Here is a 144,179-nt window from a genome sequence, read left to right on the forward strand (position 1 = left end):
TAGCTGGGCTGTATTGTGCCTGCATTTCAGGTGAGTGGCCTGCAGAGGGTGTCGTGTGCTGTTGTTTTTATTTATAGTTGATCAAAGATTTTTTTTGTAAGTGTGTCATGATTCACAACTTGGCCGTTAACATTCATGAATGATTTCTAATTGATTAGTTGAATAAAGGCAATACATGAATCATGTAGCCAGCCTGGTGAAAGGGTGGGGGGAGGTCTTTTTTCTCAAGAGGTGGAGTTATTCGCCTAATTTTCTATTTAATTATGAAATTTAAACACTGAATTTAGGTGACATTTTAAGCACTATTTTTAGCTGCATTAGCTTGTTGGATGGTCATCATAACCACACTTTTTGATGTACTAAAAATATTTCCTAATTATTTAGAATAAAGAAAAATTACATATTTTTTTTAATTTTATTTCATCATATAACATTATAAAAAAAGTTTTAAATTCAAAGTCAGAATTTGGCCATTTAAATAGTAAAAAAATCTGAAACATAAAAATAATACTTTAGATTCACGTTTTTAATAGCTTCTCTTGTAAAAGTGCTTCACATTTTTATTGGTCATGTTTTCTTTCAAGAATAAGGTCCAATATTTAGATTAAAAGATTCTTGTCAAATGTTTTCTCTTTTTTTAAAAACAATAGTAGGCCTACAGTAGTGAAAGATGACTTTGCTTATGTCAGATGTTTTCTTGCACAGCTGGATGTTGGACTCTTGAAAAATAATTGTTTGCATTGACCAAAACTGATTAACTTAAGTCACACCAGGATAACTGCTTGGTTATTTTCACTATTTATTATGGCAAAGCAGTCAAAATAGGACAAATGAGCTCATGAATGGGACAAATTCTGGACCTTTGTCAGCGAGGGGTGGGTCTTCCGAACCACTCGAAACCCCCCTGACTACAGGCCTGTAAACCATTGAAAAAATTTAGGGTGAGTAAGAATTTTGAAGAGAATTAGCAATCTACAAATATTATGCATAACCATTTAAAAAGATTTTTATTCTGCAATTTATGTTTAACTGTATTTTTATATGTTAAATATGTTTAGTTTTATATATTGCTCAAAATGAACATAAATACATTTACAGTGTTTAAAAATGCCGTTTTCATAACGTTTAATAGCTGTTGATTAAAAAAAATAAATAAAATGTATTATAGTTTATTTTTGTAAGATGCTTCATCGCTAAACTGTACTAATTGCAAAAACATGTTGGTTGGATGATTAAGCTAATATTATCATTGCTTTACAATTATCTTTCTGTCATTAATTCTTCGAGTTGTTTGTTTGCCATGACAGACGTTTCTCTAAAGTGAAGCCCTGGAAGATTGAAGATACATTTAGAGTAGCTCTGGAGATTAACTTAATGTGTATGTGTCCTCGGATACTGGTACAGGAGACATTTTCTTTTCTAGCTGCGTTTATCTCTGCTGCTATGTTTTAAACTGTTAGATTAATTTGTATTGAGAAAAGCTTATTTAGCAAATTATAATTTTGAGTCCAGGCATGATCATACGGTCTATAACAGATGTCAAATTGGATATTTTAGGTTGACACATTCATATTTATTAAATAACGAAGAATCACCTAAATGTAATAACTGCCAGACTGCTCTCACCATCAAACATATTTTGTTGGAATGTAGAAGTTTAAATTCCATTAGACAAAATTTTTATAAGGAGAGTACTTTGATGGACATTTTTAAAAACGTACCACCAGGAAGAGTTTAACATTTTTTTTAATCAAAAATAGAACCGAAAAATCATATTTAACTAAATAAATTTTTGTGGGATTTTTATCTATTTATTTTATCTATGTAAATTTTATATATTTGTCTAAGTAACGTTTTTTAGTATAATACGAATTAGTTTTTATCATGTAATATTTTAATTTATATCCATTTGGCCACGAAATAGCCATAAGTTGCTGATGTGGCAATAAATATGTAATAAATAATAATTTGTATTGAGAAAAAAAATATTTTAATGATTTTGATATGTAAATAGTTCTGGTTGAGTCCCTCACAAATGAAACTTTTTTCATCACAGAGAGAACTGCATTTTTTTACAATATACCAAAATGTAAAACATTATTTTTAATTGTATTTCACTTTTAAAAATGTGTTATACTTCTAGAAAACCTGGTTCCATGTATCTTCCTGGAGATGTTTTTCGTGCTGCAGCTCTTGACCTCTCGTGGTGTGTCTGGGTCTGAATCTGCAGAGCAAGCAATCAGTGTTGGTGAAGAAAGTGCAGGTTGGTTTGATCACAATCTACATCAATATTTTAAAACATGCTTAATTTTTGAAGAATTTTGTCTACATTTACATGTGAAATCATGCTGAAGAGATGTCAAAAAGATCAGTCGTTTCATATTCCCTCCTGTCAACACGCTAAGCTAATAGAGTAGATTTTTTAAAAATTAATTATGCGCTTGATTATGGTTTTATAACATTTCTTTCATATTGAAATTTTTATTATTCATAATAATAATAATAGGTTTGCTATTTTATAATGTACAATTTAGCAGTAATTTTGTAGAATCTTGCAGGTAAGTATTAATTTGTCAATAATTTTTAAATTTATTAATATTTTCTTGTATATCTTTTTATAATTGTATTTTTTTATTATGTGATTTGCTCATATAAAGGCAAACAGGAACTCATTCTATGAAACCAGCATTGCAGTTATTACACAAATAATAATAATAATAATAATTTGAAAAAATAGTTGACGTATGATTTTTCTTGCAGGGCGTTCTTTTTGAAAACTATTATTTTAAAAAAATGAACCGATCTCTGAATTAATGCACTTTCAATGCCATTTGGAGGTGTCCACGTTGCTGAATACTTATGCATCCGCCTTTTGCTTCTCTCCTGACCTTGAATATATAATTGGCTGAATCATAGAAAAGCTGAATTAAGATGGTGTGTAGGGTTAAATCGAGATCGCAATCTTTTTTCAATGAATTGTGCAGCCCTAATAATAATAATAATAATAATAATTATTATATTAAAAAATAGTTTAAGTATGATTTTCTTGCAGGGCGTTCATTTTGGAAATTATTATTATTTTTTTTCAATTAACCAATCTGAATTATTAATGCTGATTAATTTTTTTGTGTCTTTTTCCTTTATTGCCTTGTAGATGTTCTGGAAAAAGCTTACCTAGGAAATGTCCACAACTGTGTGTATTTTTCTGTGAGAGTGTTGGAGAAACAGTTTGAGTAAGTATGACTTTAGTGTTATTACTGTGTTATTACTGGTCATTCTCAGAGTGTCTGACCTTTTCTTTTCTATTTGTTAGGTTGGTGTCACACCTAGATAAATGCACATTACGGCTTCTGTCTGAAAATGAGAGAGTGGGGACCTTCTCCTCTTCTCTTAAAGACTGCTTGGCAGAAGCTCAAGACAACTGCGCAGCTAAAGTAAGCATTCGTTAAAAAGCTACCAGTAAGTTCTTTTTTTGAAAGCTTATGCTGAATAATGTTCTTCATTTGTTAGGTACCTCCCAGTCCACCTTTATTTGTTCATTCAGTCCCATTCCAGCCTGCTACAGATAACCGCTCTAATTTTAGCAGCGACAAGGCCTTCCACACCTTTAAAAAGCAGAGGTACGGTGAACACCACACATGTTTTATTTGGCAAATCAGTTGCTTACATGTACATGGTTCATGTTGTGTGTTTTTGTTCTTCTTCTGTTAAAGGGATGTTTTTTATGGGCTCATCAGAGAATGGGAGGACTCTCATAAGGAGCCTGGATGGGATTTTGAGGCAGCATTAGGCAACAGAGTCAGGTAAAGTCTATATATACACATAGGCACAACAGTTGTGATATTGACCACTAATATCTTATGGTAATTGTTTTGATCCTGATTTCCATATTGACCACTAAAGCTGTGGTCACACTGGACTTTGTGTGTGCAAAATTTTGTCGTACGGCGCTGCAAAAAGGGGCGGGAATAAACAAGATGATTAGGCATTAAAAAAAGCTAGCGATTGCTCCATGTTTTAAATTTCTGTCCAGAGAGATCCTGTTTTGATCCTCGATTGGACTCACACAGTCAAGTGATGGCATTTCGCAGGTCGTAGTTCACCAAGCTTGAACTTTGCACCTCAGTGACCTGCGAAACTTAACGCATGACCCTGCGTTTCCGGTCTGACGCATTCGCGTGCATATGAATGGAAGTCTATGGGAGGAAAAGCCCAGTGTGACCGCAGCTTAACATCTTATGGTAATTGTTTTAATTTTGATTCCCATCATGAATTCTTTCAATTTTCACACGCAGGATGATGGTCAGTCAGCTCACAGCAGCAGGAAGCCAGTCTCACTTTGCTAGACTCTTCCAGAAGCAGCTGATCCAGGTGGGCCACAATGACTGATTACACACCCACTTCCTTCCTTCCTGTCTTGAATTAAATGATCATAGATTCTTGTTGTTCTTTTCATCTAGATGTGCAAGGGCCCAAGTGTGCTGGGCTCCTCCAGTGATGCCCCTGACGCTGATCTGCTTGGCCTGCTGGGTGCGGACAGCCTGGGCCGTCTAAAGCGCCTACAGCAGCGTCTGGTCCAGCCTCAGAGTCTAATTGGTCCCTGTCCTCCACCTTCCTTTCCTGGACATCAGGAGTTCTTCAAGGGCTTTCTTCAGACAGCCAGCTGGTAAATGTCTTCATCGCAGGTCTCATGATGTCATCATTTAAGATGTACAAGTCCTACTTCAGCTAAGTGAATTGGTTTGAGAGCGGTTTGTGTTCCTGTATTGACATTTTCTGTACAAACAGAAAGTGTGCATGACTTGTCCATTTGTAGAAACTCTATCTGGTCTTAACCTAGTGTGCGCTATTTCCATTGGAAATTTGAGCCAGTGACATTGTTCTCTGTTCTCATACTTTCAAGCTCTATTTATCACCCTTCACTAACTAGCAGCTTTACTTTCATTTTTTTTTTCTTTTTTTAAAAAATGCAAAAAAATATTCTTGTAAAAATTCTTTACATGCAGAAGCTTTTGAACTTTTTTGTTTACCAGCTTAAAGCATATTTTGTCTGTAGTATACACTACCTGACAAAAGTCTTGTCGCCCATCCAAGTTTTAGGAACAACAAATAATAACTTGACTTCTAGTTGATCATTTGGCATCAGAAGTGGCTTATATGAAAGGAAAAGGCCTCTAGATTACGCTTATTTTATCATAATAAAATATGATCATACCTTGATTTAATTTTTTTAAATTATTATTTAATTAAGACAGTAAGGTCTGACTTTGCTTAGACAAAAGTCTTGTCACTTTTTTGTCACAGAAATAATGTACAGTATAGAATATAAAGTCATGGTGCAGTGGAAAAAGAATTAGTATTGTGTATGACTCCCATGAGCTTGGAGGACTGCATCCACACATCTCTGCAATGACTCAAATAACTTATCAATAAAGTCATCTGTAATGGCAAAGAAAACGTTCTTGCAGGACTCCCAGAGCTCATCAAGAGTCTTTGGATTCATCTTCAATGCCTCCTCCTTCATCTTACCCCAGACATGCTCAATAATGTTCATGTCTGGTGACTGGACTGGCCATTCCTGGAGCTTCTTGACCTTCTTTGCGTTCAGGAACTTTGATGTGGAGGCTGAAGTATGAGAAGGACCGCTATCCTGCTGACTTTGCCCTCTCCTGTGATTTGTAATGTAATGGGTAGCACAAATGTCTTGATACCTCAGGCTGTTGATGTTGCATTCCACTCTGCAGAGCTCTATCACACCCCCATACTGAACGTAACCTCAAACCATGATTTTTCTTTCACCAAACTTGGCGGATTGCAATAGACCTTCTGCAGTATTTGTGATGATTGGAATGCAGTTCAACAGATGATTCATCAGAAAAACTTACCTTCTGCTACTTTTCCAAACGATCAACTATGAATCAAGTTATTATTTGTTGCTTTTACAACTGGGATCAATGACAAGTCAAGACCGACAGGTAGTATGATTTTGTATGGACAGTCTGAAAAATCCAGATTAAAAGGCACGGAACTTGGATTAGAATTTTATTATCATCTTTATGATTGTTGGTTCTAATTCCCGTCTTCTTTTTACTAGTTGCCAGCTAAATCAGCACCTGAAAGATGGTTTGTGTCAGCAGCTGCTTAAGCTGGATGAGGTGTCCATCCTCGGTCCAGATGCCAGCCCTGCCCAGGGAGAGGAGACTGCTGATGGAGACATGGAGCAGCAGGTCAGAACAAAATGTAAAGTAACCCAAAATACTCAAAAGCTTTGAATGGTTCTAAAATCTATTTTTGATTCAGGATGAGAAACAACGATTCTCCTCTGTGCTGCTCACCGCTCGACTTCTGGCCAAGTTTTTGGGTTTCATCACTTTCCTGCCTTACCAGACCTCTGAGCTTCCTTCAAGAGACATACAGGATGCTGCAGTTTCTCTGCGGAGCAAGGTATGCCCTTTATAAAGGCAATATTTGTTTTAATTGACCTAAAACAGATATTTTCTTTAAGACTCAGTATGTTTCATGTGTATATCATCAGAGTTTTCCAGTTCTGGATGTGTGCACTGTGCTGAGGAATTCAGTTCATCGTAGACGCACAATTCTCACAGTACCTTGGATGGTGGAGTTCTTATCCATGCTGGATTACATTGGACCATTTCTGCCTTGTTACAGGACCGCTCTGTGCCTTCTGCTCCAGATCTACAAGCAAGTTTAACTCATACTTGGCCGAGATTATTTCTGTGTCTGAATGCACTGGTCATTGTTTATTTGGATGTTTCAGGAGGATGGTATTGGGTCGAGGAGGAGAGCTGTGCTACATGAATCAGCTGCTCATGGTTGCAGTTTTAGGCTGGCTCTTCCAGGTGAGGGGTCTCTTTCAGTAATCCTGCAAAATTAACTAAAATGAAGCTATGATATGGCCATTTGGGATTGTTAAAGGGTCATACAAAACACTGTTTCAGCTGCAGTTCTGTCTATACACAGTTTTACTGCCAGTGTATGCCTTACGGTTTGGGTGATGAATGCATCTTTCACTCTGTACAAGATCTCACAGAGATAGGTAGCTGACTACACCTGTGAAATGTGTCGGCGCCAGTGGTTTAGTGGTGAGTGCGTCGACACATGCACTTCGGTGCTCACGGCAACCCTAGTTCGATTCCCGCCTTGTGGTCCCATGCCAATCCCTCCCCTCTCTCTGCTCCCCATGCTTTCCTATCAATAATTTCTACTGTCCTATACATTAAAGGTGAAAACCCAGAAACTAATTATATATAAAAAAAAAGAAGCTGTGAAATGTGTGGTTGAGATCACCCATAAAGTAAAGGACTTGAAGGAGTGTTGAAGGGGTAGGAGAGAGACACACCAATGTTTTTCATCATCAAGCAGAAGGCTATTGCAACTCAGCAAAAGCTTCTACAAATGAGACATTTTAATATGATCAAATGTATAGACCTGTCACCTGGTGCTGTAATTTATTAGACTGCAAGCTAACGATTGGATATTTAAGATCTTTCCACTCCTGGGTTTGGTAAAGTGTGTATGAAGTTCCAAGGCATCGTTTTTTAGTATACACTATTGAAGATAAGAGCTTTCATTATAATTGTTAGGCATTATAGACCTTTTTCTTTGAACGCAAAATTACCCATTATGCTTTGCGTGTATGTTTAAGGAGAATGCTAAGAACTTTCGGCGAAGAGCTTAGAATGACCAAGAGGCGACACTCAAAAGAACGTTCCATTGCAACAGCAGTGCCCAGCAACAGCCCCGGATTTTGGAGTGAAAGCGGTCGGCTGTCCATCGGATCGTATTGCTGTCGCGATGGCAAGCAGCTACTTTTTTATTTATTTATTTAAAAAGCGCATTAAAGCTGAGATACAACCTGAAAGATGACAATACAACACTGATTATCACAATCATTAGCACTTTTAATAGTTTATTTTACAGACTTATAATACGCTGTTGCTTTATTCAAATTTTCATTCCAAAATGGCCACCACGCCATCTAGTAGCTGTTTCCCAAATCGCACTTGAGTGTCGCCTTTTGGTGATTCTATGCTCTTTGCTTCCGGTCAGCAGCTGATGAGTATAAACAGTTACATTTGGGCAGCTTTGAAAAAATAGTTTTAATCTATTTTATTTGCTTTTACTGTCTTTACGTGAATACTGCGGTCGATCAGCGCCGCCTTCTGGACTGATCGTTTTAAAAAATGTGATCTAATATGGAAAACAACTGCTGCCAGGTATTTTTTGTGAATATTTTAGTGAATATTTTCTCTTTTTTGACACTGTTGGACTTCTCCTAGTCCTCCCAGGTTAAAACATCAGTCAGAGGCTTTAAATAAGTTTAAACAATTTAATTAATTAGATGAATTAAAAGAATCAAAGAACAGCAACACAGGCAGTCTGTGTCAGCTGGGCACACACACCCTCGTCCCCCTATATTTATCGTCGTCTCTCTTCAGCCCAGCCCAGGGGCACTTCAGTAAGAAAGATCCTCCATCCAGATCAGTTCAATCATCAGTTGTTAGGGAGAACAGCAAATCTGCACAGAAAAAGTTACGCATACACATAACAGAGCCTGCAAGAGAGTGAGTCTTTGTCCCTTCTGTCCGTTATTATTCCTGTAAATGAGCACACTCTGGAAGAAAAGATGTAACATTCCGTTGATAACAAGTACCGAGGTACACGAAGACACAGCTCTTATGGAGCAAAATTATATGAGGTTAAGCACATAAGGTTATATGAGGATGAACACATCAGCATAAGTTCATGCAATAAGTTAAAAACAGAATTAAACTATTAATGCAAGGATTAGTCTATATCAGGGGTGGGCAAACTCAGTCCTGGAGGGCCGGTGTCCTGCACAGTTTAGCTCCAACACTAATCAAACACACCTGAACAAGCTAATCAGTATCTGCAAGATCACTAGAAATCTATAAACAGGTGTGTTTGATTAGAGTTAGAGCTAAACTGTGCAGGACACCGGCCCTCCAGGACCGAGTTTGCCCACCCCTGATCTATATGCATAAGATGAAATTAAAATCATCAAACATTCCTTCAACACACAGGTAGCCTGTACTGTCTCACTAACACATTGATTTAATAAATATCACAAAGTGAAAATAAAGTGCCGTTTTGCAATGTTAGAAAAACACAAACCGTGGTAAATACTACAAGACACAAACTAACTAAAAAAACATAAATGGCTCCCGATTAGAATCAACGAGCAAATTATGTTAGCCAGAATAGTAGCAATAATGGACTTTTATTGGTAGTTTTTGGAAATTGCATGGCTTAAATACCTGCTAGTTTCATGCCAGTAATATGGCTTGCTCTTTATAGTGCAGTGAGGTGTTTGTTTGTGTGTGTGTGTGTGTGTGTGTGTGTGTGTGGTGTGTGTGTGGTGTGTGTGTGTGTGTGTGTGTGTGTGCGCGCGCGCATTGAAGAGCTACGGAGTACAGTATAACAGCTGACAGGTCGGGTACACTGGCGCTGTATTTCAGCATCTGATCTGATGGCAGACACTGAATTAGGAGAACGCTTTTCTCTCGCGCTTGAACCGCATCTGACAGAAGCGTAAGGCTTTAACACACACTTTTCAAAATCAAAGTTGTGGATCACAAAAACACTCCGCAAGCCACCCAAAACGGTATTGAGAACCATTTTCGGATCAAGATTTACCAGTTGTAAACGCTGCAAACGGAAGTTCTTAGCATTCAGGCAGACGCTGGTCGCTATGGCGGCCTCCATGCAGCAACGAAGAAAAAGGTCTAGAGCAACTGGCCAAATTATGCTGCTTTAAATTAAGAGATAAGTTATAATCATGTCATATCCTTCTGTAATTTTAATCTTTTTTTTTTTTCTTTTTTTTAGATTCCAGTTTTCCCAGAAGATCTCTTCTTCAGTGCAGATCTAAAGGAAGAAATGAAAGAACTGGAGAATAAATCAAGCTCTCAGGGGCTGGTTAGTTGATCGCTGAGCTTCTGCTCTGGAGACGTGAAACAAAAGTTATGCTTTTTATTTCCATATTAACAATAATGATATTTTATATGTACTTTTCAGGACACTCTCCCATTAGTGGACCAACAGCTTCTCTACACTTGTTGTCCGTATTTGGGTAAGAGCGAGCTCTTCTGGAAAAGAAATGTGGTTCAGAATAATGTACTGCACGAAGAACTGCATTTTAATTGATAGTGATTGAGTTATCTTTACGTCATTCTCTTTGAAGGGGAGTTTCGTAAACTACTTGCTGCTTTTGTGGCTGGAAGCACATCCAAGAGTGGAGGCTTGATTCGCAAGATCACCCCCACATCTGCAGAACCGAGGGGTCCTTCGACCACACGTTCACAGCAGAAACTTCAGGTAAACTGCCAGCAAATGTCTTCCATCTATAGTATAATCGAGAGTATGTTTTTCATGAGAGTTCATTAATGATTTTGCATAATTTAACATAGGTTGACCTGGAACAGGCCTTTTTTCACAACCAACCCCCTTCTCTCAGGCGTACTGTAGAATTTGTTGCTGAGAGGGTCGGCTCCAACTGCGTCAAACACATTAAGTCAGTCTCCCAGCTTTTTGACCCTTTTTCTTTGTTGGTCCATGCAAATGACTTCATATTTGCTTTCCATCATTTCATATTTCCTAACTTTTTGTTTGGCAGGGCAACACTTGTGTTGGAGCTTGTGAGAGGTGGTGAGAAAACTCTTAAGGATAGTTTGGTTATGGAGGGCGCTCACACTGCCAAGCTAAATGATTCAATCTGTGCTCAGCTGTGTGATGCGGGCATGCAAGCTCTGGAGAGAGCAACCAGGTCAATGGCTTGCTTTTTTATTCTTTTAAGTATTTGGTAACACTTTATTTTGATGTTCCATTTGAATATTAGTTGACTATCTGCTTAATATCTGTTGATACTGCTCCTTCAACAGGCATTTAACTGACTATAAGAAACTTTGCAAGTACATGTCAACTTACACTAACCCTAACCCCAACCTAACAGTCTACTTATAATCTAATGAGAATTAGTTGGCATGTGGATGCAATGTAACTTAAATTCAACAAACAGACCCTCAAAATAAAGTGTGACCAAGTATATATTTTTTATTACAGTAAAACAAGTTTTCTGGACCTGTTTTGATCCTGATGTCTTTTGTCACATCATGTCCTGATAGGTTCTGCAGTGAGAATGCTCCAGGAGCTGTCCGTGTTCTTCTTCCTCTGGAGACCTCTCCTTCTGTGAGTAAAACAGTCAATATTCATTAGTTCAGTCCATTAATACTCACCTATTTCATGGTTAATTTTGGAAAATAGGCTACATGATGATAAATAATTTGCTTTGAGATGTGATTAACATGTTTTGTGGTTTAGGTCCTGACCACAGCTGAGAGCATCACCACTCGTTTGGCTACAGAAAAGGCTTGCAGCTGGCTGTCCTCCAACATCTCGAGTAATGAAACTAATGATGTTTGAAAATAGACTTACAGTGCTCAGCATATATACGTACCCCCCTCACAAATCAATTTTTTAAATTCATATTTTTAATAGGAAGCTATACAATATTATATTTGTGCATATACGTTAGTCAGTACTAAAGCCAAATCTGGAGCTTATCTAACAAAATAACTTACGATAACGGTCCAAAAACTAGTCCACCAAAATTAATATGTTATAGAAAAATATTAAATACGAAGTAAAAAAAAAAAGTACAAATTTAGGTGAAATTTCGTAGGTTGTAATTTTTTTTGTTATATTTTGCTTGAATTTAATTGTATTATCTTTCAATTTCTAAATATGGTTGGTGACTAAAATATTATTTTAGTAAATATATCCGTCTGATAAATCGGTTTTGTTTAAATGCACCAAAATACATTGCCTATATCCATTGAGAAATGAATAAAAATATTCAAAATGGGGTATACTATAATGCTGAGTACTGTATTATATATTTAGATATGCTACAGATGTATTACATTACATAGTATGTTGTTTTTTTTTCCACACGTTGGACAATCAAATTCGCTAAACAGTGTTTTCTTTTCTTTGACAAGGCTAGCAGAATTTGCATTGATGTTAAATAAAAGGAAATCCATTTAAATGTTTCAGCTAATTGTAAATTAGTTGAAATCTAAATGACTAATAATGAAGTTAACAACATAATAGTCATTTTAAAAAAAATCACAGGGAAACCCCGCGGCATATAAACAAACTCATGATTCAATAAATCACATGCCAATGAAAATGACATGCGCCAGTGGCACCTGTACGTCAGATGTCATGTCGTATGGATATGCTATAGGGTTTGGCCTGGGCTTTCATTTATAAACGCAATTTTACTCCTCATAATTTTTTATTTGGAATAATTAAAACATTCATTCATTCATTTTCTTTTTGGCTTAGACCCTTTATTAATCTGGGGTCACCACAGCGGAATGAACCACCAACTATCCAGCATATGTTTTACTCAGCGGATGCCCTTTCAGTTGCAACCCTGATATGCTACAGATGTATTACATTACATAATATGTTGTTTTTTTCCCACACGTTGATCTGAACTTTTTTTTTTATATGTATAACTCCTAGCACTGCTAAAGAGGGAGTGGAAGAGTGCCTTTGAGAGGGTGATGAAGAGTGTGCCCTCATCCCTCAGTTTAGATGCTGAAGAGGCTGAAGGATTAAGCAGGAGTCAGCAGGTCCAGAAGAGTGCCTCAGGGCTCAGTGCTGGGTCCACCTGTGTTCCAGGCTGTGCTCATAAAGTTCCACTTGGATCAGAAGTCATGATTGAAATTAAGGTGATAATTGGTCAAATTTGCTAAAACTGATTCATCGATAAATCTATAGTTGATATGATTTGATTGATACGAAGCACAATTTAATGGTGAGAAATACCTTCACGAATATGCTAAAAAGAAACGTACAATCAAATTCGCTAAACAGTGTTTTCTTTTCTTTGACAAGGCTAGCAGAATTTGCATTGTTGTTAAATAAAATGAAAGCCATTTCAATGTTTTTAGCTAATTGTAAATTAGTTGAAATCTAAATGACTAATAATAAAAATAAGTATCTTGTCAAATAACTGAAATAAAATGCTTGTTGAAGTACAAACATGCCTGAATTAAAAGCTAAATGGAAATATTTTAAATGATGCAATAAAAACAACATATGAATGCAGCAAAAAGGTGAATAAACTGAATTTAAATAAAGAAATATGCAAGTGAATAAATGGTTAAAAAAGAAAAAGAGCTAATTCAAAATAATTATTTATAGTTACTAATGCTAATATAGCTCTGACTATCAGTACATCTTTGAAATTAATTAGTTGGTTGATTAATTAAATTTTCTGTCTTACTATAAATAATAGAAAATTAGTAGCAAAAAGTCAGCAAGTCTAATTTAGTGTAATTTTCTCTGATGTTTCAGGATGTTTTGAGTGTTGCTGTTGGACCCAGATCTGATGCTGAGGTTTTCACTGTTCGTCAGATTGAGTCTGTATTGGACAGGGTGGGACAAACACTTGGATGCCGAAAAGTAATCAGACCCCCATACAGAACACTTGTTATCCACAAATTAGTGTTTTTTTAATAGTTTTTCTTACTTTCTCCTTTTGTCCTGGTGTATTTCTAGCGTCTCTCTCCAGTGGTCGAGCAGATGCTGTTGCGTTGTACTGTTCAGCTGGCCTGCAAACTTGGTGAGCGAAATTGAGAACAGTACATAAAGTCAAATCTGATCATGATTAATATCCTTGTGTGGATGTTTGTATCTGTTTTGCATGTGAAGTATCCGGAGAGCTGCCGCTAGTGTCCTCCGCTGAGAGTAACAAGAGACCTGATCTTCTGGAAAGGTTTCTGGTTCTGTGGTCTTGGACTCCCTCTCCACCTCTGCACCTTCTCCTCACTGAACCCACTTTGACTGCCATATTTACTGCTACCGATAGAGAGGTGAAAGCACTGTGTGTTATTGATGCAGTTTTGCTAAGCTGTTACATCCTTATTTTCTTTGCAGTTAGTCAACATATTGCTTCATTTATTTTTTTATATATTATTTTTGTAGTAACATTATTTTAGTGTTAATAGTGTTTTAATATTCATACTTTTATAAATAGTATAACTGTTTTTTAGTATTATCACCTGTTAGAGTCATTAGTTGTCTTCTATTTCTGCTGTGGTTTCTGCTTATGGTTTTTGAGTTAATATTGGTCAAATGTTGTAAAGTTTTTCCTACAGATAGCAGACAATCTAAACATCAACCACAGTAATTTGGGGTTCTCTTAACTGCCCAAATGTGCACTCAAAGGCTACACAGTTTATGAACCATTTTGAATGTTCAGAAGACAAATTACTTTTTGTGAAGATCCTAACAGATTATCTTCAATGCTTTATCAGATCTCAATGCTTTATCATATCCAAACCAAACTTGGTTTATGACAACTATGACCAGAGTTTACCAGCTAATTTGAATGGAAAGTTGGGTATTTTTGGATTTAACTTCTAGACTAAGCTATAACTTCTGTACTTGGCTTGTGTGTTTAGATTCTGAGCCACACACACTTGAGTCAAATACTTTTCCCATATTGGAGATTTTGGGCAACTGCTATTTTGAATTTTGTCATACATTGAGCTGAATTCAGTGATTTAGAAAGGGTGTCCCAAAACATTTGGTAATGTAGTATATGTTTATGGTGCCTTGAGAAAGCCAACATACTGTTATAATACATAAACTTCTTCTTCTGAGACTAATTTCTATATGCATCTACTCCTAGACCGTTCATATGACTTTTTTAGTGATGCAGTATCTATCGCCCATGCATAAAAACCAATTCTAGCAATATTTTAGCTGATTGTACAACATTTCTATCTATATTGGAGGTGTCAGTGTCAGTATGGTTAAAAAACACTATAGTATTTACTGTAGATTACTATAGTATATTTTCATGTGGGTGTCTGACGACTGAAAATAGATCTGGTAGCTGATATCGCATCCTTTGTTACTTTTTACCTTGCACTTTTTTTTTTTTAACATTTCTTATTTATTTGTTTAGGATATACATTTTCACATTCTGATTCCAATGCCTAATTAGTTAAAATGACTATGATTAAATTAAATATTCTTAAGAAAAAAATATGATGTGTTCTTCAGAAGTGTACTCTTGCACTGTGATGTTATTATATTGTCATTCTGGCATTATATAATGAGTGACATAAAATGGTCTTAAAATGACAATAATACCGTTTATCACAATATATTTTGGTACGATATATCGTACAACAAAAATAAACATTGTGACTGACCTACTCTTATTTTATTGTTTCAACCTTTATTTTAAATCATTTTAGTATGTTTACTTGCAGTAGTTGTCAGTGCATCATTTCTAGTATTTATTAAATTATTTGTTTTATACATTAAATAGTTGAGTTAAACCTGTTACTTGGTTAATGGTTGTTGTTTTATTGTAACAATATCAACGATGTTAATTAAACCGTTTGGTCCCACTTTATATTAGGTGGCCTTAAGTACTATGAACTTGCATCAAAAAAATAAATACAATGTACTTACTGGGTTCATAATGTATTGCAGAACACTTGTGATGCTCTTGAGGTGGGATACTGGTATCCAATAGGGACAGGTTTGATGGTATGCATAGGTTTAGGGTGGGTTAAGGTCCAAGGGATGGTCAAATCACAAATGTAATTACAAAAATTAGTTACAGATGTAATTACATGCAGGTATTTAATCATGTATACAACATGCATTTACACAATAGGTACATTGTAACAAGTGATTAATTTCAGTGTAAGTACATATTAAGGACTATAAAAGGGTGACCTGTTTTCTTCTGTAATACTGCAGAGGACCGACTACCTGTTCCTGATCGGACAGCTAGTAGAGAGAGGTCTATTAGGAGAGCAGGAAGTGGGTACAAACTGGACAAAGTTATCTGCGTTATCTTGGCCAGAGGTAATAATAGCTTAAGTATACCTATTAACTGTAAGAATACAATTCTGACATATCGCTGATGGTTTTTTTTTCTTTGTTTGTCTCAGGAGTCTGTAGAGAAATTTCAGCAGCTATCTTTGGCCACCCAGTGCTCATTGCCACAACTTCCCAACCACAGGGATCTGCTGCAGGTCTCTCAGTGACCACTAGGAGGACAGATGAGTCTTTACCAACTGGACACATTACACACGGAAAAACACTATTATAGTGGTCAATGAATGATTGGTATTTAAACAAGATGCCCTTTAATTCTTATATATATATATATATATATGTGTGTGTGCGTGCGTGTGTGCGTGTGTGTGTGTGTGTGTGTGTGTGTTTTTTTAAACAAAAACAAACTTATTTTAAAACAATTTTGCTGCGGGATCGACTAGTCGTTGCTATTTTGTAAATGTTTAAAACTCATTTTGAAGGTAAATTTCCGAGGGCTTTTCCAGGCTTCATTTATGCTGCTTCACAGTAGAGCGAGATAAAGACCATTCACTGTGCTTGAGTTATGTCATGAAATTCTATTTATTATTATTATTAGTGTTTGTACGTATTGTCAGTTAGTTAGTTATGCTCGTTCGTCTGTTTCTAATAGTCTATACTTGTAAAAAATTTGCACTTTGTTCATGTTGGACGATGTTATTATGTTTAATGCGAAAACTATCTCTTGTAATAAAATGTAACTTGGTGATTTATGTGAGAATTGATCCCATTATAGAAGTTATAGAACATTCCGGTTTGCAAATTAAGCTCAGTCAAAAAACTGATTAATCTGAGGAGCTATTTTCTCTTTACCTTCCTCAAGATCAAGTTTAAAGTTCATTTGATATCAAAGTTTGAGTTTAATATCAAGGAGGCAACAAGACGGTTAATAGTTAATCAAGGCTTCTTTTGAAATGAAATCCAGTATGAAACTGATAGTTTAAACAACAGTTACTAGATACGTTTAGATTTTTATCTAGAATTATGCACAATCCTTAATAATTCATCTCACCGATAACATTAAATTTTCAATCAAATGTTTTGCTAAATCTCTTACAATTCTGTCCCTTTGGTTTGGTTTTCCTCACTATCGGATCAACTTTTTTGGAGAATTTTTTTTTTTTTTAATTATCAAAATATTTCATATTGAATACAAATCTTCATACATGCCTACGCCTAAAAAACTATTGCATTGTCACTCAGAAATTTTTTCAAAAATTAAAAAATTAGAATCAATGTGCAAAGGTAAATCTTGAAAATTAGTTTTTTATTATGTACTCCAAGAATCTGTTTTATATGTTATGTTTTCTGCTGGCTTGAAATTAACATAAAGCATGTATGTCGTTTCAAACACTATAATATTATTATATACATTTATTTAAAAGCTTTTATTATTATGATTATTATTAATTAAGATCTTGTGATGTCAGTAGGTGTCAGTATAAGCACGAGTTTCCAGCCCAGGTTTCTCTTTGCCTTTAAAAGCGTAATTAGTCAAATGACACTTACTATCATGTAAGCATATTGTATTTATTAACAATATGCATATAAAGTTGATTATATAAAAGTGAATAAAATAAAATGTATAAATACAAAATCATAGAGAAGTTCACTTTGTAGCCTACAAACCAGCTGCCGCCATATAATAATCCATCTATTCAGTAATACAACTATACAATAATAAACAACGATCCTCTGACACTTATTGTACCAACAATACTGGAAGTGTCTATACGAATAGTTAACAACATAATAGTAATTTTTAGAAAAATCACAGGGAAACCCCCCGGCATATAAACAAACTCACGGTTCAATAAATCACATGCCAATGAAAGTGACATGCGCCAGTGGCACCTGTACGTCAGATGTCATGTCATATGGATATGCTATAGGGTTTGGCCTGGGCTTTAATTTATAAACGCAATTTTACTCACACATTTTTTATTTGGAATAATTAAAACATTCATTCATTCATTTTCTTTTCTGCTTAGTCTCTTAATTAATCTGGGGTCGCCACAGTGGAATGAACCACCAACTTATCCAGCATATGTTTTACTCAGCGGATGACCTTTCAGCTGCAACCCATCTCTGGGAAACATCCATACACACCCACTAAGGACAATTTAGCTTACCCAATTCACCTATACTGCATGTCTTTGGACTGTGGGGGAAACCGGAGCACCCGGAGGAAACCCATCCGAACGCAAGGAGAGCATGCAAACTCCACACAGAAACGCCAACTGACCCAGCCGAGGCTCGAACCAGCGACCTTCTTCTGTGGGGCGACAGTACTACCTACTGCGCCACTGTGTCCACCCCATAACCAAAATAGTTTATATAAAAATAAATCTTACTATTTCTGTCAGTGGTTTAATAATGGTTTGCTTTTAGTTAGTCAGGTATTTAACAACAGAGGTTTTTTAATGAATTACTGTGAATTTATTTCAGAATATAACATACAATTTTGGAAACCTATTGGATCATTTATTAATGATAATATGCATTTATTAATGATAATTTAAGATGTTTCTGTTACTTTTAAATATATTATTTTTGGTTATGACTGTCTCTACTAGAAGAATGCTTGTTTTGTTATAAAGTTTATCTATTTTCTTTGTACATTTCATATCCACAAATGCAAATTTACTAATACCAAACCTTATTTTCCAGTTTTTTTTTGTTGTTGTTGTTTTTTTGCAAAAGATTAGTCATTATTTAAACATATTTTCATTATCTGAAAATAAGATAACAAACAGAACAATTTCATTTTGTAATGACTTTGATTTATTTACTGTAATTGATTCTTAAACGTCTTACCCTCAAGTTTATATTTCTTTCTTTCACTCTCTTGTACCTTTTTTTTATTGACAATGTAATTCATATTCTTTGAATACAAGTATTGATACAAACATGTCAACTTTTCATTTTTATTTTTTGCATATGCTGAAGGGCCCTATCTCGAGGCTTCAGCGTTAGTTTTCCCTTGTTTATTTAACTGTTCGGGACTTAAATTTGATCTATCTATCGGTCTGTCTGTCTGTCTGTCTGTCAGACTAATTACAAGACACCGTCCCCCAGTATCGACAGCAATAAACATATTGCAAACGAGCTGAATAGGTTCTACTGTAGATTTGACACCTATGACCAGACACCTCACACCCGCCCGGACCATCTCCCTACACGGCCATCAATACCACATCAACACAGCCCGGACCATCTCCCTACACAGCCATCAACACCTCCGCCCCCCCCCCCCCCCCCCCCCCCCCCCCCCCCCCCCCCTCAGATCAGTGAGGATGATGTGCGTCAGATCTTCAGTAAACAGAAGAGAAGGAAAGCACCAGGCTAATCAGCTGGCTCCCATTTTCTCACATATCTTCAATAGATCACTGGAACAGCGCAAAGTTCCATCCTGCTTTAAGCGCTTCACTATCATCCCAATCCCGAAGAAGCCAAAGATCACAGGACTCAATGACTACAGACCTGTGGCCTTAACATCCGTGGCCATGAAGTCATTCGAAAGACTGGTGCTAGCATATCTGAAGGACATCACTGGACCCCTGCTGGACCTCCTGCAGTTCGCCTATAGAGCAAACCGGTCTGTGGATGATGCAGTCAACATGGGTGCCCCCCAGGGATGTGTTCTCTTCCCACTGCTCTTCTCCCTGTACACCAACGACTGCACTGCAAAAGATCCCTCCATCAAACTAATTTTGCAGACGACACTAATGTTATTGGCCTCATCCAGAATGGTGACGAGTCTGCATACAGACAGGAGGTGGAGCGGCTGGCGTTATGGTGCAGATACAACAACCTGGAGCTGAACACGCTCAAAACAGTGGAGATGATAGTGGACTTCAGGAGAAACCCCCCTGCACTCCCCCCACTCACCATCATGAACAGCACTGTGGCTGCAGTAGAGTCATTCAGGTTCCTGGGCACCACCATCTCTCAGGATCTGAAGTGGGACATTCACATAGACTCTATTGTGAAGAAAGCCCAGCAGAGACTGTACTTCCTTCGTCAGCTGAGGAAGTTCAACCTACCACAGGAGCTGCTCGTACAGTTCTACTCAGCTGTCATTCAATCCATCCTCTGCACTTCAATCTCCGTCTGGTTCGGCTCAGCTGCCAAAACCGACCTCCGTAGACTACAGCGAATAGTCCGGACTGCTGAACGAATCACTGGCACAACCCTTCCTAAACTTCAAGAACTGTACTGTTCCAGATTGAGTAAAAGGGCTCGCAAAATCACTCTGGACGCCTCACACCCAGCACACTACCTGTTCGAACTATTTCCGTCTGGTCGGGGCTTCAGAGCACCAAGCACAAAAACAGCCAGACACAGAAAGTTTCTTTCCTCAGGCTGTCTACCTTATGAACAGTTAAATATTCTAATACTGTGCAATAAATATGTACAAATGTTTTTTTCTTTTTTCATATTTATTTTGTGTTGTCACTTGTCACTTTATGTACACTGGAAGCTTCTGTAGCCAAAACAAATTCCTTGTGTGTGTGTGTGTGAAGCACACTTGGCAATAAAACTGATTCTGATTCTGTGTGTCTGTCTGCTTGCCAATAATACCTCTGATAAGATCCCTGCGCCAAAACTTACCTGTAGGTTTCAAACAAGGAACTGAGTTTGACATCACACATGAAAAAATCAGAGTAGGAGCTAAAGAAACGTCTTATTTTTATAGTTCGAAACATTAGTTGTTTAATAACTTTGGGGCAGTAATGATCAAGATTTAGAAGAGCACATATAAATCTTTTGTAACCTTTGTTGCAGTAGGCTTTAGGCACCCTTGTTGAATACAATCATTAATTAGTAATACTTTTGAACCATACATAAGGATGCAAACGGTTCTTTGTTTCTCATGCTCGGTTTCCTACTATGGCGATGACATTGCTCATGAATATTAAAAATAGAAGCTAATTTCATGCAGAGGCAGATCAGCGAAAACAACCAACCCTAATTAATATGAAAAATTCACGCTCTTATTTAAAATAGACGTAGGTGTTCTGCAAACCATTGCGGTTTAATAAACTAACGTCATGTTTTCTTCTTAAATATTCATAAGCTACGCCTTCGTCGTAGTAGGATCCGCAAGCTCTCCTCCCTTAGAGACGGCAGGAAGTTTCAGGCCAGTTCAAGCGCACTCGCGGCTCCACGATGTGCTCAGTGATTGTCTAGACGATATCAATAACATGAGCCGAAAAACTTCTCATGGCTTTCCTCACGCTGCTCGGAATTATTCGGAGTTCTGTAGGGATTTAATAAGTGGACTTTAAAGGACAGCACTACTTCAGTTTACCGTTTCTCTCCTCCCGGTGTCAAACGAATGGCCAACGTGAAAGTCGCGATTCGAGTCCGTCCACTGAACACCAGGTACAACAATCTGTTTTAAATAGCATGAATTGACTGTAAAGATGCATGATAGTGATGCGGAATGAAGCTGATAAACATCCTTGAGGTGTTGGTGCTGTTGCTATGTCTGGGAATAAACCTGCACTGACAGCCAACAGAAACTAGAACAAAAACAAACAGTTTATTAAAACTTCTCCCTTATTTTGCAAATCTATATAGTGAAATAGCTATATATTCATAGATTTAACATAACGCATCAAAGATAAATTAAGCTTAAAACCTATTCAAAACCTAATGCATAACCATGCTATAATGCATGCATAATCAGTCAATCAGAGCTGCAATGTGTGTTTGTGCATGATAAAAAATACTGTAATCTCCAAAACCTCTTTGAATCACGTTAAACCCCCAAAAGTTGGTCATACCCAATGATTTTTAATATCTTGTTGCATCATCAGTAATGTGCATGCTGTGTTACACAAAGTTAAATGTGTGTTTTGCTTTAACATTTTAAAAAGGAAACAAACAGCGATTTTGTCCTGTAGAGTTCACTACCCCACCCTCCAGCATTAGGCAAATTACTCCAGTATGTGGGTGCTGGACAGGGGGGTAAAGAAACTCCTCCCAGACTGACACACAAAGCTGTGTGCGTGTGTTTGGCCGGCGCTGCTTGCCTTGACATTTAAAGAGTCCCCTGAAGTGTGCTTGACAATGGACGACTTCATAGCTCCCCGTCACTATTGTGCAAATTAGGATGGTCTTTTAATGGGCAGACACTGGTTTTATGAGTGTGCGCACAATAAATGTGACTTTTTTTGCTTTTGTGAAATGCCAGATTTGTAAAAAATTATACCACCTTTTTTTTTAGTTCAGCTGTTGGCAGGAATTGTGTGGGAATGGCAAAGAAATTCAACTTTGCACTCCTCATAAGGAGAGTTATTTCTTCTTTCCACTGATTATGTTATAAAATGAAGCGTTTCTAGGCAGAAGTATGCACACACACACACACACACTTTCTCTCTCTCTTTCTCTCTCTCCATTTCTCTCTCATTCTGTCACACACACCGACAGAAGTAGGCTTGTGGTTGTGGGCAGGTCCTCCATTCAACAATGGCATGGTGAAACAGACCCACATGGTACTACACAACAGCTTCATAACAAGTTTGAAGGAGTCCCTTGCTTTAAGATGTATAACTTCAGTTTCAAACATCAATATTAATTAGAAATTAGTTCATTTTTGGGTGAACTGTCCCTGTAAAGATCTGATCTGAACTCAAATATTCTTTCATTCATTTTCCTTCGGCTTAGTCCCTTTATTCATCAGTGGTCGCCACAGTTGGATGAACCACTAACTTATCCAGCACATGTTGTACACAGTGGATGGCTTTCCAGCTGCAACCCAGTACTGGAAAACACCCATACACTCTTGCCTTCACACACATACCTGTTTAGTTTATTCAATTCACCTATAGCGCATGTCTTTGGACTGTGAGGGAAACCGGAGCACCCGGAGGAAACCCACACCAACACGGGGAGAAAATGCAAACCCCTTACAGAAATGCCAACTGGCCCTGCCGGGACTCGAACCAGCGACCTTCTTGCTGTGAGGCGTTAACCACTAAGCCACCGTGTCGCCCTGAACTCAAATATCTCAATTATAATTTACCATGCTAAAAAAAGTGACATAAACATCTCATTTGTAGTCTTACTCCAAATTTACAGCACTGGTTGAACCATATGTTGACATTGACAATGTTTTGACAGCGTCTCAGTATGAAAGTCCACATACAAATGGTTTACTTGTGTGCATTAAACTGGTAAAAAACAACAACAACACGTTTTGAATAGAGAACTGACACACCTCAGCTTTGAGATGCAGTTTTGTGTTTTCACACCGCCTACACTGGATTTCATTGTCTTGCATCATTTTAATCTGGAACCCGATACTTGGAGCGATTGCACAGCTGTCCTCGCTGCTCTCTCACACACTGACACACATATCCTTCTTGCTCACACACACACCTGCTTGTGCACAGCTGCGCGCCTCGTGGACGAGTGTTCAGCGATCTGTTTTGATTTGAATCTGACCTTCTCATGGAGCAGCACAGACGAATACTCCAGACCCCCGGCCTCTCACTCCACTGCCCCGTCTCAGTATGGCCCTGGATATGATCACAGCCAAATGCAGCTTTAAAGAAAAGAAAAAAACAGGCCTATGAGGAGTTTAAAAAGTCCAGGGTTAACCTGGAGTAAACCAAACCATTCAATCCACACATGAATTTAAAGCGTGAACTCTATTTTCTTAAAAGAAAGGTTAAGAGATTAAACTTGCCATATTGCTTATAATATTAGATTTACTGCATGCACGTTAATATTAACATCTGTCTGTGTTTGGAAGTGTTGGCATACTTAATACATTTTATTGTGTTTTTAAGTTAATGGAATAAGTTATTTGAAATGGTCACTATATTATCAGTAACTAGATGGGGTTTGAATGGAATAGCTAAAATGAGCTACAGTTTAGATATTTGGTGTTTGCTAAAAAGATTTTGAAATAAGTTTAGAAACATTACTGGGTGTCTGCTTGGTCTTAAAAAGTCTTAAAATGTCTTCAAAAACTACATTTTAGACCTAAAAAAGTTTTAATTTCACTAAAATATTGTGTTGTAGGCCTTAAATCATTTTAAAAAGGTCTTAATTTTCCTCTGGCCAACTAAAGCTACCCACTCGGGCCAACACGCATTCATTTATCAACAAATAATCTAAATTAAAAAAAATTTATTGCAAAGTGATGAATTCACAACAGCTGTTAGACATTTTTTTCCCTCAAAATTATCTAAATAAATTCCCTAACTAGGAAAAGAACTACATTTAGATAGATACATTTATACAGTTGAAGTCAGAATTATTAGCCCCCCTTTGAATTTTTTTTATATTTCCCAAATGATGTTTAACAGAGCAAGGAAATATTCACAGTATATCTGATAATATTTTTTCTTCTGGAGAAAGTCTTATTTGTTTTATTTCGGCTAGAATAAAAGCAGTTTTTAATATTTTAAAAACCATTTTAAGGTGAAAATTATTAGCCCCTTTAAGATATTTTTTTTGATAGTCGACAGAACAAACTATCATTATACAAAAACTTGCTTAATTACCCTAACCTGCCTAGTTAACCTAATTAACCTAGTTAAGCCTTTAAATGTCACTTTAAGCTGTATAGAAGTGTCTTGAAAAATATCTAGTCAAATATTATTTACTGTCATCATGGCAAAGATAAAATAAATCAGTTATTAGAGATGAGTTATTAAAACTATTATGTTTAGAAATGTGAGTAAAAATATTCTCTCCGTTAAACAGAAATTGGGGAAAAAATAAACAGGGGGGCTAATTTCACTCATAATGGTCTTAAAAGGGTCTTAAAAAGTCTTAAATTTGACATGATGAAACTTGCAGAAACCCTGCATTAGTAAGGGTGTAAAGGTTTTTACTGTCATGTTCAGCCAGTGGTGAATGAAGTAAACAAATCGAGCACTTGAGTGAAAGTACAGATCAAAGTACAAAGGATATGACTTTAACACACTTAAACATTAAAGGGATAGTTCATCCAAAAACAAAATGCCACTCACTCTTTACTTGTACACAGCTGTTTGGTGGTTACTGGTTTAGAACCTTCAAAATATCTACAGAAAGAATTTATAAAAGTTTGGAACCACTTGAGGGTGAGTTTTTGGGAGTAAATTTTATTTGTGGGCAAATATCCCTTGAAAAGTAAAAAGCAAATGAAATTCATTTCAACTCATCTTTATTTCTATAGCGCTTTTACAATGTAGATTGTGTCAAAGCAGCTTAACATACAAGTTCTAGTAAATTGAAATTGAATCTGTGTCAGTCCAGTTTTCAGTAGTAGTAGTTCATTTCAGTGTGGTTTAATTTTCACTGCTGTGAGTCCAAACACTGAAGAGCAAATCTATCGATGCGCAGCTCCACAAGTCCCAAACCAGGCAAGCCAGTGGCGAGACACAAAACTTCATCAATTGACAAAGTGAAGGAAAAAAAAACCAGGCTAAGTTGGGCACCAACATTTCTCCTCTGACTTCCTAAAATAAAATAAAGTGTAAAGTTACTTGCAAAAGTAATATGTAACCCACTGGGCCTACTGCACCCAACCCATTCTGAGCTGGGATCAAACCAGCAATTCTTTATATGGAAGTCGGTTGCGCTAACAAGGAGACTTAAGACCATGGCCTCTAGCGTCTGTCACTAGAGCACCTTTAAAGGTCAGAGGAGTGAGGTTTACCTGCATAGCACTTCGCTAGCTGGCCTCTGTTACATATACAATCTTAAGCCTGTTATAACACATACCTTCACATTACTTTTTAAAAAGTAACACATTTAGTTACTTTAAAAAAAAGTAATTTAAGATTTACTTTTAAAAGTAATTGACCCCTACACTGGTTGCCATGTCCACTTATTAAAAGCAGCATGTATTTATGTTTTTTTAGCTGGATAATAAAGGCTGCATTTACACTGCATGGCTCAAGTGACTCAATCCCAATTTTTTTCTCCCATGTGCCACAGATCAGATATGACCCATTTACGTGTAAGCAGGAAAAAAATCACATGGATTCCTATTTACTCAAATCAGATTCAGGCCTTGTTCATATGTGGAAATTTATCTGATATGAATCGATTATGTGCCCTCGATCGTGTCTGCAGTGTAAGCAGGTCGATCAGATTTTCAACTGAAAATGTGAGTCGCACATGAGCCATATATGTTGCCGGATTCTTTCATGGGCACGAGAGATAAAGTGCTTATGAGGTGCTTCGTCGGCCTCTGGTCGTTAATCGATGCAGAGCCGACGTTTGATGAGCTGGGACAATAGAACACACGACCCAATTATCATGCCTATGTTTGGCCGACCATATATAGATGTTAGAATTAAAGGGGCCCACGTTTTGACCTTCGGCCAAAGTCTGCCCAACGGATGTGTGCTGTCTGGGACATCATTAAAAACCGTAGCAAATGGCGTCAAGGCTGACGCTTTCATTTCAGAACAGACTTCAGCAGAGTCCAAAACCTTAAATCTCTTACACGATGACTATAAAAAGCTCTTATATTGTCATGTAGCACAAGAATTTGTGCATGTCAACAAGAGAGAGAGAGAGAGCACAACATCCGCCACTCAACCAATATAAATGTAAAGCTGTTGCATGGGCTACATCACATGCATAAATCACGCCATGGACATTACATTAAGAGAGCCACTTGGGCAGAGCTGAGCTCCAGCAAGGGGGAGCTTGAGCTCCAGCTCCTCCTTCCTTGCACTTCTTCCACGAGTGATGTCACTGGGGGTTTGGGGTTAGGGGTGTGATGGGTGTAGGCATTAAAATAGCTTACAGGAGGAGGAGCTCAAGCTCAAGCTCCCCCTCGCTGGAGCTCAAATGGCTCTGCAGCGAGCTGTGAGCACCACTTGGCATTAAGATGCCTACTGGTTTAAAAAGACCTAGATTAAAAGAAGATGGCCAAATGAGAACTTTTCTCTTATAAACTATAGCAAAACAGCTTATCAAAAAGAATTAAAAAATGAAACCCTGCGAACAGATTAAACACAGGAACGAAGAAAAGAGCTCACTTTTATTATCAGCTGTCAGTCAGCGCCCGCTCATTTTTTTTTCCTGATCAATGTACCTTTGCTGTGTGCTGTGTAAATGCAGACAATCGGATACAAGTCACTTTTAAAAGATGATGTAAGCAGGTCATCAAAAAAATCAGACACAGTTACAAAATGTAGTGTAAATGCAGCCAAAGTGATCAAGTATATGGAGTTAATAAAAAATTCACCATATTTTGGTATGTGGCTTAATTTCAAAATAAGGAGTTTACTTGCGTATTATAGTCATGTTATTATTTGCTTATCAAGATCTGGCAACACTATTGAGTCAATTAGCGTTTCTAACAGTATGCATATAAAAGCTCTATTATTTATTTAAATAATCATTCAAATCAAACTAGTTGTTCTGTTCAATTCAAGTACACACTGTAGATTTTTATTCATTTATTTTTTTTGCAAATTCACCACTTTAGGAATGATCCTTCTGTATGTTTTGACAGCTATCATCTTTTAATGGGACAATAGTTTGTATAAAAAATATACTTTTACTCTAAATGTTTACTTAGCCATGACCTGTACAGTTTCTTGAACGTGAGTCTGTTTTTGTCCTGCAGGGAGAGTCTGGATGGAGGACGGTTAGCTGTACAAGTGGAGGACAAAGTAGTGAGGGTCCGAAATGTGAAGGTTTGTTCATTTTTTTTTTATTTAGTATGAGTTTGTTACAGTTGTTAAGCCATTTTTATAATTATCCCTGAAAGAAGATTCAAATCCTTCAGTTTAAAAATACCTCATAAACACACCAGAAATACTGCAGTTGTCCAACTAGTCCAATGTTACAAGAGTTCAAAGACATGCAAGGCAGAGTTGGGGTTAGACTTGAAGTATCTCAACAACAGGAAGTTAGTTGAAAATGATTCTCTTCCTGCTGGATTACTCTGTTTATTTATGCCATATAAAGGGACCATGACATTATCACTTTACTCTTTACACAAGAAAACCCAAAATATCCGATAATCTGCACACATTCCTTACACTTTCTAAATGTCATTCCACACCTCATTCCTGACTAAACAAAGAGCTTCAAAACCTGACCGGTGAGATGAGTGTTGAGATGGGCTGCTTTTTGACCAAAATAGTCTGAAACGAATGTAACTACAAGCACTAGGATCCAAAAAGTGTGTAAAAAATATGCACTAAAAGTTTGGGATCAATAAGATGTTGTTGTTGCTGCTTTTGTTTATAATGAATTAATACTGTAAACAAGGTTTGACTCAATTTTATCCAAAAATGTAAAAACATAATTTTTTGTAACTTTTAGAAGCTGTTTGCTCTTTGCTTATCCCATCCATTCCGTGCCGATCTGGGACAGTTGAAACAGAAGCTCTTTGGAATGTTATACAAATGCGCCAGCCATTGCTTTGGTAACCAAGTGTAATGTAAACAGCTGTATGGCTAATGAGATATTTCTTTTCTATATCTGATATTTACTTCGTTATCATTACTTCGGTGTGCTTCTGCTTAGCCAGCAACAGAGAGTGGTGACATCACACACACACACACACACACACACACACACACTATACCAGCATGGCTCAGAGGGGTTGTCTACTGAGTGGTACGATACGCTTTTATGGCTGCTTCCACTGTCAAAAGGTACCAAAAAGTGAATCGTACCATACCACTTTTTGGGTACCATTTGCAAAGGGTACCTAGCATGACAAAAGGGTACTAAAAGGCTGAACTAGACGCACAGCTGAATGCTATTGGTTTACATAGAAGCATCACTAGCGCATACACAAGCAGGAGAATGTAAACAAAGGAAACGCCATTTTTAAATATATACATTACATTGTAATACTATATAGTAGAGCTGCACAATTAATCGAAAAAAGATCGCAATCTCGATTCGACCCCCTAGACGATCTTAATCCAGCATTTATACGATTCTGAAGCAAAGGCAGAGAAGCAAAGGCGGCTGCACGAGTCTTTTCATTGTTTCACATACATTCCTCAGTGACATGGACACCTCCAAATGATGTTGAACGAGTCACATACTCTATTTATAAGGTATAACTCACCTAAACATGTCATTTTTGTCTTCATATAATGTTTTCGCGGCCGGGAAATCACACGTGACGTAAGCTGCTGACCGTGAGCTGTTGTCACAGAGAGGGCGGGCGCACAACCTACTTAATGATAGACGCGCGTGCGTCTATTTTAGTGAACAGAACCTGCATAGGCTGTGAGTAACAGGAAATAAAGTTGTAAATATTAAAGTTGTGAAAATTAAAGATGCAGATTAGAGGTTTGCACTGACTGTAGGCTCTATGTTGTGTGTTGTTGAGACTGTAAGGGTCTGTATGTGTGTATACACATGAAATACAAGTGGAACTGTACTTAACTGTTCTTAGAACCATTAGGACAGAAAAAGAGGCTGTTGATAATGCTAAATGTTTTTAGAGCATTAAATTAGCATATTAGGGTGAAACCTGCAATCGTGCTTTGATCTGCACCAAAACAATCGTCTAAGACTGTCTGAAAGAGTTGGTCTCGGCTCTATTGAAACAAACTTTGCTGCTGATTGACTGTAGTGAGAAAGCAAATCAATTAAATAATTAAAACAAACTCAATAAACGTCTTATTTTATTTTAAAATTTCTTATTAAATGTTACAAAAAATAACGGGCAATAGATTTATTGGTTGAATAGATCGATTTTTTTCAACCCTTGACCACTGAAATGAGTCTATTTATGAGAAAGTCTTACCGCTGATTTATATTTGGTAACAGTGTCTGTGGGTGTCACCATTCCGAATTAAAATTCACCATTTCGCCTATAATGTCTTATTGCTCATCATCAAAAATTTAAATAACGACGTATGACAGCTTAGTGGAATCTTTGGGGCTCTGAAAAATAAACCCTGAAACTTGACAAATGTGAAGAGAGTTTACTCGCATGTGACTTGTTTGAACTATTTTGGTCCTTTTAGAAACTTTGCTGTGTGAAAGGGAACCGCACCAAGAATGAAAGCAAACTGCCCCAAGAACTAAATGCAACAATTTTAATTTCTGAACAAAACAATCGATCTACAGGTGTGAAAGCACCCTTAGAATGATTTCTAAAAGCTCTGGAGTAATGCTGCTAAAACTTCACCATCACAGGGAGTGATTACATTTTAAAATATGCTTAATATTTATATTAATAATATTTTAGAACATAATTTTTTACTGTATTTTTGTCCAAACAGTAGGGCTTTTATTTAAAAAAAAAAACTTTAAAAAAATCATTTACCAGTGCCAGACTTTTAAAGGGAAATGCAGTTATTCGCCTCATTTTTTATTTAATTATAAGATTTAAATACTGAATTTAGGTGACATTTTAAGCACTATTTTTAGCTGAGTTATCTTGTCAGATGGTCGTCATAACCAGACTTTTGATGTACAAAAAACATTTCCTAAAGATTTAGAATAAAGAAATATGACAACAAATTTATTACATCATATATCACTAGAAAAAAATAGGAATCTGTTAAAGTTTTAAATTTAAAACTGTAGCTTACTGTCATTTATTAGGCAAATAACAAACTGGCCAGCACATTTCCCTTTCCTCAGTCAGAATTTGGGATGCTGAATTTGGTATGGTGTGACTTCAGAACGGGAAGTCACGGCGTGCCAAATTCGGCGTCCTAAATTTTATACCGACAGCCAACATATTCCGCTTGGTCTTAAAGCCTTTTCTGATGGGCTATTTTCACAATTTATTATGGATTAGCAGTCAAAATAGGACAAATGAGCTCCTGTATGGGACAAATTCTGGACCCTTATCAGTGAAGGGTGGGTCTTTTGAACCACCCAAATCCCCCCTTCCGCCCCACCCCCCACCCCGCGTAATGGTAAATGGTAGCTAGAAAACGTAGTGATTATCAGTTTCGTTCTCTACTTTTAATCTTAATGCAACTGTCTAAAATATAAATCCTTCGCCTACATTCCTACTTCAAAAGCAGGAAATACTCCCTTGAAAACATCAGTTGATTAATGGATTAACGAAATGACAGAAGCCACATCTGGTCACCTGCTGTGAGCGCCAGAGCACAAATAAAGACTTACTTTCTACTAGTTATTTAAAGAAAGTAGGACAGTTTTCAAGGGAAAAGATGAGCTGATATAAACAGACAGAAGACAGGCTGACAGTAACTTCAGACTTCATATAGTAATAAAAGCAGCATAAAGCAGATACACATTTTCACACTGTATTACAAGGTCACAATGCACACAGTAGAGAAAAAGGTTTTCTATGGCCAGATGATCATTTTTGTGTTTTAATAGAGTCCCGGGGCAGAGGGCAGCAACTTTAACTTCACATTAACAGTTGTGCAAAAGGTTCAGGAAAATAACAGTATCTGGTTTTGGATCACCATCTTGAAACAATCATAAAGTTGTCAAAGCAGTGACCTAGATGTGAACACATGTGCTCTGATAAAGGGATCAGAGTAGTTTCATGCTAGATAGTATCATATTTAAGTTCCCAAATTACCAAATCCTGAATCAGCAAATAGATTTTTTCTGAAGTAAAATGTAATGGTTAAAATATATATTATATATATTATACTACAGTGTTTCTCAACTGGTGGGTCGCGAGAACATTTTCAGTGGGTCACGAAGTGTGTGGTCAAAAAAACAGCAAAAGTTTAATTTTTAACCTATTTTGCTTATACCTGACTTTTATTTTGAAATGCGCACGCAACAACCGTACCGTTTGACACGTGAAATAGCGTATATGCTGAAGAATGCTAATAGGACTTTTAATTTGCCAGTAACCTGGGTTAAGCGCTTCCGGTGAAGTGTATGCCATTGCAAAATCGGCGCGTTTAAGGTCTGTTTTCTTTAAAAATCAGCGATCTCCACTGGCTGAGTGATATCTGATATAAAATAGGTCTCAGATTGTACAAGAAGTGCTGCATTAAATTACATTTTCCCCGCCATGGCTTTATAATATGAACATTTAATTTACCACAGTATATTCAATGGAGCTTTTGCGCTAGCCTGCCGATTCTGACAGGCATGTGCGAGTAAACGACTTTTTGTCTCGTTTTACGCTTGAGCAACTAAATGAATGCCAAAGTCTATTTAAATAATTGTATTGTAATTACATTACAACATCGATGCTGTAAAAGAAACCGTATAAAAAAACTCACAATAACAGGTCACCGGAAGTTTATCAGTATGGAAACAACACTAGCTCAGCGTATACCCTATTTCATTTAATTATAGCAACAAGTATGTCGAAGCGCAAGTACGACCCCAAATATGTAAAGTACAGATTTACATATATTGATGACGAAAAGGCTTAAAACCTTAGTGTGTCATATGTAGTGAGGTGCTCTCACAAGAGAGCATGGGACCTTCTAATTTAAAACGACATTTAGAAATCAAACATCCCAGTTGCAAGGACAAACCTGTGGATTATTTTCAAAGACGACTCCAAGAGCTGAGGGCATTACAAGTGCATACATTTTATTAAATGACAGCAATAAAATGTTGTTTATTTGTAAGTCTTGGTAATTTCCTTATGATTTATCTGTCACTACTTGTGTATGTTAACAAATAAATACAAATTAATTATAGTTCTTAAAGTAATATTATAGTTCCTAAATATTTGGGTCGCGGCTAGATGACCATATAAAAATGTGGGTCCCATGGCCAAACCAGTTAAGAACCACTGTTATATACTGACAGTGGTGTTAAGTAACAAATTACAAATACTCAAATTACTGTATTGAGGAGTTTTTCTCAGGAATTGTAAGTAGTTTTAGGAAAGTGTACTTGTACTTTCACTTGAGTACATTTTTACAGCTGTATTGGAACTTTTACTCCACTATTTTCCTTCAACCTGTAAGCACTAATTTATTATTTTTCATGTCTATGGTGATTGGCTAGTAGAGAAGAAGTAGAGTACTTAAAGTAGAATAATCTGTTCTGTGATTGCCATCCAATCAAATACAGAACAACCTGCACAACATTACACGCAACGACCGAGAGACTGTTTAGACTTTGTCACTGATGAGATGGCGGATGCTTACTGTATGATGACTGAAATCACCAAATGACCTTAAACATTCACTAAATGCACTACAGAATGTTACATTTTCACACACACATGCACAAATTGACACATCAACCTTTCACAGTGTAATACTCACTACTCCCTACTCTTGAGTACTCTTAAAAGGGCTATTTTTTATTGATACTTTGACTTATATATACAACAGAAACTTTTACTCTATTTGCACTACAGTATTGTGTAAGAAATGGTACTTTTACTTGAGTACGATTTTCCAGTACTCTTTCCATCACTGGATACTCACCCCATGTGAATTCAAACCTGTGTGACTTTCTTCACAGTGCTATAAATATAGATAGATATTAAACACCTTCGCTAAGGTTTTTGTAACCACTGACTTCAATTGTATGAAAAACTATTCTCTAGGAATAGATAGGGCTTAAAGAGGTATATTTCATGACATTTCGGGGAACCTGGCCTATTGGAACATGGCCATTTTATTAAATCTTTATTAAATTTAGTGTTTTAATTGCTTTACTTTATAACTATTCTTTTGGGACAGATAGAGTTTACCTACAGGACTTGCAAAGTATATTTCATCACATTTCAGGCAACCTGGCCTATTGGAGCATGCCCATTTTATAAAATCTGATTTTGTGTATGATTATTATCAAGCCTAAATTTAACGGTGCTGAGTGCAATGCTGGGGCTCATTAGTGAAGCGGTGGGCACATTGTGAGGTCATTAAGTCAGCTGTGGGATGGCCATTGTCTGAATAATTACGCCAAATATAATGTTGTCTGGGTGACGGGCCGCCGGTGCCCGGGCATGTTTCTGCACGCTCCTCCAATTTCACACACTGTGCCGTGAAGTTCTGTTTGACCAGCCGAATAAAGAGCTGAGTTCTACATGATTTGTGTTCTGCTGGGATCTGGGTAATAACTTGATGCTGACAGTCGGGTCACGCTCGGATGCTTAAGTCATTTGTCTTCCAGCCTAACTACATCTTAATTGTTGCCTGAGCGTGCTAAAGAGTATCCCAGACGTCAGCTATACAGGCACAGAGCCTTGCTTCTTGGCGTCCATGTTCTTTAACATTATTAGTGGAAAAACTGAGCACATAAAGGGCTGGTCTCCCAGTAATTGATTATATGGATTAAGTAGATTTTCGATGTAGATCTTGGCAGCCCTTAAACAAGGAATTTTAAAGAAGTGTTATGAGTCATTACAAGTTTCATATAATATATTGGTATAATCAACAACTTGGTTTGAATATGTGAAATGTCTTTAAATGGGACCTATTATGCTCCCTTTTACAAGATGTAAAATCACTCTCTAATGTCCCTAGAGAGTGTATGTGAAGCTTCAGCTCAATATACAGCACAAATCATTTTTGAAAGTATTGCTTTTAGGCTTTGATCCAAATTGTGCCATTTTGGTCGCTTTAAAATCAAATGAGATTGTACTCCTAGCCCTCTTTTCAAAAGGGGGTGGGGCTATAAAGGTCTGTGCATCAGCATAGTGGCAGATTCAAAAGAGGACTAACAATATCTCTGTAAAAAACTGAAAATGTCAAAATAAGCAGCTCAAATCACTGCAGTCTGAGAACTACAGTGTACATTTGTGTATCATAAAGCTACACATTAGGCATGGGCCGGTATAAGATTCTGACGGTATTATAATTTTGGGTAAAAGCATCATGGTTTCACAGTATTGTGATTACTGCTCTAAAATATGTCCTTTTTAAAAGTCTGGGTAAAAAACAAAAAAATTTCCCCACAACATATTTTATTTTGAGAACCATTTAAAGTGTTTTGTTACAGTAAACATGTCAGGCTAAATAATTCAAATCAATTTTTTTTGCTGTCTTAGTTTTAAAAACATTGATTTCTTTACTATTTTAAATGGCATCTTTGGATATCTTTTCTGCTGGAGATACTGTTGTCCTAAAAAATAAATAAAAAATATATCTTACATATACCGTAGGCAGTGTTGTGCTAGTTACTGAAAAAAGTAACTAGTTACAGTTACTAGTTACTTTTTTCAAAAAGTACTGTTTTCAAAAAGTAACTCAATTTTATCGATTACCTACACCAAAAAGTAATGAATTACTGTTAAAAGTCATTTTTGAGTTTTTACATTCATTTACACATTTTTAATACTCCCATTAATGTCCTTATAATGTCGCCTCAGCGCTGCATGGAGAATACCCTGTTGATCAGCTTAACAGTTTTTTTTAATTTGCATTCTCACAGCTAAATCACAAGAAAAACTTTAACAAATGTCATTTTTAAACACTGATTTATTTTAGTCAGACCAGCAGGACAAAACAAAAAATATATATATATATATCACAAGGTGATATACCAGCTGAATAATATATTTGGAAACAAAAAAAGCCAAAACTAAAGTTACTTCACCATCATAAAAAAGTTGTTGTATTTATCCCTTAAACTTGTTCCTTCACAGCTCGGGTATGAAAAATCCAGCAACTATATACAACACACACAAAACCTTTGTAAATAAATAAATGAAAGTAATCTAAATTATCATTCAGAATCAAAACTGCTATTATAGACAACCATAAATGTTATGCATTTTAAACAAAACAGAAACACAACAGCTGCTCAAAAAAGAAATGTATGAGCAATTTCTAAACTAACCTTAAATTAAATGTGGTACTGTATGTCAACAACAACAATATAAAGTAAGCTGTGTATATTCAAAGTGCAAAATCTGCTATTGTATAACAGCTATAAAAATATATAAAACAATAAAAAAAAATCATAACTTTTTTCTGAGCAATACAACACTATTTTGTTAAACAGATAATAAATGTGTGCTTATTTATTCAAAGCAACAAACATAGTAGTAGTAGTAATAGTAATCAATAATAGTAACGTTAATTCTCTCTCGGTATCCTACCGCCTACCTCGCACACATTCGGTCTCTCTGACGTGCACCTGGTCTCTCTGCTTTCGCCTTATTTACTTTTGTGCAGTCTGGCACCTTGTACACGATGCGTCTTCTTTACAGTGGTTGGTTGACATCCACCAATCCCACAATGCATCGCCACTGTTAACAGGAAGTTGTTGGCTAGACTGCAGCCAAATCAAGTAACACAAAACGCATCATATAGTAATGAGAACGGAGTAACTACATTTAAAAAGTAATGCGTTGCAGTATTTTTTGCTGTAACGTGTTAACGTGTTACTAGTAATGTTTTACTGTAATGGCATTACTTTTTAATGCCATTACAGTAACACATTACTAGTAACGCGTTATTGCCCAACACTGACCGTAGGAATGGCTCAGCAGAACATTTTGGCGGTTTTAAAACCTTGACTTTTCCAAACCACGGTATACCTTGAAAATGGTTATCGTCCCATGCCTATTACACATTTATAATGTTTCTCAGTCGCTGACATTATTTTAGGTGGATGGCTCCTTCTCACTCAGGGCTGTCTATGCTAATGAGGGAGAGATCGTCGCTAATGGGGGGGGGGGGGGGGGGGGTAGGGGGCATGTTCAAATGTTCAAATTTGACATGTTCAAATTTAAAAGTTTGACATGTTTGACATGTTCAAAGGGAGAATGCCAATCAAAGTGTTATGAAGTGTGATTCTAAAATTAGATTAAACTATTTTTTATCATTATATATAGTCATGCACTGTTGCCACACAACTGTGTTTAAACCCCTTAGGGTTTTTTTGCATAATAGGTCCCTTTAAATAATTTCAACAGAAAACGTATATCTGCCACTAGCGACTTTGAGTGATGTAATGTGATTTGTGTTTTTGTGATGTTGTTAAATGTTACTACTATACACATACTTGACTCTTTCAATAAATCACTAACCCCGAGTATTAAACTGTATGTAACTTTAAATGATATGTCAGATTGTGTGTTTTTTTTTTGAGGAGAGCTATGCTGATGCTTTCTGGAATCCACCAAGAAACTGCATTGCAGTGTACTGTGGAAGTATAAATTTATATAATCTAGTTTCAAATAAACAATAATCAACATATAACTGAAGAGTTATTTCCTTTGGTTTTTAATTATATTATTTCATTAGAAACTGCTAATAGCCCAGCCATGAGGGACATTTTCCCTTTGTCTTTCTGACTACTGGCTGAGCCAAAGTGATGCAAATGCTACGGGCAGAATGCTCTGCCTATGTATGCGGGTGATACTTTCAGGCCAAAGAAACCCTTTTGTTGATTAACTTCTGTGGTCAGTTGCTGGGCAGGTTTCTAACACCTATATGCAGGTTATCATGCTGACTTCAAAACTTAATTTGTATGCTGTGTTTAGCCATCTCCCCTCCTCCTAAGAAGACATTACAGACAGGACATCTTTGTCTCAAATCAGACTTGTGATAAAACTCACAGACTACAGACATCCAATAGGCTCTGCAGACACATGGACTTCTTGAAGATGCTGTATGACTGCAGACTAACCAACACGTCTCAATAAAGAAATTCTTCTGCTTGTTCAAGTCTCCTGGACTGGGTTCTCTCTATCTTCACTCATTTTTTTTTTTACAACAGTACTAAAAAACACTCTGCACACCCTAGCAACTGCATTGCCAACCAGTTCCCAAAAACATGGTTAACCAGGTTTGTTATGCAAGTTTTGTCCTTAAAATACAGTTGAATAGTTTTATCCTGTTATGATAAACATTTGCATAAGGCATTGTATTACTTTATTTGAATCAAGGCAGAAATGATCTTATCTTGTATTGTCTAAGACTTTAGTCAGATGATGCCTTGCTATTTGTAGGCTTGTTTTTTAGAACGTTTAAAAATGTTGACCAACTTCATGTTTGTTATTTCATAGGAAAAAAGAAATTGTGCCAATGCTATAATGATACTGCCTGTGCTTTATTTCCTAATAGATTAATGATCTGGAGTCAATTATTTAGCTTATATTATGGTTCCCACACATAAAGACATTTCTCAGGCGATGTACTTCAAGAGATTTGTCAAGTTGTGTTTATAAAGTACTTTTATGTGTGGGACTAATTCTAAAACATCTAATCTCAAATATTTTGTTGCTAATTCCAAAATGTCATTTATTTTTGAGTTCAATTCAATTCAATTCACCTTTATTTGTATAGCGCTTTTACAATGTAGATTGTGTCAAAACAGCTTCACATAATAGGTCATAGTAAATTGGAACCGTGTAGTTTAGTTTTTAGTGTTTAAGTTCAGTTGAGCTCAGTTCACTGTGGTTTAAAATCACTATTGAGAGTCCAAACACTGAAGAGCAAATCCAACGATGCGCAGCTCTATAGATCCCGAACCATGCAAGCCAGTGGAGACAACGTAGAGGGAAAAAAAAAACTTCACTGAGTCTGTGACAGACATGAGCCACTGATATGCAGAAAGATGCAGTTTTACAGAGAGAGAGTGAGAGAGATTAAGAAGAGAGTCTGGGCTGTACAGACTTTTGAAATAGCTAAAATGACTTGGGGCAGTGGTACTGTAATGCAATTACTTTTGCTGTTGCTCCCATGAAATTAATTGCACACCTTTAAACATCCATCAACCAATCAGTATCAGCCATTCAACAGCCCCATAACTTCTCAAGCTACTCAACTTGAGATCGAAATACTTCCAGATGTTTTGTTCACTCATAAGTTCCCTTTTACGTCATGCTCAGAGGTTTCCCTAGGCTGCCAGAACACATTTGAACACACATGAACATTCTTCAGAAACTGTGCTTGAAAAAGACTGAATTCCATTTGTATGTAAATGGAAAGAAAGATGTAAATTGCTATGCACATCTTGTTTATTGTGCTCAAATGTTTTATATATGCATGTCCGCTTGTCATAACAGTAACACAAGCTATGCTTATAACTACAGATGCCATACCGAACAGCTGCAAAAAATGACTATAACCAATTGTTAGAAGTGGGTATTAGTTAAAATGCCCTAAATAGATTTCAATTAGTACAAAATGCAGCTGCGAGACTTCTGACAGGGACTCGCAAGTATGAGCACATATCCCCAGTTCTTTCCTCTCTGGGCTGGCTGCCTGTTAGGTCACGGATTGATTTTAAACTATTAATTTTTGCTTTTAAATCCTTAAGTGATCTGGCACCACCTTACTTACATGTATATAACCCTGGTAGGGCACTAAGGTCTTCTGATCAGTTTATTCTTTCTGTACCAAGGTCCCGATGTAAGCGAAGTGGGGATTGGGCTTTTGCTGTTATCGCACCAAAACTCTGGAACGGGCTTCCACCCCACATCAGACATGCTCCAACACTGTTTTTTAAAATCGTTTGAAACTTTGTTCTTTAGCATTTGAGCCTTTTTAACTGTTGAGGAGTTTGCCTTATGTTTTAATTGTTATGTATGTGATGTAGGTTTTATTTTAATTTAGTATTGATTGTGTTCAGCACTTTGGGCAACGTTGTGTTGTAAAAAATGTGCTATATAAATAAACTAACTACACTAAACTAGATGAATAATTGATTATTCCGTCAAATAACCAGTATGTTTTGATTCTATTATTCAGCTCTACAAATAATATATTTAGCACACAAAATGAGATTACAGGCATTCAGTTAACATAATAAATGACAGACTGATGGATCATTCTGCCTAACATCTTATTTTGTGAGATATACAGTTATATTAGGGCTGGGCAATTCATTGGAATGAAATCACTAATGCAATTAAGCACATGTGTTGTGCATGGACATCTTGCACAGTTCAGCGTAATCTCCTCCAAATGCCAGAGAGAACTTGCACATGAAAACACCCGCAAAGAAGAAACCTGGAAAATCCCCGTAGTGTTTCATTAGAAACAGAATATTTAATTGCTTTGATTGATTCTACTACTGAAAAATCCCACATAAGGATTTCCATATCCTGGACCAGGCCGAATCCTGAGCAGCTACTGTGATGGTCATGGAAGAGTGGAGAACATGAGACTGATTCCTGTGACGCTCCAGAGACAGACGAGTCTTCACTGAGGCCAGCTTCCAGCCTCCGCCACTGAGACTGCAGCTCTGCACAAGACGTTTGGCCAGTGGAGAAATTAAAATGATCGTGCCCAACTGAGTCTGGTTTCTCTCAAGGTTTTTTTCTTCACTTCCGCCATTAGTGAAGTTTTTTTTCCCTCTCCGCTGTCGCCACTGGCTTGCATGGTTCGGGATCTATAGAGCTGCTCATCGTTGGATTTGCCCTTCAATATTTGGACTCTCAGTAGTGATTATCAAACCACACTGAACTGAGCTAAACTGAACTGAACTTAAACACTAAAAACTGAACTACACTGTTCCTATTTACTGTGACCTTTTACGTGAAGCTGCTTTGACACAATCTACATTGTATAAGCGCTATACAAATAAAGGTGAATTGAATTGAATTGATTTATTTCAACTGAATAAAGATATGTGGTATCTTTATGTGCAGAGCTGAAGTTTACTTAGAACTATGTAAAACAGCTGCCAGAATCACAGTGATTATGTCAATTTCATTATCACCAGATTAAATAGACTTCGATTTTGAATGTGTGTATTGGGGCGGATTGGCCATCTGGCAATTCGGAGCAAGTGCCAGACCATTTTTTAAATGTGGGCCATTCAGTTTCATTAAAAAAAAAAATTGTATGTACATGCAGGCAGCTTTTATCACTTGCAAGATGTGAATATGATGATGATGAGGAGGATGATGATGATAGTAATAATAATAATAAATGTTAAGCATTTGGCCCAATCGGCAACGGTCAGCTGTTTTCGAGATGGGCCGACCCAATCCAACCTAATAAGAGGTTACGCGGACATAATCAAAGTCTGGCAAGAATGTCAAACAAACAATAAGTGCAACACAAGCTAATTGTCAGAGATGAACCATAAAAAAGGAAAGGTGGCGCCGGAAAGCTCTCAAAAGAGGGCAACGTGGTGGCGCAGTGGGTAGTGCTGTTGCCTCACAGCAAGAAGGTTGCTGGTTCAAGTCTTGGCTGGGTCAGTTGCCGTTTCTGTTTGGAGTTTGCATGTTCTCTCTGTGTTGGTGCCGGGTACTCTGGTTTCCCCCACAAAGACATGCGCTATAGGTAAATTGGGTAGGCTAAATTGTCCGTAGTGTATGGGTGTTTCCTAAAACATATGTGCATATCTAACATGCATATATGCATAAAACATATCTGTGTGTGGGGCTGTTTTTTTGTCCCAGTCCGCCCCTGCTTGTCAGTGAACTACGATTCTGTGTAGTAAATGCTCCTCCATCTGAAAACATATGCTAGAGATTTACTAGAACCAGCTTTACTGACAAAATGCACATGAAAATCACCTTTGAGTAACCGTCAAGCCCTGATGGATATGGAACTAAATGCCTTATTCACTACCGAACAATCAGTGACATGTTGTCCTTGTGTGAATGTTTTAAATAGTTTGGTAAAAAAAAGCAAACAGTTTTCAATTGTTAACATTTCTGGCTTATGATTTTGCAGATGTCATGTAAATAGATTTTTCTTTGTGATATTATTTTTTTCTGTTGACTGTAAAATATGTTAAAGCAAAAGTTCACCAAAAACTGAAAATGATCATCATTTACTCTACCTTCACTTGTTCCAGACCGGTTTGACTTTCTTTCTTTCTTCAACACATGAGAGCATTTCTGCACTTGAAATTTAAGTCTCTTTTGGGTCAATGCAAAGTTCTTAAAGTAGTACATTATAGAAGTTTACTCAACATTGCTGCTGCCCAAAAGATTTTCTAATAAACAGTTGGAAAAGTATGACTCCACTGACGAACAGAAATGTATAGTAACGAAGTAGAACTACTTCACTACTGTACTTAAGTACTAAAAGGCTGTATCTGTACTCTACTGAAGTATTGTTTTTTTTACTTCAGTACATATTTTCGATGAGTTTAATACCTTTACTCTGATAGATTTTTTATGTGCTGCATCGTTACTCGTTACAATTATAAAAATGTTACGAATCATTCCAAACCCACATTATCAGTGCCACTGAGCTATCCGTAAGCGGTAGATAAGTTAACTAATGTTTGTTACCCACGGTTCGTAACATGCTGCGATGTTCACTTAACGTTAACTAGCTGGCTATTATAAAGGCTGTGTCATGCTGAATGGTGTTTTTGACCCATCAAAAAAATTAAGTTATTGAGCAGAACGAACGGAACCATGGTTTACGGTTGGTATATATATATATATATATATATATATATATATATATATATATATATATATATATATATATATATATATATATATATATATATAGTTTAATCATGTGCCCAAAAAAAGAAATTTAAAATTAACAAAACAATATGATGTCTTTTGACTGCTTTCTTTAATAACTACATTACACATTACTTGTACTTTTACTTTCCGTATTTGAGAAGTAAATTTTGAAATAAACTACTTGCAATACTTAAGTACAAAAAATGTTGAATGCTTTAGTACTTCCACTTAAGTATGGTGTTTAAAGAGCACTTTAACTTCTACTCAGGTCACTTTTTTGATAGAGCACTTGTACTTGTACCTAAGTCTGGGTCTCTAGTACTTTATACATCTCAGCTGACGAATGCACACAAACTCCCATGCACGAACATACATTGCTCCCAAACAAAAATGTTAATCATTTAAAATCTAAAAAAAGTCAAAAGAATCAGCACACTGCCACTTTAGCTCTCAAAATACAATTTAATTGGACAGCGTTTCCACCTACAAGGTCTTCATCAGGTCATTTAAAACTGAACTCATCAATCATTGTCCCAAAACACACTTTATTTATTGTAGAATTTAGGAAGTTATAAAAATGTTGTAACATTGTTGAAGCAGTTAGAAATGACTTAAAATCATAGTATGGTGGAGATACATACTGTAGGAAAAACAAACCCCACAACCCAATATGAGAAGGAAGAACTACTTTCACTTTCTAACCCTTTTTTCTTCTCTCTTTATAGTTGGAGGGGCGTTTAGATGGGCGATCTGAGGGTCTGGCTGACTCCAGGGAGAAGTTGATAGAGTTTGGCTTTGATTACTGCTACTGGTCCGTGGATCCAGCGGCTTCCAATTATGCTTCACAAGAGGAGGTGAACGTCTACTCTCAAGTCTGTTTACTGCATTTATGCTGATGTTGATGTCATGTCGATGAGCTTGTGTATGTCCTGTGTCTTGGGGGGAGGCTGATGCATGATTATCAGAGGCATAATCAAAACCTTTGACCAACCTGGAAAAGATATAAGGAAATATTATGCCTTAGCAGAATCAAAACCCTGTTCGGAGTACAAGATATTTCATCATCTCTGTGAAGGGAGTACTTGCCTCCCTACTTAGTTTGAGATTTAGCTCATTTTAACTTGTATGTGGGTGTACAAAGTTTGCTAAACAATTTAGGCCAGAAACATTCTGTGTACAATTACACAACTGTAATGGGAAGACCTACTTATGAATTTAGTTTGTTTTATATTGATCTTACACAGCTTGGATTCTTTGAATTCACCTTCTTAGAGTACATCTCATCGTTGGTTTAAAGGCCTGTTCACAACAGGAGTGATGGTTTTATGAATCATGATAGCTATTATGGAGTCCAGACCAATGAGCTATAATGTTCTGTGTATTATATGCATGCACTTATGACCGTCTCTAAATTTAAAAAGATAGTTCACCCAAAAATGAAAATCATATGACCATAACACAATCAGAAGAGTGCAAGCACAAATGCTGGCAACATATGTGTGTGCCCAGTGAACGTGTCATACGTTTTAGGGAACCCAGGCTCATTATGGAGACATACCCGGTATACATTTCTGGAGAGAGCGAAATACATCTTAGTAGGTATGCTTTTTTGCAGATTTTCTTTTTGTAAATCCACCAGAGGCCACTGTGTTCATTTTTCAGATCTCAAATTTCTCTCATAAGTGCCATTCGCGCCTGCTCTTCTCGCCTCTTCCACCAGAGATTGCTGTCGACTGACTGACTGACTGACCGATTCCCCCACCCACTCCCTTCCCTAAACCCAACCAATAGTGTTTTCAAAAGCACTGATTGACTAGCGCCCACCCCCTTCCCTAAACCCAACTGATTGTGTTTTCAAAAGCAATCCAGAAAGTCCTCAAGGCTACCTGATTTTTACCACGTTTTCAGATCTCACCACGTTCTCACCTTGTTATTTACTTGTTTATTTCATTTTTTTGCATTTTGATTTTGTTTTACCCGCTTTCTGGAACCATTCTTTGCTGGACTCAAACCCCATCGTCGCTGTCGACTCCGCTTTGCGTCTCAAGTCATCGCATGCAGTGAGCCACTGGACAAACTGATGACAGTGGTAAAGCCGTCCACACAAAGGTAAGTGGTCAGCCAGTAGCGTGAAAAGAAACAGAAGCTGTCGACAGCATCATACCGCCCCGTAGCATTCGTTTTAAAATTGAAGTGCAGCCTTTAGTACCTCTGGCTACATAATTTGCGCTCTCCAGAAATGTATATGTGCTACGTATTCACAATAAGCCTGTGTTGATTTTAGGCTGAATAGTGTGGATAGAGACTGTTTTCTCAAACACAAGTGAAATGCCAAGAGTTTTCACTCTAAAACATCATTTTAAAATGAAAATGCACTAGTGTAAATGCAGCTTTAAACAGATGAATTTTGATTGGCTGTGAAATTTGTATCATTTATCAACTGGAAAAATTGTTGTCAAAATAATTTCAGTTATAATAATTAAATCATATATACATTTTATTTTCTTCATTTTTTTAAACAAATCAGAACAAAAACACTTTCAAATGACAACATGAAAACAATTAGGCATACAATATAAGTTCCAATTAACAGATTCTGATCACATTTTAGTCATAGATCCAACCATTTTTCGAATCAGCCAAAAAGGAGGGCGGGGGGGGGGGGGGGGGGGGTTGACAAATGTAATTTGCTTTCCATTTAGTACAAAAACAGCACTGCAAGAAACTTTTGGTTTTAACAAACAGAACTCAGAATCTGTATTTTATCAAAAATAAACTGAAGAAATATTCGGATGAATAAAACTAAATTGTAAAATATTCAGTACAGTGTTACTACTACTTTTGCTAGTAATGCTAAATAAATCTAACATTATAATTTGTACAATCAATATTTATTTTTAGTCTAATTTTCAATAAATGATCCAGTCATTCACTCAAAACTTGTTTCATTACTAGATGGATCATTTTAGAGGAATTATTCAGTGGCATATTTTTGATGGCTGGTTTGCGGCACCTGTTGGTTAAATAATGTAATTGCTGTCTACAACTTTCATTTTTGAGCGTCAAGTTAAATGCATATAATGGCGATTTACCATAAACAGAAGTAGTTTCGTCTAAACTATAAACTGTTATCCCAGTACTTGTGTTATTTGACTGTTTTTAACTTCAGAACTAACTCAAAAGACTAAAGACTGAATCTCTTTCTTGATTTTCACCTTTTTCAAACACAGATTTGAATGCAGCGATTCAAAGTATTAATAAACATGCAAATCGCCGTCATTTATAGTTTATGATGCGTGGGTGTACACTGAATGCACTAATAAGGCTGAACTAGTAGTAGCCCGCCACATCTGACTCCTGCGATGCTCCAGAGACAGACGAGTCTTCGCTGAGGCCAGCTTCCAGCCTCCACCACTGAGACTGCAGCTCTGCACAAGACGTTTGGCCAGCGGAGAAATTAAAATGATCGTGCCCAACTGAGCCTGGTTTCTCTCAAGGTTTTTTTTCTTCACTTCCGCCATTTAGTGAAGTTTTTTTTTTTCCTCTCCGCTGTCGCCACTGGCTTGCATGGTTGGATTTGCTCCTCAGTGTTTGGACTCTCAGTAGTGATTATTAAACCACAGTGAACTGAGCTAAACTGAACTGAACTTAAACACTACAAACTGAACTACACTGTTCCTATTTACTGTGACCTTTTATGTGAAGCTGCTTTGACACAATCTACATTGTATAAGCGCTATACAAATAAAGGTGAATTGAATTGAATTGAATCCCGAATGACCCACCACAACTTCTTTCTTCATCATTATATTTCACAGGAAAGCCTAAATGCTTTTATACATGTGATTTGAATGATGCGAGAGGCGATCTCTCTGTGATCGTTACAAAGTTAGGATTAATCTATAAGTAAAATGTATTACTCTGCTGGTCATGTGGGTTCCGAACCATGGGTTGTGAGCCATACAAGTCACAGATCAACCGTGATCTGTTACACCCCTAGTTCCAAGGCTACGGGATTCAATCTTATTTACATTCATGAATATTTATGTTTGATCAAATCTTGCCATATAAAGTTCTGTTAAGGGTTACATATCAAAGATCGAAAATCCCTTAAGGGGCGATTTCAGATATATATAATTAAAGTGCCACAATTAAATTAAAACACTACATTTCTTTTCAGCCGCTTTCCTCAGTATGAAGATATTTTATAGGATTGTTTTTTTTAAGGAAAGGGTCAATATACACCTCTTTTACAATATCATGCCATTCACCTACAGATGGAGGATCTTCCTTAAGCCATTTCTTTGTAATGGCCTTTTTACTCGTTGTTAGCAGTGTATTAAGGAATCATTATTTATAAGGGTCATGAATTGTGCATTTCCTTCTCGTAGAATTAGAATGATTAAAAGGCAGTGAATACAGAAACCTTTTATCTGGCTGGAATTGGAAGTGAAAATTACGCAGAACATATGTTTAATGTTTAATACAAGCTCTGCTGAGTGGGCTAGTAGTAAAATAATAGGATTTCATTGATTTAGTCAAAATTTAAAGCAATTTAAACTACTTGGACAATATGTAGGTCCAGTGTAAAAACCTTAGCAACAAAACTAGTCCTTATTTACACCGAGTATTCACCGTTAAGCAAGTGAACGGTTAAGCAAGTGAACAGTATGTTTCCTTTGTATTTCGAGAGAGTCTGTGAATCTTCTCAGTCGCACCCTGATGTTCCCTTCACAGTGTCTTTGTCCACACTCTATGAAAGGCTGAGCTGTGACGGCCCACGCACAGAGGATGACCTTGTCCACACAACACTTCTCTTTCTCCTTGCTTTCTCCCTTTTAAAATTGCCCAGTCAGAGCTTTACAGCAGAGGCCTTGAAGTTTGCATTCCTTCCATGGCCTGCAGGATGGTCTGGTCTGGTTGAGAGAAACTGACCTCGTTTTGGAGTCCGGCGGGAGGAGAGAGTCCCACTTGAAACAAACAAAAAAGTTCAGACAATGTGCAGTCCATGAGCTTGTGTTAAAGCTGTCCACACTAAATGCATCAAAGCAACAATTCTATATTGTATTGTTGTCCAAAGTAGAACAAGAATGGTAAAAGTAATCTAGAAATAGACCAAGGCATTGGTTTACTGTTGTACCTCGTTAAGTTACACTCATGCCTAGGGCCAGACTGAATCTGCAGACATTTTCTGCGGAGAATTTTGGTGAAAATCTGCGGATTTCTGTGGAATTATTTTGGGAGTATCATAACTAAAAACTTAATATGTGAAATAAATAGTAATACCTTTATAACTTGTATTTAATGTTTAAAATGCAAATCCAAGTAGATCCAGGTTATTTGGTAAACAAAGCAAGTCTCTCATATAATATATCTACTAAACGACAGAAAATATTACTTTACAAACTGCATTGTGCATAAATTAGATGAACATTTTCATATTAGTCAATAATAATACTGTAATTAATTTAAAAACTGAATAAATATAGATTTACACACATTTACACAAGTAAATAAACATTAATGATGGGCTAAAAATCTGCGGGATTCTGTGTGCGCAGATTCCGTGTGGGCCTACTCATGCCTCATTCATACTAGCAGCGACTTTGTATGTTGTGCGATAAGTCAATATATTGATTATTGTGACAGACCTAGATTCAAGTAAAAATAATTAAGGCAGCAAGATTTTTTTTTCAACAGTGCGTCGATGCTGAAACTAGGCATCTCTAATGGAAGCCTTCCCTTTTTCAAAACAAATGGGAGCTGATTCCAACCAGAACAAAAAAATTAATTATACTTTTAAATTATATTTCTTTATTCCGCTTTATATTGCTCTTAATAATAAAAAACTTTTATAATATTTGTTACGCTCGTCCACAAGTGAAATCAGCAAAATTGCTACAGTTTTACTATAGCTTTTTAATAGAATGTTGAATGAAACTTTGGCTAGCTTTTAATTTAATGCTAACACAGACCACATCACAGACAATGTTTCCCTCAGTTCATTTTATATGAAAATCGTAGTATTAAGTGTGTAAATGTGCAGTTTTCTTCTGAAAGTACACACATTGCTGCAGTCTGAATCCTTTTGTCCAATTTAGTCTAATTGGTTTTTAGTAAAAACTCTCTCACGTTGTTCTTTAATTGGATTTTCCTATGAAATGCTGTTTACTGTAGCTGGAAGCAGCAGATTGAGACTGGAGGCTCTTCTTCCTGTGGGGTCTCCAGAGACAACTCAGTGGAGGGGAAACCAGCCCCTGCTCCTTTTTTCCAACGTCTCCCCACTCTTTCCCTGTAGGAGCCAGCTGTTTGGCTTTAAAAGATGGACTCCACAGCGCATGCATATGACCCCAGCACATATGTGCTTATTACTGTAGTGTGTGAGCACATATAATATAAACCCTGCATAAATCTTGAGCACAAACATATATGATTGTGCATATAAATAAAAAACACTGACATATAAAAAACAAAACTGGCAAAAAGCGCTATTACACAATGCTCTGATTTGCTGCATTTATGCATTTGCACTGTTTAGTTCATCATTGAACGTCATACATCTGGCTCTGTTGTCTCTGGAGGAACATGTCTATCTGTATATGTCCATGTTTGAAGAGAAAAGAAGCACAGAGGGGCTGGATCAGGCCTTGGAGCAGAATAGATAAAAATGGCTAATGCAATCCAGCTGTTGTGAGGGCAAGGTTTGATCACATCCAGAAGTCATTACTCTGTGTTGCATGAAGCATCTAAGAAGGCATATATTTAAAACTATTCATTCATTCATTTTCCTTCGGATTTCTCCCTGATTTATCAGGGGTCACCTCAGTAGAATGAACCCCCAATATAAAACTAATATATCATTATATGTGTTAAAATATATTTTAAAGAAAATTTAAAACTTAACATTTTCTATTATGCTGAATAATTGTTGAGTTGATAATTATTTTGGCCAAAATTCACCTATAAGCACAAATCCAGAGAAGGTGTAACAATAGACGGAGTGACAACGGAGTTGAGGATCCACATGCAGTTTAGGCAACATGCAGTCAGGCAGGCAACGGTCGAACAGGTAGCAAACAGGAGCATAAAGGTAATCCAAGTTGGTAGTCAAAAACAGGCGAATGGTCAGTACAGGTGGCAAAGAATCATTAACCCTTTAACTGCCCCACCAAGAACACATTTTTTTGCATTGGATTTCTTAACTCCTACAGTCGCTAGTTAACACAATTTTTTTCAACACATCGCAGAATTTCTAAAATATCAACCTCTACCAATGTTAGATATGTCAGTTTATGCTAAAAGTACTGGAATTAATACATATACTATGAAAATCAGAAAATATGAAGTGTAAGATCAATTTATTTTAAAATAATAATCAAAATAAAACATTTTGGAATACTAAATCATCTTTATTTTTTGACATATGCCATAAAGTATTTCAGATTCTCATTAAACATGTTTTCTTGCTTTTCAAGTGTAGTAGTGCAACAGGATTATGTTGATTTTCTCATAAACCAACAATGCTGTGTGTGTAAACCCTTATTTAAAACAGTCAAAATATGGTCAACCATTTGGTAGAGCAGGCAGTTAAAGGGTGAACAAGAAAACAAGAAAAATGTAAATAAAATGAAGCATGATAATAATAAGGTCCAGTCTTAAGCACATGCTAATGGCGTAAAGAAAAAAAGTGAAGGGCTCTCAGGGCCATTTTAGATGCAGTCCGCCTCCTGCCAACCACACAGCTGCTTTAGTAAATGATTTTTCACAGACAGATTGCACTAGAAGGACGTCATTGGAGCACAATGCAGGTTTTCTTTTCCAAGTGAAGTCAGCTTTGTGTTTTTTTCCCTCCCTCTGTCTCTTTATCTCTCTCTCTCTCTCTCTCTCTCTTTCTCTCTCTCTCTCTCCCCTCCCTCTTCCTTTTGGATACAGTGCACGACTTTATAATGCTCTTGGTATTTCTGGGTTTCTGTGTCAGTAGAGTGAAGATAATCTGCACAAAACATCTTTACACACAGATTGGCCGCATAAAATCTATATTTTTTCAGTGACGCACAAATGAACGCATGTCTTTTAGAAACAAATTCTTTAGATCACAATATGGTTGAATAAATTATGCTTTTTTTATTTAGTAAGGAGTGAAAAAATTGACATTTATAGCATTATAAAAGCTTTATGTTTTAATCAACAAGGTTCTTTTGAAGGTTGCATTCATCAAAGTACTCTGAAGGTTTTCCTGACATTATAGAATGGTTTCTGAAGGAGAAATGGTTGCCGAAATTCAGTGGTTGCCATCACAGAAATACATTGCATTTTAAAGTATTTTACATTAGAAAAGTAATTTTGATAACACTTTAAAATAATGGTCCATTATTTAATGTATTTACTAACATGATCAAACTATTAGTGATACATTTATTACGGTATTTAGTCATGTTTGTTAATGTTAAATAATGTTAGTTCATGTTAACTCACAGTGCATTAGCTAATGTTAACAAGCACAACTTTGGATTTTAATAAGGCATTACGCCTGTTTCACACCACAAGCGCGAGCAGAGCGTGAGCAGCGCATGCGCAATATGTATGGAGGGCAGAAACTGCCTTTCATAAAAGCTGAGTCAGCAGCGCGCAACAGAACAGCAGCGTCCATTGCGCAGATCAATCTATCTCTGCATATTCTATCTAGTTACCCATCTCTCTCTCTCTCTCTCTCTCTCTCTCTCTCTCTCTCTCTCTCTCTCTCTCTCTATATATATATATATATATATATATATATATATATAAAAACACACTTTTTAAAAAACTTTTCATCTGCACCAAGGCCCGTGCCAACTTTCTCCTATGTTGTCTCCTTAACCTGCAAGTCTTTATTTTACAAATTAATGAACTGTTTCCTAATGAACTGTATACTTCTCAAGATCTATGAGCAGTGTCATTCATGTCAGAAGACAATCGCCTGTGATATCATGTCATTTTGTTTTTGATTATCAGGATGATGTAGGCCTATAGTTATTATAATATTTATACAATATAGTTAAACTAATATTTATACGATCAAAGTGTGTGCAACTTACTAAGCAAAACTAATACTAAAATCGTTTTAAATTTGGTTTTGCAGTTCTGGCCCAAATAAATATTTCTTGCTGTTTTTAATCGTTTAAGTTCATTTGATTGAATATAAAAATCAGTGGATCTTATCGATGCTTTTTATTGGGTAAAACTGCTACTTTTTACTGTCATTCAATGTGTTGTTGGTCATTATCAATGCACTGTTACATTAATTGAGTGTGAGCAGCGTGGCAAAAATAGACCCAGCGCCGAAACTATCGCAGCACTGCTGCTTCAGTGACGCTCACACCTCACGCTGACTCACTGCTTCTGCATTCAGTATGAAAGCTCTAATCTGTTAACATGGACGCCGTTCTGCTCACGCTCTCCTCGCTCTTGCGGTGTGAAACGGGCTTTAGTTATGTTGAACTATGATTAATAAATGCGTTACGAGATTATTTATATTTAGTTAATGTTAGTAAATACATTAAATAACATCCATTAACTAATGAATCATTATTCTAAAGTGTTACCGTTATTTAAAATTGAAATATTATTTAAAATATATATACTATACTGTGCTTTACTACATGCATGACTCCGGACTTTGTAATTATTATAATTGGTCTTATTTTTTTTAAGCTGCCTTGGGATGTTCAGGTCTTGGGGGTGAGGGTTGTGTTGTTAAAACATAAATAGAAGGAAGGAAACAGTAATGTTTATTGTTTTATTTACTCAATTCGATATAACATTGAAGTCAGAATTATTATCCCCCTGAATAATTTTTTCCCCAATTTCCGATAACAGAGAGAAGACTTTTTCAACAGATTTCTAAACAAAATAGTTTTAATAACTCATCTCTTATAACAATTTATTTGATCTTTGCCATGATGACAGTAAATAATATTTGACTAGATATTTTTCAAGACACTTCTATGCAGCTTAAAGTGACATTTAAAGGCTTAACTAGGTTAATTGCGGTAACTAAGCAGGTTAGGGTAATCAGGCAAGTTATTGTATAATAATAATCTGTTCTGTTGACTATCAAAAAAAAAAAAAATAGCTTCAAGGGGCTAATAATTTTGACCTTAAAATGGTTGATAAAAGTTGGTGCCTATGGCTTAGTGGAAAGTGCACTGACACATGCACTCTGGTGTTTGTGGCGACCTGGGTTCGATTCCCGCCTCGAGGTCCTATGCTGATCCCTCTGTCTGCTCCCCACACTTTCCTGTAAATTCTCTCTACTGTCCTGTCAAAATAAAGGTGAAAACCCCTAAAAATAATTATAAAAAAAAACTGTTAATAAAAAATTAAAAACTGCTTTTATTCTAGCCGAAATAAAACAAAAAAGACTTTCTCCAGAAGAAAAAAATATTATCAGACATACTGTGAAAATTTCCTTTCATTTAAAATTCATTGAAAATTTCCGCTCAGTTAAACATCATTTGGGCAATTTTTAAAAAAGAAAAAAAAACTCAAAGGGGGGCTAATAATTCTGACCTCATGTTTTGTTTACTTATTTAATGTATACTACATTCCTATATTAAATGAATCAGTCTTGGGGAGCATAAACATCTTGCAAACACTAAAAACTCAAAAGAATCTTACAGAACCAAAACATTGGAAAATATTATGAACATGTGCCTCTTTGTGACTATAGAGTGGATCTTACAATCATACATTTGCCTTTAGTCAGATCGTTGTTATGGAGAGGACTTTTTTGGGATTGCGAGAGATTTATTTATGTATTTAATTTTTTTCTACGGTTAATCGCAGCAGTTTGTGCCTTGGAAATCCTATTGAAACTCCAGTTTGATCTCTCTCTCTCTCATTCTTTAGCTCTTTCTGCAGGCCGCCTCTGTGTAGCCCTCAGAATCCCCTGACCTCTTTCCCTCCCCTCGCAAATTTGACCCACATAATGTTTGTGAAACTATGACAAACGAGAAGCTGAAGCCCTGCCAATCGGCTCCCTCTCCCACAGTCCCCTCCACCACCCCATTTAACCCAGCAAGCAGATATAAACAGGATCTCAGGGCTTTTACACAAAACCATTGTACAGTAAGAATGAGACGTAATGAGAGTGATTTTACTCCCAGGTTTGAGATTCAAACACCACATCTTCGATGCCAGCAGCTGTCATATTGTTTAAAAATGGGTAGTTTACTCATAAAAGTGAATTCTGTCATCATTTACTCACCCTTATTTTGTTAGAAATATGTATTTCTTTGTTACATTAAACAGAAAATGAGATATTTAGCACAATGTCCAGGCTGCACTTTTCCCATAATGTAACAGATAAAACTATGGCCATATTTGCAATACCATAGTTGATTATGGTAACCCCATAACAGTGGTTTTGCAACTCCAACCATAGTTTTACCATAGTATTTGTAGTAAAATAGCAAATAGACAGCAATGCAGCTAAAATGGTTACCACAATTTTACTACAATTTTGCTATCAAAAAAAAGGGCTGTGTGCTCTTAAGCAGATCTTTTTGGGGTTATAACATGTATTTACTTCATTTACAGTTGCTTTCTATCATGTCTGGCCACAATCCCCTTTGAATTCTAGTATCAGTGAGGGTTTTTTCCCACAGAAATGTCAGTCACTAGTTATTTTCTATCTTGAAACAGCAGATTATAAAATACTCCACAAGCAAGTCATTTAAATAGCCTTCCTTGCTCATTCTGATGCTTGGTTGGAATTTCATTTATTGAGTTGCTGCCACGTGATTGGCTGATTAGGTGTTTACATTAATGAGCAGCTGAACAGGAGTAAAAAGGGGCTTTACAGGAAAGAAGTGAGTGTGATTTAAAATGGGGTTTATTACTGCTTATAATGAAGCTGAATTTTAAACAGTCATTAATCCAGAACATCAGAAATGATTATAAGCTCATTTGATGTTCTAGAAATATTTATTATTATTTGTCTAAAACAGTTAACAGCTGCTTAATGTTTTTGTTGAAACCATGATAGTGGATATTAATTAATTTGTTTAACATCATATATAATAGTCTTTAAGATCACTGTCGATCAATTTACAGTATAGGTTAAGTAAAATAATCTTATTTTTAATCCATAAACAAGATTATTTTACTTACCCCATTGAGGGATTATTTAGCTTTTTTAAGGAAAAACTCATTTAAAGCCCCCATGCAAATTCCACACAGAAATGCCAACTGACCCAGCCGGGGCTTGAACCTGCGACTTTGTTGCTGTGAGGCGAACGTGCTACCCACTGCGCCACCGTGCTGCCCTAGTGCAGCTGTTCCTTTTATGTAATTAATATGGTAATATTTTTTGAGCTTTAAGCTTTATATGAACTATTGAATTATTTTTATTGAATTATATACACTGTTTGCAACAGTTTTGCATGCAACACTTTTTTCAATTTATTTGTGTTGAATTTAAACAAACAAATTAAATTTAATAATGTTCAACCTAATTTGTTTAAAATAAATAGTTTAAAATAAATAGTTTACAACCACTTAACTTAAAAAAATTAGTAAATCCAAGGAATCATCTTTAAATAAGTTTTTTTTCAGTGTGCCTCATGAATTAAATCATTTGCCATTCAAGGCTTAATATCAAATTTAAAGACTTTAAAATAAAACAATGAGCAAATGAGTTTAATAAACACTGAAGAATGTTTCACTTACCATATACACACAGATAAAAATATTTCACATTTACTATATTACATTTTTTTTTTAGCTCTTAGTGCAAAATTTACCATTTCATCTTAATGTCAAAAGTGCTTCTAAATCATTCAGTTTCAGGTTTCTTCTCAATTTTGTGTGGTGCAGCATTATTTAGTTGATTCTGATTTGGTGTTTCTTTCTGGTCTTTGCCGCTGTCAACAGAGCAGTCCAGTGAAATGACTAAGAAAGATCCTGATCAGTCCTCATGCGTGCATTCGAAATGCTGAATTGCTCACAGAAAGAACCTTATAGAGCCAAGCTAGAGTTTGACTTTGTAGATAAACCTTTTTTGTTTTTTTAAATAGAGTCTTAAAATGTAAACAACTTATAAAAAAAAACATCAGATAATGTAAATAGATTTTCATTTAATAAGAATATATAAATAACTAAATTTTGAAAAAAAATGTCAGATATAACTTTATAATTCTAAGGTGAGGAAATGTGTCCCTGTTCAATTAAAAGAATAATGACTTTCAAAATATTTTGTATGTATTTTTGTTTGCAGTTGTTGTTTTCATTTGACTGGAAACCATGTGTTTCAGTATTTTAGTCCCTGTTCTCTTTTTAGAAGAGGAACTGACGTACTCTTATTGGTCTGTGGTCTGGGACGGCCCATGCCTTGGATGTGCTTCAGTTGGCTCTTCCCATGAGATCTCACAAGAAACTAGGAGTTTTTCAGAGGTGGCTATTAAGAAAGCCACATTAAAGAGGCTTTCCTAGCTGTATCGCTCCACAGACTGATTACAGGCCTGTGTTTTAAAGTGGGTGTATTACATACGAACAGCTTCTCAATAGACAGGAGTTTCCCTCTGCTTTCTGTATTAACTTTTTTTACTTGCATAATTCATCCTGAAGCATTCTCCTTTGAGCTTTTAGTGTAGCCAGAGTCTTGGCCTAAAACTGTGATGTTATTGTTTGTTATTTAAAGACGTCATGTGTCATGATTTGGACCGCCTGACCTTTCCTTTCCACTGCCCCACTTTTAGATATGGTCTTCCCAGACTGTGCATCTTTTTAAAGGGGGCTTGGGATCACATGTTGCCTGAAGCACTGACCCTCTGGACAACTTCCTGTCCATAATCAACTCTATATTCAGCTTTCCTCTTGCATTGTGACCAGTAGTGCAGTTGTTTTTGTTTGTGGCACAAGGAGGGAAAAGGAGGAAAGAAAACATCAGCTGCTTTTGTCTATAGTTTCCTGTGTCTATGTACATGTACGCACACACACTATTTTATTTATGATAATCAATAAACCTGTTTTTCATTCATTCATTCATTCATTCATTCATTCATTCATTCATTCATTCATTTTCTCTTCGGCTTAGTCCCTTTATCAATTAGGGATCGCCACAGAGGAATGAACCACCAACTTATCCAGCATACTGTATGTTTTAAATTATATTTTTAAATTATATATTTTTGAAATTGTTGCAAATGTATTAAAAATAAAAAACCTGAAAAATCACATGTACATACGTATTCACAGCCTTTGGCGTGAAGCTCTAAATTGAGCTCAGGTACATTCTGTTTCCACTGATCATTCTTGAGATGTTTATGCAGCTTAATTGTAGTTTAACTGTGGTCAATTCCGTTGATTGAACATGATTTGAAAAGGCATACACCTGTCTATAAGGTCCCAGGGTTGACAGTGCATGTCAAAGCACAAACCAAGCATGAAGACAAAAGAATTGTCTGTAGACATCCGAGACAGGATTGTCTCGAGGCACAAGGCTAGGGAAGGTTACAAAAACATTTCCGCTGCTCCGAAAGTTCCAATGAACACAGTGGCCTCCATCATCCGTAAGTGGAAGATGTTTGGAACCACCAGGACTCTTCCTAGAGCTGGCCGGCCATCTAAGTTAAGTGATCGGGGGAGAAGGGTCTTAGTCAGGGAGGTGATCAATAACGAGATGGTCACTCTGTCTGAGCTCCAGCGTTCTTCTGTGGAGAGAGGAGAACCTTACAGGACAACCATCTGTGCAGCAATCCACCAATCAGGCCTGTATGGTTGAGTGGCCAGATGGAAGCCACTCCCTGCCTGGAATTTGCCAAAAGGCATCTGAAGGACTCTCAGACCATAAGAAACTAAATTCTGTGGTCTGATGAGACTAAAATTGAACTCTTTGGAGTTTCCAAAGAGTTTGCTCCAAAGGAGTTTGCTCCAAACAAACAGGCGTTACATTTGGAGCAAACCAGGCACCGCTCATCACCAGTCTAACTGTGCGTAAACACCGAAAGCGGTGAAATCGTTTAAGGTCGCACTGGCCGTTCTGGCGACAACGCTGTCTGCCTTCAGCTCCGGCGGTGAGAGTGTCAAAATTCGCTACATTGATCATTGTACATTGATTCGCTTACATTCCTGCATAAAACATGCTTTCTAGCGTGAAAATGTTGCGCACTTCTTATCAAATTCATTTAACAATGGAAGATCAAGTTGCATGTGGTGTGGCTTTGCTCCACTTAAATATCCAATATGTGTCCATATGTCTGAAATATTCTGAAGCAGCAATACTGTTTTGTGCTGTCGCATGAGATTTCTGCTTTTTTAAAACATTAAAGCCCATCAGTAACTTATTTAACGCATGTTCCTGTAAGAAAACATTGTAAATAATTGAAAATCCGGCGATCGTAATAATCAAACCCTTGGGAACAACTGTGGTCGGAACCAAAGTTCACAGGTCTGTGATCTCTGAACTCCTCTCAAGCGGTGGACTTCTTCATTCTGATTGCTTGGTGCTGAACCGCGTCAAAGCTCATTACCATAAAGTTGACTTGATTTCAACTCTTCTCAACGCTCACACCAGTGAAGACGTGCCACGCTGCTCCTCGACACTTATCGCCACCGGCTCTCATTGAAAATGAGTGAATGACTCGCCGCTTTCAGTGTGAAGGTACGGTAATACCATCCCTACAGTGAAGCACGGTGGTGGCAGCATCATGCTGTGGGGATGTTTTTCAGCAGCAGGAACTGGAAGACTAGTCAGGATAGAGGGAAAGATGAATGCAGCAATGTACAGAGACATCCTGAATTAAAACCTGCTTCAGAGTGCTCTTGACCTCAGATTGGGGCGACAGTTCATCTTCCAGTTGGACAATGACCCAAAGCAAACCGCCAAAATATTAATGGAGTGGCTTCACAACAACTCTTTGAATGTCCTTGAGTGGCCCAGCCAGAGCCCAAACCTAAATCCTATTGAACATCTCTGGAGAGATCTGAAAATGGCTGTACACCGTCACTTCTCATCCAACCTGATAGAGCTTGAGAGGTAGTGCAGAGAGGAATGGGCAAAAATTCCCAAAGACAGGTGAGCCAAACTTGTGGCATCATATTCAAAAAGACTTGAGGGTGTAATTGCTGCCAAAGGTGCATCAACAAAGTATTGAGCAAAGGCTGTGAATATATATGTACATGTGATTTTTCAGGTTTTTTATTTTTAATAAATTTGCAACATTTTCAAAAAATCTTTTTTTCACATTGTCATTATGGGGTATTGTGTGTAGAATTTTTTCCAAAATTAATCCATTTTGGAATAAGGCTGTAACATAAAAAAATGTTGAAAAAGTGAAGCGTTATGAATACTTTGCGGGTGCACTGTAGTTTGACAAACTCTTAAAAGAACTTATCTGAGAGTGCTTTAGATAAAGTACAGTGGTGACCGGGAGAGCAAATTAAACAGCAAGTGCAGTGACAGGGAAAAGCATCTTACATTAGCAGAGTTCAGTGGACAGTGAGTTAAGATGGACTCCTTTAACAAGCTCCCTTACTGATTCTTTCAAGCTGAAGAATCGAGCTCGGGCTAATTAGAGGAAATCAGACAGAAGCGGCTGCTGGATGCTGATCCGCTCTCCCTGCAGACAGCATCCCAATTAGCCTCCATTCATGGTCTACACAGAGACGGCGCAGCCCTGAGACTTTTCTCATCTCTGCCAAACACACACCTGGATTACAATACTCACTGGGTTTTCAATGGTCGTGAAGGTCAAATTACGTCCTCTCTCCCACACCTGGGTACACAAAAAGAAAGATGCCTATTTATGCGTTTAGTTTTTAGAATTTTGTGGTGCAGTGGGTAGCACGATCGCCCCACAGCAAGAAGGTTGCTGGTTCGAGCCCCGGCTGGGTCAGTTGCCATTTCTGTGTGGAGTTTGCATGTTTTACCTGTGTTGGTGTGGGTTTCCTCTGGGTGCTTTGGTTTCCCCCACAAGTCTAAAGACATGTGATACAGGTGAATTGGGTAAGCCAAAATTGTCCTTAGTGGATGTGTGTGAATGAGAGTGTATGGATGTTTCCCAGTGATGGGTTGCAGCTGGAAAGGCATCCGCTGCGTAAAACATATGCTTGATAAGTTGGTGGTTCATTCCGCTTTGGCGACCCCAGATTAATAAAGGGACTAAGCCAAAAAGAAAATAAATGAAGGAACATTAGTTATTAGTATTAGTTGGTGGCTACAAATGGTGGAAACTCCTTCAATTTGTACCACCATCTCAATACAAACCTGAGTATGAAGAAAGTTTCTGTTTCTAGGCTCTGAGAATAATATATTATTGTCACTGATATCGTTATTGCAATAATATTGTACTTAAATTATCCATATCATACGGTGGCCAAGAGAGCCTAACGTGCTGCAATTTAAGAAAAAGCATGCAATTACAAAAAAACACCAGCAGATTAAAAAAAGATCTTCAGCGGTTTGATAGCAAATGTGTTGCAAACCCTCACAAAGCAAAAAAAAAAAAAAGAAGAAAACACTGCATTTTCTTAAAACTCATACAAATAGCACGGAACACGGAAATGTTTCAAGCAAAAGACAAGGCTACTTTGGGTCATTTGGTACTAAAGTTCGATACATAATATGGATCAGTCTTGTCAGTGTTAGTGAACCAACACTGTAAAAAACACTGGGTTCCACACAATCGATTTGAGTTGGGACAAAATGAAGGAATTAAGTTATCTTATTCGTTTTTACAAATTGAAATTGTTTGAACATAAAACAATTAAGTTGTCCCCAAAAACTCAAGAATGGTGTTGTTTCAGGTCATTTTAAATAAGTAGCCTGAACAAGTGTGCATGACCACATTTATGGCAAACTGAAGCGAGTGACTACTAATGCCAGTACACAAGGTGAATTACTTTTACGAGAGGATAGTCTCTGTACAAGCTTAATTTTAATTTGGCTAAGTTTACTTGAAGGGGGTGTTCATAAGGCTGTCATGGACACGTGATTGCATCACATTATCTTAACACTGGATAATGGTAAACCAATTCAATTCACCTTTATTTCTATAGTGCTTTTACTATGTAAATTGTGTCAAAGCAGCTTCACATTGAAGATGATAGTAAATTGAAACAGTGTCAGTCCAGTTTAAAATATTTGTGTTCGTTAAACATGAACAGATGACGTTGATTAAACATGATTTAAATATTTCTATATTTGAATGAATGGTTTTTATTGAACAAGTATAATACATGTTAACTGAACACACATATTTTGTGCTGGTTTAACATCATTTAAGCCAAAAAGTAAAAATTTTAAGTCAGTTTAACATTATCCAATTATGTTATCAACATGATTAACAATTATGTTAATTTAACATGAATAGTTAAGGTAAAGTGAATAGAACTGAAAAATATTTTTTAAGTACATGTCACGAATATGAAGATTTAATGCACTCTTATGCCAACTGTCATTAAGGCTACGTTCACACTGCAGCAAATGTGGCCTGATTTTTTTTTTCCCACATGTGGCTCAGATCTGTTTTTATCTTGACTGTGAACAGCTCAAACTGCATGGAATCTGATATTTTTCAGATTTGTGCCACTTTCATATGTAGTATTAAATCAGACACAGATCTGATGTTTTGCAATGCGACCGCAGTGTGAACGGTTATGTAGGATTTTTATGTGACTTTTACATAATCTTTGCGTGACATGCGTCATCATTCTGTGCTGCAAACATCATCACCTCCTCAGCAGCATAGTAGAATGGCATAAAGGGCAATAACTTTACCTCAGAAATTTAGTTAATTATTTTGAAAACAAAATTGAAGGCAAAACTGGTGCTTGTTAAACAATCTGGTTAACGATTGAGGCACGGGTTGATCGCAAAGCTGAAGAGCGTGGAAAGGGGTGTGCGTATAGGGATCCGTGCGCAAAGGATGGGGCACTTTCATTTTAATTTGGAATTTTCTCAAGCACCCAAACACCCTTCTGCACATGCCTGTTGTTTATCATGAAGTAAAATAAAAATGACTCTGCAAACAGAGATAAAACAAATCCGCCTTCACAGTTCAGTCAGCGGCTGCTCATTAACCATTACACTGGTAGTACACTACACTGGTGGTCAGAAGGCAGCGCACCGCGGTTGTCATAAATCACAAGTGATCAGTGTTTTCTATCACAAGAGACTTATTTTAGGTTTCAAATTGCGAAATGCACATAAGTAGTAGCAGAACAATGCTTTACAATTCATGAAATACACCACGGTTGTCTGTGAAAAGGGCTATAATCATATTAAGCATAATCTGACAGCGTGCTTCATACAGTATACACATTGTGTGCATAATTCAACATTTTGTGCTGTCTGTATTTGTACTTTTGTGCATGTGGGTCAGTTTAGGACCATGATCTGTTCCCACTACAAATCTGATATGGGCCCCAACAAAATGAATGAGATTTTAATTTCTAAATAAATATATAACTAATGAATTGATATTTAATAATATTGTTTATGTCAAATTCAGTTTGTTCCACTGTATTTGAGGTCTATAAAAATATTAATTACACTGTTATAAAACTCATGATTGTTATAGTCATTATTATTGTAATGGCCTCATGACAATCATGTTTATAAGAGATTATGAAAAGTTATGATGTCTTAATAATTAGGACTGCACGAATGTGAATCACGATTTATTATTGTTAACTCTCAAACATATGTTACAACAACAATAATAATATCAGGCCTATGTGTTGGTCTACTGTTGCTTTATATACAAAATTTTGTATAGACAATATGATGCACTTGAACAGACTTTCAATATGTCTTAGTTGTTAATTCACAGTAAAATGATGACGTTAGAATATAACTATTCATAATTATAAAGTTGATTTATTATGTTTAAGACATGTGCTTGTCATCTGTCATTGACAACATTATTAGACTATTTGTTTTCACTGGTAAAATTAGAATTTTGTCATCATCAGATTTCTTCTTGCATTATATTCAACATTATATATAGGCTAGGGTTGTTATACTGACACAGTAAACATTTATTTTCAAGCACAACACTATGTGTTAGCGATATGATCATTTAAATGTGCACACAGGTTTCACTTTCACTTCCTACTGCGGCTCATGGCTGACGTCACTGTGAGAAAAAAAACACATACATGCAAATCAGACCTCCCGCACGGCCCTCAATCGATCGCTCTGTGCATATTGATGCGAATACATCATTATGAAGACAGAAATGACAGTTTTGGGTTTATTATACCTTATAAATACAGTATGACACTTTTAATGCCATTTGAAGGTGTCAATGTTCCTGTGAAGACTTGTGCGCCTACCTTTAAGCTTCTCTCCTGACCTTAAAAATATAATTGGCTGAATCGTAGAAAAGCTGAATTAAGATCGTGTGAAGGGTCGAATCGAGATCGTGATCTTTTTTCGATTAATCGTGCATCCCTAGTAATAATGTTCATTTGTCATGACAATGACACTGACAGGTTATGATGTATTTGTTTGTAAAGTTGTCACAGCAAAGACATCTCAAACAATGTCACCTCTGCTTTTAAAATGACACAACGAAACTAAAAACTGTTGCATGCATACACAAGCATAAAAGCTCATTCATAACCATGGTGTGCCATGCCATAATTATACATAATTATAAAGTTTTCAAGGTAGTCTCCTAAATTTCCTTCAAGCAAAGTGTTACCAATACTTTATTAACCGAAAATATTTTGTGATAGCACTACTGAGTGGTTAAGAATGCAGCAGTGAACCTCAGAAACTGACATGAAATGGTTAACTGAACACTATTTGAACTCTTTATCACCATTATTGTGCTGGTTACATTCGCTTTCTTTGTGATCTTTGCTCCATAAAAAGTAAACATCAACAACAACAAAAATAAAGATGTAAAACGTAACCTTGTTAAAAATAATTGGTAAAATTGATATCAAATCATCCCTATCTCAACCCTATAGGTCCCTATCTACATTCATCTCAGGTGATGAAATAAATCGTGGCCCTCACCAGGCAAGTCTCAGTAACTTAGCCAGGAACAAATGTAACATAAACACAGAGTAAATTCCAGCGTAGAGCTGAGATGGACAACATTCTGTCAAAGAGATTTTGTTAAGACACAGAGATTGAGTGTATTTTGGAGAAAAACAGAGCAAAGAAAGAATAAAGCAGCTGAAGTGGGGCTGGTGAGAGAGCAGTTGGTCTTCGTGTTTTCATTTCTTCTCTCCTTACAGTGAAACTGAGAGAAGATTGATCTCCACAAACTCTGATAAATCTGCAAACACACACACAGCACATTCTCTATGCTCCATACACACACATACACAAACATTAGCAGATAACCTTCAAAGATCAGTCTCTCTCTCTCTCTCTCTCTCTCTCTCTCTCTCTCTCTCTCTCTCTCTCTCTCTCTCTCTCTCTCTCTCTCTCTCTCTCTCTCTCTCTCTCTCTCTCTCTCTCTCTCTCTCTGTCTCTTTCTCTTAAATAAACACAGATCAGACTCTCTCTCTCAACAAACACAGAACAGGAACTTCCGAACTCCTTTAAATCATTGCCGGTTTTGACATATAATTAAATGTAAAAATTGACATGTTAACATAGGTAGATTAAGTGCATTTTCTGCAAGTTTGAAAACGTAATTGATACGAGTTTGTAAAAAGTGTTATCTCGTCTTCTAGGTGTTTCAAGACCTGGGTGTGTGTGTCCTGTCTGGGGCTTCAGAGGGGTATAATGTGTGCCTGTTTGCATACGGACAGACGGGCTCAGGGAAGACATACACCATGATGGGAACTCCTGTGAGTAACTGTACTAGCATGACATAAAAGGTCTCATTTTTTTCAGCATAAATATAATGCCTCCTACCTACCTTTGCAGGACTCCATTGGCCTGACACCAAGGATCTGTCAAGTAAGTCAAGAAGGAAAATGGAATCAAAATGCTCTCCCTCGTGTCATTTCAAATTATTTTGTTGGTCATCTTTTGAAAGCAAATCAAGATATTTTTAATGAAACCTGAATAAAGTCTTAATCTCCATTGAAAACAAAAGTAAATTAAAATTGGGAAGGTTATTTTTTTAAGATGTATTTCATGCAAGCGGCAACCTCCCGCTCTCCCTCGTGAAGCAAATATAACTGAAACTGCAATTCATCAAAATTCCACTAGTCCTGGCTCCATAATAGATTAAATTTCTATTGAGCCCACTTTTAAAATGGTCAACTTTACAGCAGAAAAAAAGGTGTTTACAGCCTGGTACAAAGAATGATTTTGGTTCATATAGCTAATATTCATATATATATATATATATATATATATATATATATATATATATATATATATATATATATATAGCTAATATTATACTTGGGGATGAATTAAACTGTTATCCAAGATTTCCAAAGTTAGTTTAAAGACAGTAGATTTAAACAGTGAATGAAAGATTCTGTATATTGTAATTTAAGTGCTTTATCTATGTGCGCCGATTGGTCATTGTGTTTATAATCACTTACATCTTGTTATAAGAATTGGATTAAACCATTAGGTTTATATCGATTCCTGTTCCAATGTCTTTATGAACTTTTAGAAGCATCAGATTTTTTAAGTTTTCAGTTAAGGGAATTAAATCTGTCAGAAATACCGTATCTTTATGTGTGTTTCAAAGGTGAATGGAAATCTTGTTGTTTTGGATCGACATGAGGGGAAATGATTACAATTTGTTTTGTTTTTAGTGAACTAACCCTTTAATAATGTTTTCATTACCATGTAAACAATGCTGGGTTCCACAATTCATGTTGTCCCAACACAAATCGATTAAGTTAACTCAATAGTTTGTACACGTTTAAGTGGATTGAACATAAAACAAATAAGTTGCCCAAAAAAAACTCAAGACTTGTATCGTTTTAACTCATTTTCAGAGGCAGCAAAGGTAATGTTTTTTTTACGTGGACTTTTCATTGTTCACGTGGTTAACTTTGAATGTTTTATTATTGAACACCCCTTTTTTACTATTTATTAAGGGTCTTTTTAGGTCTGGAGTTGAATCAGCAGATGGACAGAGCTGCAGAGTTGAAATAAGGTGAGATGGAAACCTTCTGTTTTTTCTCTGTTGTGTTCTTTCAACAAGCATATTCCAAGAATGAAGCAAGAAAGTATTCCTGTAAGCAAATCTCAACCTCTTGTTCTCCTCAGTTTTTTGGAGATCTATAATGAGCGTGTTCGTGATTTGCTGAGAGGTGTGGAGCAGAAGAAGCCAGCACCCCTGAGGGTCCGAGAACACCCAGAGAAGGGGCCTTACGTGCAGGGTGAGTTCACACACAAACAAAACGAGATAGGGTAGTCAGTTTTTCCAAAATGTTTTTGTGATATGAATACAATTTCACCAGATCTATTTCAACAGCTCTATTTAGGAATAAATCATAATTTTATTTTGTTGAGGAGAGCAATTGCATAAATTATATTTCACAAAAACAAGCATAAATAAAGTAGTGCAAAGACACAAATGAATTAAACAGAGCTTTATGGGTTTGTGGAAGTTTAACTGTATTTGCGTAAAAACACATGTGAAATAACATAGTATAGTCCTCTTTAATAATAATAATATACGCATAAATAATCAAATACAGTTCTTTTTGTTAAAGGTAAATGTAATACATTTTTGTTGTTGAATGATTTAAACTGACCTAGTCACACTCACAAATGCGAATTAACTTTCACTATATTCTTAGTACATTCTTCAATGACCACAATTCACGTGTTCTGATATGGATCTTGGCCAACTAAATTCCCGAGAATCTCAACATTGCACATCCTGTGATGTGACTTTTGCGGCTATTGTCCACACTGATGCTAAAATGATGTATTATTGAAAGGATATACTGGTTTAAAATTAAAGATTGTTCTACCTGCCTGTCAACATGTGTATGTCCATGTCATCAGTGTGTTCCATGATCCTACAGACTGAGCCGGAATGGAGAGAGTCTGCTGCAATAAAGAAACAAACTTATGTATTAATTTAGAGAGAGGAAAAGCAGTGATGTCAGTTAACAAAATGTTAAAACATCAGTGAATTAGGTTTGCCACAAACCCTGTTGTACTCCTTATTAATAATAATAATAATAATAATAATAATAATAATAATAATAAACTTAGAAAAAGAAGGTAAGCCAAAGGCATTTTAATATGTTGACTGCACAAAGCAGCATTATAACAGAACTCTAAAATGTGTTCATTATCACAAGCACCAGACGTGGTTGGCTATGGCATAATAAAAGCTCTGCTGCTTTTGTCGCGCTCGTCTTTCATCAGCAATTGCTTCAACGTCTCGTTTTACTTTGACAGCTTTCAGCCTTACTCTGCTTCATTCTACCATGAAAATAAGTTGAATACTTCAGCTCCATAAACATGATGTCTGCAGGAGTCACGTATGATGTAAAGAAGACCACAACTTTCATGATTCCACATTCGGTGATGACATCATCAAACTACGGCATTCTGTTAGGACTGGGCGATTAATCCAAAAGTCATCAAAATCCACATTCAGAACCTATAATCAATCTAATTTTTCCGGGTCGATTTTTTATAGTTACTTTCCCTATCGTGTGTAGAGTCACGTGACCCTGCTCTGTTATTTGCACTACATTGACGATGATTGGAAGCTGCGCCAGAGATGCCTTGAGATGGCATATTTTCCGTTACATTAAAATGATTATTTACATGAAAATATTTGTTTACAGAAGATGCAAGAAATGCACTATTATTTACAAGATATGCAAAGAGTTTTTTATTTAGAAGAGATACTGCTTATTTTCATTCATTCATTCATTTTCTTTTCGGCTTAGTCCCCTTATTAATCTGGGGTCACCACAGCGGAATGAACTCATCCAGTATTTGTTTAATGCAACGGATGAACTTCCAGCTGCAACCCATCACTTGGAAAACTGCTTATTTTCTACTTTTAAAATAAAAAACATTGAAAATTATTTATTTTGTATCCAAAAGTGCAATTTTATTACAAAAGTTCATTTTAGGCAATGTGTGTTTTAATTTCAGCTGTTCCTTGCTGATGTTCAATAAACAATCACAGATAGTAGATAGTGTGTGTTTCCTTCAATTATTTTTAAATTAAGTAATGCAGCGTTCATTCAGAAATCGTTGACTTGTAATATGTGAGCATATTTACTGTAAAAAAACTTACCAGTAAACTATAAGGGGAAAAAATTAAATAAATGAGTAAAATAAACGTTCATTAATCGTAATTGAGTTAAAATGTTCAATTAATCAAGATTTTGATTTTAGACCAAATTGCCCAGCCTTACATTCTGTGATTTTAATATGTTCACAGTACACAGTTAAAAAAGAAGAAGAAAAAAAAACTTTAAAAGTCTCTGTGCACCTACATTTTGGAGTGTGCTTCTAATTTTTTAATTAGAAACACAAGTGCTGCTAAAGACATTTCAGGATAGATCCCTGCCTCATTTTAAGTTGATTTAGAAAGTTTGAAAAAGTTTCTTAAACCAAGCAAAATTACTTTGTGTGTATCATAAAACAATGTCAGTGTGTTAGAACATTTGATGAGTGGTTGTGTATTGTTATTAAAGAGATAATTGTACACAAGTTATTCATTCCTGTCTGTTTACATTTGTAACTCATTGCCCACCACAGCTTGTCACCATGTCTGTAGGACTACATTTGCTCCTCCTCTTTTTTTTCTTTTGCTCTCTGACTCACTTCTTGTCCAACATCCAGTTATTGTGTATATTAGGAAAAAGCCCAGTGCAGCAAAGGAAGTGATTTCACTTCCATGTGGATGCTTGGAGCGGAGTAAGAAAGGCATTGTGTGTTGATCAAGATGTGTTTCTCACACACGTAAACAACAGTGACCTCAAAAAATATTCAGACATTTAAAAGGACTTTTCTTGGTGGTAAATTACAAAATATAAACCTTTCTCAGAACCAGCATTTATTTTTGCCAATTATTTTTAATCAATTTTGAACAACCAGAAAGTATCCAAATGTTAAGTTTTACTTTAGAAATGAACAACTAAATGATTCACGTTAATATTAAATGCTAGTCACAATTCACAGTATTAACAAACACTAGTATCGTAATAAACTACTAATAGCTGTTTATTTATAGTTAGTGAGGTAGAATTTGGGTTTAGGTTTTGGGTAGGATTAGGGATGAGGAATAAGATCATACTTTATAACCAGGGCTCACATTAACTTTTTTAATTACCAGCCACTGTGGCTAGTAGGTTTTCAACGTTACTAGCCCCTCGCCAATTTCAATAGCCACAATTTTGTTGTTGGGTAAATATATTTTACATGCATAAATTGACTTTCGCATGCTAAAATTTATTGATTTAGATATTGTGTTTTGTCCACATGACTTTATTTCACTGTTTTGCGTGTTGTGTATGACTTTGCTCAGGGAGCATGAGCAAATCAGTAGTGGTTTCATGGTGTTTAACAAATATTCTTCTGGCCACACCAAAAAATAAATAATTATTTCTCAGCCACAAATTTTAAATAGTTTGAAAATGTCAAAAACTAGCAAAAAAAAAAAGATAATATATTTAAACCATGAAAACAATAATGAAATTAAACGACAATCAAACCATATTAACAAAAATAGCCATAAGCAAAGGAAAGCAGGTGAAAAACACACCGTGTTCAATAACGTAAGGATGATCACGCGCACACGGTTAACATTAAGCCCATTAATAATGTATTCAAAGAATGGTGAAAGCGAAAGCTGCAACTACTGCTGCTTACATAAAATACTTTTTTTTTGTCTAAATCACAAGCTCTTGAAAGTGGTGAACGAGCATCGCTTTTTGTCCAGTCTATTTCAAAGAGAACCGATCGCAGCCGTTGCTCTTCCAGGCATGGTTACTTCACGCAAGGAAACAGGAGCGCGCACTATTTTAAACACTAAAGCATCACCTGTGTCTCACCCTATGGTCTCACCGTGCGTGTGATCCTTCTCTCGGTATTCACCTGCTTTCTTTTTTTCTTGGTATTCACCTGCTTTCTCGAACATAGTTGTTTTTGTCAGTCGTGTTGCATTTCAATTCTCGAAGGCCATGGGGCCATCCTTATTGTCGAACCCTGCTTTTAAGAAAACTACAATTTAAAAATTACTTTCAACCAGCCAAAGTGGCTAGTGGGAGTGACTGTCTAACCCACCACAGCTGAAATCCACCAGCATTTGGTGGGTTGGCGGGTGTTAATGTCAAGCCCTGTTTCTAACTACTAATGAATAGTTAATATCTTAATAATAAGCAGGTAATAAGCCAGTAGTTAATAGCATGAATTGCGACATGCTAAAGTGTTACCAAAAACTTTATTATCATTATTATTTTTGAACATTGCTTGCTAAACATGCACACAGCAACTGGGACAAAACTATCATTCGTTGGCTGTACATCTAAATTCTATTAGTATATCTTTTAGCACCTTACATATGGAAAGATGATTTAGCATTTTTTTGTTTACGCTAATATGAGTGTCATTATCCATCAGGAACAAGAGTATCTGTGACTCATATCGTGGAAAGGATTATGATACTATTGTGTGTGTATGGTAGGTCTTTCTCAGCATGTCGTGACTGACTACAAACAAGCTGTGGATCTGCTGGAGGAGGGCATCGCTAACCGCATCACAGCCGCTACGCATGTCCATGATGCTAGCAGTCGATCTCATGCCATCTTTACCATCCAGTACACACAGGTCTGAATCAAATCTAATTATGTCCTTAAAGCACCTCAGTCTTCCATCTGTTTTTGTTTATGTATAAAGCATTAGACTAGATTAGTTGTATGAACTGTGTGATTTCGTTCGTTCGTTTCGACTATCCAAGAGGCAAATATGTTATTCTGTCACCTCTACAGTAGCCTACTGTTCGAAAGATGGAGATTAGTATTTTTTAATGCTGCATTTAACATTATATTCAAATAAAAATTGGGATTTTCAATTATAATATTGAACAATATTTTTATGTTTTTGCATTCTTTACCCTATTTTTTATTATAGCAATTAGGAAATCGGCAAATGATCGGTAGTCACTGTGTTAGATTAAAAGTGATACTTTGCAGTATATGACATAATTTTAAGATATATACAGTTAAAGTCAGAATTATTAGACCCCCTGAATTAATTGCCCCCCTGTTTATTTTTTCCCCAATTTCTATTTAACAAAGAAAAGATGTTTTCAACACATTTATAAACATAACAGTTTTAATAACTCATTTCCAATAACTGATTTATTTTATCTTTGCCATGATGATAGTACATAATATTTGACTAAATATTTTTCAAGACACTTCTATACAGCTTAAAGTGACATTTAAAGGCTTAACTAGGTTAATTAGATTAACTAAGCAGGTTAGGGTAATTAGGCAAGTTATTGTATAGCGATGGTTTGTTCTGTAGACTATCGAATAAAATAGCTTAAAGGGGCTAATAATTTTGACCATAAAATGTTTTTTTAAAAGATTAAAAACTGCTTTTATTCTAGCCAAAATAAAACAAATAAGACTTTCTCCAGATGAAAAAATATTATCAGACATACTGTGAAAATTTGCTTGCTCTGTTAAACATCATTTGGGAAATTCAAAGTGGGGCTAATAATTCTGATTTTAACTGTATGTCCACACTGATGGATATAAAGAAAAAAATACATTTTAAAATAAATTACTATAGATTTTTTATAATCATCATATAATATGATCAATTAAATATAGTCTTAATGATCACAAATACATCTTTCAAAACAAACAAATAAACAAACAAACAAAAACAATGTTATGTAATGGTGCACTGCACAGAAAATGAACAAAAATAAGTATAACATTTTTTTTATAAAAATATATATTTTTAAATAAATTGGATAGATAGATAGATAGATAGATAGATAGATAGATAGATAGATAGATAGATAGATAGATAGATAGATAGATAGATAGATAGATAGATAGATAGATAGATAGATAGATAGATAGATAGATAGATAGATAGATAGATAGATAGATAGATAGATAGATAGATAGATAGATAGATAGATAGATAGATAGATAGATAGATAGATAGATAGATAGATAGATAGATAGATATAGTTGAAGTCAGAATTATTAGCCCCCCTTTGAATTGTTTTTTTTTTTTTTTATGTTTCCCAAATGATGTTTAACAGAGCAAGGAAATATTCACAGTATGTCTGATAATATTTTTTATTTTGGAGAAAGTCTTATTTGTTTTATTTCGGCTAGAATAAAAGCAGTTTTTAATTTTTTATGAGCCATTTTAAGGTAAAAATAATTAGCCCTTTTAATTTAAGCTATATTTTCTTTCGATAGTCTACAGAACAAACCATCATTATACAATAACTTATTTACTGTCATCATGGCAAAGATAAAATAAATCAGTTATTAGAAATGAGTTATTAAAACTATTTTGTTTAGAATTGTGTTGAAAAAATCTTCTCTCCGCTAAACAGAAATTGGGGAAAAAAATAAAAAGGGGGCTTCGACTGTATATATTTAGGGAAAAAAAAGAAAATACTGTTTTAGTTCCATAATAAAACATTTAACATGCCATTTAATTGATATCTTTTGTAAAAATTTAGCAACAATTTCTGAATAAAAGTAGTTTTTAAACATTTCTGTTTCAGTATAATCTTGTGATAATAGTGTTTTCTTGTTAAAGGCTATTCTAGAAAACAACCTTCCTTCAGAAATCGTCAGCAAAATCAACTTGGTGGACCTGGCCGGCAGGTTAGTGTCTCTGTCTCTTTTTTATCTTAAACCACTCATTCCATTAGAGTAGAACAGATCATGTAAATAAAGTTTATTAATAATCTAAAATGTGCCTTTTGATAACCACAATGACATATGATAATGGTGGCCCCTAGTGGTTGATCCCTGAAAGCAAGCATAATAATGAAGAGCTCTAGTTCTGATTAATACAAATAAAACACTCTCTTTGTGCTTTTATCAGTGAGCGGGCAGACACTCAGTACTGCAGAGACCGAATAACAGAAGGAGCAAACATCAACAAATCTCTCGTCACCCTCGGCATCGTCATTTCCGCTCTCGGTAGGCACTGAGCTCTACAGTTCAATTCAATTCATCTTTATTTCTACAGCGCTTTTACAATGTAGATTGTGTCAAAGCAGCTTAACATAGAAGTTCTGGTAAAACTGAAACTGCTTCAGTCCAGTTTTCAGAGTTATCTTCCAGTATTTTTCTTTTAACGCCATTTCGCTCAATTGTATCTCTAGCCCAAAACTGTCAGATGTCCAGCAGCAGCCAGAGCATTAACAGTATGCTCAGTGAGGGTGAAGGCAGCACCGTAGGCAGCCAGTCCAGCTCTCTGTCAGGCAGCGGACGCAGACACTGCTTTATTCCCTACAGAGACTCTGTCCTCACCTGGCTGCTCAAAGACAGCCTGGGCGGAAACTCCAAAACAATTATGATTGCAAGTAAGTCATTCGGAATGAAATTAGAGTTTGTTTAGAGTATACTTCATGACACTGGCAGGGTCATATATGTTTACATGTAGGTGTTTATTGTGCAGTTAGTTTTCAGGGGATATTGTTCATAGACTATATCGGTCTGCTTTAACGTTAGACTGACCGTAAAAGCGGTGAAATACCAATAGTGGCATTATCATGATGGATTCATTTAGTAGTGAACTTGAGTTTATGTGACTTACACTTGTCATTGAAAAAAGCTCTTTGTGTCCACCTTTTTTTGCTACCGCTATCCTCATTTGTGCATGTCACACACATCTTGCAGGAAATTCCCCCCGCGCAGTTGGCTTGGCGCTGCTTATATCTAAAAGCAGCATCTCACATGACAGCAGGCACAAAGGCACAGCCAATCACAATGTTCATATGTGTTTGGGGGCGGTGCGACTCGAGGAGAGAACGTGATTTAACCCTCTCGGCATGTCTAGGTTTACATTGACAGCACGATGTTATTTAAGTGAATTAAATTATTGGTGGGGACATTTCAGTAGTTGGTGGATATTGGTAGGGACACGTCCCTTCCGTCCACTCTAAATCTACGCCCCTGAGTCCATGTATAATTACCTGTATTTTGACTACCAATTAGAATGACATTGTCTAAAATTTAAGTCATAATGGTCTTACTGGGTGAAAGTGTCAGTAGAGTTAATTGTCAACTTTGTTTTCTCCCAGCGGTCTCACCATCCAGCAGCAGCTACAACGAGACGTTGAGCACTCTTCGCTATGCAGCTCATGCCAGGAATATTGTTAACAAGCCAAGAGTCAATGAGGTAATTGTGTCCAAATGCACACACATGTGATAACTTACAATCCCACGGTTGACTTGTAAGAAAGCATGTTGAGGAAACTTGAAAAAGTGTCTTGTTTTATTTCAGGATGTCAATGTGCGGTTGATCAGGGAACTGCGGGAGGAAATTGATCGTCTTAAGAGCATGCTGCTCACCTTTGAAATGGTATCAGATTTTTCGTGATTTCTAGACAAATGCTCTTTGAACTTTTGCACTCATTTTTATTCAGTGCACATACTCTAATCTCATGTACTCGGACTTCAAATCTGCCACCACACAAACTACAAATCCTGTCATGCACCTCACACACACCTGTTCCTGTTTTACATTTATTACATTCACACAGTCGGAGGATCATGATGAACTTATTACATGGACTATAAATACACCACACTTGCACACACACACACACACACACACACACACACACACAGTGCCAAGTCTTGTTCTATCTGTAGCATTACAAAGCGTTTCTCTTTGCCTTGGCGTGTTTTGATTATTCGCTTTATTTGCTGATTTTTGATGTTAGCCGCCTGTACAGATCTCTTGCCTGATTTTGACTACTGTTTTGGATTGCCCTTTTTTGATTCTGTTTGCTCCTGTGATTGACCCTTGCCTGCCTGGCCATTCGCAGTCTAAATAAAGACTCTGCATTTGGATCCTCACCTCCGTTGTCAGCATACGTACACTTGAAGTCAGAATTGTTAGCCCCCCTGAATTATTAGCTTCCCTGTTTATTTTTTCCCCAATTTCTGTTAAACGGAGAGAAGATTTTTTTTAACACAAACAAATGCTCTTCGAACTTTTGCACTCATTTTTTATTCAGTGCACATACTCTAATCTCATGTACATAGAAAAAACTTTGGTGCCATTTACACTAATGCATTTTTTATTTTATAATGCATACATTTTGTTACTGTTACGCCTGGTTTCCACACTACTCCGACAATTTAGACCATGGAAACAGAGCATTTTGAAAAAAACAAAAGACCTTATTTTAGTTTGGAAACGCTGGTGTTCTGTTTCATTATAAACTGACTGAAACCCGAACTTTTGTGAACAGAGGCACAGCTATTAACAGTTGAAGAGTTCGGATGCAAAACTCTAAATCCATCAGACCTCTTTTCTATCAGGCTCCTATTATTAGGTTCAGAAGTTTCATTTTATATGTAATAATAAGGTTATTAGCTAGTAAATAATATATCTTTTTTTTTTTTTTTAAATGTCACTGTTTTTTGGTTTTTAACAAGGTAGATTTTCTTTTGCGTCTAAACCAGCTAAATCCACTTCTGCTTTTTTTGCAAAAACCTCTAAATCCACCTATTGGCACAAGACAGTGTTATTAGTTGAAAATTACTAAATATGCAATTACAAGTTATTTTACCAAACATAAAACACATTACACAAACCACCTAAAATTAAAAATATATAAATCTACTAAGTAAGTGGCGGTTCATTCCGCTGTGATAAACCAGGGAAACAGCAGAAGAAAAATGAATGAATGAAATCTGTCAATTAAGTGCATTAATCAATAACATTAAAATTAACATTAATTAAATCTTAATTATCTGTCGTCATTTCTGATATTTGAGATTTAGATTTAATGTAAGTAGAACAATGTAAACATTGTAAACATTGTAAAATAAGCTTGGTAGATTCAAATAATGTAGTGCAAAAGCACTGTGAAACATCAATATCTGTGCATTGTCCAGTAATATAAAAAGCTTATCAGACGTATATGTAATATGAAGTAGGCTAATATAAATGTATAGTTTTATATATTTATCTTTTAAAAAATAGCTTAAATTAGCAAATAAAACACAAGGTAGGCCTACTGGGCAAAAAGGGGATGTCTCTCAGCCAATTTTAGAAGCTGTCATTCATTCATTCCCACCATACTTAAGGTCTTGGTCTCTTGTATATCTTCATAGCATCCACATGGGATAAAAGAACGGCATCTTAACTGTCTTGTTTATAGTGTATTCAATCTGACAGCATTTACAAACACAGGCGCGCAAAACATGCTTGCTAGAAAGATTCGTCTTTGTTGTCCTTTTTTAAAATGTAAAAAAAATGTGTAGTTTAAACTTAAGTTTTGTCACAAGCATTTGTAAATGTGGTCTTTTATTTATTTTTTTGTTTTTTCTGTTTTGTTCAACCATTTTTTTCTGACTTTAAAATAACAACCCGCCACCTTATGAACTAATTTGAGCATAAAAAATTCATTAAAAAAGCTAATTCAAAGCACATCTGATATGCCGGTAGCTCTCTGCAACTCTCTCACATGGTCACCCACTAAAGATAAGCAGGGCTGTGCCTGGTCAGTACCTGGATAGGAGACCACATGGGAAAGCTAGGTTGCTGCTGGAAGTGGTGTTAGTGAGACCAGCAGGGGGTGCTCAACCTGCGGTCTGTGTGGGTCCTAACGCCCCAGTATAGTGAAGGGGACTCTATATTGCTCAGTGAACGCTGTCTTTCAGGTGAGACGTTAAACCTGAGGCCCTCCCTGTGGTCATTAAAAATCCCAGGGCATCCTTTGAAAAAAGTTGCCCACTGACCTCTGTCCATCATGCCCTACTAACCATCCTTCTTCTCTTCACCAATCAGTTAGTGTGTGGTGGCCATATGGCTGCAGTCGTGTCATCCAGGTGGATACTGCACACTGATTTTTGATCCCCCCCCCCCCCCCCCCCCCCCCACCCCCACCCCCCAAATGTCTCAATGGCTTTAGGTGCCCAGAAAAGGGCTATATAAATGTAAGGAATTATGTGCATACATTTGTAGTTTGAAAAATCATGCTGCACATACAGTACAGCATACACTGTAAAGCATGCTGGGTTCCACACAATTGATTTTTGCTGGGACAACATGAAGGAATTACGTTAACTTTACAGACTTTACTTTTACAGATTTAAGTGGACTGAACACAATTTGTCCCATAAAAAAGCTGTTTCAGCTCATTTTAAATATGTAGTTTGACCAAACATCAAATGTCATTTTTTTGAGTGAACTACTGTATGCTGATGAAGAAAGTGCCACACACCGTGTATACATAGTGTACACAAAACAACTGAAGAATACTATGGCCTTGAAAAATTGAAGATTGAAGTCAAATTCAATTCAAGTTTTGGATGTCAAATAATTTATATCACCATTACAAGCTGTTTAAAACATTTCTGATGTTTGTTAATGAGTTTTTTGAAGTAATAATTTATTGTATTATAATAATAAAAATAACACTTCTCTGGTATCTAACACAACATGTCACAATGCCAGTCATTTTAGGCAAATTTCGATATTTAATTAAAAAAAAAGCTGTGCTGACTGATATTTTTTTCCATCCACAGCAGAGGAACCCTAGTCCATCTCTCAGTGATGAGAGAGAAAGCAGCTTTTCTGATATAGTCCTGCAGAACGAAATGAAGGTTAGTTCACCTGTTTAAAAAGCTGAAGTCTTATAATGTCTGATAATAATTCTGAGAAGCTTATTTAAATGCATGTCAAAAGACCTTGATTGTATTTAAAGGAACACTCCATATTTTTTTTGGAAATAGACTCATTGTACATGTTCCCTAGAGTTAAACAGTTGAGTTTTACCATTTATGAATCCATTCAGCCAATCTCCAGGTCTGGCAGGAGCACTTTTAGCTTAGCTTAGCATAAAACATTGAATCGGATTAGACCATTAGCATCTCGCTCAATAAATTAAGAAAGATTTTCCATAATTTAGCTATTTACAGCTTGACTCTTCTGTAGTTACATCAGGTACTAAGACTGACGGAAAAAAATTTCCTGCATAATAATCAAGGATCTTTGAGTTTGCTTCCATACCATGGTTGTAGCAGGCACAATGACATTACACAGCACCTAAAAATATTCCCCAGCTAGGTAACTAGGTAGCAGCGCTGCGTAATAAAAATGTAACATTTCTTGCAATGTCATAATAAACCCTGTAATTTAAAGTGACTATATCTCATAATTGCACCTTCATATCACTCAATGTTACTTTGCATGTAAATACAGCTTAACATCTTGGAGTGTGGCTTTATATTAGCCCCTAATACACACTAACTTTAATTACCTATTACTTTAGCTGGATACTGTGTCAAGTTGTCTGTAACTCTCTAACTCTTAGACGTTTTTCACTTTAGGTGGAGCAACTGACTAAAGACTGGTCTGACAGTTGGCATGATAAGCGAGCTCTTTTGGAGCGTTACAGTGTGGACATTAACCAGGACAGAGCAGGAGTTCTCATCCACTCACTCCAGCCCCATCTCATAGCTCTAGAGCCGGATGTCCTGAGCACAGGCGTCACCATCTACCACCTCCAGGTACAATTATTCAGCTAGTTATGTGCAATGCGTTGCTTTTATCCTGCCTTCAGCTAGTCTTCTCTCTTTTAAGTCCTTCTGGGTCAGTAACCAATGATTCTTTCTCTCTTGCCCCCCAATAGATTCCCTCTTCATTTCTTCTCTATCTTTTCTTCTCTTGTTCTGTGTGCAAAACTCTTTGAGATACTTCTCACAGGAAGGTAAAACTTCTACAGTTTTGACAATGTGGTCCAAATATCCCTCCTGTTTCTTTTACCTTCTTTCCTACTTTTGTGTTGGATCATTTTACTTATTTACGTAAATCTGTGGAAACTGTTCACTCCTGATAGGCCATAAAGCCTCAAGGCGCTGCAATTTCAGCAGTTTCCTTGCTTTTTTAATAGCTAAAACCACCTGGGAATGATTGTGCGCCCATGTGTCCAGGCTTATATAAGCAGGGGTTTTATCCTACATAAACAGTAGACAAATAGCTGGCTTGGCATTTTGAGGCGTGTAAGAAATGAAACAAATGTGGAAGAAACAAATGTGTTTTTTTGGAAATACTTGAGATTGGCTTGTACTAAATGTTGCACTTTAACTCCCATTAATGTTTGTTTGATTTTGGTGTTGCAGGAAGGGGTGACAAGAATCGGGCCTCAGACTGAAAATCTTGAAGACCCTGACATAGGTATCTCGAGTTTGTCTTTGAGTATTGCGGTTTGTTTACATCTGGTATTAACAGCGATTATTAGATTGCTGCAATGATGTTTTCTGTAAACTTAAATTATAAACTCATCTGCATTTTAGCATTTCTGGTTATGTTATCATGTAGTCAACATTGGCTCGTTCTGAAAACATACCCCTATATATATTTATTGAGATCACAAATTATGTAGCCTGGAGTACGAATGGCTGCATTTCGTTTTTAAAACGAACGCTGTGACATCGTTACTTTTCACGCTTACAAGCTGACCGCTTACCTCCATTTGGAAAGCTTCTCCGCTGTTACCAGTTTGCCCAGTAGCTCGCCATGTATGTCAACAAACTTGAGATGCAGAGAGGAGTTGACCACAACGACAGGGTTCGAGTCCAGCGAAATACGGTTTCAGAATGCAGGTAAGACAAAAACAAGCCAAAAAATAAAATAAACAAGTAAATACCAGGGTGAGAATGTGGTAAAATCTGAAAACATGGTAAAAATCAGACAAGGGCTTTTCTTTTTCTGGATTGCTTTTTAAAACTGTCGGTTGGGTTTAGGGAAGTGGGTGGGCGAGTCAGTCGGTGCTTTTGAAAACACTATTGGTTGGGTTTAGGGAAGGAGGAGGGTGGGTCAGTCAATCAGTCAGTCGGTCAGTCAGTCAGTTGACAGCGGCCTCTGGTGGATTTACACAAGAACAGCAGGCGAGATTAACACTCGCAAGAGAAATTTGAGATCTGAAAAAGCGTACACAGTGGCCTCTGTTGGATTCACGAAAACAAAATAACCTAGCTCCTTGGATGTATTTGGCGCTCTCCAGAAATGTATATAGCGATACGTTTTCAGAATGAGCCTGGGTTGCATGTAGTCGAGGACAAAGATCACAGCAGAACAGCATACTTCAAAACTGAATGGTTTTTTGATTATGGTTTTGAACAAATCAGTGATTCAACAAACCATTCATAATGACTTTCTTGAGATTTTTTTCTTGAATTTCTAAATGAATCTCTTGAATAAATGACTCAATGGCATTTTAAATCATTTAAGCACCACATATTGGCAGTTTTATTTTCATATTTAATAGTATTATTGCATTTTATTCAGTAATGTTTCATATTTCTATACTAAGCTCATAATCTTAATGAGTACAACGTTATGATATTAAGGGACTTTACACTTCATTTAAGCTTCAATAATCTAAACGCTAACTATGTTTCAGCAGTAGTCAGTTTTTTAAAAAATGTTATTTAATATTTAATAATATTTAATTTGTAACAGCCTAATACTGTCTAGTTATATTAAATGGATAGTTTTTTTCACCATTTACTAATACTCAAGCAGTTTGAAACTTATAGGAATTTCTTTCTTCTGTTGAATACAAAGCAAGGTATTTTGAAGAATGTGGGAAAACAGCAACACGAAATTCTATGGAAGTCAATGGCTGCATTTTTCCACATTCCTCACTATATCTTGTTTTGTGTTCAGGAGACTGGTAAGAAACAAGTAGAGGATGAGAAAATGATGACAGAATGTCCATTTTTGGAGGAATGATCCCGTGAACTAAATACAGAATAAATTTACGCCACAAAATATCAACCAGTCAGTAAGTCAGGCCTTTTTTCTGTATTATGGACAAGAATCTGTTTTACTCACACAAGTAAATAACTGATTTATTTGTTGGAAAAACACGCATGAGTTTGAAAATGTCTAAAATTATCATGATGAGTGAAATATGCTATAATCAAAATTTAGTTTTAGCTAGAGCTTATGCTTTTGCAGTAATCCAATACCCAATGCAAAAGTATTTTTGGGTTATTGTCAAAGGAACCAGGGTACTTTTAACTTTAACTGGCTTACAAAAAAACGATACAGTCTATACATGAATAAATAGAATCAAATTTGAATTCAGCCACATCACAAGAGTAGTGTAATGTATTGTAATGTAAGGATGACATTTATCCGATCTGTTCGGCCACATTTATTTTAAAAGGACAGCAGTGATTCAATTTAATTTCAATCCCGCAGTCCTGCCAGATGGTTCCTCCTGTGAGATTGAGAATAAGAGCGGGGTGGTTACTCTAAAGCCAGTCTCGGGGCACATCTGCATGGTCAGTGAAAGAGAGATCACAGAGCCCTGTAGACTTGCACAAGGTAAACCAAATGTGCTGAAAACAACCTTCAATACATTTTTTTTAATGTACAGACAAAATATTAATTTTGCATTGGTAGATACTGTGAGTTTCCTGATGTATTATTGTGCATCTCTGTATCTCCTGAAGGTGCAGTAATTACCTTGGGAGGACTCCATAAGTTCAGGTTCAATCATCCTGCTGAGGCAGCTGTACTGAGGGAGAGGAGACGGGTAACGTTTGTGCTTTACAATGCTTAAATGCATAAAAATACAATTTGTTTGGGAATACTACTTGTGTTCAGATTTTGTATATACACTCACCAGCCACTTTATTAGGTACACTTTACTAGTACCGGGTTGAACCCGCTTTTGCCTTCATAACTGCCTTAATCCTTCGTGGCTTGGATTCAACAAGGTACTGGAAATATTCCTCAGAGATTTTGGTCCATATTGACATGATAGCATCACGCAGTTGCTGCAGATTTGTCGGCTCCACATCCATGATGTGAATCTCCCATTCCACCACATCCCAAGGGTGCTCTATTGGATTGAGATCTGGTGACTGTGGAGGCCATTTAAGTACAGTGAACTCACTGTCATGTTCAAGAAACCAGTCTGAGATTTTTCGAGCTTAATGACATGGTGCATTATCCTGCTGGACGTAGCCATGAGAGGATGGGTACACTGTGGTTATAAAGGGATGGACATGGTCAGAAACAATTCTGTGGCTGTGGTGTTTACCCAATGCTCAATTGCTTAAGAAAATATTCCACACACATTACACCACCACCAGCCTGAACCGTTGATACAAGGCAGGATAGATCCATGCTTTCATGTTGTTGACGCCAAATTCTAACCCTACCATCCAAATGTCACAGCAGAAATAGAGACTCATCAGACCAGGCAACGTTTTTCCAATCTTCTGTTGTTCTTCTATATTCTATTGTTCAATTTTGGTGAGCCTGTGTGAATTGTAGCCTGAGTTTCCTGTTCTCAGCTGGCAGGAGTGGCACCCGGAGTGATCTTCTGCTGCTGTAGCCCATCCGCCTCAAGGTTGGACGTGTTGTGCATTCAGAGATGCTCTTCTGCATACCTCGGTTGTAAAGAGTGGTTATATGGGTTACTGTTGCCTTGCTATCAGCTCGAACCAGTCTGGCCGTTCTCCTGTGACCTCTGGCATCAACAAGGCATTTGCACCTACAGAAATTCCGCTCACTGGATATTTTCTCTTTTTCGGACCATTCTCTGTAAACTCTAGATATGGTTGTGTGTGAAAATCCCAGTAGATCAGCAGTTTCTGAAATACTCAGATAAGCCTATCTGGCACTAACAACCATGCCACGTTCAAAGTCACTTTAATCACCTTTCTTTTCCATTCTGATGCTCAATTTGAACTGCAGCAGATTGTCTTGACCATGTCTACATGCCTAAATGCATTGAGTTGCTGTCATGTGATTGGCTGATTAAAAATTTGTGTTAACGAGCAGTTGGACAGGTGTACCTAATAAAATGGCCGGTGAGTGTAGCTCACCTGCACTCTTTCATGTGTTTTTAAATCTTCTTGGTTTTTTTTTTTCTGTTGAAAACAAAAGAAGTTATTTTGAAGAATGATGATTGCTGGGACACCGATAAAGATTTTCGTTGTAGAAAAATTAAATACAATGGAAGTCAATAGACCCCCAATACAATATTTAATAAGATATTTTTCTAAATACCTTCTAATGTGTTCAACAGTTGAAAGAAACAAATGAGTTTTTTCATTTTTGTGTGAAATATCCCTTTAAATGTGACTTTTTTATTAGCTGTTTTAAGTCAACAGCAGAAATGTATACTGTTATTATTATAATTCAGGTCAACAAACTTATGTTAAGCAAGTCTAATATGGCAAATGGAAACTCAAGAACCAATGCAAGCACATTTGAGCTTCTGTGTGTATTATATGTTTTTATTTATTATCTTGATGTGTGAAATATAATAGACAGAAGGCGAAAAAATATTACAAATCTTTATTTCAGTGATGTTAGATTAATTATTTTTTGTCAGAAATGTTATTAATAGCTTAATTACCTCTTCAGTTTTTTGTCAGTGGTCCTAAATTTTTTGTATTATTGTTCTAATATTTTAATGATATTATTTTAAATATGAAAACTGTAGACTGATGTTTTTTTACAGCTTATATCCATATATTGTATTTTATGTTTCAGTCATTGCCCAGTCAACACAAATTACTTTTTACATTTTCATATTTATAATAATAATAATAATAATAATAATAATAATAATAATAATAATAAGAAGAAGAAGAAGAAGAAGAATAATAATAAGAATAACAACAACAAAAACAATAATAATAATACATTCATTCATTTTCTTTTCTTTTCGGCTTAGTCCCTTTATTAATCCGAGGTCGCCACAGCGGAATGAACTGCCAACTTATCCAGTACATGTTTTACACAGTGGCTGCCCTTCCAGCTGCAACCCATCTCTGGGAAACATCCATACACACTCATTTACACTCATACACTACGTACAATTTAGCCTACCCAATTCACCTGTACCAAGAACATGCAAACTCCTACACGGAAACGCCAACTGACCCAGCCGAGGCTCGAACCAGCGACCTTCTTGCTGTGAGGCGATAGCACTACCTACTGCGCCACTGCGTTGCCATAATAATAATAATTGAATAACAATATATGAATAATTCCCAAGTATATTAAAGGTTATTAAAATAACATTGTCTTGAAAACTTTAGAAAAATCTGTTGAGAAATACCCAGGCTTTCTTTATCAACTCAGGAATGCATACAATTTTGTGCAAAGTTTAAATTAAATTAGTCTCTGACTTTTAATCGTTACAGACCAGCGAAGGAGGTCTGGTCTTCACATCTACAGAGCTCAACCAACCCATTTCTGACCTCAGGTAAATATAAATCATAGATATATTGTACAAGTACATGATGTTTTTTTTTATGTTGAACTGTTAATGAGCCCTCTAGAGAAGCTATTGTTTATGTAGTTGACCTGGTGTTGCTTGGGTTACTACATGGGGTTTGTTGACAACATGGTAAATTAGGGATGAAAGTAAATTTGTTTGCTTAAAGACAGTTTTAAAATGTCTTTAAATTTGTAATAGTATTCACTTCTATTTTTTCACCACTCATATTTTCTGATTTGGTCGCACGTCATCCTGAGTGTTTGTTGTGTGACCAGGGATGCAGGAGCAGGTTGTGATGAGAGGGGTGGTGGAACAGCACCTAGACAGAGACTAGAGGAGCAGCAGTGGTACATAGAGTGTCTTCGAGAGGAGATTCAGATGGAGCAGAAAAGAGCTGAGAGAGATCTGGAGCGAGAGCAGGCACGTCTTCGACAACAGCACCATGAGAGTGAGTTGCTTTAAATGCTTGATTGAATCCTCAATTGCTCGTTTTTAAGTATTCAGTTCAAAATAAATGAAGTAGTCTTTAGTAAGGAATTGTTTTTCTTATGGATGCTTTAGGATAGTGGATTAAGATGCTGTATATTTTCACACAAGCCTAGTCAGAGGTTAAAGGAACACACTTTTTTTTTGAAAATAGGTTCATGGGAATAGGTCACCTTGAGTTAAACAGTTGAATTCATTCAGTTGATCTCGAGGTCTGATGGGAGCACATTTAACTTAGCATAGGTCATTGAATTATATTAGACCAGTGTTTCCCAACCCTGTTCCTGAAGGCACACCAACAGTACAGGTTTTCAACCTCTTCCTAATCAAACACACCTGAATCAACACATCAGGACATTAGAAGAGACTCCAAAACCTGAACTGAATGAGTCAGATAAAGGAGACATCCAAAATATGTACTGTTGGTGTGCCTCCAGGAACAGGGTTGGGAAACACTGTATTAGACCATAAGCAATTGTGATTAAAAACACCCCTATTTGTGTGATGAAGGTGAACAAATTTAAGTAAGACTTTAAGTAAGACCAGGGACGATTTTTGTAACTTCATTTTAGGGGGGCTCAGATCCTTATGAGGTTAAAAAATAAATATATATATAATAAGTGAGCATATATAAATTTTTTGAATCTAGATTAATCTAGATTAAAATGACTCAATCTTTAATAAATCTTTGAGAACGGGTTTCTCGAGCCAGGTGGCACTTTAGACCAGGGACTCATCTCCGGTTTCCAAAATGCATCACAAACTGCTTGAGAAACTGATCTACTATGATAATTGGTGATGAAAATAAATTATGTACAATAAGATGTACTTGTGTTTACTAACTGTTTATTCAGTTAAACATTAATTTTGAACTGAAGGCTAAAATAAGCTCCAAACAGCGATTTCATGCTTTTGATGTACATACATACAGAAAATGCTGCTTCTCAAGTTCACAGAGCCCTGATGTGTGTCAAACATTGAGTATGTTTACATGGGCAACAATACTTTAATACGATTTTAATATGATTAAAACAATACTCTGATTAAGAGTCTACCATGTGAACAGCGATTTTTGACTACCTTAATGTGCGACTAAAGTCATAACTGAACAAACAGAAATGGAATTAAGACATGTGGAGTATGCATATATTGGTGGCATTACTAAAGTAAACACTGCAATCAAACTATTACCGTCATGTAGGACTTTTCGCCATATTTTCCAACAAGATCCACACAGGCGGCTGTCAGTAAAGGACTGCACACACAAAACACATAAACACACACTCACAAAACACACACACAACGCGGAACGCGGATTTTTTTTTTTTGTTTGTAGAGTGTTATTACATTCCATAACACTCTCACCAGTCCTAGCACCTTATTTGTGTCTAATACCCCAGTTTGTCACGGGGCATGAATGAAATGTTCATGAGTTAAAGTGAAACTGCCGAAATGCAGTTAAAGTCAGGCATCCTGCTGATTAGATTCAGAAGAGCACTTTTTTGTCAGACAGCTCACCGGTCAGGTATATATCCGCGCTAAAATATCAAGGTGAAAGTCATCATAGCTTGCGTAGAATAGACCCAGCTCCCAACCCAACTTTGAGAATAGATTAACAGCAATATTTTTTTTTATCGCGCGATAAAAGTCTCACGTTAACGCAGCACGTTAACGCCGATAACGGCCCAGCACTAATATATATACAAACAGTTAGAATCAGAAGTATTAGCCCCCCTTTGAGTTTCCCAAATGATGTTTAACAGAGCAAGGAAATTTTCACAGCATGTCTGATAATATTTTTTCTTCAGGAGAAACTCTTATTTGTTTTATTTTGGCTAGAATAAAAGCGGTTTTAAATTTTTCAAAAATCATTTTATGGTCAAAATGATTAGCCCCTTTAAGCTATATATTTTTTTGATAGTCTACAGAGCAAACTATCATTATACAATAACTTGCCTAATTACCCTAACCTGCCTAGTTAACCTAATTAACCTAGTTAAACCTTTAAAAGTCACTTTAAGCTGTATAGAAGTGTCTTGAAAAATATCTAGTCAAATATTATTTACTGTCATCATGGCAAAGATTAAATAAATCAATTATTAGAAATGAGTTATTAAAACTATTTTGTTTAGAAATAAGTTGAAAAAATCTTCTCTCCGTTAAACAAAAATTGGAGAGAAAAAATAAACGGGGGGTCTAATAATTCAGGGGGTTTAATAATTCTAATTTACAACTGTGTGTGTATATATATATATATATATATATATATATATATATATATATATATATATATATATATATATATATATATATGAAAAGTTCAGATGCAAAAACCTCTAAGTGCCATCTGAAATTTTTCTCTAATATTAGCATTTTTATCAGGCTCCTATGTCTTGAATCAGTAATTTTACTTTAATGGCAAAGAATAGGTTCTTTTCATCGCTTTTAACATGAAATAACTGAACATGAACGTAAGAGGTTAAGAAAAATGCTCATTGTAGAAGAAAATCCCAGATGGCAGTTTGCATCTGAACTCTTCATATATATATATATATATATATATATATAAGCTTAATATTACATTTGTAAGTAGTAATTTAATAGTAATAGACTTAAAAATGTTTGTCTGATATGATTGTATGCTAAACTCGCAATATTACACTGTATTGTATAGACAGGATTAGCCTTTTGATTTCTGATTAAGCCAATTAGCCAAATTTTTACTGTAGTAAAAACCACTTTCTATATTCAAGTGCATTTTGTTTTCATGTATTAAATAAATTAAACTGCCACTTTTCTAATTAAATGTCATAAATATTAATAAATGTTTTAAACATAATTCACTAATATTTTTAATACAACACAACACAAAACATGATGTTTCTATCTCTGTCAGTGACAGTTAAAATGAGTACATTAAGTGGTTCTGTCACTGTTTAATCCTTTCTGTGTATGGTATAGTTAAAGCCACACACACTGTAATGTGTTTTATATTGGTAGTTCATTTTAAAATAAAAATAGCAAAATGTTCGTCTAGAGTTACATTTTTTGCTGGAGGAAAAGCTCTGCTGATGAGGGGAACACTGAGGAAATCCAATTGCTTCTCCATGACATTGGGGTACAAGTGATACAAGTGTATCTAACAAAGAACTCCAAATAAGCACATATTATATTGATAAACACACCATGTTTACTCGCTGGGGTTTGCTGATCAAATAAAAAACAACAGACAGGGAGGAGCTAAATTCTGCTGCTGTTTTCATATCAAATTTAAAGGGGATTAGGCGATAACTTAGTGTACAGTTTATGAGCTAATCGCAAAGGTTATAGGGATGCTGACTAGAAATATAGGGGGCTACAACCCCCCTAAAATAAGCCAAGCAATGCCCATGGGTAAGAATATATTCTAAAGTGTCCTTGTTACACAGTCCATATTTTTACTATAGTAATAAAAATTAATTATGCATAATTATATGCTACTAACTCTAACCATATAATAAGTACATGTAGTTCATTAATATAACCAAGTAGTTAAATTAATATTTACACTGTAACTTTACACCTTAAAATAAATTAACTGAATTTTTTTATGGAATTTGGAACAACATAAGATGAATACATTTTTATTTCATTCAAACAAAACTTTCAAAGCAAATAAATTTTGGCTTTTTGTCCTGTTAAATAGAATACATTCTAAACACTTTTCTAAAATACTTTTTATTTTCGCCTAAAGTCCAGCAGTGGATCTTGCAAGAAAATCAGCGACTTGCAGCCCATAGGGAAAAGACAACACTGGAATCCGGGGTCCAGACAGATCTTGCACTGTCTCTTACTTCATCAAGTCAGAAGGATGGTGATGCTGAAACAGTCCCTCCATCAATCTCGATGGGTGACAGGAAAAGGGTGGTGCAGGAGGAGTTGCTGAAGCACCATGCGTTGCGCAGAGCTGAGAATCGTGTGCGCCGCAAAAGGTTACATTACCAGCTGGAAAAGATTGCACGAAAGCGCCATCTGTTGGAGGCAAAACGAGAACTGCAGAGGCTGGAAAATATGCTTCTAGAAGGGTGCAATGAAACCTCATCTCTAGAATTGGGATACTCTTCAAAGTTAAGGGGACGTCCGAGGACTTTAAGAAGGCATTCCTTTTCTGCTGATCTGCTGTCCCGGTTGTACCCCCAGCACACTCCTATTTTCAGGTAAGTGTAAATCATCCAATCATTATTACTAATGTTTGCAAAAAAGGTGCTTTACTTTGGAAGATTTTATCGTGAGATTATCACAATCACTGCACTAAGAACAGCATTTTTACTTTTAAAAATATATCTTATTCTTTTTTTATCCAAACAGCCAGTTCCTTAAAAGGAACAGATCTTCTGACTTTACATACACTAAATGGGAATCTGATGAATATCTCCAAGATCAAAAGATACGAAGGCGTTCAAACACGATGCCCTCTAGATATGACCAAGGATCCTCAAACTGGGCCAGTTTTTCAGACAACCTCAAAAGTCCTTTAAAGGATTCAAGTTCAGCTAAAGCAAAAACTGCTTCCTCAAGGTTGCTAGTCAAGAAAAGCACTAGTGATCAAGATGAACATTGTCTGGATTCAAATACCAAAGCAGTGAGAAAAGTGTTACCTATAATAAAACAGAAAAGTTCGGTGAAGGGAACAAAAAGTCTATCTCAAAATGGAAATAAAAGTTTAGAGACCTTCCGAAAGGTTTTTTCCAACTCTCTTGGCTCTGGGATCAGAACTGCATTAGCAAAAGTTTTCCGCAAACCACCATCAGGCTCACGGGGACATAAAGGTGTGAAATCTATGAACAAAGCAATAAGGAAGTTTAACGAGAAATCAGTCAAAAACAAGACTGAGAAAGACTTGGAGAAAAAACATGAACAGTCCCACATCAAATCAGCAATGTCATATGAAAGTTTGGGGCACGATGGCGCACTAAAATATCAACAACAGAGGCACTGGCATAGTGCAGAAGCATTGACTAGTACTAAGCAGTGGGTAGAAGTACAAAATAAATCAGCCCGGGGGGTGGAACAGGGTGATGTGGACGACAGATCTTCAGATTGTGATAGTATTTTTTCATTGGATTCTCTTTCATCAGCTTACGCTAGAACTCTGGCTGAGCAGCTTCAGCAGGAGGAATGTGATTCCAGTGAAGCTGAGAGTGAAGACAATCAAATGTCCCAAGATTCTCTTGTTATGGAGAACAGTCAGAAGCAAATGACTGCCAGACCTGTGCTAAGGTTCAATAAGATTCCAAGTCATCTTACTGTATCTGCCTCATGTGGCTCTCCATCAATCAGAAATAAATTGGACACAAAAATATCCAAAGATGTTCCTGCAGAGGTTTTCTGGAGCTTAAATGGTAGTCAGAAGTTGAAAATTGAGAACGGCCAAGGCATAGCTAGAGGGGCTTCAAGCATATCTTTTCTAGCATCTGAATCTAGGCCTTGCAGCGGTGCAAGTAACAGAGAGACAGAGAATCCACTTGCTCTTACTGATGCTTGGTCATCCACCGATGCAGCTGACAGTCCCCGAATCATCAAGGCGTCAGGACACTTCAAACAGGATCCACCAACACTGATAGAGAGCAGCAGTCTGGATCTGATCGACAACACAAATGTCTCAGAAAGCCAGAGCTCACCTCGCTCTGACACCAGTCAGGATGACAATGCAACACTTGAACCAAACGACACGTCATTTGAAAACACCCTGTTGCTTGATAACCATGAGAGTGAACCTACATTTATCCCAGGAATCCAGGATTTCACTGCTAAGAAAGATCCTTGTACAGTTTATACAGTCTGTGATTCTACAGATGCCAGTCTACTTGGGGTAGCATGCACAAGTAAGCCAACTGCTGAACCACTAAAAACCAATGTGACTGAAGCACTGTTGATTGATTATTCTTCCAAAGATGGGGACATCTCAACAGGTTCCAGTATTTCAAAGAGCTTCTTAATCAACTCTACAAGGGAAGATTCAGATATTAGAGAGGACAATCCATCACTATCCCATGATTACCCAACTGTTTGTCAGGTTCCACCATACAATAATACAGGAAATTCAGAAATTCAGATCTCTGAAACCACAAAGGCTCTAAATGAATTGCACAGCATTGCTAGCAATGGCCAAACCAATGGACAATGTGATGAAGAAAAGGATCTTTCCTACACAACACAGAGCCCTAAAATGGATTGCGAAAGATATACCAAAGATTATGCATTGACTATCAAACAATCAGAGAAGCATGATGAAAAAGATAGTAGTTTTGGCAGAGATGTTGAATGCTTTATTGTGCAGCCGGTCAATGAAACATGCGAAACGAAAGGCTTTGTGGGATATTTAGATGCTGAATCATCACTTCTAAATTCGGATCAGGAACAGTCTGCTTGTTCATCCATCAACAGTGAATCTGTAACCAACATATCTCTTCTGGAAAATTTGCTCACTAAGATGCAAAACTCTGATCAAGACAAGGAAATGAAAAGTGCCTCATCAGCCAGTGACGCTTACAGGGCTTTAATCAGCAAAGATCACATCAGTATTTTTAGAAATGACTGCACTGCATGCGATAATGGGTTGACACAAAGAAATTGTACTAGCCTAAAATCCTTTTGCAGTCCTGAGATTAAAAACTTTACTGAAAACAGTAAAGAGCATAGAAAAGATGCTGTTCAGATTACAGACAGAAAAACATTGAATAACAGATATTTTCAAATGAGTGACACAGCAATTAATGATAAGATATCAGAAGTGGTGAAAGAACACTTTAATTTGTCTCTGAGAGAAGACTGTGGTGAAGATTACAAGTTGGACAGAAAGAAGAAAATCTCTTCTTTGACTAAACTGGATGAATCCAAGATGAACCACCATGAATATGATTACAGAAGTATGCAGGATGGACATTGTGAAAGTAGTTGTTCCCAGCCTTTGGCAATTTCTACAGACAACACTATTGTGCTGAATGGCAATGCAGAATCTAGGAATTTATTGAAGGATCAGGCATTCTTGAAATCCAGGGGCACAGAAGAGCCTACTGTTAGAAAGACAGAGGAGAAAGTAGAACGATGTGGATATATTAATGATGATGTGGAGTCAGTACTACATTGCACTATAGAGGCACAGGGCACATTTGAATCAATGCTGCCATGTGTTAAAGAAACTGTTATTGGACTGAATACATCAAAGGAGAACATTATTGTCTGCACTGAACTTAGAAAAGACTATACTGTTGCTGCAAACCCTATTGAAATTGAATGTTGCACCAGAACAGAGGTTATGGAGAATGGCAGTCCCACAGTATTAAAACCAGCAGTTTGCAAGCATGCACAAGCAACTCAGACTATTCAAATTACAAATGAGATGGATAAAGAACTTAAAGTGAATCAGTACGCACAGATAAAAAATGAAACAAAACTAAATCAGACCTGGCCAACCTCAATAGAAATGCAAAATTTTTATGAGAATCCATTAATGCATGGACCTTCAGGGCTTTTAAATGAAATTAGATGTTCAGCAAGTGAAAGATTTCTTATGAAGATCTCAACTCCAGTAGAGTCCAGTAAATGTGACAATCTTCAAGCATCGTTACCCACCAAAACAACAGTGAAACAGACAGTCTCTTTAGTGACCGATAGAGTTTTGGTTGATACGTGGCAGAAAAGCATGAAGGACAGCATTTCAACATTACTTAACTTAGAGGTACAAAATAAAAAGCCAAGTTCACATAACTCTTCTACATCAAGTATGGAACATTGGAACTCAACTGAGGATGACAGTCACCCTGTTCCTGAAGCCCGACCTTTAAGCAAGTTAGCCTTCTATGAATTTGGTCCAAGAAACCATGGAAAACCTTGCGATGAACCTTGTGCTGAACATTCATTAAAAAATGACACCAACATGACCAGTAGTTGTGGAAATAAAGACAAAGAAAGAGCTGCAGAGCCCATACATATGAAAAAAGATGCTGGCAATTCAGATTTAGGTCAGGCATCACAAAAACCACAAATTCACAATGAGCTTATTGGGAAAACTGAAAGAGGAAAAACTGATAAGGATCTACAATCGGAGAGGCAGTCCATCTACACAAGTAATAATTTGAAAACCACAATGAAATCCCAGTGTAGTGATGGTCACATCAAAGCAAGTCAAACTTGCGATAACCAACAAATAAAAAATCAAGAGCCATGCCTGCCTAAAAATTACCAGTCGACTTCTAAATCTCTGACCAATACTTCATCACATGTTGAAGTATATCACAATGCAAAACACACTCCTAACAGTCAAAATGCAAAAAAATGTTATGATAATCAATGCCAACCAACAGACACAGTCAGAAGAGACCACTGCACAGTAGCAGATGCTACAAAACATTTTGTTAGCAATGGCAATGTTGATAAAAATAAAGGAGGGAAAAGGCGCTACAGGAGGGCCCACTTTATGGCACCTCCAAGTTCATCCACTGATTCTACATCTGAATTATCCTTGGATGAGTGTACCACAACTAAAAGTCATGCATCTCGTAAAAAATCTTCATCAAAGGTAAACCTGCTTCCTAATAGTCAAAATGCTTATAGCAGACACAAAAATCCTGTACTTGATGAGCAAAGTAAATCTTCACCTTTACCAGATTTTTCCAGGGCATTAGACACACAAAAGAGATGCACCAAGAAATCAAACACTGGTGTGTCACCCTCTGTGGCTGGAGCTCCCATAAACAGGGAGGCTGGAATTAAGACAGCTGCATGTCAACAAAAGAATGGTTCAACTGTTGAAATCCAACCAACCAGGATATATGAAACAAAGCATAATAAGAATGTTACTTTAGGGAAGAATGCTTCTTCTGAAGATATTTTAGTTGATTGTGAGGGTGTACATGGACATCTAGTTGATGCTTTCTCAGACAGAAGAGATTCTGCAATGCATTTTGCCTCGAGTGATATTAATCCATATATTCACACAAGAACTACTATAAGCACAAACCCAGCAGTTCACAAAAAGCAGGCATTTGGAAGTGTAGCCAATATATCCTGCCATCACTCTCCACCCAGTAGTTCCAACAAAAGTATGACCAGGTGCTGTAGTGTAGACAATGGGCTAAATATTCAGGACTGCCCTTTCAGTTCCCATTTGAGCACATATGTAAATAATAAAGGGCTCTCCAGTACACTGAGCAGTAATGGATATTCTAGAGATCAAATTTCTTCTGAACCTCTGCTGAAGGCCACTTCTTTATCTTCTAGTGGTTTAAATAAGCAGACTCCAAATGATTTAAAATGTGACTCTTGCGATGGTGCTTCCGAGGAGTTTTGCAACAGTTCAGGTCAAGTTGATGAAATAGTACTGGTCTACTCTTCTGAATATGAATCTCAGGAACAACCAAATCCAAGCACTTGTGATCAAGGCACACAGACCATTGAAGCCAATAAAGACCTTAAAATCAAGAGTCGTCATAGAAGAAGCAGCACTCAGACACCAGTGTCCAAACCAGGCAACAGTGCCCAAACCACATGGGCAAGTCTACAGAACATGTCTGAACATCTTTCCGACCTTATTCACAACACCTCTGATCTTCTAGGGAACATACAATTTATGCGGACAGGGGAAAAGCCTTCAAAACATGACCTTCCTAAACCCTGTTTTCAGGTTTCGACTGCACATTCTGGCAGTAACTACAAGAGGGACTGTTGTACACAACTTCATTGGACATTGGTGTCCAGACAGAGATTGCTTCAGCTTCAAAGAATGCTACAGCTCATGAAGTAAATGTTATTGTTAAAGTGATTGGCTCAGATATTTGTAGTGTATCCCAGCTAGACGGTGAAGCCAAGATCTTAAAGAACAATTATGAAAGTGAACAGGCCTACGAAAGGATTAAAAGCATGCCTGATTTACGTCCCAGAGGCTCAAAGGTAACTGACGATCAAAATGGTCTGATTCCTTCACAAAGGGTTATTTCATTAGACACTGTTGTGCCAAATCAGGACTCCCCAACTTTGGAAGCATTTGAAGGTAGTAAAGAAGACCATTCCTATAAGAGGTCTTTACCCTGCTACCTTGAAGCAAAACACTCAAATTTGAAGCTAGAGGAGAATCAGACTTGTACCAGAAATGTAGACCTAAAGAATGGCTTTAGTAGACAAGTTATGCTTATGGATCGTGCATGCTCCCCTATCCTTACTCTGAAGGCTTCAAGATACACTCAGCAGAAACTCTTAAAAACAAACCTTAAGACAACCAAAGGACAAAAAGAATGCTCCAATTTATACAGCATGCCATTAAAATGTCATAAATTATCCAACTATGAACAAATGGCTCTAGATCAGCAGAATGTTGGTAGAAATGCCAAAACAATATCTAAATCGCTATCATCCATGAATTTTGAAAGCCTGAGCAACCTTGCTTGTCCAAACTTGGATAGATCTGAGGACTACTCAAATGGCGTCTGTCCCCGCATGCACAATGAGAGAAACAAATACTATCATGAAGTTGAGGACAGGTTAACAAACAAACAAAAAAACTAATTGTTCACCAATTCATCTCCAAAGAACATTCAATTCCACTTCAAGGGGTGCCATTGGTGTCCAACTTGCATCATGCTCAGTAAAGTCAGGCAATCTAAACGGAAACCTCAGACAGACCTAATTTGTCAACTGTAAATGGTCAGTTGAGTCTCACATCATCTGAATATTTAACCAAGAGTTGGGATACTGCGCAACATCAAGAAGATGATGCAATGTCTCTGGTGCCAAGTGAGTGCAATACAGATGTTCTAGTCAGTATCAGTCCTCTGGCAGGGATTAGCATGCTCGTAGAACAACAATGGATCCCTGATGATCTGCCAATGCACAACAAGTTTACTAACTGGTCTGGCATCAATCAGCCACAATCAATGCTTGGTAAAGTAAAAACACCAACTGAACAGCTCAACCCCAGCTACCGACAGCCAGTTGTTTCACAAAGTCCTAGTTTATTATACAGACAAGAGTCATCAGAGAAAACAGACAGGAGAACAAAGAAATTGAGAAGCTGAGGAAAGAACGTGAGCAGGTTTTAGCGTCTTTGCATGTGGATCAGAGTCCTCATCAGCTTACTGTTGAACTCAAAGAGGCCAGGCTGCACTATGGCCAAGGGGAAACAGACACTCTACTGAAAATGCTCAAGTCTGGTTCTAAAGATTTATCTTCAGCCTGTAACAAAAGAGGAGCTCCTAAGCAGGTATGTACATATCTCTAATATATATTATTTTAAGCTTTACAAAGTTCTGCATGCTTAAAGCTTTGTTTCCTTTAGATTTCTTACAATCATTGGGAACTAATATTCTGGGTGCTTTCTCTCTCAGGTCTCTCTCTCTGCAACTTTTGCTATACCTACAGTTAGGTCCATAAATATTGGGACATTAACACTATTCTAACATTTTTGGCTCTAAAGATGCACTTTAACTACAACCAAAGCAGGTGAACGGTGTGCCAGTTTGCATATGTGCCTCCCACAAAACATTGGTGAGCCTCAAAAACAGGAAGGTCAGATTAGAGTTCTAAAAAAGCCTTTACAGTGCTGGAACACCTTATGGACAGATGAGATCAAGATCAACTTGTACCAGAGTGATAAAAGAGAAGAGTATGGAGAATGAAAGGAACTGCTCATGATCCTAAGCAGTGAAGCATGGTGGTAGTAGTGACATGGCAAGGGCATATATGACTGTCAATGGAACTGGTTCTCTGGTATTTATTGATGATGTGACTGCTGACAAAGCAGGAATTCTAAAGTGCTGACAAAAGGATGAATTCTGAAGTGTTTCAGGGAAAATTTTCAGCTCATATTAAGCCAAATGCTTAGGAACTCATTGGACGGGCGTCACAGTGCAGATGGAGAATGACCCAAAGCATATTGAAAAAGCAACCAAAGAGTTTTTGAAGGGAAAGAAGTGGAATGTTATGCAATGGCCAAGTCAATCACCTGCCCTGAATCTGATCGAGCATGCACTCCACATGCTGAAGGAAAACCTGAAGGGAACACACCCCAAGAACAAGCAGGAACTGAAGACGAAAGGCCTGGCAGAGCATCACCAGGGATGAAACCCAGCGTCTGGTGATGTCTATGCATTCCAGACTTCAGTTGACTGCAAAGGATTAGCAACCAAGTATTAAACAGTGAAAGTTTAATTTATGATTATTATTCTGTCCAGTTACTTTGGGTCCCTTAACAAGTGGGAGGCACATAAGCAAACTGTTCTAATTCCTACACCATTCACCTGATTTGGATGTAAATACCCTCAAATTAAAGCTGACAGTTAAAGCACATCTTGTTTGTTTCATTTCAAACCAATTGTGTTGGTGTATAGAGCCAAAAATGTTAGAATTGTGTCGATGTTCCAATTATTTATGAAACTAACTATTTAAGTACCTTTCCTATGCTATGTTTTGGAATATTCAATTGCATCACACAGTTGTGTGTTACAGAAGTAATTCATTAATAAAGATCAATTAATACACAGAATAGAAACTGTAAATTAAAAGATCAAAACCAAAGTATGTTAAAGCTATAGTCATGTGGGAAAGTTCTAGAGCTGCACAATTAATCATAAAAAGATTGTGATCTCGATTCAGACACTTTAGATTAGATATTTAGATTATATATGAGCTTTAAAAGTTATTGATTCATTATTTATTATTCATTAATTCAGAATCATGCAGCTTTAGCAAGAATTCTTCTTTCTCTTCTACAGTATTTTTTCCCACTTCAACTTTACCTTGTACATTCGATCAAAAATACTTTGCAAACACAATTCAGTTAGGGCTTATGGATAAGTTTCATAGCTTGTTATAAACAAAATTCTTTTGTCATTAGGCACAGAAGGAGTATTGAAAGTTTAAGAAAAGAGAGAGAATCCCGTCTCCAGATGTGCCGTCGGGCTCGCAGCCTCAGTCCCAGTAAACATCGTATCCCTGCAAATAATGAAAAGGAGCAATCTCGAAGAATTTCAGACCTTCCCAGCAGACGCAGGGAATATCTGCAACAGCTCCGACAAGAGATTGTTGAAACCAGCAGGTGATTGTGAAACAGAAGTTAAGATTTCTGGTAATATTCTGTTATCCTATATTCTTACCAAGTGTTCTCCCTCAGAGTTCCTGATCTGCCAAGACGGGAGGGTCAGTGTCCATCTGACATTGAGCTCCTATTGCGTGACTACAGCCGAGCCCGTGAGGAAGCAAGAGCGGAGATTGCACGCGCTCGAGACCGACTCCGTGAAAGGACTGAAACAGGAGAAAAGACGACTGCAGCAGCAAAACTCTCTCACAGGCCATGAAGGTCAGTCACACTTTCTTGAGTGTGGGATTCTTTGATTCCTAGGAATTAAAACTGGCGGCACGGTGGCTCAGTGGTTAGCACTGTCACCTCACAGCAAGAAGGTCACTGGTTCGAGTCCCGGCTGGGCAAGTTGGCATTTCTGTGTGGAGTTTGCATGTTCTTCCTGTGTTCATGTGGGTTTCCACCTAGTGCTCCGATTTCCCCCACAGTCCAAAGACATGTGCTATAAGTGAATTGAATAAACTAAATTGGCCTGAGTGTGTGTGTGAATCAGTGTGTATGGGTGTTTCATAGTACTGGATTGCGGGTGAAAGGGCATCCGCTGCGTAAAACATATGCTGGAATAGTTGGCTGTTTCATTCCACTGTGGTGACCTCTGAAATAGAGACTAAGGCACAATCCCAATTCAATTTTTTTCTGACAGGATACTCGAGGTCATTGAGTGACCAGAATACTGTGGGACTACTATACAGCAGTTATTATTATTGATTATAGAGAGCGAAAATTTCGCAGGTTTTTATTTTAGTGGTGTTTTTTTAAAAGCATAACGGTTAATGCTTGTTTTGTTGTAAAAATTCTTAGTAATGACAAAAAAATACTAATTTGTGGATCTCCTGACTCCCGGGTTCAGCAATACTGCCGTTGTGGCTGGTGTATTCTGGGAAATGTTCTTACCCCTTGGTTTAAGTGTGGTCCTGAAAAATCTTCTTTTGAAGGGTTATCTACCCCTTCCCCTTAGCCCTACGCCTTCAAGATAAGAGACTTGGGATACCCCTACCCCTTCACGTGAATGCGCAAAACGAGGAGTAAGGGGAAGGGCTAAGGGGTGGAGAGTTGGTATTGGGCCTTGGCCGAAGGAAAATTAATGAATGAAGTAAAACTGGTTTGGCTTGTTTTGAAATGGTGTTAATTTTTCCTTTCTCACTTTGTGATGTAGGATGACCTGCGTTTTCGAACACGCATTAGTAACAGTACATTGTGTACTGCTCAAACCTGAGTCTTTCCTCTGGGCCCACTTCAGGGTACAACAGCAGCAATGCTATCATACTGAAGGATATTACCTCACCATTAATACAGGTAAGGAGCACTCTAAAAAAATATGCTTCAATAGCCCTTTTCACACAGTGATACCAGTAAATAACTGGAAATTTCCAGAACTACTTTACCAGTTAATTCAAGAGCTATTCACACAGGCAAGGACGTTCCGGATTTTTTCCAGAAGAAACGACCGTTCACCCATTCATTCCAAAATATCAGTAAACTCTGACATCGTTAACCAGAAATGACCTCTAAAGAAGTGGTCGGGCTTTTGTTGATAATTTCACTTTTATTTAAGCTTTAGCATTCATGCAGCTGCTTGTTCAAGAGACATCCAAAGGCAGAAGAAGCACCAACCGCAGCTAAATGTTACACATTTAACTACAATACAAATACTGTGGATGGATAAGTATGTGAACAAGTTCGATGAAAACATATAGAGGGACATTTTCGCATGTTGAGATGTACATAATATGTGTGTGTGCTGGCGCTCACCAGAGCACACCTTTACGTTCACACTCATCAAGCAACTGAAGCAGAGCTTGAAGGTAAACAAACAGCGGTTTATCATAAGCGTTTTATCAATAATGTTTTACACAGTTGGCATTAATAATGAACATAGAAACGTTACCTGACAAACATCTAGCAGCTAATGTTACTGGAAAGGCTTTTTATTTTCATAAACAACATGGATGTGAATGCGTCTGAATGTTCTGATTGGCTGAAGTAGACGTCTCACGTCAGCGAATTCTAATTGAGAACGTGCTCTTTCCGGCAATTTTCCTTCTGCGTTCACACATTCTGGCAAATTATCGATAATGTTACAATTTCTTTTTCCAGAAAATTGCCAGAATAAATTTACAGGTATTTTTCAAAAAGGACCTGTTCACACATAATCCTTTCTGGAAAATTGCTGGTCATTTTCTGGAAAGGTCTGAATGTATGAAGGGGGCTAATGTCATTTTTTTTCATTCAAAATGCTATTTTCCAAAGTATTCATTCTCTTTTCCCCTTAGGTGAATGAAGTCTCAGAATTCAAAATAAGGACTCGACCCTCCTATGATTCCACCATTGCAGACTTCAAAAGCCAACGTAAATGGCTGTCAGTCCAAGGTGAGCAATAATTGGATAACATTTGGAAACCTTAGTATTATGCTTTGAATTCACCTAATTAATCAGATTACGTATTCCTACTAGATGTCAGCCTGGAGACTTCTGTCATTGGATATGAGCCTGAGTCATCCCTCCACCCCATCATCTCCTCCCTGTGCTCGACAGCGCACTCTTTTCTTTCGGCTCTCCTTCATCTATATCGACTTCATATCAGGATATTGCAGACTGCACACTTGCCAGTGCTATTTCAGAAGTATGCCATTGTTCATCAAGTTCAAAATATGCAAGAAACATCGGAATGTGAAATACTTCATTGGTATGCTTGTCTGTTTTTAGGTATATTTGGCCTCTGGAGGTGATGTGAGGAATCTTCTGGCTGGGAAGGCTGCAGCTGGCTGGAGGTACACTAATGCATATTGTTTTTGCATAAATCTTTTACATGTTTTCCCATCCTCATATTTCCTTTCTTACTAGGCACCAAGGTGTGGAAAGAGGGATTCAGGTGTTTCACAAAGCTACTTCAAGAACCTCAGCTCATGGGTTTCTTGGAGCGTAGAGCTGGAGAGACCTTTGGCTAGTCTGTGGTCCATAGGTTCGAGATCACTCAAAGACTCACCTTTACAACGAGTCTGTTAAATCTGCCTGGACACGACCACTGGATGAAAGCACACAACTAGGTAAAACCCAAAATTTCTGTTATCATAAAGGATTTCTGTTGTCTACTGGTAAAATTGGAAGGTCAATAGCTATGTTTTTTATCACCACCAATTCTTATGTTTATTTTGAAATATCGCATAAAAATGCTTCATGGAAATGCCAAGATTATGTATGTATGTTTAAAATAAGAAAACATGCACCATAAATTATGGCAAAAAACTGGGGCAAGATGGAATGGCATTAATAGACAAACCAGTGGGCTGACAAGAGTTTTGGTCATTCAAAAATCCCTCTGCCAAATTTCAGCAAAATTATTTAGTTTTATTACCTCCAGAATAATTTACACAATATTCCAGTTTTGCGCATAATTCCAATGTGCATCTTACGTGGATACATAGCTACTGATGTCTAGTTTGACATTAAATCTTTACAGAATAAATGGTCTTTGTGATGAATCTTAGGGTGTGTTTACATAATGACAAAGTCACTTGAGACGTACTGTGCAATCCGGAAAGTGTTCATAGCGCTTTCACTTTTCCACAATTTTTTATGTTTACAGCCTTATTCCAAAATGGATTGAATTAACTTTATATCCTCAACATCTACCACACAATACCCCATATTGACAATGTGAAAAAAGATTTTTTAAATTGTTGCAAATGTATTCAAAATAAAAAAACCTAAGAAATCAAATATACATACGTATTCACAGCCTTTGCGTGAAGCTCTAAATTGTGCTCAGGTACATTCTGTTTCCACTGATCATTCTTCAGATGTTTCAGCAGCTTAATTGGAGTTCACCTGTGGTCAATTCAGTTGATTGGACATGATTTGAAGAGGCATACACCTGTCTATATAAGGTCCCAGGGTTGACAGTGCATGTCAAAGCACAAACCAAGCATGAAGACAAAGGAATTGTCTGTAGACCTCGGAGACAGGATTGTCTCGAGGCATAAGGCTAGGGAAGGTTACAGAAAAATATCTGCTGCTCTGAAAGTTCTAATGAGCACAGTGGCCTCCATCAGCCGTAAGTGGAAGATGTTTGGAACCACCAGGACTTTTCCTAGAGCTGGCCAGCCGTCTAAGCTGAGTGATTGGGGAGAAGGGCCTTAGCCAGGGAGGTGATCAATAACCCGATGGTCACTCTGTCTGAACCTTACAGAAGGACAACCGACTGTGCAGCAATCCACCAATCAGGTCTGTATGGTAGAGTGGAATTTGAGTGGAATTTTCAAAAGGCATCTGAAGGACTCTCAGACCATAAGAAACTAAATTCTCTGGTCTGATGAGACTAAAATTGAACTCTTTGGAGTGAATGCCAGGCATTACGTTTGGAGAAACCAGGCACCGCTCATCACCAGGCTAATACCTAATCCCTACAGTGAAGCATGGTGGTGGCAGCATCATGCTGTGGGGATGTTTTTCAGCAGCAGGAACTGGAAGACTAGTCAGGATAGAGGTAAAGATGAATGCAGCAATGTACAGAGACATCCCGAATGAAAACCTGCTTCAGAGTGCTCCTGACCTCAGACTGGGGCGACGGTTCATCGACCAGCAGGACAATGACCCAAAGCACACCAGCAAAATATCAACTGAGTCACATCACAACAACTCAGTCAATGTCCTTGAGTGAGCCCAAACCTAAATCCTATTGAACATCTCGAGAGAGATCTGAAATGGCTGAACACCGTAGCTTCCCTTTCAACCTGATAGAGCTTGAGAGGTACTGCAAAGAGGAATGGGCAAAAATTCCCAAAGACAGGTGAGCCAAGTTTGTGGCATGAAATTCAAAAAGACTGTAATTGCTGCCAAAGGTGCAACAACAAATTATTGAGCAAAGGCTGTGAATACTTATGTACATGTGATTTTTCAGCTTTTTTATTTTTATGAATTTGCAACAGTTTCAAAAAATCTTTTTTTCACATTCTCATTATAGGGTACTATGTGTAGAATTTTGAGGAAATAAATGAATTTAATTTATTTTGGAATGAGGCTGTAACATAAAAAATGTGGAAAAGTGAAGTGCTATGAATACTTTCCGGATGCACTGTAAATCAAGGCAAGGCAAATTTATTTATATAGCACATTTAATACATAATGTGAGTTCAAGTTGCTTTACAGAAACAAAAATAAAAGAAACAAATAATAGAAGTATAAGGGAATACAAAGAATACAACAAAGAATAAAATTGATTAAAAACAGATTATAATGTGTTAAAGGGTTTTTAAAGGAATGGAAAAAAAAACAGGAAGACATAAAAGTCTTTCTGTAGGATCTGTAGGATGCAACACAGTGCTCATTCAGTAAAGGCACAACTAAACAGATGTGTTTACACTTTTGATTTGAATGTGCTTAATGTTGGAGCACATTTGATGATTTCGGGAAGCTGATTCCAGCAGCGGGGGGCGTAATTGCTGAAGATACTGTACCTAATAAGATATTAAGATAATTATTTTAAAATGCAAATGATTTTACTGAAAATAGCAGGTTTGAATTTTCTTATTGGTAGGATTGGCCATCTTATCCACTAACTTTCTTTCCAATCAGTCTATCTGTTTGACAAACGTGTCAAACTGCCAGCTTAAAACAGCCACGGGACTTCTGCTGCCTCAGTACAGAATCTAAACAGGTATTCTACCTACTTTATTCTGAGATTGGCTTTATGCAAAACTGCACATTCGTTGTAATCCATCCTGTTTTATTCCAGGATGATATGCGGGTGCTGGCCATGCAGTCTGTGTTTGAGGAAACTCTGCCACGTCCCAGTGCTGATACTATTCGTGGTGAGATGTTACCCAGTGCATGGATTCTTCAACCCAGCCACCTTAATGGTCGAGAGGCTGTGACTGTCATCTACTTGTTACAAGTAAGCATGTTTGTGCGTGTATCCTTATTGTGTATCATTTGGTTAAACTAGCATTTGCATTATGCTTGCTTAAATAGGTTAAAAGAAACAGCGACCATGGCACGTCAAGTAGCTCCAATTTTGTTTTTTTCACATAAATCCAATTTGCAATGAAAAACTAATTTTGTATAATGGGCGATTGAAAATTAATGGCTAGTGCATTGGTTGTGATAAACACTCACTGGCCACTTTATTAGGTACACCTTACTAGTACTGGGTTGGACCCACTTTTGCCTTCAAAACGGCCTTAATCCTTCATGACATAGATTCAACAAGGTACTGGAAATATTTCTCAGAGATGTTTTTCTGCATACCTCGGTTGTAATGAGTGGTTATTTGAGTTACTGTTGCCTTTCTGTCAGCTCAAACCGGTCTGGCCATTCTCCTCTGGCATCAAGGCATTTGCACCCACACAACTGCTCACTGGATATTTTCTTTTTTTCGGACCATTCTCTATTAGCCCTGGGAATGCATGAAAATTCCAGTAGATCAGCAGTTTCTGAAATACTCAGACCAGCCCGTCTAGCACCAACAACAATGCCACGTTCAAAATCACTTAGATTCTCCATTCTGATGCTCAGTTTGAACTGCAGCAGATCGTCTTGACCATGTCTACATGCCTAAATGCACTGAGTTGCTGTCTTGTGATTGGCTTATAAGACATTTGCTTTAACGAGCAGATGGACGGGTGTACCTAATAAAGTGGTCAGTGAGTGTACTGTAAGTAAACTAAACTATATCTGTTGCCATTATTTTTGGAATTACTTATTTTAGAGAGTATGCTTTTAGTTGGATAACCTTGTAAATACATTGTTCTAATTGTTCTTTGTGTCTCCCCCTATAGGTGGATTTGGGAAGTCCGTCCTTAGCCCCTAGATTGCTGAATGCAGTGTCTAGAAAGCAAGCAGCTGTAATTGCAGACCTTGATTCTTTCTTCTCTTTATGACAAATCAGGTTACACATGTAGCAACAAGCACTTACATTAAAACCACGAAGGGTTTTTGCTAAGATTTGCACTTCTTTACTTGACTCTTTTTCACATAGCACTGATGGTATGATAATATTGTGTAACAAATCCTTATGCCACTTAAATCCGTCTTAATTTTATTAGGTAGCTATTTGGTTTGCCACCCTGTGCCAAAGTATCGAAAATTGTAAAAAAAAAAAATGCAAAGTAAACACCCAAAGCTATTTAGTTTTCATTTATGTATCTCATTATTATTTGATATAGACTACACTATGCATAGCTTTGCTTGTTGTAAGCAAAAAAATCCACTGTATTTCAGTATTGCTTTAATGCATAGCATTGACTTAAGCTACTTTTAGAAATAATTATTATATAAAACTTGAACTTGACATCAGCTGTAGACTTTTTATTTTATTTTTTACATTTTTTTTAATTGTGAAATATGCAGTACAGTGCCTTCCATACGTGTCTTTTATCTGTTGTTGAATGTTTGTTGGCAGAAGAATCGTCCAGCCGTTTTCTTATGATATTGACTGTCATAAAACTGCTATTGACTGCAATGCTATTGTTGACATTGCTACTCTCAGTATTGTAATATTTTTAATAGGTATGCAAACATGTTCTTTTAAGTTTGTCTGTTTAATGATATGCAAAAAAAGTTAATCATTTTGACATGTTGTTATGCTATATACAGTGGCTTCATCTATATAGTTAAGTGGTTTTCAGCTCCTGCATGAACTGAACCATGTGTGTGTGTGTGTGTGTGTGTGTGTGTGTGTGTGTGTGTGTGTGTGTGTCAGATAAGACAGACCTACAAAATATGCATAGTGATGGGTCTCCATCGAGCCACAGATTAACATCTGCATTAGGATTAAAGCTGTTTCATTTAGACATTATAATCAAAAGGGCCTTTGCTAAAGCACTGTTGGATGTTAGACCAGTTTTTGTATTTGTGACAGCTGATCTGAATACTTTTGTTGCCACTGAAAGAGTTATACTGTGTACAGTAAATGAAGGATATTTCTTTTCTTTTGTATCACATTTTGTTTTGATATACTGTAAACGTGTACTATGCTAACTGTATGCTAAATAATTTATCATTTGATATTTTGTTTTAAATGTTTCTTCTATTTTTATGTTTTGTATGCTTCCAAAATGGTAATGCCTTTTAATTTATGAACCAGATCATATTTTTATTAAATACATTTGGCATTTTTTGTATTTTTCATACTCATTTCTGTCTTTATTTTAGTATGTATAGGTGTATAAATAAGGGAAGTTTGTCAGTGTGTGTGGGTCATAATGACTATAAAGTGCCTTTGAGACATCACAATTTTTTAAAAAAGTTTGATATTTTTTATTTAAGCACATAGTTGTTGTATTAATTAGACCTTAGGCTGTAAGAAATTGATGTTGATCAAGCTCCTGCACTTTTTACAAGTAATCTGCAAGCAGAAAAACAGTAAACAAACCCTCAAAATTGTCAACCCTGTCATGGACAAATTCAAAGTAGTAAAAGTATATTTACAATGTGGTGTGATTATAAAATGTGTATTTTCAGAAAGGTAATGTGTCCCTTTACCAACCCAACTTTTTAGATTATGGAAAAAATCTATTTATATTAATATCATTTATTTCCCTATAAAATATGCAATCGTTGCATGTTCTTTTCAAAATAAAACCCAAGATCTACAATATTTTATCAAACTTTCAAACAATATTAACTGGCTCTTATTGGTTAATTAAGAAATCACACAAGATGTTTTGCTGAGGTGTAGGGATAATTTACAGTTTTAACCCAAAGAATTGACCAGTCTGTCAGATGAAGAAGAGCCGGAGTCAGAGATTCAAAAAAATAAATGAAGTTTACTGAAAATAGTTTGCAGTTTCATCAGCAGAAGCCATCTTCAACACTTGCACTGAGTTCCTAGGCTCTGCTTACAATCACAAATTAATAACAAATATACTCTCACATAACGTTATTAACTGCGTCATACATGTTTTAACCTGATTGGTTAAACACTGATAGACTGGGAAAATTTCCATGTGGGTGCGTGTGTACAAGCATCTAAATGTCAGACGTCCACTAGACTGTTTAGAGCTGACCTCAGACCTGTGAAAATGACCCACAATCAAATAGAACACACACACTTAAAGTACAATCTGTTTCTACCCAAGGCTGAGTGTACTCTCAGCCGTCTTTATCAAACCTGGTTTTAAAACCGGTATAATCTACATTCAGGCAGTTATAATATCCTTACTACACAAAGTCTATCTGAATAAAAAGTAGAATTACTTTATACAGAATTAACACATAATAATAATATCAAAACCACTTGAGACAGTATTAACACATAGCAATACAAATAGGAAAACAGTTGTACAGTTGTTTTCAATCATCAAGCCCTTCAGTTCCATTCGAGGTTTCCGTGACCTCTGGTGGCTCCTGAAAATCGTTACAAAGAGACAGGCAAATGCACTGAACATTCTTGTGTTAAGCAATGTGTTAACTTTATTCATTATTCAAATAATCATAATAATAAGGTAATGGAAAAAAGGATCAATATTGGTCCATGCTGGGACAGATTGGAAGGCAGAAATCCGAATCCATCAGAGGTTATAAACAGTTTGTTTATTTTCATACACTCAACAAAATAACTGATTGGATGAACTCAGTTTAATTGAGGGCAGGATTTCCATCCAATAAATTTGAGTAGCACCAACTAAAAAAAAAACTATTTGCACAAATAAATGCAATTGAGTTGGTCCAACATGATTTTATCAAATAAAAGTTTAAATACATTTGTATATTTATTTAACATAAATCTTAACATACAGGTCTGATAATATCATGTATGTCTATTATGTGTCCTACATTTGGAAGTCTCTTAGTTTTATTTAAAGTTATCCTAAATTAACTAAGAGACATTTTTAAACATATTTCAGGAGTTACACATACAATTGATTGAAACTGATCTCAGAAGTAATTTTAGGATAGTTATTGCTCACTGAGCAAAGAAACAAACTGCATTTTTTCTCATTAAACTGCCAACACCCAAAGCATGGGTAATTCTGCAAGGTGGTATTCTCAAAACTCAAAGCATAACATGAAACTTTTCTAAATCTTCAAACTTAAGTAAAGATTAAACTCTAACAAGTCTTTCTATTAACGTTAAATATCTAAGAATACTTTTGTTGTCAACATTTGACTCTCTCAATTCAATCCCGTGCAAAATATGCTGGGAACTACAAATGCTCCAGGTAGTTGGACAAACACAATTCCTTCATGTTGTCCCAACACAAAATGCTTAAATTAACTTAATGGTTTATAAATTTAAGTGGACTAAACATAAAACAAAACAAATAAAATGGCCAAGGAAATTACAAGAATTGTGTTGTTTCAGCTCATTTTAAACAGATATTTTGAGTAATCATCTTTTGAGTGTAAAAAACAAGATGACAAGATGGACATTGGCACGACAGGGTGGACAAAGGCTTCATTTAGTGAACTAAATATGGAGGAACATTTGAAAAACAACAGGTACAATAAGAAATATTAAAGGGTAAGTATAAAAGAGTTGTAAACGTTTTCAAGAATTAAACTACTGCAAACCACTAAGCCACCATGCCACCTCTTCTGTCATCAATTAGGTTTTATCAATATGCAAATTAATGGGAAAGTAAACAATTATTGTCCTTCAAATTAAATTAAATTTGCTTATTAATGTAAATCTTTACATTGTACATTGTATTGGAGGAGTGAAGGAAATGTTGGAAACAACTCAAGTTAAACACCTAAATATTAGTTTATTTTTTTTAAATAAGGTAAACAATTAGCTTACAGATGTTCACATAAGTACAGTAGAAGGTGTACAAATACGTAGGGCTGTATTTTTATTTGAAACTGGCAATGAGCTCCATTATATGGACTTTAAAAGAACATCCTTATATAGACTGAGACAGATATTGCCTAAAGGTTTGCATTGTCCACTCATGTATTTGCATCTACTGATGTAGTATGTGTGTGTAAGTGTTGTAACATAAAAACATTCACTAATTAACAAAAAAATATTAAATAAATACATAAGATTTCAATAACAATGGAAGGATTTGTGACAGGGTGGACAATGACAGGGAGGACATTCTTGGCTAAAGATAGCATTTATTCAACACATGTTGAACCTGCAGGTGGCAAAGTGTTTCTCTATTCAAGCTCTTTGTATACAGTTTAAAAGCTATATTTTGATTTCTGAAAAAAAAAAAAAAAGTATGTTAATTAATATTTGACTATGACAGGGTGGACGTGTTAAGCTTCACAACATTCAGTTTCAAACACAATATGAGGAAAATAGGAAACATGTGTAGATAGTTGCTGTGTGCACAGCAGATGTTTTAACCTCCTCTGAAGAAAGGCAAAATGGGCAGGGGATGCCAATGAGTACATCAGAGGGTTTCTTAAAGGGGCATTTACCACATCATGACAGGGTGGACAGCAATTTCAAGGACACATGCAAAATGATTAATTATATTATGAAAACAAAATAAATGTTATTGAAATGTCTTTTTTGTCAAATAACTTGTTAAATACAATAAGAAAATTAAAAAATCTTTTTAATTTCATCTAATTTACCTACTTTTTAGACTCACTGAAGTTGGCAGAGCAGTGTGTGGGTCATGGCAAAATCACATCCATTCAATGAAATAATATGGGAAAAATTGACAAAAACATATTTCAAAACATAATTCTACCTGTATGTGTGTAAAGGTTTAACTAACTATATTAAAACATCCGAATTTCATTATTTCACATTATGTTCATATAGGACTGACTCAATTTTGTGGGATATCAAAGGCACTTTAAAGTGATAATGACCCTTAAACTTATATACTGCTATAGGCCTAGACCATTTCAATGAGGTAATGTCATTGGCCCATAAACATTTCCTGCTTGTTATATTATAACTGTAACAGGTAATTCAATACTTTCATGTTAAAACAGCTATCATAATATTATTTATCACTATGTGAAACCTTTTGGATTCTCAGAAGCTAGGAACATTAAACTGTAAAACAGGAAATACATTGGGACCATTGTTTTTGTTTATATATCTCAAAATGGTCTCCCTATTCTTGAACATATCATTTAACTAAATCGTTTGACCTATCATTCTAAAACAGTCAAAATGACTCAAATCCACATAATATTTGATGCACATTTTATTGCATTTCCACCTTAAGATGAAAAAAGATTCTGCAGTGGTTCATGAATAGGCGCGCATATTCAGCATATTCTCTGACTTTCCTTCTGACTGCGTTATTACGTGCAGCCGTTACCATGAAAATCAGCCAGCGCGTCACACACCTATGGCTGGTCATACATCATCAAAACCTGCAGCTGCAAGCGAAGGTGAGAGAGCTGACGCGGGATTTCTTCCAGTAGTTTTATCTGTTACATATGACGTCGTTGACGCTTCCTTTTGTGTTTTAAAAGTCGTTTAAGCGTGTGATTATGTAGCTATGTTTAATATTTTTAATTGCTAATGGCAACTTAAGAGATCTGAAGACTGACCTCAACAGAATACTAAAGTGAAATTCGAATTAATAACTCGAAGAAAAGCAAGAAAAACAGAAGACAGTGATTCTTAGGTCATCGGTGGGGTGGACACGACCTCTACTGGTGATCTGAAATCACTGTTATTATAAAAATAGGTAAAGGTTGAGGTGAGTCCTTTAAGAGTATCATTTTAATATTACAATATAAATAGAAGCATGTATTAATTGTGCTACCGGTATTTGATAACTTTTGATTGATTTATGGTTCAAAAACAAGCTGGTTCACTATCCTCAAAATAGAATTACTGAAGGTGGAGTCATCAGGTAAGGAACATTGTAAATAAAATGATACTTTTGTTAATTTTAGTGTCTGTTTCTTCTCATTTCAAGAAGAATGGACAAATCGTGACAAGGAAAGTGTGGTTTTAACATCCCAACTAAAAAGAAACAATCACTATTTTTGCTGTCGGTTCTTTAATAGAGGATTATTCATTCATTCATTCATTCATTTTCTTTTCTTGTTCCTTTATCAGGGGTCACCACAGCAGAATTCACCGCCAACTTATCCAGCAAATGTTTTACGCAGCGGATGCCCTTCCAGCTGCAACCCAACACTGGGAAACAATACAAGATTGATAGCTGATAAAGACTAATTTTTTACAGCCCAAAATCAGAAAAAGTTGTGACAGTAATGGAAAACGCAAATAATAAAAAAAAGTAGTGATTTCTAAATTTACTTTGACTTGTATTTTATTGCAGACAATACAACAAACATTATTTAATGTGTTCCTCGTGATTTTGATTTTTTTTTTCCCAAATGAACACGTACTCCAATTTTGGTTCATTTAACATTAGAGCATTTACCACTTTGTAATGTTGCCATTCAACATTCAACACTTAAAAGACATTTAGGGACTGAAGACAGCAAAGTGTTTTATAGGTGAATTTTTGTCCCATTTTTCCTGAAAACGAGTCTTAAGGTGGGCAACAGTACGGGGTCTTCGTTGTCAAATTTTGCACTTTAAAATGCACCACACATTCTCTATTGGAGACAATACCATGACAGATCCTAGCTTTTGGACTTGTTGCTAGTAACAGTCTGAATGACCCTTTGTTCTTTGGTCCAGAGCACACAGAGTCCATTTCAACCCCCAAAAAACCTGAAATACTGATTCATCTGACCACAGTACACATTTGCACAGTGTGATGGTCCATCCCAGATGCCTCTGAGCCCTGAGAAGTTGACCGTGCTTCTGGACACTGTTAACATATGGCTTCCTTGTGTCACATTACAATTTTCACTGGCATTTGTGGATGTATCTATGTACTGTGGTACTTGGCAAAGGTTTGCCAAAGTAGTCCTGAGCCTATGTGGTGATATCGCTTATAGATTAATGACATTTCTTGATGAAGTGCCTCCTGAGGAGTCAGAGATCACTGTAGTTCAGTTTAGGCTGGGTAAATTTCTCCAGATTGCTTGAATCTTTAAATGATGTTACGTACTGTTGAAGGTGAAATATCCAAATGTCTTCCTATCTTTTGTTGAGGAACATTCTTTTTAAATATTTCAGTAATTTTCTCACGTATTTGTTGGCAAACTGTCGATCCCCGGCCTATCTTAAAGGACTAAACCTTTCTTGGATGCTGCTTTGTACCAAATCATAATTACAATCATCTTTTGACATCACCTGTTTCAAATTACATCGTTATTTAACCAGTTTACCTGATTACTAGCTCTAAACTGCTCCTGTTCCAACATTTTTGGAATATGTTGTGGGTCAGAATGACAGGAAAGGATGTATATTTACAAATAAAATAAGTTGACCAGACAAAACATGAAATATTTTGTGTTCGTATTGTCTGCAATGAAATTTGGAAATCACTACTTTCTTTTTTTATTTGCATTCTCTATACTGTCACCACCTTTTTCTGATTCGGGTTGTAAATTAAAAAATATATATATATATAATATATATATATATATATATATATATATATATATATATATATATATATATATATATATATATATATATAAATAGATAAGCTAGGTGAAATGAGTGATCAGGTAGGCTAAGGTTTATCAATCCAATTAAAATTGATTAATTTTGTCTGTTTGTCTGGTCTGTACTACAGGACAGGTGGCTGATCGGGACTGAGGATTGAATCCAACCTGGGTCATTTCCTGATCCCTGTTCCCTTTCCCCTTTCCCCCATTTTCATGTCTGTCTCTGCTATGTGACAAACAAGCCACAGAAATAGTTGTGGTATGTAATCAGGTAACATTTTAACAAGGCAAAAACTAGGTTTCTTAACTTTCCTTTCAAACTACAAGGTAAAATGTGACTTTAAGGCTATGATTTATTTAATTACTATCAGGTCATGTCATGTTATTTTCATCCGCTTATCCAGGGCAGGGTCGCCGGGGCAGCAGTCTTTGGAGAGAACTCCAGACTTCCCTCTCCCCAGACACTTCCTCCAGCACCTCCGGGGGGATCCCGAGTCGCGTTCCCAGGCCAGCTGAGAGACATAGTCCCTCCAGCGTGTCCTGGGTCTTCCTCGAGGACTCCTAGGTAGGCATCAAGGAGGCATCCGCAACAGATGCCCGAGCCACCTCAGCTGAATTCTCTCGATGTGGAGGAACAGTGGCTCTACCACAAGCTTCTCCTGGGTGACAGAGCTCCTCACCCTGTCTATAAGGGTGTGTCCTGCCACCCTGCGAAGGAAACTCATTTCAGCTGCTTGTATCTGAGATCTTGTCCTTTCAGTCATGACCCAAAGCTCATGACCATAGGTGAGAGTAGGAATGTAGATTGACCGCTAAATCGAGAGCTTTGCCTTTCAGCTCAGCTCCTTCTTTACCACAACGGACCAGTACATTGACCGCATTACTGCTGCCGCTGCACCAATCCGCCTGTCAATCTCACGTTCCATCCTTCCCACACTCGTGAACAATCTTAAAGTAAAATTCATTCATTCATTTTCAGCTTAGTCCCTTTATTAATCTGGGGTCGCCACAGCTGAATGAACCGCCCATTTATCCAGATTATGTTTTACGCAGCGGATGCCCTTTCAGCTGCAACCCATCACTGGGAAACACCCATACACTCTCATTCACACACTATGGACAATTTAGCTTACCAAATTCACCTATAGACATGTCTTTGGACTTGTGGGGGAAACCAGACCACCCGGAGGAAACCCACGCCAACATGGGGAGACCATGCAAACTCCACACAGAAATGCCAGCTGACCCATCCGAGGCTCGAATCAGCGACCTTCTTGCTGTGAGGCGACAGCGCTACCCACTGTGCCACTGCCCCTTAAAGTAAAATATTATTTGTAAATAGTTCACAGTAATATGGATTTCTTTTACTCTTTACTTTTTTAACTTAAATGCTTTTATTTCTTTAATCATTTCTTGAAATAAAAGGATCTTTTGTGCCACAATTCGCTGACTTTGTGTGTTTTATATTGAAAAGGGTATGTAAACCATAAATTACACCAAGGTTAATAGTAACGTTCAGAAAAACAGAGTATTTTTAATTAGTTAAACAGTAGGCTACATTAATTAAGCACTTTCACATAACTTACACCTGGGCAAGAAAATCAACACTCAAAAATGATTTTTGCTGCTTGTTCAAACTGCTTATTTAAAATGAGCTCAATCAGCACAATTCGTGAGATTTTAGGGGTACAACTAAATTGTTTTATATTTAACCCACTTAAATTGGTTAAGTTAACTTACTCGATTTGTGTTTGAACAAAATGAATGAATTATGTGGAACCCTGCATTGTGCACAGTGAAGTGCACTTTTACATAAAGAGTTTTTTTTTAACTGGGATCTGTGGTTCTATGAAGAACCTTTAACACCAACCTTTTTACTACACAAAAGTTCTAATTTATTGTTATTTACATTATGAAAAAAAGGTTCTTTTAAGAGATTTTCTTTTGGGAACCAAAACGTTTCTCTAGTGCATCACAGTGAAACCCCCCTCTTGGTTCTACCTGGAGCAACTGTTAGACAGTAGCTATATGGGTATACATAAATTGTAAATATTCAAGTGTTTTTGGTAACACTTAATAACTACACACTATGAACCATTTATTAAGCATTAGCAAATAGTGAATTCATTATCTGTTAAGCTTTAACTCTACATTAATAAACGTTACTAGGCTGTTTACAACTGCAGTTTCAAATGCTCTATTCTTGACTATAACCACATTTATGATGCGCTTAATATAGTACTTTCATATATTGTTAATGATTTATTTTTAATGACTAAATTAAGTATTTGCATTATTTACAAACCAGTTATTTAAGCATAGTTGGTGTTTTTAAGATGATTTTCAGGATGAGTTAGTAAATGATTAATAAACTATTGAAATTAACATTTATAATTCTTATTATTCAGGCATATATTAATAGTTAATTTGTATGTTAATAAATGCTTTATTAACTCAACTTCATGCAGTTTTATGACCTAATCTAAAGTGAGGACTCTTTATGCTTTTTAAATCCCTTATAAATGACAATTAAAGGCTCAGTTATATTCAGTTATTTTCCTAAACAGGAAAAAAGAACATATACGACCAATGAAACTGCATCAAATAAAAAAATAAATCTCCGATAGCCTAGTGGTTAGTGCGTTGACATGTAGCCCCCCGGGTGCTCGTGGCGACCCAGGTTCGATTCCAGGCTCGAGGTCCATTGCTGATCTTTCCCCTCTCTCTGCTTCTCATACTTTCCTGTCTGTAAATCTCCACTGTCCTGTCATTAAAGGTGAAAACCCCTAAAAAATAATTATATAAATAAATCTTTGTAATCTTATCTAAAAAGTGAAATTACTCTGCAGTTTAAACATTGCATCGTATTATATTGTTAAATTATTATATTGTTGTTGTTTTATCCAATTTCATGTGGTATTTTGACACTCCTGTTATTCAGCAATGTTTAAACTTTACAGTAATTTTACTTTTTAGATAAGACTGCAAAGATTGTTGTTCATTTGATTCTGAGCCTTTAATTGTCATTTATAAGGGATTTATAAAGCATAAATAGTCCTCACTTTAGGTCACAAAACCGTATGAAGTTGAGTTGAGTTAATGAAGCATTTATTAACATACATAGTAACCATTACTTTATGCCTGAATATACTGTAAACTTTAGTTTCAATAGTTTGTTAATCATTTACTAACTCATTCTGAATGATTTTAAAAACCACCAACTACTCATCAATACAACTGGTTTGTAAATTATGCAATACTTCGTTTAGTAAGGAAAAATCAACCAGTCACAAGTTATGGAAGTATAATTATTGAGCCCTCTATAAATGTGCTAATAAGTCAAGAATAGAGCATTTGTAGCTGCAGTTATAAACTGCTTACTATTGTTTATTAATGTAGAGTTAATGATTAAAAAATAATGAATTCACTAGATGCTAATACTTAATAAATGATTCATAATGTGTAGTTATTATAAAGTGTTACCGTGTTTTGTTTTGTTTTTAATTTCTTTTCTCAGAATCAAAAGTAATGAGTGTTTAGATGCAAAACCTCTAAGTGCCATTTGAAATTTTCTTCTAAAATGAACAATTATTCTCAGGCTCCTTTGTGTAGTTTCAGTCATTTGAAATTTAAAGCAAAGAATAAGTTCTTGGCATTGCCTTTAAAGTGAAATAACATAAACAGGATTTGTAAGGATGACTTTTTGTAGGGATGACTGGGAAGCCACAAATAAGCAACAAGTGTTTAACAAAACGATTTTAGACTATCCATATACTGGCACACGTCGCAATCGATTGTTTACGAATTGTCAATTATTCAATTATGAATGTACGCTGGGCTTGTGATATTGCAGTGGAGGCGGGCAGTGGAAGGGTGGGGAACGCCATTTAAAGTCAGTGACTGTTGACAGGAATGCGCGTCCCCTGCGCTCAGGCTGCGCTCCGCTCCTCCGCTTTATTTTTAACACTTTGGGTGGGTCAACCCGCGGCTGATGAGAATGAGCGCAGCGAGCGGAGACCCTGTGCGCACTCCCTGCCCCTCCAGCAGCTCTGCCCCACCGTGACCTAGACCTCTGAGCCTCTCATGGGATTGTTATTACCCTTCAAATAACGGACTTTCATTATAAAGACTTCGACAGGAAGCACGTTACTCTCCCGGACCGTTTGTGTAGGTAAGCAGCTTGTTTCATGCAAAACTGTACAATTAGTTAATCTTAACCTTTAAAAAACGCAAAAATAATAACATAACACATACTTCTACATTGGTTATCTTAAAAGTATAACTAAGTAGCACATTTAGTTACTTTTTTTGAAGTGACTTAAGTTTGTAATATTTTACTTTTAAAGTAACTTTACTCAACACTGGTTACTTTCTCTTCAGCTTATGATTCGAGTCAAAGCGTGTTTAATATCACAGTTTCAGGATTGATGTTGTCGTCGTCAGTGTATCGCAGTTTCATGAAAAAAAGCAGCAACCTGTTGAACGCTGAGTGTGAACGTTCATGGCATGTGTGGGCTGAGCAGATAAAAAGTCCTTGACGAAAACATCCTCGATAGGCCTACGTTGTTTGTCAGTTGTCACAAATACTTATTGATAACTTTGATAATTCTCATCTTACCCGTCTTGATTTAATCTGTATGATTGGGCCAAGTTTGTTCAAACTGGTAGACGATACCAGCAACAAAGCAGCTTGTGATACAGTAAAAGTTATAGTGCATTTTGGAACATGGCTGATCAACCAGTTATAATGCCATGTTTGGCACCTGTAAACCAACGGCTATGTTAAATGTATAGTCCACTTCCACAAAAACGTCCCAATTTACTTAACCTCCACTTGTTCCAAACTTGTTAGACTTACTTCTGTTGAACACTAAATATATTTTGAAGGAGAGGTAGAGGAAAGAGTTTTTTTTCCTCCTATGACTGTCACAGTGGCTTCTGGTTTTCATCATTCTTCAAAACATCTTTTGTTTTGTTTAACAGAAAAAGGAAACCTGCAAAAATTGAAGCAGTAGATTTAACACTTTGAGTGAACTATCTCTTTAATATGGATTTCCCAACACAAAATGAAAACACATTCAGTTGCTCTTTTTATCCTCATTGGATAATTTTCAAAATATAGTGAAGAAAAACAGCTCTCACTATAAGGCTATGAAAAAAAAAAAAAAACAATAAAATTAGGTGAGCTGTTTCGAGCTTACCTTATAGGGGGAACTGCTGAGTGTAAACACCATTACTTACCGCTCAGAACTGCATAATGTGACCATAAAATTCATTCCAAGAATAGTTTTGTGTTATGGGGTCTATTAATTGTCTGTTCTGCTTGTCTGAAGATTCATAAAACATCCTACATCTTTAAAGTTGATATGAAATCAAAACAGACAGCTCTTATTTATGTAATACTAAAGGCTTTATTACAAACTATATGTATGCCTGTACATAGTTGTGTTTTCCTGTTATTTAACTAAATACTTATTTTTTCTTATCTTTTCTCTGATTTGATTTCTAAAATCTATACAACAGCTTTAAATTAACTCAAAACTGTGTGAGGTTTTTTCCCCTCTATAATAAAAAAAGACGTGAATGACACGAATGTGACAATAATGAGAGAATTTACAGTTGTGGATACATTTATTTCTTCAAGCTTATGTAAAATCCACAATTTCTTTCCTTTTCTAATTTCAACAGAATACTCTGGGCCATAGTGCCCAGGTCCAGCTGTTCTATCTGTACCTGGCACACCACACCACACTGCACACACACAGTGCGTCACGGTTCATACCACACCTAAGTGTAAGCCTTTCCCTTTACACATGTGAGAATATCCCACTGTGTTGCTTCGGTATACTAATATCTCTCTGCCCTTTTAGCTTAGTTTGCAGAATTGGAACATAAACATATTATCATTGCTAGATATACTATAAGCGCTCACTTTCTATTTTTATTTCATAGTTATTTTCAAATACACACACGCATATATGTGTTTGTGTGTGTGTGTGTGTGTGTGTGTGTGTGTGTATTAATAACCTAACACTGCAAAACAATACGCGCCAAGCAGAATATTTGATCCAAAGTACAGCAAAAACAGTACATAATTTGAAAATATATTTTACTATTTAATATACAAATAACCAAATATTAAATATTTTAATATGTCAATTATTTCTGTTATTTCAAATCACAATTTTTAGCATCATTACTCTGATGCTACTCTGATGCTAACCTGAAATTATATTAATATGCTAATAATAACAATTGGATCTTTTTTCAGGATTCTTTGATGATTTCAAATATCCAAAGTTCAGCATCTATCTAAAAAACTTTAGTAACATTGTACTATAATGCTTCTATTTATACTGCTAAATTGATCAAAAGGGAACATTTATCATGTCACAAAATAGTTCTATTTAAGATAAATGCTGTTCTTTGAACTTTACATCCTCTAAGAAAGATAGTAAGCATACTATATATATTATATAATACTATAATAATAATAATAATATAATAATAATAATAATAATAATAATAATAATAATATACTAATGAGCAGCAAATCAAATGTTTGAATCCTTTTCGTGGGGGTCATGTGTTTGGAGTAATGATGCTAAATAGTCAGCTCACTGTAAAAGCCATAAGTTACGGTAACTCAAACCATTTGAGGAAACCGATTGCAACAAACCATTTAAGTTCCAAAACTAATCCTAATGAGTACTGTGAACTTACTCCATTTGAGTAAACGAAGCAATTTGAGCACAGTAAAACCCAATAAATGAAGAGAACTCAAACCAACTGAGTACTGTAAAACCCAATAAGTTAAGGCAACTCAAACCATTTGAGGAAACCGATTGCAACTAACCATTTGAGTTAACAACTAATCTTTATGAGTACTGTGAACTTACTCAATTTAAGCTGAAGTAATCAGGTATGTAATTAACTCAGCTTCAACACTGAGTTTGAAACTCTTTTCAAATGAGTCGAATTAATTTTCAGTCAATTTTGAGTTAACTACACTCATTTCATTTGATAAAGTTGACTGTTGGGTTTTACAGTGTAGCTACCAGCATACCTCAAAATATCTTATTTTGTTTTCAACAGAAGATTAAAACTCAGATATGTTTTGATCAAGGAAAGGATGAGTAAATGACAACAGAATGTTCACCTTTGGGTGAACTATTCCTTTCACAGTCCCTGGTCATTGTGTTTTGCATTAAATGAGCACAACAATGGATATTCCTCCAGTGAAGGAAGAAAAAGTAATGGAATGATGTTTGTCATGGTTTTCTTATGTGAAGCGTTCCCATATTTCCCTCTCTTTTATTTAAAATGGCAGATACTTTGTCATAAACTGTACAACGGGTACACATGAGCATTTTGCAGAGACAGAGACTTACGCAGAGAGTTGTGCCACTTGTGATAACAGGTTTCCCGCTGGTGGGTGGAGAATAGTTCTGTGATAACATCCCCTCTGCACTGGCCTGATAGAGAGAGACAGAAAGAAAGAAAGAGTCAGTGCCACCATCACACTTCTCTGACACCTGTTAGATCCACTTCTTTCTTCAGTTTCCAGTTTTCAACCAGATATGTATGTAGATATTTATGTGATGTATTTACAACTGAAATCCTCAGCCCTAACTCTGATGACACTAATGACCCGCTAGAAATAGTAACTTTACAGTAGGTGAAGTTCAGCTGGTGCTCTGCCTGATCATTTGGAGCCAACTGGAGCTGAAGTATTGGATTGTATGAAGCAGTTCAAATGTTTAGATTTGTTTTCACCAGACTGAGAGGGAAAAACATGCAAGTAAATATCTGATCACGTAGTCTGTGACGAAGTAGGAAAATTTGCGATGGGTGCTCTGCATATTCTTTTAGTCAGAGGGGTTGCCCAGCCCCCCGTTCAGGGTGATAAGACTACACATGAGCAACATGCCTCACAAAGATAGAACTATCTTAGCAGCTAACCTTCACCCGCCATTCCACAGCAGCACGCGTAAACACACACCCTCTATATGAGTGACGGTTAGAGGACGTGTGCTGAAAATGGCGGCCTTTGAAGTCCTGAGGGTATAGAGAAACTTTCTTTAAAGGAAAGAGGTATATTTTGTTATATATTTTGTTAGAACTGTATTAATTTTTACGAGGGAACTTCTCATTTTAAAGCCAGAGAGTAACACTACATATTGTACCAATTTGTAATTTTGTTATAAAAAGATTATACCAGGCCACATATTTTAAGCAGGTTGCAACTCTTGGTTGTTTGAAATGGTTTTTTCATCCAAAATAAAAATTCTGTCAATAATTTACTCACGTTCATGTTGTTCCAATCTCTTGAGACCTTTGTTCATCTTAGGAACTCAAATGAAGATATTTTAGATGAAATCAGATTCGTATGATTACAGCTGAACCACTGAAGCCACATCGAATGTTTTGACAATGTCAGTTGAAAATGAATTTAATCTAAAATATCCTAATTTTTTTCTGAAGATGGACAAAGGTCTCAGGGGACTGGAATGACACAAGGGTCATTAATAACAGAATTTTCATGTTTGGGTGAACTACAGTGGCTTTAAGCATGTTTTTATTCACTTTTAGGTGTCATCTTCATAAAGAATTCTATTTTGTTGAACACACAGCATGATTGTTGAACATACAGCATAAGACACACATTTGAGAGCACTATATATGTTTTACTCTTCTAATAAAACATATTTTAATGACAAATATTATATCCTCACTACAGTGGTGTAAAGTAACAAATTACAAAAACTCAAATTACTGTAATTGAGTAGTTTTTCTCAGAAATTGTAATTTACTAAAATTGTGAAAAAATGTGTACTTTTACTTTCCCTTAAGTACATTTTTAGTGCAGTATTAGTACTTTTACTCCACTACTTTCCTTCAACCTGCAGTCATTACTTTATTATTTCCTGTCTATGGGGATTAGAAAAATCAGTCCTGTGATTCCTGTCCAATAAAATCGCACATAGAAAGTAAATCGCATCATACTGAAGTACTTTTAAGATATGGGTGATTTATAATTGCAGCAAACTGTTTGGAAGCATTAAAAGTGTCCAAGAAGATGTCCAAAATCTTTACACATGTTGACCCAGAGGCTGATTAGATGCATGTCACTGATGAGAAGATAAGGAATGTTTGCTGTATGATGACCAAAATGGCCTTAAACACAGAGCAGGCAAAAGACGTCAACATGACGCCAGATAAACATTGTACCCCAATGTCATGGGGAAATTGTATTTTGTTTGGAAAATCGGGTTTACATCTGAACTCAACATCAGGCTGACCTCAATATCCAACGTCCAACCTAAAATCAACCAAATATCAATGTCTAATGATGTTTCAGGTTGACGGTGTGTGGACTTTACCACTATGACGTCGTGTTGGATTTTGGTTGCCACACCTGATGAATAAATTTCAGTATCTGAAGTCAAAATGATGTTGGTTTAAGATGTTGACTCGACGTTGAATTTTGGTCACAATCTAAAATGAACTAAATATCAAGTCATTTGGCATCATTATTGAACGTCAAAAAACGTTGTCCTTAGACGCTGACTAGACATTGAATTTTGGTCACCTGACATCACAATCTAAATCTAACCTAATATTAACATTTTATAACGTTTTGTGCCTGCTGGGCAATAACTAAATGCACTACAGAATGTTACATTTACACACATCCATAAATTACATGTAAATGCCTCAGCTTTTTACAGCGTAATACTCACTACTTATCTCTCTTTAGTACTTTTGAAAGGGCTACTTTTTACTCATATTTACAACAAATACTTTTACTCTATTACATTACATTACATTTTTCGGCCAGTAATGGTACTTTTACTTAAGTATGATTTTTCAGTATTCTTTCCACCACCGCCTGACTAGAGCAATTTGATTAATGTCTATTTTAAATTAAATGTGAGAATATCTTAGTACTTGGTTTGTCTGCTTCAATGACAGCAGCACTCTAGCTGACATAAACAAAAGCCGATTGCCATGTTACCAGAATAATAAAGTGCATATTGTGATTTGGGGTGGCGCGGTGGTGCAGACGGTAGCACTGTCACTTCAAAGCAAGAAGGTCGCTGGTTTGAGCCTCTGCATCTCTCTGTGTTCGCATGGATTTCCTCCGGGTGCTCCGGTTTCCCCCACAAGTCCAAAGACATGCCATGCGCTATAGGTGAATTGGGTAAAGCTAAATTGTCATTCCGGTTCATTGACAACCCCAAATAAATAAAGGGACTAAGCCGAATAAAAATAAGAATGAATATTGTGCTTTGATGGTAGTAAAAACATGACATGTACGACAGAGTTTGCTTGATCATACTCACAAAATGATTTTTGTGAGTAAAAAGAAATTCTTTTTTAATAAAAATGTAAATAAAAATACTTCTGGCTTCAGTAATCATGACATAATACAATAGTATATTTTATAAGTTGTGAGTCATAAATGCAGCACTTAAAAGACGTTTTAAAATGTATCTCGAGAACTTACGTATTTTCACATTGCTAATTGTTAATTTTTTATGCACAAACATGTTTTGTATAAAGAGCTCCTTAGGCACGAGTGCTGTTTGAAAATCAAAATTTCAGACAGATTTTTAAAATGCATGATGTTCATTTTAATACAAATTCTAAAATGTATTTTTTGCATTTACTAATTTAGCAGAGGCTTTTATTCAAAGTGACTTAAAAGTGAGGATAGTACTTAAAATAATCAGAGAGTAGAATTATATAAATGCTATTAAAAGTCTAAGTTAATTAAAGGTTAGTTTCCCTCCTTCCAAGCATACGGAAAAGAGAGCGTGTCCTACAGATGGTTTGTCAGTGTGGAGCACACTCAGAATTGCACAGTGTTTTTCAAGAAGTATAGGGGGCTTATAAGAAGGTGTTCAAAATTGCATGATGTTTTCCCAACCCAGGCTCATTCTGAAAACGTATTGCTACAGTATACACATTTCTGGAGGGTGCCAAATACGTCCCAGGAGCTACGTTTTTTTTCAGTTCTTGTTTTCGTGAATCCACCAGAGGCCGCTGTGTACGCTTTTTCAGATCTCAAATTTCTCTCGCAAGTGCCATTTGTGCCTGCTGTTCTCACGTAAATCCACCAGAGGTCGCTGTCAACTGACTGAATGATTGACTGACTGATTGACTGACCCACCCTCCTCCTTCAAAAGGACCGATTGACCCGGCCACCCACTTCCCTAATTTAAATCAACGGACAGTTTTCAAAAGCGATCCAGAAAAAGAAAAGCCCTCGCCTGATTTTTACCACGTTTCAGATTTCACCATATTCTAACCCTGTTATTTCCTTGTTTATTCTATTTTTTGCTTTCTGTTTTTGTCTTGCTTTCTGGAACTATTTTTGGCCAAAATCGAACCCAACTGATCAACTCCTCTCTGCATCTCACGTCCTCCAACATAACAGCGGATATTTCGTCCATACGGAGGTAAGCGGTCAGCTGGTAAGCGCGAAAAGGAACAGCATCATACCGCCCCGTAGTGTTCGTTTTAAAGACAAAATGAAGCCATACGTATTTCTAGCTACACAATTTGCTATCTGCAGAAATGTATATAGGACTTCGTTTTCAGAGTGAGCCTATGTTGGTTTTTCCAGAAACTGGTTGATTTTTTCTGAAGCACACAGAGAGAACTGCTAATTTAAGATTTTTTTTTTTTAAAGATATTTGAATATTTATAACATATTATATAATATATGTATAAAAAGAATATGTGTTATTGATTGATTCAATATTTTGAAGATAAATATGCAATTAAACCCATCCCTTCATGTCTTTTACCCCTCAGATCATCCACCTCTGGCATTCCACTGTCTTGTCATCTTGTGGCACGCTGAGGTGTCTGGCCCCTCTCATCTCTTTGCATCTTGATGGCAACTATGACCTCCACCACAGACTATGACAATGCTGAAATCACTCAGCAGTACAGCCGTATCAACACTCGCTTCGAACTGTCTGATGAGGAGCTCGACAATGACAACAGCTCAGCCAGACTCTTTGAGCGCTCACGCATTAAAGCGCTTGCAGGTGAGTCGTCTCAAGTGACATCAAACTGAGCACATGTTGCTTTGGCTTAGATATACACTGATACATATACAGACATATACTGTAAGCAGCTGAACCCTATCCTCTCCTGCCCCTCTAACCAGCCGGGATCATTTGCACATACCCAGCATGCTTCAGTATGACTGAGCTGGACAGCTGCCCTGCCTGTCTGTGCCCATATCTTAGATATCTGGGATGGCTGCAGGAGCTTGTAATTTTTGGCACACCTGTGAAGTTTGCTGTTCTCAGAGACAGCAGGTTTTAAATAGCAATTTCACAATCAGACAAGCCCCTTTCTAGGGAATAGGTACAGTAGTCCACACATGACAGTTATGAAAACAGTGACAGCACACTAGCATACATTTCTTTTCTGATGCTTTGTGTTGGAGCAAATCGGTTTTCATTTTTGGATTTGTTGCAGACCAGATCATGTTACGTGCATCTAAATAGCTAGAACACATGTCCTAGCATAATCTTTTTCATTCCAGTTGGGAAATTAAATACTTGTCTGGTCTTGCTCCTGGAAGGCCAGTGTCACAGGATTTTAGCTTCCTACTGTACACCAGGGTTCTCAATCTTAGTCCTGGAGGTCCAGTGTCCTGCAGTTTTTAACTCCAACCCCAATCAGACACAACTGGGCTAGCTAGTAGAGCTCTTATTAGGCTTTCTAGAAACATCCTTGCAGGACACCGGACTTCCAGGACCAAGTTTGAGAACCTGTCTAGTGATGGGTCATTCTTGAACGATTCATTCATTTTGACTTTTGAATGACTCGAGAATGATGAGTCCTCTCAGGAAGTGATTCATTCATTTGCGCATATGCCCATTTGTGCAGGTGGAGTAGGAGATCAGTTACTTTTTTGAGCCTTCTATAGGGTTTAAGTCGTTCTTTCATCACGTGAAAGGCAGAAGCCAATCATACGCATTTAGAGCCAGAAAAAGATTGGATCCATTCATCTTTTGAGTCTTCAGTTTGAGTCGTTCTTTCATCACGTGAAAGACAGAAGCTAATCATATGCATTTAGAGCCGGAAAAGAATTTGATTCGTTCATTTCTCGAGTCCTTGGGTTTGAGTCATCTCTCTTTACATGCTGTCACATAATGAACAAACGACTCAAACACCAGAAAGGTGAACTAATCATGGCTCCTTTCGGCTCAGACTGTGTGCATTGGTTAAGCTTATATGGGACTGTCTGTGTGACGTGAACAAAGCACTCAAATTTGAAGACCTGTCAGAAGTGGTGAGCTGACATAATCATAAACAAAAGACCAGGTAAACAATAAATGATTATTTTAGCATTCAAGGACTTGTTTGTAGTGTGATCAACGTTTGGGCTAGTTGTAGATGAGTTTGGGAGCAACTCGCAACATTTTAATAATAATTTGGCAAATTGAACTAAATGAACAAAATGACTCGAAAACAGACTCAAACATCCAAATAAGTAAGATGATGCGAACTTCCCAACACTACCCCTGTCCTACATTCTTTCCTGGATGTTTCTAGGTAGTCTAAAGACCTTGATGAGCTGGTTCAGGTTTATTTAAGGTTGTAGCTATATTCTACAGGATAGTTGCCACTCTGGAGCAGGTTCGGACACCTCTGTCTTCAAGTATGAGTTGGCAAGTTTGAGTTAAGTAAAGGATAATCAACAGACTGATGTGTGTTAAAGGATTTTAAATGCACAACACAGAGCAAAGAAGTGAAGAGGCGCTGGGTAATCCCATTACTGTCTGGTGAAGTACACATTGATGTCCTCAAGATCACAGAGAGGAATGAAGGCCCTTGCCACTGTCACTAAATTGTTGTTGTGATTACTCCTAATGTTTGAGGGAACCACATGGCTGCATCCAAAACCACATACTACTCAGTAGGTACTGCATTTGAATTTAAACGTACTACTCGGCCATTAAAAATGTACATTCTATACAGTATAAATGTGAGTAGTATGAATGGAACACGGATGTAGTATATCTGCCATTTTGTCATGATCACATGACCTACCCACGTGAGTTGCGTCGCTTCCCTCCCATTCATGAATTCTCTTGTGGGGCATCATGGCATAACGTAGCATCCATCCGATGCCCACTTCAGAATCTCGGCGGGAGTAGTAGGTCATCCGGGTACTTCTCACATACTGTTTTTCAGACATACTACTCAGCTCGCATACTGATTTTAGCATACTATACAGTATGGAAGTATGTGATTTTGGACACAGCCCATGTATTTCGAACGATGATCAAAACTGACTGGAACTACCTGAGCATTCAAATATTTTATTGCACATATTCCAGCTAATCAGAATCAAGAATTTCAGCAGACTATAGAAACACACATTTATACAGGAGTTAAATACAGTATATTACTACTGTAAATTAGCTCCTACTCTAAAACAGGGTCTAATCCAAGTTCTTGATTTGTAGCATTACAAGTTGTTGCTGTGAGCCAGCTTACATCACTTCAGAAAGCAAGATATGATATGTGATATGAATTTGATGTAAGTTCATGTTAATTGTATACATATATATATATATATATATATATATATATATATATATATATATATATATATATATATATATATATATATATTTTAAATTTAATTTACAATAAATGTATTTAGCTGAACTTCAGATTGTTTTTTTCACCGTTTTGAGAATGAGTTAAGCACAGGTGTTTATTTCTTAAGGCTTGGCGATTTTCTGTCTTGAAATGCTTTAGTGATGGTGAGCTCAAATTTGCCCTGCTTCTTTAAGCCAAGTATATGTTGCTGAGCCAGGGCGAGTGTGATGTGTTCTGTCGGTGCGTCTGTGCTCTGCTCTTTCAGTAATGCAATTAGGGTGAGTTAAAAAGTGAAGGAGAGAGAGAGAAGTGGTTCCCATTCTTCACTGTTGATTTACAGCCATTGAACAGACATGCATCCCTCTGAGTACGCTAAGTACACTTTGAGTGTACAGCTAATAATACATTTTTACTTTGTATTTACATCAGGGTCAAAACTGCTTATTCATGTACTTACAGTTTGACATCACATTATATTTGTAACAATTCAACACATGCACATGCCAATTTAATGACATTTTAGATAAGTGTGTTTGTGCGTGCGTTGTGGGGCATTCAGGAATGGGGCATATTATATGCATGGCTGGGGTGCTGGAGAATCACTCCATGTGCTGCTGAGGAGAGGCAGAACAGCATCACTGCTAAGTGAACAGTAAGTGAGGGAGGGAAGCAGAAAGAGAGAGAGGGCGGGAGGGAGGGAGGACGAGGGAGAAGATAACAGGACTCGAGACAGAAGGAGGGAAGAAGAGTGTTCTGTTTGTCTCTTTTCCGGTCGTGCATGTTGATTTAACGTAGTGAGGATGAGCAGTCCTTGTTTGTGTCGTGCGGTGCCCGTGAGCCAGACCCGGCTGAGGGAGGTCAAACTCAGCTTGAAGACCAGCAGAGAGACCATTGCAATCCGCTCTACCCCAGTCGTCCGAGAGGTCAGCAGCCGGCAGTATACTACAGTTAAAGATGTCCCGACCCGGACCAATGCACCAGGCAGCCGGAGCAGGAGCACCCCGCCAGTTTACAGGGCCCAGAGCAAGAGAGGGGCCAAAAACAATAGTCCTCATATTCGTGAACCTGAGCACCTGCCGGAGAGAAATGGAACTTTATTGGGGATCACACCTAAACTGGCACCCATGACTCTCACTTCAGTCTCCTCAACTTCATCATCCTCGTCCTCCTGCACCCCAAGGGGCCATCGGCCTTCACCTCAACGATCCTCACCATCTTGTCCCCTATCTCCGTCCCGGGGTATGAGACGAGCACGCTGGTTGAGCTACAGTGCTTCCAACATTTGCTTCAATAATTCCATACTAGATGGCCGCTTCAGACAACTGCAAGGTAGTTTCTTCCTCCCACTCTCAAAGAGGGGGCAGTCTTTCCTGGCATACCCTCCACCCTGCCACTGGGGATTTATGGGATTAGGAAGAGATCCGGAATGGGGTTTAAGGTGGTATAATACGGTTGTTTTCTATTGGCCAAAGAACTGAAGAACTGGTTTGTCTCCTTTATGTGCAGTATTTATTAATTTCATTATTTATGCTGTATATATGCCCCAATTGCTCACTCTGTTACCTCTAAATATTTAATGACAAACCCGTAAAAAGGCTAGTCACTGGAAAAATACTCATTCCCCCCCCCCCCCTATTTTGTTTTCTGAATGACGAAGTCATTTGTTACTTTTGCAGGCTAATCACCATCTACTTTTATGTCTTATTTGGTGCCTTTACAGAAAAAGGTTGTCTACAGTATATTTTTTTGTGATTTTGGGTATTCAGCATCAAGGTCTCCTACCTCACTTGTTCTCTCCTGGCGGCACTGTTTATTTTTAGAGAGAAGTTGACTGTCACTGTTAATTTGCGTAAAACTGAGCTTACTCTTTTTTTCGGACGAGGTAGTTTTTAATGCCATGAAGGAGAACTGACATAGTTCAGAGAGAGTATTTTTCGATAAGAATACCTAATGCTTAGATGCATAGAACGAATGTGTAGTGAAGAATTAAACTTGGATAAATTAGACAGGTTCTAGTTTGCATTCCACTACAGTATATTCTACTGTAGAAAAATACTCTAGACAGTGTTGTCTTCCAAGCCATGCATTAATAATACCATTGCTTATACTTAGGGTTACAGAGGTTTAGAGTACAAATGAATGTAACTAAGAAACAAACAAAAAAAATGACTGTGGATTGCATGAATTGTGAAATATAGACACAATTGGTGGTTATAAAATTGCAGTTTTAAGGAATAAAGTACCTAGGTCATGGGTGTTACCCCCAATTACATATTCCCATTGAAAGTGGAACTCAATGCATATCTAAGTTAGCAAAAAAATAAAAATCATGGCTGCAGGTTTAACAATGATAAGCACCATGTACATGGTATGTGCTTTTATATGTATTCCTTCATCATACACTTTCTGTTACTCATGACTCTGCGTTAGTAAGGACCTAATCCCGTAAGTCCTGAGTCCTCCAAACAATAACTCAGGTACAAGTATTTACTCATGACAGTTTACATCTGGCTTGTTGTGTACAGGCAAAATCCATCAATATGAATATTTCACGGGCCTTTCATGTGAGCTGGAGAGAGTATCACTCTCTATTTAGTCTCTATTTATTCTTAGACTCTATTTAGGCTCAGTGCTGTTGTAATGGAAAAAGGAAGAATTAGTTAGAAGAGCTTAGAATGCAGTCCTGCTCTACATATTGTGAACAGAAAGGAGAATCATTTGGCAGTAGTTTAATCATGAAATATATAGTGTTGCCGAGCTTAGCTTTCTTATTATACTTTAGCACATCTGGAGCTTTCTTAACTCTGGCAAAACATGCTAAATTGCAATTTTAAAAATGAAACTGTGCATTTGTTACCTTATAGAGCTCTCCTTGTCTGACCTAAGCCTTACAAAATAAATTTACTCTGCATAATCACTTGATTCAAGGTTTGGCTTATAAGCATAGCATGCTAAACCTAGCTGGCAGATGCTCTACAGTACTTATATACACTGTATATAACAGTCAACTTCTTCAAATGAAATGAGTGTAGTTAACTCAAAATTTACTGAAAGTTAATTCTACTCATTTGAAAAGAGTTTTGGACTTAGTGTTGAATGTAATGTGTCAAATACCTCATTACTTCAACTTAAATGGAGTAAATTCACAGTATCCAATAGGATTAGTTTTTGAACTTAAATGGTTTGTTGCAATCGGTTTCCCCAAACGGTTTGAGTTACCTTAACTCTTTGTGTTTTACAGTGTACTTATATCTGGATAGAAAAATAACCCTCAAATAATTACTTAATACAATTAAAACCAGATCGTTTTGATGTTTTAAAGCAAAACACGTTTAAACTTAAAACAGCAAAAACTCTTTTAATACAATTCTATTAATTAACCTACTTATCTTCAAAATAAATGGAAGAGAAGTATTAACCTTAAGATTGAATTGCAAATTCAAATATTTATGGACAATTTTAAGCTATTATTATTTTTTTATTATTTTGTCTCTTTACAGATATACTATTAAAGAATGTGCATTATTTTATTGTAAAGAACATTTTGCAAACTATATATTGTAAAACAGCTTTATGGAAATTGTGTTACTTGAAAATCTTAACACAATAAACACCTCTAAAGGATTATTCCCGCACATGCACAAAAATAGCTCAGACATCATGCATTACACATTTGAATGATCATTATTTTTTCATGGCTTTGTGATCCAGATGGAAAAAAACCTGACCACAAAATGTATTCACAGTTTTGTAGTACTCAAGACTCTCTCATGTCCATTTGCTCCAAAGTCTGACAGAGACCACCAAAATATATTGGACTCAAGTACTACATCAATGTAATTTAAAGACTGTAGAGTTGACCTTATGTTTTTTATGGTACTGTAAATCTGTTTAGCTATTGCAAAATGTGAAGGTAATGCTTCTAGATAGGCTTAAAAGCATGCATCCTTCTCCACCCACTTCACATTCTAATGTTTTCCCCTTCATCCTTTTCTCCCTCCTCTATCACTCTATTTTTATCACCTCTCTCTTTTTTCATCCCTCCATCATATTTCCAGTTTTCAGTGGCCAAAGGATCTGAATCATTTATAAAACACGTCATTAAGAATGCACAATTTTGTTCTTTTTGTGGTAGAATCTTAAATACAGCAGTACAGCAGAAGACATGCTCAAGGAAAAAACAAATGGATATACATCAGTATGCACTATATGAAGCTTACTATATACTATATGAAGCTTACTATATAGGGTTATAATGCACTATATGAATCATACGCTGTATGATTTATGTTACATACATACAGTCGAAATGGGTGAATCTTGTGAACAGTCAACAAAAGTCATATTTCACTCAAGAACTATGAATCATGAACATGAAGCCTATTCTAGCACTATAAAGGTTTATGAATAGTTTATCATAATTTAAAGTAGCATTTATTAGCCATAATAAAGCTGGTTTTGGTATCACTTTATTTTGATGATCCCTTTAATGCATTTTGTTAAATTGAACTTACATTGCATCTACATGATAAGTTATTCTCAATAGATTATTCAATTCCATTCAATTCACCTTTATTTGTATAGCGCTTATACAATGTAGATTGTGTCAAAGCAGCTTCACATAAAAGGTAACAGTAAATAGGAACAGTGTAGTTCAGTTTATAGTGTTCAAGTTCAGTTCAGTTTAGCTCAGTTCAGTGTGGTTTAATATTCACTACTGAGAGTCCAAATACTGAAGAGCAAATCCAACGATGCGCAGCTCTACAGATCCCGAACCATGCAAGCCAGTGGCGACAGCGGAGAGGGAAAAAAAACTTCACTAAAGGCGGAAGTGAAGAAAAAAAACCTTGAGAGAAACCAGGCTCAGTTGGGCACGATCATTTTAATTTCTCCGCTGGCCAAACGTCTTGTGCAGAGCTGCAGTCTCAGTGGCGGAGGCTGGAAGCTGGCCTCAGCGAAGACTCGTCTGTAATTATAATTAGACGGTTAGATTGGGGTTATGGTTAATGTTAGTGTAAGTTGACATGTACTGTCTTTCTTATAGTCAGTTAAATGTTGGTTGAAGGAGCATATCAGCAGATATTAAACTGACAGTCTACTAATACTCAAATGAGAAGTAATTGGGATGTAGTTGCAATGCAATTTTTAGTCAACAAAAAGTGCAATAGGGATCATCAAAATAAAGTGTTATCCTGATTATAAATCAAATGCTCTTAGAAAATGATATTAAGAATATAGACATTTTTTTAAATATTGATTTTAGGAGGTTAAAATATTAAAGAGATAGTTCACCCAAAAATGAAAATGTACTCTCTATTTACTCACCCTCAAGTACTTCCAAAACCTTATAAGTTTCTTGATTCTGTTGAAAACAAAAGAAGATTGGAAAAGAAAAGCTGAAAACCTGTAAACATTGTCTTCCACCATAGAAAAAACAAATATTATGGAAGTCAAGGTTTTTATTCAGGGTTTTCAGTAAGAAACTGAAATCGGTTTGGAATAATTGAAGAGTGAGTAAACGATGACAGAATTTTCAGTTTTTGGTAAACATCCATTCATTACTTTCCATGCAAATGGAACATCAGATTAACTGAATGTTATTACTTTGCTATTGAAACAGATGAGCGAGAGGCTGTCCAGAAGAAGACTTTTACAAAATGGGTAAATTCCATACTAGCCAGAGTCAGTTGCCGAATCTCAGATCTCTATCTAGACCTGCGGGATGGGAGAATGCTCATCAAACTACTGGAGGTTCTGTCAGGGGAGAGACTGGTGAGTGTGTTTAGTGTATAACTGTATTAAAGCATGAATTAATCACTGCACAGACCAAGAATTTATTGTCAATTAATGGAAGTATATTTCAGTAATATCTCTGACTATCCATCTTTCCACCATTTAGCCCAAGCCGACCAAGGGCCGAATGCGCATCCATTGTCTGGAGAATGTAGACAAAGCTCTGCAGTTTCTAAAGGAACAGAAGGTGCACTTAGAGAACATGGGATCACATGATATTGTGGATGGGAACCACCGGCTCATCCTGGGTCTCATCTGGACCATCATTCTTCGCTTCCAGGTCAACCCATCGTTCTAATAAACTCTATTTATTTTGTGCATCCAAGTATAATTTACACTACACTATATAGAACATATATAGAACAAGAGAAGTTTATATAATGAAACTAACCAAAATCCTTGCAGACTATAAAATATACAATATGATATTACGATAGACCTACAGCAGCGTGTTTGTATTGTGTATTCGGCTCATTGGAAAAAACTTATATTTATTTTTAATCTCTCCGTTTGATAGCAGGATATTTTTAGCTCAGCAACTTCAAACAATGTAGTCTGCTACATAATTCAGACCTTCAGAAATGAAAGGAAAAAGACCGGAATGGGAATTGGTGACTGCTCTTTATTCTGCCTGGTTCCCACATTGATGTACAAACTATTGAGACATAAAAAGTCAGGATCTAAATAAAGTAACAAAGCCTCTGCATAAAGCCCAAGGGCAAATTAGAGTAAATATTCTAATTTATATGAGATTTAAAGTTCACAAAATGTCAGAGAATTTGAGAGTTTTATTATTGCTTTAAATGCCTTAAAAATGAAGCAATGTCAGAAATATTCTAGGTAAGAAATATATACATACATGTGCAATTAATTTTGTTCTTTCTTTCATCGTATGCATACAGATTCAAGATATCATAGTAGAAACAGGACAAGCTGATCAGACAGGCCGGCAAGAGACTCGCTCAGCCAAAGATGCACTGCTCCTCTGGTGCCAGATGAAGACTGCAGGGTAGGACCACAGTTGTCAGATTTTAGTAGAAATCAAGCTGACAACATATCTTTTGTTTTGAATTAGCATTTGCAGATGGATTTATCTGTTGTTTTGTGTTGACAGGTACCCCAACATAAACATCACTAATTTTACCACGAGCTGGAAAGACGGAATGGCTTTCAACGCTCTCATTCACAAGCACAGGTGATAAATATAAAGATAAATTATGCATATCATTATATTATCATATAATATATAAATGGGCAGCAGGGTGGCGCAGTGGGTAGCACAACCACCTCATCCCGGCTGGCTCAGTTGATATTTCTGTGTGGAGTTTGCATGTTCTCCCCGTGTTCGCGTGGGTTTCCTCCGGGTGCTTTGGTTTTCCCCCCAGGTCCAAAAACATGTGGTATGGGTGTATTGGGTAAGCTAAATCATCCGTAGTGTATGTGTGGGAATGAGTGTGTATGGATGTTTCCCAGTGATGGGTTGCAGCTGGAAAGCATATGCTAGATAAGTTGGCGGTTCAGATAAATAAAGGGACTAAGCCGAAAAGAAAATGAATGAATGAATTATATGTAAATCTTATATCATATATTTTCTATTCAGAAGTTGTGCCAAGTTACTAATGAATGCAACCAAAAGCTGCCGATTCGAATGTTATCAATAGATTGAATAGGCGTTATCAGTGGTTATCAGCTGATATATATGGGCCAGTAGGGGCCTTCTGCACCTACTAGTAGGCTCAGAGGGCTGTAATTATCCATCCACATGGTTAATCAGCCATAGATCACATACGGCTGCGTCCGGAAGTTAACAAGAATTATTTATTACATTTCCCATTAATTGTATTTTATTAACGTCTACCCCTAATCCTACCCTAAACCCAACTGTCACAGTAATGAAAAACCAGATCTGGATCTGGAGTCTTTTCTATTAGTATAGCTAATTAACCACAATAATTATTTATATTATTTATAAAATTTCCCATAAATTGTATTTTATTAACGTCTACCCCTACCCAACCCTAAACCCTTAAAAACAGATCTAGATCTGGAGTCTTCTCTATTAGTATAGCTGAATAACCGTGTGGATGGATGATTACAGCCTTCTGAGCCTACTAGTATGGAATGTTACAGCCTTCTGAATGTTACTCCTCTACTTGCCCAATATCTATCAGCTTATATCCACTGATAACACCCATTCAATTGAATGATAACATTCGAATTGGGTGCCAAAAGTCTGAGATTACAATATGAATATTCAAGTTCCCCCCAAACTTTAGTAATTTTACAGTAAACAGAAAGATAATGCTACAATTAACCATAACTGTAACCAACCAATAACTGAAGAATGATTCTGTTCTGCCTGTTCTCTACTATCATATAAATAAAACACACACACGCACGCACGCACGCACACACACACACACACACACACACACACACACACATTAACCAAATAAGCTTTCTCAGCAGCTTTGTTTTTTCCATTTTAATCCATCAGGCCAGATCTGGTGGACTATGGCAATCTAAAGAGGTCCAATCCCACACACAACCTGCAACAGGCTTTTAATGTAGCTGAAAAGAAGCTTGGTGTCACCAAGTTGTTGGATCCAGAAGGCAAGTCACACCTTCTGACTGTTAGGCCAAAACATAAAATAACCATCCTCCCATTGTGGCGATAACATCTTTGTACTGTCTTATTTGCAGATGTGTTCACAGAGAATCCAGATGAGAAATCCATAATCACTTATGTTGTTGCATTTTACCACTATTTCTCTAAGATGAAAGCTCTGGCAGTTGAGGGCAAGCGAATTGGGAAGGTACAGAATAAAATTTGAACCATTCCAATTTAAATTACAATGTTTGTTTAATGCAAGAAGACAATTACATTAATTCACATTCATATTCCCTAGGTGCTGGACCAGGCCATTGAAACCGAGAAGATGATTGAGAAGTATGAGACACTGTCATCAGACCTGCTAACATGGATTGAGCAAACCATCGTTGTGCTAAACAACCGCAAGCTTGCTAACTCCCTTACAGGCGTCCAACAGCAACTGCAGGCTTTCAACTCTTACCGTACTGTGGAGAAACCACCAAAGTAATTCAGGCTATTAATGAACAAATGTCTTTCTGTTGCAGTACCTGTAAACATCCTACTTTAATTACTTTTTAAATCATACTACTTAGGTTTCAGGAGAAAGGAAACTTGGAAGTACTGCTGTTTACCATCCAGAGCAGAATGAGGGCCAACAATCAGAAAGTCTACACACCTAAAGAGGGTGCATTGGTTTCAGATATCAACAAGGTGCTAATTTTAATCTTTCAATTTAATTTAATTTTGAATATATTATTTCTGCATTTATTTAAATTAAGAAAACATGCTTTTCCAACCTGTGATTAGAGAAAATGCAACTGAATGCTGCTTGAAGTTAGATTTTAAACATGAAAACTGTGATTTTATTGTGGTGCAGGGAACATTGTGAAAATATGGCTAGACCAAGTATCAATTTGTCTTTGCCATTCTTTTTGTCTGTGATTTTTAGACATGCCTTTCTAAAGACTGAACAATAGAAAAGGGATTATCAGTTAATATCACACGGGTTATACTTCATGTCTAACTTCGAATGGAAGACATTCTCAGCTTCAGCAATAACATCCACCAAATCATGATAAACTTTGTTGAGAATTGAATTGTCCTAGCCACTTTAGTTAAATTTTCTTTAGACACAATAATAAGGATCGAGTATGGTCTGAGAGGCTTTTTTTTTTTTTTTTAGGCTTGGGAGAGGTTGGAGAAAGCAGAATATGATCGTGAGCGGGTCTTAAGAGATGAACTCATTAGGCAAGAGAAGCTGGAACAGATGGCTCGTCGCTTTGACAGAAAGGCAGCCATGAGAGAAACCTGGCTTATGGAGAATCAAAGACTGGTTTCACAGGTAACTCACTACCTACAGTCTCTATGTAATCTGTAAGATGAAAGGTGCAGAGAGGCCTTATGTAAATACCAATAAATTCAGAAGGCTGCCAACTCCTTAACACTGAAATTAATGATAATTATGCTTTCTATTGTGAAGGACAACTTTGGCTATGACTTACCAGCAGTGGAGGCAGCTAAGAAGAAACACGATGCCATAGAGACAGACATTTCTGCATATGAAGAACGTGTTCAGGCACTGGTTGCCCTGTCTAAAGAACTGGAGTCAGAAAGATACCATGATGCTAAACGCATTGATGCTAGAAAGGACAATATCTTGAGGCTGTGGGATTACTTACAGGAGCTCCTAAAAGCTCGCAGAGGTCGCCTAGACAAGAACCTTACCCTTCAGAGAATTTTCCAGGAAATGCTCCACATCATCAGCTGGATGGATGAGATGAAGGTAGGAAGGACAAATGGGTGAACAGTGTTTTGGAATTATATGTTCTCCTTGAATGTTAAGGCTACATCTAAGGGCTACATTACCATTACTATGTGTATTTATTATGTCACATTTGTTCTTTAGGGTCGTCTGTTGTCCCCAGACTTTGGAAAACACTTATTGGAAGTGGAAGACTTGTTGCAGAAACATTCATTGGTAGAGGCTGATATAGCAGTGCAGGCAGAAAGAGTAAAATCAGCCAATGCAGCTGCTCTTAAATTTGCTAATGGTGACAGTGAGTTTAGTGGATCCCTTACCTATTTTCTGTTGACGTGAATGATGTAGGAGTGAAGTAAAGTCTTAACACATTTTCAATGTTTATTTTGCTTTTCTGCTTTCAAATATTAAGGTTATAAACCATGTGACCCCCAAGTTATCCGTGACCGGGTACAACATTTGGACCTGTGCTACCAGGAGTTGTGTGCACTGGCAGCCCAAAGGAAAGCACGCCTTGAGCAGTCACGGCGCCTTTGGAACTTTTTATGGGAAATTGCAGAGCTGGAGAGCTGGATTCGTGAAAGGGAGCAAATATTTTCCTCTCTTGACTATGGTAAGGACCTGACCAGTGTGTTGATACTTCAGAGCAAACACAGCGTCTTTGAGGATGAGCTTGCAGCTAGACGGGACAACTTGAAGCAGGTGATGGACGAGGGAGAGAGCATGATCCAGGCCAAGCACTTGGGTTCCCCCAAAGTGCAGCAACGCATGAATGATGTACAAAGACAGTGGCAACAGCTGGAGGAACTGGCTGCATTCCGTAAACAGAATCTGCAAGACACCCAACGCTTCTTCCAGTTTCAGGGTGATGCTGATGACCTCAAGGCTTGGCTGGTCGATGCGATGAGACAGATGAGCAGTGACGATGTTGGGCATGATGAGTACACTACACAGCGACTGCTCAAGAAACACCGTGACTTAAGAGATGAGGCTGCTAAGAATGGAGCCACCATTGATGCTCTATCCAAACAGGCCAATGCACTTCCTGAAGACTTACGGAATACACCTGACATCCAGGGCCGTCTGAATGATATACGGGATATGTATATTGAGCTTCTGACCCTCTCTGATCTGAGGCAAAAGAAACTGGATGACACCATGGCTCTTTACACTATCTTCAGTGAGACAGATGCTTGTGAGCTTTGGATGGGCCAGAAAGAGACCTGGCTGGTTGGGTTAGAAACACCTGAGAGTTTGGAAGATCTAGAAATTGTACAAAACAGGTATGGCAATTGTTTTTATGAACCCAGAGAAAACTTTAAGAGTTTTTCATAAACTTCATAAAATTATCATCTGTTTATTGGTAGGCTAAGCATTCTTGCTCAAGAAATGGGTAATATGCAGACTCGGGTTGATAGTGTTAATAAAGCAGCCAAGCAACTTGAAGACAGCAGACATCCACAAACAAAACAAGTGAAAGACTGTCAAATTCGTCTCAATAAGAGGTAAGATTTAAACAGTATTCATAAATGTAAATTTGTAAAATATTTATGAATGATCTGTAATGTTATTTTTTTCTATTCTCACAGATGGGAGGCTTTTAAAGCAATGGTGGAAGATAAGAAACATAGGGTAGATTCAGCCCTTAGCCTACATAACTATGATCTTGATTGTGATGAGACAGAGTCATGGATAAAAGAGAAGACAAGAGTCATTGAGTCTACACAGGATCTTGGGAATGACCTTGCTGCTGTCATTACTATTCAAAGGAAGCTTTTTGGCATGGAAAGAGACCTTGCTGCCATCCAAGATAAGTTGGATTTCCTGCGTGACGAGGCCCAGAAGCTTGTAAAGGAGCACCCAGAAAATGCTTCTGATATACTTGCCAGACAGGAAGAGTTGGATTCAGCATGGGACACCTTGAAACGTACCCTGAAAGACCGTGAAGACTCTCTTGGAGAGGTCAGCAAGCTGCAGACCTTCTTACAGGACATGGATGATTTTCAGGCTTGGTTGTTCAAGTCACAGAAGGCTGTTGCTTCTGAAGATATGCCAGATGGTTTACCAGAGGCTGAGCAGCTCCTGAATCTCCATGATGCTGTGAGGCATGATATGGATGGCCATGAGGAAGACTACCATCATGTGAAAGACACGGGAGCTGCTGTTATTCAAGGTCAAGAAGATGATCCTCAGTACCAGCAACTGGAACAGAGGCTGGAGGGTCTTGATAAGGGCTGGGGTGAGCTGCACAAAATGTGGGACAGTCGCAAGAACTTCCTAGATCAGGGTCTTGGTTTCCAACAATTCATGAGAGATGCCAAACAGGCCGATGCCATCTTAAATAATCAGGTACATATGCAGAGAATTTTTCATCTATTGAATCAAAATAGATGTCGTTTAGCTTTCTTCTCCTTAAAAGAGTCATTTTAAGAAAACCAGACCATGGTAAATTCCAAAACAAACTGGCTGACATTCTTTGCTAATGATTTTTCATTGCCATATAATAACACTTTACTCCCATTTAAAACGCTATATCTCTTTTTTTGTGTTTTTTTATTTTTACTTCTTAAAAGGAATACACTTTAGCCCACGTAGACAAGCCTGAAACACTTGATGGAGCAGAGAAGGCCCTGAAGAAACATGAGGACTTTGTTACCACCATGGATGCTAATAAGGAGAAGATACTTAGCACACTGGAGACTGGTCAGAGGCTGGTGGATAGTGAAAACCTTTACTCTGCAAAGGTGAAAGACAAGATGAGTTCCATCAAGGAAAGGTCTGTATTTCATATTTTTACCCTATTTTCTGATCATAAAACAGACATACAACAAAAATATGAATAGAACATCCCTCTTTGACCTAGCACATGTGATATCCACAAAATTGCAAATCAATTTAAAATGCCTAGTTAAAGTGACAGAAAACAAAACACAGTGGCACTAGTATCCCCATAACATCAAAACAATTCGCATAAATGCCTAATGTAATTGTAATTGGTAACATAAGGGTAGTCAGAAGTTTAGCTGTTGGCAAATTTATTAATTTTATCTATTACTTATCCTCTTAACCAGCACATGAATTGGCATGACAAGAACACTTACAATGCAAAATCGACTGCTGTCATCCTGTCATGTCAGTGTAATTCAGAAAAAAGCCAGAGGTTTCAGTTCATGTTAATGCACTTATGCATTTGAGCTGTCTTTGTTTACTTGTGCTGAATCAGGAGTGAGTGAGAGAAGCATAATGCTGTAAAGGAGTGGCCTGCATTTCCCCTATTTGCCCAGGCAGTCTGTAGCTTCTTAAGATGGGCGCCTACCCTGATGGGTATTGATCTTTTGTGAAAGTACACCTAATCTATTGGCTTATGTTGCTCTTTTAAAGTGTTCTCTCTTCGGTGAGAAAATGTAATAGTGAAGAAAAGCTATATCAATGCTGCCAGTGTTCACAATTATCCATATACACATTTTACACCACTTTGCACTAGAGACATAACAGTAAGTAACACATGCATTTATATGTACATGTCTTAAAGGAACAAAAAAAACCAAGACAAAGCCAAGGAAGTCTCAGGGAAACTCAAAGACAACAGGGAACTTCAGCACTTTCTTCAAAACACTCAGGATGTGAGCCATGCTCTATTCAAAAATAATTTCCAAGATATTACATCTTGAAATATATATTTTTATGTTAATTGTTATCTTTTCTCTCATCCAATATATTTATAAATTACATTTCTTTCAGCTTACATTGTGGATAAATGAGAAAATGCTGACTGCACAAGATACATCATATGATGAGGCCCGTAACCTTCATAGCAAGTGGCAAAAACACCAAGCTTTCATGGCAGAACTAGCATCAAACAAGGATTGGCTTCATAACATTGATAAGGTATTTAATTTGTGTGTGTGTGTGTGTGTGTGTGTGTGTGTGTGTGTACAATATATTTAATAGAGCACAACAGTTGGATTTCTGAAGTAAATATGTCATTTAATTTATCTATGAGTAAACACTTTTAAATAATTTAATAATGATAAAACTTTGTAGAAAGACCACCTTTGAGCTTTAATTAATTAAATGAAGTATTTGTTCTATATTATTTTTAAACTATTAAGCAAGTTTTAGAAAGTTGACTGGTCACTTCTACTTTGTACCATAATTTCAGTATCATGTTCTTACATTTAGGAAGGACAGGAACTAATGGAATCCAAGCCTGAGTTTGGGCCCATTGTTAAGGATCGCCTTGCTAAGCTTCATGAACTATGGGATAAGCTGGAGAGCACCACACAAGAAAAGGCTCGGCTACTGTTTGATGCAAACCGTTCTGAGCTGTTTGATCAGAGCCTAGCTGACCTAAAGAAATGGTTAGCTGAATTGCAGCAGCAACTTCAGGGTGATGTGGATGAAGAAGTTAAGGATCTTACCAGTGCCAACATCCTGCTAAAGAAACATCAGGTATGACAGTAAATTTGTTATTTTGTCATTGTGTTGCTTGTAATACAATTCTACAGCAGATTACTTCAGTTGAAGTTAATTATGATCTCTGCATTGTTCTTTCATATCTAGTGATATGAATAAAGTAGTATATAGAACATTGCAAAAATCTTCTCTATTCCTTCCTAGATGACAGAGAATCAAGTTCGGGACCGTGCACGAGAGCTTGAAGAACTTCAGGAGGCTGTACAGCAGCATGGTTCTCTTAGAGAGGACCAGCCTGAGCTTGAGCTTGAGCAACAAAATCTTCAGAGCGACTTCCAGAAACTCCTCACACCTCTATCACAACGCAAGGGAAAGCTGGAGGCTGCTAAGGCAGTTCACCAGTTTTTCAGAGATCTTGCTGATGAAATAGTATGTACACTGAGCATACACAGACAACAGCCTTTTAGAATGCATATAGTTTTAATGATTGATTTTTTTTTCTTCTCCTCAGCTCTGGGTTAATGAGAGGTTGCCCATTGCTATGTCAGATGATCATGGTAACAATCTTCAGACTGTCCAACTTTTGCTTAAAAAGAATCAAGTGAGTTTTTTCCCACTTGCCCCCACAGATATTCATTACCGTTCTTGATCATGTCTCCTTTTATATACCCCATCCACCACTTTCATAAACACTGTACATGTCCTGTGTAGTCTCTACAAAAGGAGATTGATGGTCATCAACCACGCATTGATGAAGTGTTAGAACGTGGTAAGCGAATGGCAGCAGCAGCAGAGGGCAGTCCAGAGGAGGAACGCATGTCTGAGGAGATGAAGAAGCTTCAGGAAGTGTGGGCACAGCTGCAAGAAGAGATGACCAAACGAAGAGAAAGGCTCTATGGCTCTAATGAGGCCCAACAGTATTACAATGATGCAGATGAGGCTGAGGCCTGGATAGGTGAACAAGAACTCTACATGATTGCTGATGAGATGGCAAAGGTAAGACTGTGAAGACTGGCAAAAGTGTGCAGTGTCTTAAAATGCCCTTGTTTTAACAGTGTTTCTTTAAACATCATATTTGAAAATGTGTGATGCAGAGTATGAACTTCACAGTGAGGATAAATTCACACAGATAAAAGAGATTGCAGACTCTTTCAAACCATTGAAAAGTGCATGCTGAAACAAGTTTATAGTGTAGCCTATAGGCTATGACCATTAGCCAACAATTAGCCTAAATAAAATGTGTCAGTGACAAAAACCTGCACTGATTTGCAAACACAAAAGTAACATTTCAGCACACATCAAAACCTGGTTGAACCTAGGATCCAGTAGGAATAATGTGGTTTTCGTCTAGGCTGTGGTACAGCTCTATACCCTCACCAGGGTGCTCGAGGGTTCATGCCCAACCAGTCCACATGTGTTTTGTGGACTTGGAGAAGGCATTCAACTGTGGTCAAATGTGCTCTGTTAAGGGCTGTCTTGCCCCTGTATGAACAGTGCAGGAGTTTGGTTCGCATTGCCGGCAATAAGTCAGACTTGTTTCCAGTGCACGTGGACTCCGGCTGACTACTGGACAGAATTTAAAAGCGCAGCCTTGGGCTGGAGGGGGTCCGGTTCAGGGACCACAGGTTTTCATCTCTGTTATTTGCAGACAATTTTGTTTTGTTGGCTTCATCAAACATGGACCTTCGGCATGAACTGGGGTGGTTTGCTGCTGAGTGTGACGTGGCTGGGATGAGAATCAGCACCTCCAAGTCCGAGGCCATGGTGCTCCATCGGAAAAAGGGGGTTTGCCATCACCAGGTTGGAGGAAAGTCCTTTCCCCAGGTGAAGGAGTTCAAGTATCTTGGGGTTTTGTTCACGAGTGAGGGAAGGATGGAACGTGATATTGACAGGCAGACTGGTGCAGCGGCAGCAGTAATGTGGTCGATGTACCGGTCCATTGTGGTAAAGAAGGAGCTGAGCTGAAAGGCAAAGCTCTAAATTAACTGGTAAACCTACGTTCCTACTCTCACCTATGGTCATGAGTTTTGGGTCATGACCGAAAGGACAAGATCTCTGATACATGCGGCCGAAATTAGTTTCCTTCGCAGGGTGGCAGGGCGCACCCTTATAGAAAGAGTGAGGAGCTCTGTCACCTGGGAGGAGCTCGGAGTAGAGCTGCTGTTCCTCCACATTGGGAGAAGTCAGCAGAGGTGGCTCGGGCATCTGTTTTGGATGCCTCCTGGACGCCCACCTAGTGAGGTAATCCAGGCATGTCCCACTGAGATGAGGCCTCGGGGAGGAGAGGTTCTCTCCTAAGACTACTGGCCCCATGACCTGGCCCCAGAAAAAGCGGAGGAAAATGAATGAATAAATGAAATTTGTTGAGACTGTAAAATTAATAGAAATTGGAACAGCGTATTTCTTTAAAAGTAGGCAATCAGCAAACCTGGTCTTCACTATCATTACAAATGCAAACAAGTATCAGAAGTAATGCTACCTAGTAATGATCTCATGCATAATTATGTAACTAAATCTCATTCATAGTATTTGGTAATTGGATTTAACCAGCTCTCTCACGAATAAATGCAGAGAAACATTAAGAAAATGCATACTATCCATTGCTGGGAGCCAGTCACCACCTTTTACCTTATATCTTGTGACACTGCTTCAACTTTCCTTTTTTAAGCCAATAGAATGAAATTGCTCAGAAATATAAAAAAATAGTTTTGTGTTCAATTTTGCTATAAAAACACAAAATGATAAATAAAATGATAATATCTTTAGCAATTAATCTATTTCTATTGCAGGATGAACAAAGTGCTATGATTATGCTGAAGCGGCACCTGGTTCTTAAGCAGACAGTGGATGACTATGCATACTCCATCCAGCAGTTGGCAGACCGTGCCCAGAAGATGCTGGCTGAAGAGCACCCAGATGGGTATATTAGGCTGATTGTCAGAAAACAAACCAATATACATGCAATATATACACACTAAATAATGCATATTAGAACAAGCTAAACTGAGATCCCATTGCAGAAATAAATCTCTCTTTTATCATTTTTAAAGTGAGGCTATCATTCGAAGACAAGGACAAGTTGATAAGCAGTATGCTGGGTTGAAGGAGCTGGCCGAAGACCGCAAAAAGAAGCTGGACCACACATATCATCATTTCCTGCTGAGCCGTGAAGTGGAGGACCTAGAGCAGTGGATTGCAGAGCGAGATGTAGTGGCTTCATCACAAGAAATGGGCCAAGACCTTGATCATGTGACGGTAAAGCAGAACCCACCTTGACACCTTAGCATGTTCACTACCTATCATGTCTGAATGTCTGAATACTTTGC

General features: G+C 36.9%; 4 protein-coding genes across 7 annotated transcripts in view; all 4 read left to right on the top strand.

The window, feature by feature from the left end:
• Positions 1-16,480, top strand: part of cdan1 (codanin 1) — a 22,564-nt gene extending 6,084 nt beyond the window's left edge. The window contains exons 4-28 of the mRNA XM_056477474.1: positions 1-30; positions 2,144-2,263; positions 3,155-3,233; positions 3,314-3,434; positions 3,511-3,620; positions 3,714-3,803; positions 4,296-4,371; positions 4,461-4,666; positions 6,095-6,227; positions 6,301-6,444; positions 6,536-6,702; positions 6,779-6,860; positions 9,871-9,960; positions 10,060-10,114; positions 10,226-10,359; positions 10,452-10,555; positions 10,658-10,807; positions 11,166-11,229; positions 11,362-11,440; positions 12,574-12,782; positions 13,411-13,518; positions 13,615-13,678; positions 13,768-13,928; positions 15,838-15,945; positions 16,032-16,480. The exon at positions 1-30 is cut by the window's left edge and continues 161 nt beyond it. Coding sequence (XP_056333449.1) covers positions 1-30; positions 2,144-2,263; positions 3,155-3,233; positions 3,314-3,434; positions 3,511-3,620; positions 3,714-3,803; positions 4,296-4,371; positions 4,461-4,666; positions 6,095-6,227; positions 6,301-6,444; positions 6,536-6,702; positions 6,779-6,860; positions 9,871-9,960; positions 10,060-10,114; positions 10,226-10,359; positions 10,452-10,555; positions 10,658-10,807; positions 11,166-11,229; positions 11,362-11,440; positions 12,574-12,782; positions 13,411-13,518; positions 13,615-13,678; positions 13,768-13,928; positions 15,838-15,945; positions 16,032-16,127 — 2,780 coding nt within the window. The 3' untranslated portion in view covers positions 16,128-16,480. The remainder of the gene's footprint in view (positions 31-2,143; positions 2,264-3,154; positions 3,234-3,313; positions 3,435-3,510; positions 3,621-3,713; positions 3,804-4,295; positions 4,372-4,460; positions 4,667-6,094; positions 6,228-6,300; positions 6,445-6,535; positions 6,703-6,778; positions 6,861-9,870; positions 9,961-10,059; positions 10,115-10,225; positions 10,360-10,451; positions 10,556-10,657; positions 10,808-11,165; positions 11,230-11,361; positions 11,441-12,573; positions 12,783-13,410; positions 13,519-13,614; positions 13,679-13,767; positions 13,929-15,837; positions 15,946-16,031) is intronic.
• A 4,615-nt stretch (positions 16,481-21,095) lies between these two features.
• On the top strand, positions 21,096-100,258 carry LOC130244248 (stAR-related lipid transfer protein 9-like). Of its 2 annotated transcripts, XM_056476587.1 has the most exons (29): positions 21,096-21,345; positions 27,551-27,620; positions 42,940-43,068; positions 63,890-64,006; positions 64,086-64,118; positions 65,225-65,283; positions 65,397-65,509; positions 69,796-69,938; positions 71,910-71,977; positions 72,201-72,298; positions 72,484-72,684; positions 73,405-73,502; positions 73,608-73,685; positions 76,868-76,945; positions 77,672-77,851; positions 78,464-78,518; positions 80,553-80,678; positions 80,807-80,889; positions 83,519-83,580; positions 83,871-84,043; positions 87,815-88,277; positions 88,429-95,317; positions 96,950-97,150; positions 97,226-97,411; positions 98,349-98,488; positions 99,466-99,562; positions 99,647-99,815; positions 99,899-99,963; positions 100,037-100,258. In XM_056476587.1, the coding sequence occupies exons 1-22, from the start codon at positions 21,299-21,301 to the stop codon at positions 93,863-93,865; spliced, it is 7,911 nt and encodes a 2,636-aa protein (XP_056332562.1). In that variant the 5' UTR covers positions 21,096-21,298; the 3' UTR covers positions 93,866-95,317; positions 96,950-97,150; positions 97,226-97,411; positions 98,349-98,488; positions 99,466-99,562; positions 99,647-99,815; positions 99,899-99,963; positions 100,037-100,258. The 2 variants fall into 2 exon arrangements, with proteins under 2 accessions (XP_056332562.1, XP_056332563.1); XM_056476588.1 differs by lacking the exons at positions 78,464-78,518; positions 80,553-80,678; positions 80,807-80,889; ... (9 more) ...; positions 99,899-99,963; positions 100,037-100,258 and adding an exon at positions 77,974-78,046.
• Positions 100,259-102,781: 2,523 nt separating this feature from the next.
• On the top strand, positions 102,782-104,608 carry LOC130244250 (stAR-related lipid transfer protein 9-like). Its single transcript, XM_056476592.1, has 3 exons — positions 102,782-102,848; positions 102,927-103,085; positions 103,969-104,608. Exons 2-3 carry the CDS (start codon positions 102,933-102,935, stop codon positions 104,068-104,070), a joined length of 255 nt encoding a protein of 84 aa, XP_056332567.1. The 5' UTR covers positions 102,782-102,848; positions 102,927-102,932; the 3' UTR covers positions 104,071-104,608.
• An 11,020-nt stretch (positions 104,609-115,628) lies between these two features.
• The window catches only part of sptb (spectrin, beta, erythrocytic), a 34,356-nt gene continuing 5,805 nt past the window's right edge, over positions 115,629-144,179 (top strand). The window contains exons 1-25 of one of the 3 annotated variants that reach the window (XM_056476589.1): positions 115,629-115,823; positions 123,476-123,714; positions 131,913-132,064; positions 132,192-132,365; positions 132,988-133,094; positions 133,200-133,280; positions 134,583-134,698; positions 134,789-134,901; positions 134,995-135,182; positions 135,272-135,389; positions 135,862-136,020; positions 136,159-136,461; positions 136,585-136,735; positions 136,850-137,720; positions 137,805-137,942; positions 138,027-138,786; positions 139,011-139,213; positions 139,970-140,060; positions 140,179-140,325; positions 140,620-140,889; positions 141,058-141,282; positions 141,365-141,454; positions 141,565-141,849; positions 143,643-143,773; positions 143,904-144,108. In XM_056476589.1, coding sequence (XP_056332564.1) covers positions 123,558-123,714; positions 131,913-132,064; positions 132,192-132,365; positions 132,988-133,094; positions 133,200-133,280; positions 134,583-134,698; positions 134,789-134,901; positions 134,995-135,182; positions 135,272-135,389; positions 135,862-136,020; positions 136,159-136,461; positions 136,585-136,735; positions 136,850-137,720; positions 137,805-137,942; positions 138,027-138,786; positions 139,011-139,213; positions 139,970-140,060; positions 140,179-140,325; positions 140,620-140,889; positions 141,058-141,282; positions 141,365-141,454; positions 141,565-141,849; positions 143,643-143,773; positions 143,904-144,108 — 5,235 coding nt within the window. In that variant the 5' untranslated portion in view covers positions 115,629-115,823; positions 123,476-123,557. Of the gene's footprint in view, positions 115,824-123,475; positions 123,715-127,092; positions 127,622-131,912; positions 132,065-132,191; positions 132,366-132,987; positions 133,095-133,199; positions 133,281-134,582; positions 134,699-134,788; positions 134,902-134,994; positions 135,183-135,271; positions 135,390-135,861; positions 136,021-136,158; positions 136,462-136,584; positions 136,736-136,849; positions 137,721-137,804; positions 137,943-138,026; positions 138,787-139,010; positions 139,214-139,969; positions 140,061-140,178; positions 140,326-140,619; positions 140,890-141,057; positions 141,283-141,364; positions 141,455-141,564; positions 141,850-143,642; positions 143,774-143,903; positions 144,109-144,179 lie in introns of those variants that run through there. The other 2 variants (XM_056476590.1, XM_056476591.1) reach the window with 2 other exon arrangements.

Source organism: Danio aesculapii, chromosome 17 (genome assembly GCF_903798145.1).
Source record: "Danio aesculapii chromosome 17, fDanAes4.1, whole genome shotgun sequence".
NCBI classification, from domain to species: domain Eukaryota; kingdom Metazoa; phylum Chordata; class Actinopteri; order Cypriniformes; family Danionidae; genus Danio; species Danio aesculapii.

Excerpts from the sequence above, each read along its gene's own strand:
- LOC130244248 (XM_056476587.1), top strand. The coding sequence starts at position 21,299 with ATGGCCAACGTGAAAGTCGCGATTCGAGTCCGTCCACTGAACACCAG. Across the intron at positions 65,284-65,396 it reads AGCTGCAGAGTTGAAATAAG|TTTTTTGGAGATCTATAATG; the intron begins GTGAGATGGAAA and ends TGTTCTCCTCAG. Across the intron at positions 71,978-72,200 it reads TTGGTGGACCTGGCCGGCAG|TGAGCGGGCAGACACTCAGT; the intron begins GTTAGTGTCTCT and ends TGCTTTTATCAG.
- LOC130244250 (XM_056476592.1), top strand. The coding sequence starts at position 102,933 with ATGCGGGTGCTGGCCATGCAGTCTGTGTTTGAGGAAACTCTGCCACGT. Across the intron at positions 103,086-103,968 it reads CTGTCATCTACTTGTTACAA|GTGGATTTGGGAAGTCCGTC; the intron begins GTAAGCATGTTT and ends CTCCCCCTATAG.